The sequence below is a fragment of the Phasianus colchicus genome, chromosome 3, assembly GCF_987193195.1.
Source record: "Phasianus colchicus chromosome 3, bPhaCol1.hap1.1, whole genome shotgun sequence".
Lineage (NCBI taxonomy): Eukaryota > Metazoa > Chordata > Aves > Galliformes > Phasianidae > Phasianus > Phasianus colchicus.
In genome coordinates this window covers 94,349,721-94,456,394 of record NC_143438.1, presented here as the reverse complement: position 1 = coordinate 94,456,394, position 106,674 = coordinate 94,349,721, and the positions used below count along the sequence as shown (strand labels likewise).

The following is a 106,674-nucleotide window of genomic DNA, read 5'->3' as shown; positions in this document are numbered from 1 at the left end:
CAGGACAAAGAGACACCAGGAGGAGTGGTGACAAAGAGCCAACAGAAGTGGTGACAAATGGACAACCAGAAGGTGTGGTGACAAAGGGACAGCAGGAGGAATGGTGACAAAGGGACACAACCAGGACAAAGAGACACCAGGAGTGGTGACAAAGAGACAACAAGAGGAGTGGTGACAAAGGGACGCAAGGAGGAATGGTGACAAAAGGAACAACCAGGACAAAGGGACAGCAGGAGGAGTGGTGACAAAGGGACACAACCAGGACATACGGTGACAAAATGGCAGCGGGTGTCCAACCCCACTTTTGGTATAAAGGTTTGTTTGGTTCCTGGGGCGTTTGGTGGCTGAAAGCTGCTCCTGGGCAGCACCCCAATGTGGGGGGGAGGGGAATGGGGACACAAAAGGTGACACCAATGCCACCCCCGAGTGACACCGCGGTGCTGGGGCAGAGGGGGAGTGGGGCGGACCCAAATTTGGGGTGGGGAACCCAGATCCTGTCCCCTTGTCACATCCTGCCTTGTTTGTCCCACCCTGACGTGTGGATGATGCCACCAAAGGGATGGGGGACGTTGGGGACATCGTGGGGGGGACACTGGGAGGGGGGACGTTGGGATGTGGGGGACATCATGTGGCTGTGCGTGGAGATGTTGGGGACATCACCATGGGGACATTGGGGACGCTATAGGGACACTGGGGACATCATAGGGACATTGGGGACACCATGGAGCTGTGCCATGGGATGTTGGGGACATCACCATGGGGATGTTGGGGACACCATGGAGCTGTGCCATGGGTTGTTGGGGACATTGGGGACATCACCATGGGGACATTGGGAAAAACATCATGGGGACGCTGTGAGGGGACACTGGGATGTTGGGGACACCATGTGGCTGTGCCATGGGATTTTGGGGACGTCACCATGGGGACATTGGGGACATCATGAAGCTGTACATTGGGACATTGGGGACATCACCATGGGGACATTGGGGACACCATGGAGCTGTGCCATAGGATGCTGGGAACATCACGATGGGGACATTGGGGACATTGCCAGGGGGACACTGGGATGTGGGGGACATCATGTGGCTGTGCGTGGAGATGTTGGGGACATCACCATGGGGACATTGGGGACATCATAGGGACACTGGGGACACCACCATGAGGATGTTGGGGACAACATGAAGCTGTGCATTGGGACATTGGGGACATCACCATGGAGACGTTGGGGACACCATGGAGCTGTGCCATGGGATGCTGGGGACATCACGATGGGGACATTGGGGACGTTGTTATAGGGACACTGTGGACATCATAGGGACATTGGGGACACCATGGAGCTGTGCCATGGGACATTGGGGACATCACCATGGAGACGTTGGGGAAAACATCATGGGGACGCTGTGAGGGGACACTGGGATGTCGGGGACACCATGTGGCTGTGCCATGGGATTTTGGGGACATCACCATGGGGACATTGGGGACATCATGAAGCCGTGCCATGGGACGTTGGGGACATCACCATGGGGATGTTGGGGACACCATGGAGCTGTGCCATGGGATGTTGGGGACATCACCATGGGGACATTGGGGACATCGCCAGGGGGACACTGGGATGTGGGGGACACCATGTGGCTGTGTATGGAGATGTTGGGGACATCACCATGGGGACATTGTGGACATCATAGGGACATTGGGGACACCACCATGAGGATGTTGGGGACAACATGAAGCTGTGCATTGGGACACTGGGGACATCACCATGGAGACGTTGGGGACACCATGGGGCTGTGCCATGAGGTGCTGGGGACATCACGATGGGGACATTGGGGACGTTGTTATAGGGACACTGTGGACATCATAGGGACATTGGGGACACCATGGAGCTGTGCCATGGGACATTGGGGACATCACCATGGGGATGTTGGGGACACCATGGAGCTGTGCCATGGGTTGTTGGGGACACTGGGGACATCATGGAGCTGTGCCATGGGACGTTGGGGACATCACCATGGGGACGTTGGGAAAAACATCATGGGGACACTGGGATGTTGGGGACACCATGTGGCTGTGCCATGGGATACTGGGGACATTGGGGACGCCATGGGATGTCACCTCACCCCCCCCCCCCCCCCCCAGGTGACAACACACCACAGCCACACTGTTGGGCTCAGATGCTTTTAGTCCTCCTGCACACGTGGGGACAACGGGGACACCGGGGGTCCTTCCCACCCCCATCCCGTAAGGATGGAGGACAGCCTGGGGGTCCCCTGTTGTCCTGATCCCTGTCCCATGGGTTTGGGGACAACGGGGACCCCCAGGGGTCTCTCCCATCCCACAGACTTAGGGATGAAGGAAACCCCACCCCACAGAGTCAGGCATCCCTTCCATCCCTGCCCTATGGGTTTGGGGACCCCCGGTTGTCCCTCCCGCCGCAATCCCATCGGGTTTGGGGACAACGGGGTCTTTTCCACCCCCATCCCATAAGGACAAAGGGGATCCTGAGGGTCCCCATCCCTGTCCTATGGGTTTGGGACCCCAGGGGTCTCTCCCACCCCCACCCCATAGACTTAGGGATGAAGGAAACCCACCCCACAGAGTCAGGCATCCCTCCCATCCCTGTCCTATGGGTTTGCGGACCCCCAGTTGTCCCTCCCCCCCCAATCCCATGGGCTTTGGGAACCCACAGGGGTCTCTCCCACCCCCACCCCATAAGGACGAAGGGGATCCTGAGGGTCCCCATCCCTGTCCTATGGGTTTGAGGACCCCAGTTGTCCCTCCCACCCCAATCCCATGGGCTTTGGAGACCCCAGGGGTCTCTCCCACCCCCACCCCATAGACTCAGGGTTGAAGGGAACCCCCAGTTGTCCCTCCCACCCCCACCCCATAAGGCTGAAAGTGATCCTGAAGGTCTCCCCTTGTCCCCATCCCTGTCCTATGGGTTTGAGGACCCCCAGCTGTCCCTCCCCCCCCAATCCCATGGGCTTTGGGAACCCACAGGGGTCTCTCCCACCCCCACCCCATAAGGACAAAGGGGATCCCGAGGGTCCCCATCCCTGTCCTATGGGTTAGGGGACCCCAGTTGTCCCTCCCACCCCCACCCCATAGACTTAGGGTTGAACGGGACCCCCAGTTGTCCCTCCCACCCCAATCCCATGGGCTTTCGGAACCCACAGGGGTCTCTCCCACCCCCACCCCATAAGGACGAAGGGGATCCTGAGGTTCCCCATCCCTGTCCTATGGGTTTGAGGACCCCAGCTGTCCCTCCCACCCCCATCCCATAAGGCTGAAGGGGATCCTGAGGGTCCCCCCTTGTTGCCTTCCTTGTCCTATAGGTTTGGGGACCCCCAGGGGTCTCTCCCAACCCCACCCCATAGACTTAGGGATGAAGGAAACCCACCCCACAGAGTCAGGCATCCCTCCCATCCCTGTCCTATGGGTTTGCGGACCCCCAGTTGTCCCTCCCCCCCCAATCCCATGGGCTTTGGGAACCCACAGGGGTCTCTCCCACCCCCATCCCATAAGGACGAAGGGGATCCTGAGGTTCCCCATCCCTGTCCTATGGGTTTGAGGACCCCAGCTGTCCCTCCCACCCCAATCCCATGGGCTTTGGGGACCCCCAGGGGTCTCTTCCACCCCCACCCCATAGACTCAGGGTTGAAGGGAACCCCCAGTTGTCCCTCCCACCCCCACCCCATAAGGCTGAAGGTGATCCTGAAGGTCTCCCCTTGTCCCCATCCCTGTCCTATGGGTTTGAGGACCCCAGGGGTCTCTCCCACCCCCACCCCATAGACTTAGGGTTGAAGGGGAGCCCCAGTTGTCTCTCCCACCCCAATCCCATGGGCTTTGGGAACCCACAGGGGTCTCTCCCACCCCCATCCCATAAGGACGAAGGGGATCCTGAGGTTCCCCATCCCTGTCCTATGGGTTTGAGGACCCCAGCTGTCCCTCCCACCCCCATCCCATAAGGATGATGGGGATCCTGAGGGTCCCACCTTGTTGCCTTCCTTGTCCTATGGGTTTGGGAACCCCCAGGGGTCTCTCCCACCCCCACCCCATAGACTTAGGGTTGAAGGGAACCCCCAGTTGTCCCTCCCACCCCCACCCCATAAGGCTGAAGGTGATCCTGAAGGTCTCCCCTTGTCCCCATCCCTGCCCTATGGGTTTGAGGACCCCCAGCTGTCCCTCCCACCCCAATCCCATCGGGTTTGGGGACAATGAGGTCTTTTCCACCCCCATCCCATAAGGATGAAGGGGATCCTGAGGGTCCCCATCCCTGTCCTACGGGTTTGGGACCCCAGGGGTCCCTCCCACCCCCACCCCATAGACTTAGGGTTGAACGGGACCCCCAGTTGTCCCTCCCACCCCAATCCCATGGGCTTTGGGAACCCACAGGGGTCTCTCCCACCCCCATCCCATAAGGACGAAGGGGATCCTGAGGTTCCCCATCCCTGTCCTATGGGTTTGAGGACCCCAGCTGTCCCTCCCACCCCCATCCCATAAGGATGATGGGGATCCTGAGGGTCCCCCCTTGTTGCCTTCCTTGTCCTATAGGTTTGGGGACCCCCAGGGGTCTCTCCCACCCCCACCCCATAGACTCAGGGTTGAAGGGAACCCCCAGTTGTCCCTCCCACCCCCACCCCATAAGGCTGAAAGTGATCCTGAAGGTCTCCCCTTGTCCCCATCCCCATCCTATGGGTTTGAGGACCCCAGTTGTCCCCCCTCCCCCAATCCCATGTGCTTTGGGGACAACAAGGACCCCCTCACCCCCTCCCCACCGTCTCCCCCCCCCTCCCCCCCCCCTCAATGCCCGCAGCCTCCCCAGCAGCGGATGACGCAGGGCGTAGCGCCTCCCCCCCCACACAAAATGGGTCGGGGCCGCCCCCCCCGCCCCGTACTCAAAGCCCTCCCCCCATTCCTCCACCAAAGCCGACTTCACCAACCCCACCCCTCCTCCCCCCTCGGGTCCCGGATGATACAACCTCCCGTTTTCGGGATCGAAAGTCAACAGCTCGGGTTGAAACGGGATGGCCAAACGAGCCCCGCCTCCGCAGTACGACAGCAGCGACCCGACCGCCTTTTCACCTTCCAGGACCCGAGTGAAGACGATGGGAAGGTCCTGGCAGCGCACGAAGTTGTGCTCGGCTCCGCAGGGGGACAGGAAGGGGAAGGAATCCTCGTAGCGACCGCTGCGATTGGGCCGGAGGTGGCGGAAGAAGAAGGCAAGGAAACGCTCGTCTGCGGGTCGGCAAGGGCTGTAATTAGCGGCTGGGCGGTAATTAATGAGCGGGACGGGGGGGGGGTGGAAGAGGAGGGTGGACATTGTTGCTTTTCTGCTTTGGTTTGTGGTTAATTAGCGTCACCATCGTGTCACCATCGTGTCACCGTGTCATGGTGTCACCCAGTAGGGACAAACTGTCGCCGTGTCACAGTGTCACCATGTCACGGTGTCACCCAGTAGTGTCACTATCGTGTCACGCTGTCACCGTGTCACGGTGTCACCATGTCACGGTGTCACCCAGTAGTGTCACTATCGTGTCACGCTGTCACCATGTCACAGGGTCACCATGTCACGGTGTCACCCAGTAGTGTCACTATCGTGTCACGCTGTCACCGTGTCACGGTGTCACCATGTCACGGTGTCACCCAGTAGTGTCACTATCGTGTCACGCTGTCACCATGTCACAGGGTCACCATGTCATGGTGTCACCCAGTAGTGTCACTACCATGTCACGGGGTCACCATGTCATGGTGTCACCCAGCAGTGTCGCTGTCACTGTCACAGTGTCACCATGTCACGGTGTCGCCCAGTAGTGTCACTATCGTGTCACGCTGTCACCGTGTCATGGTGTCACTTAGCAGAGTCACACTGTCACCATGTCACACTGTCCCCATGTCTTGTTGTCACTCAGCAGTGTCACTGTCACCATGTCACGCTGTCCCCATGTCATGGTGTCACCCAGTAGTGACAAACTGTCACCGTGTCACACTGTCACCACATCATGGTGTCACCCAGTAGGGACAAACTCTCGCCGTGTCACAGTGTCACCATGTCATGGTGTCACTCAGCTGTGTCACTGTTCCCATGTCACACTGTCACCATATCATGGTGTCACCCAGTAGTGACAAACTGTCACCATGTCACAGTGTCACCATGTCACGGTGTCACTCAGCAGAGTCACACTGTCACACTGTCCCAGTGTCACCATGTCATGGTGTCACCCAGCAGTGTCGCTGTGAGCATGTCACAGTGTCACCATGTCACAGTGTCACTTAGCAGAGTCACGCTGTCACCATGTCGTGGTGTCACCCAGTAGCGACAAACTGTCACCGTGTCACAGTGTCACCATGTCATGGTGTCACTCAGCAGCGTCACTGTCACTGTGTCACACTGTTACCATGTCATGATGTCACTCAGCAGTGTCGCTGTCACCATGTCACAGTGTCACCATGTCATGGTGTCACTTAGCAGAGTCACGCTGTCCCTGTCATGGTGTCACCCAGTAGCGACAAACTGTCACTGTGTCACAGTGTCACCATGTCATGATGTCACTCAGCTGTGTCACTGTCACAGTGTCAACATGTCACGGTGTCACTCAGCAGTGTCATTGTCACCATGTCATGGTGTCACTCAGCTGTGTCACAGTGTCACCATGTCACAGTGTCACTCAGCAGCGTCACTGTCACCATGTCACAGTGTCACCATGTCATGGTGTCACTCAGCAGTGTCACACTGTCCCCATGTCACACTGTCCCCGTGTCACCGTGACACTGGGAACTGTCATAATGCCACCACATCATGGTGTCACCTGGCAGTGTCACACTGTCCCCACGTCACACTGTCACTCAGCAGTGTCACACTGTCCCCACGTCACAGTGACACTGAGATCTGTCATAGGGTCACCACATCATGGTGTCACCTGGCAGTGTCACACTGTCCCCACGTCACACTGTCACTCAGCAGTGTCACAGTCCCCATGTCACGCTTTCCCCCTGTCACAGTGTCACCCAGCAGTGTCACACTGTTCCCATGTCACACTGTCCCCACGTCACACTGCCACTCAGCAGTGTCACACTGTCCCCTCATCACACTGTCCCCACGTCACGGTGTCACTCAGCAGTGTCACACTGTTCCCATGTCACACTGCCCCACGTCATGCTGTCACTCACCAGTGTCACACTGTCCCCAGGTCACACTGTCACCCAGCAGTGTCACACTGTCCCTATGTCGTGCTGTCCCCAGGCCTCACTGTCCCCAGGCCTCACTGTCACTCAGCAGTGTCACACTGTCCCCAGGTCACACTGTCCCCACGTCACGGTGTCACTCAGCAGTGTCACACTGTTCCCATGTCACAGTGACACTGAGAACTGTCATAGGGTCACCACATCATGGTGTCACCTGGCAGTGTCACACTGTCCCCACGTCACAGTGTCACTCACCAGTGTCACACTGTCCCCAGGTCACACTGTCCCCACGTCACACTGCCACTCAGCAGTGTCACACTGTTCCCATGTCACACTGTCCCCACGTCACGCTGTCACTCAGCAGTGTCACACTGTCCCCCTGTCACAATGTCACCCAGCAGTGTCACACTGTCCCCACATCACACTGTCCCCATGTCACACTATCACTCAGCAGTGTCACGCTGTCACTCACCAGTGTCACACTGTCCCCACGTCACACTGTCCCCACGTCACAGTGTCCCCACGTCACAGTGTCACTCAGCAGTGTCACACTGTCCCCATGTCACAGTGACACTGAGATCTGTCATAGGGTCACCACATCATGGAGTCACCTGGCAGTGTCACACTGTCCCCACGTCACACTGTCACTCAGCAGTGTCACAGTCCCCATGTCACACTTTCCCCCTGTCACAGTGTCACCCAGCAATGTCACACTGTCCCCATGTCACACTGTCCCCACGTCACACTGCCACTCAGCAGTGTCACACTGTCCCTGCATCATAGTGTCCCCATGTCACACTGTCCCCACGTCACACTGCCACTCAGCAGTGTCACACTGTCCCCGCATCATAGTGTCCCCATGTCCCACTGTCCCCACGTCACGCTGTCACCCAGCAGTGTCCCATTGTCCCCAGGTCCCACTGTCCCCAGGTCACACTGTCACCCAGCAGTGTCCCACTGTCCCCATGTCCCACTGTCCCCAGGTCCCACTGTCCCCAGGTCACGCTGTCCCCAGGTCACGCTGTCCCCGCACCTTTGAAGCAGGTGATGAAGTTCTTCACTTTGGCATCATCCAGGTACAGCTGCGGACACCACAGGAGCTCAACCCCCCCCAGTCCTCCCAGTCCCCCCCCAGTGCTCCCAGTCCCCCCCATTTCCCCCCCCAGTCCCCCCAGCCCCTCTTATTTCTCCCCCCTCCCCCCCCAGCGCTCCCAGTCATCCCAGTTCATCCCACCCACTCCCCTCCGTGTCCCCCCTCCTCCCATTACCCCCCCACTCCCCCTTCTCCCCCCACTCCTCCCATTCACCCCCAGCCCCCCCACCCCCCATTCCTCCACCCCCCCCATCTCCCCATTACCCCCCATCTCCCATTATCCCCCCACTCCCCCCATGTCCCCCCCCTTCCTCCCCACATCCCCCACTTCCCCCCGTCTCCCTCCATGCCCCCAAATCCCCCCCCATTCCTCCCCACTCCCCTTCACCCCCCCCCCATGCCCCCCACTTCCCTCCACCTCCCCCTGCTGTCCCCATGCCCCCCACTCCCCTTTCTCCCCCCTCCCCCTATGGCCCCCACATCCCCCCATTTCCCCCCATCTCTCATTCTCCCCCCACGTCTCTCATCCCCCCACCCCCCACATGCCCCCCATTCCTCCCCACTCCCCTTCATCCCCCCCCATCTCCCATTATACCTCCACGCCCCCACGTCCCCCCCACTCCCCATCATGTCTCCCACCTCCCCCCCGTCCCCCATTTCCCCCCATGTCTCCCATTCTCACCCCCCCATCTCCCATTATTGCCTCCATGCCCCCCATTCCCCCCCACCTCTCCCCATTCCTCCCCACTCCCCTTTCTCCCCCCTCCCCCCATTCATCTCTCTTCCCTTCCCCCCCCTCCCCCCATATCCCCCCCCCCCACACCCCCTTTCTCCCCCATTCCTCCCCACTCCCCTTCACCCCCCATGGCCCCCATTCATCCCCCCTCCCTTTTCTCCCCCCTTCCCCCCCCTCCCCCCCATTCATCTTCCTTCCCTTTCCCCCCCTCCCCCCATGATCCCCCATTCCCCCACCCCTCCACTCCCCCATTCCTCCCCACTCTTCTTATCCCCCCCCTCCCCCCATGGCCCCCATTCATCTCCCCTTCCTTTCTCCCCATTCCCCTTTCTCCCCCCTTCCCCCCATTTCCCTCCCTTCCCTCCCCATGCCCCCCCCATTCATCTCCCCTCTCTTTCCCCCCCACATGCCCCCCTTCTCCCCCATTCTTCCTCACTCCCCTTCATCTCCCCCCTCCCCACCATTTTCCCCATGCCCCCCCCTTTCTCCCCCATTCCTCCCCCTCTCCTTCATCCCCCCCTCCCCCCATGGCCCCCATTCATCTCCCCTCCCTTTTCTCCCCCCCATTCCCCCACCCCCATTTCCCCTCATTCCTCTTCACCCCCCCACTCCCCCCACTCCCCTTCATACCCTTCACTCCCCCCATGTCCCCCCCATTCATCTCCCCTCCCTTTTCTCCCCCCCCATTCCCCCCATTCCCCCCTCCCATTTCCCTCCCCTGCCCTTCATCCCCCACCCCCCCATTTCCCCCCGTCTCCCCACTCCCCTTCATCCCCCCTTCCCCCCATGTCCCCTCATTTCCCCCCATTCCTCCCCCTCCCCTTTCTCCCCCCCCCATTCCCCCCATGTCCCCCACCCCCCACTCCCCCCTTTCTCCCCCATTCCTCCCCCTCTCCTTCATCCCCCTTCTCCCCCCATACCCCCCATTCATCTCCCCTCCCTTTTCTCTCCCCCTCCCCCCATTTCCCCCCTTCCCCCCATTCCCCCCTTTCTTCCCCATTCCCCTTTCTCCCCCCTTCCCCCCATTTCCCCCCATTCACCTCCCCTCCCTTTTCTCCCCCCCTCCCCCCATTTCCCCCACTCCCCCCTTTCTCCCCCACTCCCCCTCACTCCCCTTCATCCCCCCCTCCCCCCATGTCCCCTCATTTCCCCCCATTCCTCTCCCCTCCCCTTTCCCCCCCCCATTCCCCCCATATCCCCCACCCCCCCCACTCCCCCCATTTCCCCCCATGTCTCCCCCCTCCCCTTCATCCCCCCATTCCTCTCACCTCCCCTTTCTCCCCCCCCATGTCCCCCACTCCCCCCATTTCCCCCCTCCCCTTCATCCCCCCCTCCCCCCATTCCTCTCCCCACCCTTTTCCCCCCCCATTCCCCCCATATCCCTCACCCCCCCCACTCCCCCCATTTCCCCCCATTCCTCTCCCCTCCCCTTTCTCCCCCCCCATGTCCCCCCTGCCCCCATTTCCCCCCATGTCTCCCCACTCCCCTTCACCCCCCCCACCTCCCATTATCCCCCCCTATTCCTCCCCCATTTCCCCCCACTCCCCGCTCACCCTGCCGTGCGTATCCACCCAGTAGAAATACTCTCTTCTCCGCGGAGCGGGGCTCTGCCCCTGCCGGTATTTCGGGCCGTTTCCCGTCCCGTTCCCCGCTTTATTTCCGTACCCCCGGCGATAAGCGGCGGCCGCGGCCCTCAGCGACACAGCGCTGCGCATGGCGGCAGGGGGAAAACGGACGCCGGAAGCGGAAGTGCCATCGGAGAGACGCGATTGGCCGAGAGAGGGGGGCGTGAGCTAACCGGAAGTGCCGTTGGGGAAACGCGATTGGTCGAGAGCGGTGGTGCATCGCGAGGAACGGTCCGGGTGGAAACGCGAACCGCGCGGGGGGGGACCGGGGATATCGAGCCCCATATAGGGCCGTGTATAGGGCCACGTATAGGGCCACATATAGGGCCCGGGGCGCATGTAGAGACCGACATCACCCCTATAGTCCCTATAGCCGCCCTACAGCTGTTCTATAGTCCCCATAGCCCCCACAGCCGCCCTATAAGCGCCCTATAGCTGTTCTATAGCCCCTATAGCCCCAAAAGCCACCCTATATCCACCCTATATCCACCCTACAACCTCCTTATCGTCCCTGTATCCCCCACAGCCGCCCTATATCCGCCCTATATCCACCCTACAACCGCCCTATAGTCCCTGTATCCCCCACAGCTGCCCTATATCCACCCTATATCCACCCTACAACCACCCTATAGTCCCTATAGCCCCCACATCCGCCCTATATCCACCCTATAACCTCCCTATAGCCCCCACATCCGCCCTATATCCGCCCTATATCCACCCTACAACCGCCCTATAGTCCCTATGGCCCCCACAGCCGCCCTATATCTGCCCTATAGCTTTCCTATAGTCCCTATAGCCCCCACAGCTGCCCTCTATCCACCCTACAACCGCCCTATAGTCCCAATAGCCCTCACAGCCGCCCTATATCCACCCTACAACCTCCCTATAGCCCCACAGCCACCCTATATCCGCCCTATATCCACCCTACAACCGCCCTATAGTCCCTATAGCCCCCACGGCCGCCCTATATCCACCCTATAGCCTCCCTATAGCCCCCACAGCCGCCCTATATCCGCCCTATATCCACCCTACAACCGCTCTATAGTGCCTGTATCCCCCACAGCTGCCCTATATCCACCCTATATCCACCCTACAACCGCCCTATCGTCCCTATAGCCCCCACAGCCGCCCTATATCCGCCCTATAACCTCCCTACAACCGCCCTATAGTCCCTGTATCCCCCACAGCCGCCCTAGAAGCACCCTAGAAGCACCCTACATCTGCCCTATAGCTGTCCTAGAGTCCCTATAGCCCCCATAGCCACCCTATATCCACCCTATAACCTCCCTATAGCCCCCATAGCCACCCTATATCCACCCCATAACCTCCCTATAGCCCCCATAGCCACCCTATATCCACCCCATAACCTCCCTATAGCCCCCATAGCCACCCTATATCCACCCCATAACCTCCCTATAGCCCCCATAGCCACCCTATATCCACCCCATAACCTCCCTATAGCCCCCACGGCCGCCCTATATCCACCCTATATCCACCTTATGTCTGCCCTATAGCTTTCCTATCGTCCCTATAGCCCCCACAGCCGCCCTATATCCGCCCTATATCCACCCTACAACTGCCCTATCGTCCCTATAGCCCCCACAGCCGCCCTATAAGCACCCTAGAAGCACCCTACATCTGCCCTATAGCTGTCCTAGAGTCCCTATAGCCCCCACAGCCGCCCTATATCTACCCCATAACCTCCCTATAGCCCCCATAGCCACCCTATATCCACCCCATAACCTCCCTATAGCCCCCATAGCCACCCTATATCCACCCCATAACCTCCCTATAGCCCCCATAGCCACCCTATATCCACCCCATAACCTCCCTATAGCCTCCACAGCCGCCCTATATCCGCCCTATATCCACCCTACAACCGCTCTATAGTGCCTGTATCCCCCACAGCTGCCCTATATCCGCCCTATAACCTCCCTACAACCGCCCTATAGTCCCTATAGCCCCCACAGCCGCCCTATATCTACCCTATAACCTCCCTATAGCCCCCACAGCCACCCTATATCCGCCCTATATCCACCCTATAACCTCCCTATCGTCCCTATAGCCCCCACAGACGCCCTATATCTGCCCTATAGCTTTCCTATCGTCCCTATAGCCCCCACAGCCGCCCTATATCCACCCTATAACCTCCTTATAGCCCCCACAGCCGCCCTATATCCGCCCTATATCCACCCTACAACCGCCCTATAGTCCCTATAGCCCCCACAGCCGCCCTATATCCGCCCTATAACCTCCCTATAGCCCCCACAGCCACCCTATATCCGCCCTATATCCACCCTATAACCTCCCTATCGTCCCTATAGCCCCCACAGACGCCCTATATCTGCCCTATAGCTTTCCTATCGTCCCTATAGCCCCCACGGCCGCCCTATATCCACCCTATAACCTCCTTATAGCCCCCATAGCCGCCCTATATCCACCCTATAGCCTCCCTATAGCCCCCATAGCCACCCTATATCCACCCCATAACCTCCCTATAGCCCCCATAGCCTCCCTATATCCACCCTATATCCACCCTACAACCGCCCTATAGTCCCTATAGCCCCCACAGCCGCCCTATATCCACCCCATAACCTCCCTATAGCCCCCACGGCCGCCCTATATCCACCCCATAACCTCCCTATAGCCCCCATAGCCGCCCTATATCCACCCCATAACCTCCCTATAGCCCCCATAGCCACCCTATATCCACCCTATAGCCTCCCTATAGCCCCCATAGCCACCCTATATCCACCCCATAACCTCCCTATAGCCCCCATAGCCACCCTATATCCACCCTATAGCCTCCCTATAGCCCCCATAGCCACCCTATATCCACCCTATAACCTCCCTATAGCCCCCACAGCCGCCCCACACCCCGCTGTTGCATGGATGCTGTGCAGCGCCCGCGGTGCCGTCCGTCCTTTATTCACACACAGCGCCGCCTCAATTAACGTCCGCGGCGTTAATTACTAATTACAGAGCTCGTTGGCAACGAGGGGGGGGGGGGGGGGCAGATCATCGTGGTGGGGGATTGATTGGCTGTAATAAATTAATGGGTGAAAAGGGGAAGGGAAATTGGGGGGAAGGCGGAAATGAGGATTAAAGGGGTGGGAAAGAAGGAAGTAAAAGGGAAATAAAAGGGGAGAGAGAAAAATAAATGGGAAAAAGAGGAAAAAAAGAGAAGGGGGAAATGGAAAGAGTGGGAAAAAGGAAAAAGGAAAAAAAGGGAAAGGGGAGAAAAGGAAAAGGAAAAAAAAAAAGGAAGAAATGGAAAAGAGAAGAAAAGGAAAAGAAAAAAAGGAAAAGGAAGAGGAAAAGGAAAAGGGAAGAAAAGGAAAAGGGAAAAAAAAAGGAAAAGGGAAGAAAAAAAAGAGAAAAAAGGAAGAGGAAAAGGAAAAAAGTAAAAGGAAAAAAAACAGGAAGAAAAGGAAAAGGAAAAAAAGGAAAAGGAAAAAAAGGAAAAGGAAGAGGAAAAGGAAAAGGGAAGAAAAGGAAAAGGAAAAGGAAAACGGAAGAAAGGGAAAAGGAAAAGGGAAGAAAAGGAAAAGGAAGAGGAAAAGGGAAAGGGAAGAAAAGGAAGGAAAATAAAAAGGAAAAGGGATGAAAAGGAAAAGAGAAAAGAGGAAAAGGAAGAGGAAAAGGAAAAAAGAAAAGGAAAAAAGGGAAAAGGAAGAGGAAAAGGAAAAGGGAAGAAAAGGAAAAGGGAAAAAAAGGGAAAGGGAAAAAAAGGAAAAGGGAAGAAAAAGAAAAGAGAAAAAAAGAAAAGGAAGAGGAAAAGGAAAAAAGGAAAAGGAAAAAAACAGGAAGAAAAGGAAAAGAGAAGAAAATGAAAAAAAGGAAAAGGGAAGAAAAGGAAAAGGAAAATAAAAAGGAAAAGGGAAGAAAAGGAAAAGAGAAAAAAGGAAAAGGAAGAGGAAAAGGAAAAAAAGGAAAAGGAAAAAAAACAGGAAGAAAAGGAAAAGGGAAGAAAATGAAAAGAAAAAAAGGAAAAGGAAGAGGAAAAGGAAAAGAGAAAAAAGGAAAAGGAAAAGGAAAAAAAAGGAAAAGGAAAAAAAAACAGGAAGAAAAGGAAAAGGGAAGAAAATGAAAAGAAAAAAAGGAAAAGGAAGAGGAAAAGGAAAAGGGAAGAAAAGGAAAAGGGAAATAAAAAGGAAAAGGGAAGAAAAGGAAAAGGGAAAAAAAGGAAAAGGGAAGAAAGTGAAAAGGAAAAGGAAAAGGGAAGAAAAGGAAAAAAAAAAGGAAAAGGGAAGAAAAGAAAAAAGGGATAAAATATTTTAACAATAAAAAAAGGAATCAAAAGCAAAAAAAGAAAAAGGAAATAAAAGGGGGAAAGGGAAATAAAAGGGGACGAGAGAGAAAGAAAAAGAAAAAAGGGAAAAAAAGAGAAAAAAATAAAAGGAAAAACAGGGAAAGGAAAAAAGGAAAAGGGAAGGAAAGGAGAAAAAAAAGGAAAAGGGAAGGAAGGAAAAAGGAGAAAAAAAGGAAAGAAGAAGAAAAAAAGGAATAAAATAATTTAACAAAAGGAAAAAAAGAATAAAAAAGCAAAAAAAAAAGAAAATAAAAGGGGAAAAAACGACAGAGAAAAGAAGGAGGAAGGGATAAAAGGGAAAGGGGGAAAAAGAAAAGGGGAAAAAAGGGGAAAAAGGAGAAGAAAATTGTAAAAAAAATAAATGGGGCAAAGGAGAGAAGGGGAAAACAAATGGGAGAGGGGGGAAGAAATGGAAAAGTAAAGGGAGAAAAGAAAGGTGCAAAAGGAAAAAAAGGAAAAGGGGAAAAAAGGAGAAGAAAATGGGAAAATAAAGGGAGAAAAGGAAAAATAAACGGGAGAAGGAAAAAAGGAAAAGCAGGGAAAGGGAAAAAGGGAAATGAAAGGAAAAGGGGAAAAAAGGGAAAAAGGGGAAAAAAAGAAGAAAAACGGAAAAACGACAAAAAAGAAAAGGAGAAAAGAAAAATGGGGAAAAAGAAAAAAATAAAAGGAAATAAAATGATAAAAGGAAAAGAAATGGGAAAGACAAAAAAAAAGGAATAAAGGAAAAGAGGAAAGAGAAGAGTAAAAAATGGAGCGGAAAAAGGGGGAAAAGGGAAAAAAACAGGAAAAAATATTGGGAAAAGGGGAAAAAACGGGGAGGAAAAGGGGGGAAAATAAAGGGGAAAAAGTTGCAAAAAAGGAAATAAAAGGCGGGAAAGGAAAGAAAGAAAATACAAAGAAAGAAGGAAAAAAAAATGAGGAAAAAAACCGAGGAAAAAAAGCAGAGGAGAAAAGGTAATTATTGGAAAGCTGGAAAGAAAGAAATTAAATTCATAGAAAAATGAAATAAAAAGGGGGGATACGGGAGAGGAGGGGGTCCCCAATGCCGCCCCAAAGTGTCCCCAAATTTGGGGGGTGTGTGGGGGGGGGTCGGGTGGGACACACACACACACACACACACACACGCACACGCGATAAAATACATCTGCAATTAAAACTATCTCGTTAGCAAACGACTCTATGTAATATCTCTCTCTTTATAGGTCTGTACACTCTGCCCGGGACCCCCGGAACGACCCCCAACCCTCCGAGTGGACACCCCTCCCCCCCCCCACCCTCCCCCTCCCTTCCCCCTCCCACCTCTCACACCCACCTTCCCCTCCCCATCGTCCCATGGTGAGCAGGAGGCACTTCGCTCAATGGGACGCCTTGGTGACACCCGGGGTCCAGAGATGGGTTCTGAGGGGGGGAAGGGAGGGGGGTCCGGAAGGGTCAGGAGGTGGGGAGGGGGCTCATATGGGACCAAATGGACCAGGAGGTGGTGGTGGGTTCTCATATGGGATGATACGGAGCAGGAAATGGTGGTGGGGGCTTATATGGAACCATACGGACCGGAAGGTGGTGGTGGGTTCCCATATGGGACCAGCAGATGGCGGTGGTGGCATATATGGGACCATCAGATGGTGGTGGGGGCTCATATGGGACCATCAGATGGTGGTGGGGGCTCATATGGGACCAGGAGATCATGGTGGGTTCTCATATGGGACCATGTGGACCGGAAGGTGGTGATGGGTTTTCATATGGGACCATCAGATGGTGGTGGGGGCTCATATGGGACCAAATGGACCAGGAGGTGGTGGTGGGTTCTCATATGGGACCATATGGAGGCTCACATAGAACCATATGGACCGGGAGATGGTGGTGGGGGCTCATATGGGACCAGGAGATCGTGGTGGGTTCTCATATGGGACCATGTGGACCGGGAGCTGGTGATGGGTTTTCATATGGGACCATCAGATGGTGGTGGGGGCTCATATGGGACCATATGGGGGCTCACATGGAACCATACGGACCAGAAGATGGTGGTGGGTTCTCATATGAGACCAGAGGATGGTGATGGGAGCCAATATGGAACCATATGGACCAGGAGATCGTGGTGGGTTCTCATATGGGACCATATGGGGGCTCACATGGAACCATATGGACCGGGAGATGGTGGTGGGGGCTCATATGGGACCAAATGGACCAGGAGGTGGTGGTGGGTTCTCATATGGGACAAGAAGATGGTGGTGGGGGCTCATATGGGACCATATGGACCAGGAGATTGTGGTGTGTGTTCATATGGGACCAGAAGGACCACGAGATGGTGGTGGGGGCTCATATGGGACCATATGGACCAGGAGATGGTGGTGGATTCCCATTTGGGACCAGAAGGAACCAGAAGGTGGTGGTGGGTTCCATATGGCTCCAGTAGCACCACAAGATGGTGGAGGGGGGGCTCATATTGGACCATATGGACCAGGAGGTGGTGGTGGGCGTTCATATGGGACCAAAAGGACCAGGAGATGGCAGTGGGTTTTCATATGGGACCATATGGACCAGGAGACAATGGTGAGGGCTCATATGGGACCATATGGACCGGGAGATGGTGGTGAGGACTCACATGGGACCATATGGATTCAGGAGACGGTGGTGGGTCCTCATATGGGACCAGAAGGAACCAAAAGGTGGTGATGGGTTCCATATGGCTCCAGTAGCACCAGGAGGTGGTGGAGGGGGGGCTCATATTGGACCATATGGACCAGGAGACGGTGGTGGGTCCTCATACGGAACCGTACGGACCAGGAGATGGCAGTGGGTTCCCATATGGGACCATAAGGACCAAGAGATGGTGGTGGGCGCTCATATAGGATCTTATGGACCACAAGATGGTGTTGGGAGCTCATATGGGACCATATGGACCAGGAGATGGCAATGGGTTCCCATACAAGACCACGAGGACCAGGAGATGGTGGTGGGGGCTCATATGCAACTAGAAGGACCAGAAGGAGGTGGTGGGTTCCATATGGCTCCATAGGACCTGGAGATATTGGGCACTGAGATGGGTCCAGAAGGACCGGGAGATGTTGGGGGACCATACAGGAATGTAAGGACCAGGAGGAGGTGGTGGGTTCCCATATTGGTCCAGAAGGTCCAGGAGATGGTGGTGGGTTCCAAGGTGGATCCAGAAGATGGGTTCTGAGATGGATCCAGAAGGAGCAGGAGATGGTGGGCGTCCACACAGAACCGTAAGGACCAGGAGAGGACAGCGGGTTCCTGTATGGGCCCAGAAGGAGTGGAAGGAGATGGTGGGGTCCCATACGGGTCCAGAAGATTCAGGAGGTGGTGGGTTCTGAGATGAGTCCTGAAGAACTGGGAGGAGGTGGTGGTGAGACGGGTCCTTCAGGTCCTACTGGTGGTCCCACAGGTGGAGATGATGGGTCCTTCAGGTCCTACTGGTGGTCCCACAGGTGGAGATGATGGGTCCTTCAGGTCCTACTGGTGATCCCATACGTGGAGATGGTGGGTCCTTCAGGTCCTACTGGTGCTCCCATGGGTGGAGATAATGGGTCCTTCAGGTCCCACTGGTGGTCCCACAGGTCCTTCAGATCCTATTGGTGGTCCTACGGGTAGAGATGTGTCCTTCAGATCCTACTGGTGGTGCCACAGATCCTATTGGCGATCCCACGGGTGGAGATGTGTCCTCCAGATCCTCGTGGTGGTGCCACAGGTCCTTCAGATCCTACTGGTGGTCCTATGGGTGGAGATGTGTCCTTCAGATCCTATTGGTGGTTCTATGGGTAGAGATGAGTCCTTCAGATCCTACTGGTGGTCCCACAGCTCCTTCAGATCCTATTGGTGGTCCCACGAGTGGAGACGTTTCCTTCAGATCCCACTGGTGGTCTCACGGGTGGAAATGTTTTTTCAGCTCCCACTGATGGTCCCACACGTCCCTCAGATCCCACTGATGGTCCCACACGTCCTTTAGATCCCACTGGTGGTCCCACACATCTTTTAGATCCCACTGATGGTCCCACACGTCCCTCAGATCCCACTGGTGGTCCCACACATCCTTCAGAAGCTGAAGTTGACACCAAATCACCCGGTGCTTCTCCAAGGAACAGCCACCAAGACGGGACAAGACCAGCCTGCCCAGTTCCCCCAACGCCCCCCAGTGACATCCTCGTGTCCTTCCCGTCCCCAAAGTGCCACCCCCTCCCCACCCAGAGGTCTTCCCCACCCCGTTCCACCATCCCTGGTGTCACCCCAAAGTCCTCCAGGTGAACACCAACCCCCCCAGAAGGTTCCAGTCCCTCCGTCCCTCCGGTGGGAGGCGGGCAGTGGGGTGCGGGGCGAAAACTTGGGGGAGGGGGGAGTTTAGGGGGTTGGTGGGGAAGGGGATGGTCGTGGGGTGATGCTATAGGACGCCCTCCATGAAGCTGGTGTCCAGGTGCTGGATGAGGACCCGCAGGAAGGACATCTCTTTGCGGGTGTTCTCAAAGATGACGCGGGGGTCGTCCGACTGACAGCGCAGGCAGTTGGGGGCCATCACCATGGCCAGGTTGTTGACGTCCATCTTGGTGACGGCCACGTTGGCCGGCTGCACGAACACCTGAGGGGGGCAAGGACCCAATTTGGTGGTGGGGTTGGGGGAACCCAAACCCAGGGCGGCGGTAGGACCTCGTCCTTGGTGTGGGATTGAGGGAATACAAACTTATGGTGGTGGTGGGAACCCATCTTTGGTGTGGGAATGGGGGATCCCAAACCCAGGGTGGTGGTAGGACCCCATTCTAGTGTGGGAATGGGGGATCCCAAACCCAGGGTGGTGGTGGGACCCCATTTTGGTGTGGGAATGGGGGATCCCAAACCCAGGGTGGTGGTAGGACCCCATTTTGGTGTGGGAATGGGGGATCCCAAACCCAGGGTGGTGGTAGGACCCCATTTTGGTGTGGGAATGGGGGATCCCAAACCCAGGGTGGTGGAGGGACCCCATCCTTGGTGGGTGGTTGTGGGACTCCATTTTGGTGTGGGGTCAGGGAACCTAAAGCTGTGGTGGTGGGACCCCTTCCGTTGTGTGGAGTCAGGAGAACCCAAAGTTGTGGAGGTGGGACCCCATCTTTGATGTGGGGTTGGAGATCCCAAACCCAGGGTGGTGGTGGGACCCCATTTTGGTGCGGGAATGGGGGATCCCAAACCCAGGGTGGTGGTGGGACCCCATTTTGGTGTGGGGTCAGGGAACCTAAAGCTGTGGTGGTGGGACCCCTTCCGTTGTGTGGAGTCAGGAGAACCCAAAGTTGTAGTGGTAGGACCCCATCTTTGGTGTGGGGTCAGGGAACCTAAAGCTGTGGTAGCGGGACCCCTTCCATTGTGTGGAGTCAGGAGAACCCAAAGTCGTGGAGGTGGGATCCCATCTTTGGTGTGGGATTGGGGGGGATCTGAAACCCAGTGTGATGGTGGGACCCCATTCTTGGTGTGAGGTTGGGGGATCCCAAACCCAGGGTGGTGATGGGACCCCATCCTTTGTATAGGGTCAGGGAACCCAAACTCGTGGTGGTGGTAGGACCCTATTGTTGGTGTGGGATTGGGGAACCCAAACTTGTGGTGGCGGTGGTGGGACCCCATTCTTGGTGTGGGGTTGGGGATCCCAAACCCAGGCTGGTGGTGGGACCCCATTTTGGTGTGAGGTTGAGAGAACCCAAACTCTTGGTGTCTGTGGGACCCCATCCTTGGTGTGGAGCTGGAGAAACCCAAACTCATGGTGGTGGTGGGACCCCATTCGTGGTGTGGGGTTGGGGATCCCAAACCCAGGGTGATGGTGGGACCCCATTTTGGTGTGGGATTGGGGGAATCCAAACTCATGGTGGTGATGGGACTCCATTCTTCGTATAGGATCAGGGAACCCCAACTCGTGATGGTGGTGGGACCCCATCAGTTGGTGTGGGGTCCGGGAGCCCCAAACCACACAGCAGGACTCACAGCGGGGCCGGCGGGAGCCCATTCGTACCTGGAGGAAACGGATGAGGTAGCACAGCACCATTTTGTTGATCCTGGGCAGAGAGTGGACGACGGCGACGGCCGCCTCGGGGTTCTCATAGTGGGTGATGCAGCGCTCGTAGAAGTCGTGCGGGATGAGGGGCTCCTCCAGCTCCCGGTACCACAGCTTCAGCAGCGACGCTGTGGGGATGGGGGGAGGTGTGACACCCCGGAGTGGCATCACCCCCCATCCCCTGTCCACCCCACGCCCCCCCCCAGGGGTCCTACCGGGAACGTGGGGGTCCTCCAGGCCGGTGGGGATCTTCCACTGGTCCACCTGCAGCTTCAGAGCGTTGACCTCATCGATGTCGCCGGGGACTCTGCATGGGGGGACATCTGGAGCTGCTGAGGGCTCACGGGACCCCATGGGGCTGGTGGCACCCCAGGAGGGGACAACCCCAACATGAACCCCAACTGACCATGGACACCAACGTGACCACAGAAACCAATGTGACCATGGACACCAACGTGACCACAGATCCCAACGTGACCACGTTCCCCAGTATCACCAAGAACCCCAACGTGACCATGGATCCCCAACGTGACCACAAATCCCAACGCGATCACAGATCTCAACATGCTCACGAACCCCAAAATGACCAGGAATCCCAACATGAACACGGATCCCCAAATCCCACAGATCCCAACGTGACCACGGACCCCAAGATGACTCTGTGGTTCTTGACACGACCATAGATCCCAAAATGACCATAAACCCCAACATGACCATGGACCCAAACAAGACCCCATGGCCGTGGTTCTCAGCATGACCACAGACCCCACCAAAATCATGGATCCCAACATTACCATGAACCCCAATATGACCATAAACCTGAAAGTGACCACAGACCCCAACATGACCACAGATCCCACCATGACCATAAATCCCAATGTGACCACAGACCCCAACACGACCCTATGGTCACGGCCACGGTTCTTTACATGACCACAGATCCCACCATGACCATAAAATAAACCCCAACATGACCACAGATCCCACCATGACCCCATTGGGGTTCATGTTAATGTTGGGATCCATGATTTTGGTGGGATCTGTGGCCACGCTGAGAACCACGGACCCCAACACGACCCTATGGTCACGGCCATGATTCTTGACATGACCACAGATCCCACCATGACTCCATTGGGGCTCATGGTAATGTTGGGATCCATGATTTTGGTGGGATCTGTGGCCATGCTGAGAACCACGGACCCCAACACGACCCTATGGTCACGGCCACGGTACTTTACATGACCACAGATCCCACCATGACCATAAAATAAACCCCAACATGACCACAGATCCCACCATGACTCCATTGGGGCTCATGGTAATGTTGGGATCCATGATTTTGGTGGGATCTGTGGCCATGCTGAGAACCACGGACCCCAACACGACCCTATGGTCACGGCCACGGTACTTTACATGACCACAGATCCCACCATGACCAAAAAATAAACCCCAACACGACCACAGATCCCACCATGACCCCATTGGGGTTCATGGTAATGTTGGGATCCATGATTTTGGTGGGATCTGTGGCCACGCTGAGAACCACGAACCCCAACACGACCCTACGGCCCCAACATGACCACGAACCCCAGCATGGTCACAGCCATGATTCTTGACATGACCACAGATCCCACCATGACCATAAACCCCAACACGACCACAGATCCCCCCATGACCCCACGGTCATGGCCATGCTTCTTGACATGACCACAGGCCCCACCATAACCACAGACCCCAACGTGACCACAGTGGGCATCACGTAAAGCTTTCCTTTCACCAATGAAAGATGCCTCCACGTTGCTGGAGCTGCTCCTGGCCCCCGGGGCAGGAAAAAAGAAGCCGTGGGATGGGGTGCTGATGGCACCACGGGTTTTACCTGAAGATCCCTTCCGTTTGATCCCCATTGAGTGCCAGCACCTCCTCGGAGAGGCGCGTTTGCACCCAGGGCAGCTGCCGGTCGGGGTAGCGCTCCTTCTGCATGGCGATGATGTCCTGCAAGGAGCTCCCAAACATGGAGGGATTGAAGACGGCGTTCTTGGCGTGGCGGATCTCCTCAATGTTGGGCTTCTTCAGGCCCTGAGGAAGGCAGAGAGGTGGTCTCTGAGGTCACTGTCTTCATGTGGGGCATTTTGATGGGAGATCACAGAATCACAGAATGTGGGGTAGAGGGGGGGGTGGGGGTCCTGCTCATCATGATGGGATGCAGAAGAGAAGACGCATGTATAGGATGTAAATGTGGTGGGATGGAGAGGATGAGTGTGGTGGGAAGCAGAAAGGATGGATCTGGAGGACATGAGTGTAAGATGCAGAAGGGATGGATGCAGAAGGGATGGACATGGAGGATATGAGTGTGGTGGGACACAGAAGGGATGGACGTGGAGGATGTGAACATGGTGGGACACAGAAGGGATGGACGTGGAGGATGTGAGCGTGGTGGGACACAGAAGGGACAGATGAGGAGGGCACGGTGGGACGCAGGTGGCCACGCATACCTTCTTGGCTCCAGTGAGGGCTGCCTTCTGCAGCTTGTTGTAGCAGTACTTGGCATATGTGCTGATGGCCACCCCTGGAAGACAGAGCGGAGCGCGGTCAGGAGGGCGCTGTGGGGCTGCGGGGTGAGAGGACCCCTCCGTGGGGACACCCCCTGCCCATCCTGGGTGTCACCAGCAGTGGTGGCTCTACGCAGGTGCCACCTCTGCACCCTCCCTTCAATTCCCAGCGATGCAGACGTGGAGCAATGGGAAGGGATGGCCCCACTTTGGGGACATCCCCTGTGCTCCGCGTCCGGGACAGAACTTTCAGTTTCCATACAGCTCTGAAAATCTGGATCCATCTGTTTCCATCCCCACCCGCGATCCCCATCGATTGGAAGAGTCCTGGCAGTGCATGGGGACGCACACTCAGGGCCCCAGTCTTTCCCTGATCCAGGAGGAAAATAAATGGGATCCTTCCAAAGGATGTGCCGGGAAGGGGGGCAGGGAAGAAGGAAAGATGGCAACCAACTCTGGGTACGCCAGCGCCCGACCCGATGCCTCAGTGGGCACTAATTAACGAGTTATTAACGAGGGACCGAATACGGATGGATGCTCTGCAGTGTCCCCAGCTCTCAGGCCTGGGGACTGAACTGAGGATCGGCACAGATGAGGATGGGGGGAAGCGCTGTGCTGCCTCCTCTGGGCAAAACCCATTCATTTCTTTCAAGTTTTTAATGTTTAGCTGTTATTTCATTTTATTTATTTTACATACCGTTTATTATTTCATATGTCATTTATAATCCTTTGGAGCATTTCTTATTTCAGAGATCACGTGTTATTTTATGGGTCGTTTATTACTGTGTGCACCTTTTATTATTTGAGAGACCATTTATTGTTGCAGATGTCATTTATTACTGTATGGGTTATTTATTAGCTGATTTTTAAAAGTATTTTTTAAATGATTTTTAATGATATTTTAAAGGTTTTATTCTATATTAGTGCAAAGCAGGAAGCAAAGTGGGGGCTCTGCACTGAGGGCCACGGCTCCGTCCCCTCTGCATTCACCACGTTAGGATCACAGAATCATTAAGCATGGAAATGATCCTTAAGATCATCAGTCTCAATTAAGGTAATCAGTCGATCAAGTCCAGCCTTCTATTTAGATCACCAGTTGATCAACTGCCAATGAAAATTACCAATCGATCAGCAAGTCCAACTATCAGTGAAGATCTATTCATTATCAAGTCCAACTTGAAGAGCACTAATTGATCTTCAAGTCCAACTGATCACCAATTAAGATCATCAATGGATCAACCATTGATGAAGATCATCAATAGGTCATCAAGTCCAACCATCAATTAAGATCAACAGTCAATGAAAATCATCAATTAATCATCAAGTCCAACTGTCCATGTTAGTCCATGAACTAATGGATCATCAAGTGAAACCATTATGAAGATCATTGATTAATTAAGCATCAATCACGATCATCAATTGGTCATCAAGTCCAACCATCAATTAAGATCATCAGTTGATCAGTGATTAATGGAGATTGCCAACTGTTCATGAAGTCCAACCGTCAATTAAAAGATAATCAGCTGATCAATGATCAGTGAAGATCATCACCTACTCATTATCAAGTCCAACTGGCCATCAATTGGCCATCAATTCCAACCATTAATTAAGACAATCTGTTGATCAACTGTCAGTGAAGATCACCAGCTGGTCATCAAGTCCAACCATCAGCAAAGATCACTAATTGATCTTCAAATCCAACCGTCAATGAAGACCACTAATTGATCAAGCCCAACTATCAGTAAAGATCACCAATGCATCAAACGTCAATTAAGATCCTCAATCAAGTGCAAGCATCGAGGAAGATCACTAATTGATCTTCAGTGAAGATCCCTGATGATCAACCACCAATGAAGACCACCGATCGATCATCAAGTCCAACTGTCAATTAAAACCATCAGCTGATCAGTGATTAATGGAGATCGCCCACTGGTGATGAAATCCAACCAGCAATTAAGATCATCAGTTGATCAACCATCAGTGAAGACCACAGATAATTACCTAGGCTGACTGTCACTCAAGACCACTTCTCCTTATCGTGTCCGACTGCCACCGCTGAGCACTAATTAAACACGAATGCCATTCGGCCATCAGCAGACAGCGCCCGCTGCCCACCACCTCCGACCCCAATTAAGAGAGCCGGTTAATTAGCCGCAGCCCTCCGAGCAGAGCCCTGGGAGATGGGAGCAGGAGAGAGCCGGGAAGCAGCAGCGATTCTACGGGGCCGGGAGGGCCCGAAGCGAGCGGTGGCGCTGCCCCTACCATCGTGCTCCTCGGGGTGGGGCTTGGGTTTCTTTCTCAATTTGGGTTTCTTCTTTGTGTTCCTTTCCAGGAGCTCTCTAATGTGCCGTGTCACTGGGAAACAAACAAAGCCATGAGGGGTGGAGGGGTGGGATGGGAATGGAATGGGATTGGAGCGGGTTTGGGATGGGAACGGAACGGGATTTGGATTGGATTGAACAGAATGGAACAGGATTGGGATGGGGAATGGAGAGGAATTGGGATGGGATAGAACAGAATGGAATGGGATTGGGATGGGGAATGGAGAGGGATTGGGATGGGGAATGGAGAGGGATTGGGATGGGATGGAACAGAATAGAATGGGATTGGGATGGGGAATGGAGAGGGATTGGGATGGGATGGAACAGAATGGAATGGGATTGGGATGGGGAATGGAGAGGGATTGGGATGGGGAATGGAGAGGGATTGGGATGGGACGGAACAGAATGGAATGGGATTGGGATGTAGAATCGAGTGGGATAGGGAATGGAATGGAATGGAATGGGATTGGGAAAGGATTGGGGTGGGATGGAACAGAACAGAACAGGATTGGGATGGGAAATGGAACGGGATTGGGACAGGATAGAACAGAACAGAATGGAATTGGGATGGGGAATGGAGTGGGATATGGATGGGAATGGAATGGGATTGAACAGAAAAGAATGGCATCAGGATGGGGAACAGAGCGGGATTGGGATGGGAATGAATGGGATTGGGATGGGATGGAACAGGATAGAAAAGAACAGAAGAGGATCAGCATGGGGAATGGAGTGGGATTGAGGTGGGATAGAAAAGATCAGGATTGGGATGGGGAATAGAATGGGATTGAGATAGGGAATGGAACAGGATTGGGACAGGACAGAACAGAATGGGATCGGGGTGGGGAATGGAGCAGGATCGGGACGGGAGCAGAACAGGATCAAACAGAATGGAATGGGAACAGAATGGGATCAAAATGGGGACAGAACGGGATTGGAATGGGAACAGAATGGGATCAAAATGGGGACAGAATGGGATTGGAATGGGAATGGAATGAGAACAGAATGGGAAGAAAAGGGGATCAGAACAGGAATGGAATAGGATTGGAGTGGGATCAAACAGAATGGAACAGGATCAGGATGGGAATGAAATGGGAACAGAGTGGGAGAGGATTGGAATGGGAATAGAATGGGATCAGAACGGGAATGGAATGGAACAGGAATGGAAGAAGAGTGGAATGGGAACAGAATGGGATCGGAATGGGAATGGAACAGGAACGGAGTGAGAACAGAACAGAAGGGGATCAGAACGGGATTGGAATGGGAATGGAATGGGAAGGGAATGGGAGTGGAATGAGAACAGAACAGGAACAGAAGGGGATCAGAATGGGATTGGAATGGGAAGGGAATGAGAACAGAACAGGAATAGAAGGGGATCAGAACGGGATTGGAATGGGAATGGAATGGGAAGGGAATGGGAACAGCATGAGAACGGAGCAGGATGGGATCAGAAGGGGAATGGAATGGAATGGGATGAGAGGAAAGGGAGGGGGGTGGGAGAGGGGAAGGATGGAAAATGGAAGTGTAGGGAACAGAACATAAGGTAAGAAATGAGCAATATGAAAAATGAATATGGTTAAAAAACAAAGGGAAGAAATAAAAATGAAATAAACATAAAAAAAATGAAATACGCGAAATAAAAAATGAAAAAAAAATTGAACAGAAATAACATAAAACAAATATAAAAATAATTAAAATAAGTAATACAAAAATGAACAGAAGAAATGAAAAAATGAAAAAAATTTGACATAATATAACCTAAAAAATAATGTAATAAAAAATGAATAGAAGAGCTAAATATAAATAAAAAGAAATAAAACAAATAAATTAAAAAGAAATGAATGGAATTGAAATGAATTAAAAATGGAATAAAAGTGGAATAAAATGGCACAAAATAATATAAAATTAATAGTATAAATAATCAAAAGTAATATAAAATAAAAGAAGAAATGAAAAATTGAAAACAAGAAATAAAATTGACAAAAAACCTCATCTAAAGTAATACGTTAAAATGAACAGAAGAGCTAAAAAATAAAAATAAAGGAAAAATAAATAAAATACGGGAATAAATCAAAAATAAAGGAATAAATGAAATGAATTAAACACGGAATAGATGTGGAATGAAAATGACACCAAGTGAAATAAACAAAATATAAATAAGATAAAAACGAACGGAGTAGATAAAAAAGAGCAAAAAATGACCCCAAAAGAGTAAAAGCAGAAATGAAATGGAAACGAAGAAAATAAAAGTGGGGGGGGAAAAAAAAAAAAAAGACAAAGCTGAAACACTGAAATGACTTAAAAGTGGAATAGAAATTACGTAAAAAGAAATAAAAATAACATAAAATGAAATTAATGACCTGCATAAAGAAATAACCTAAAAACCAAACATCCTAAAAAATAGATAATGTAGAAACTGAATAGAAGAAATCAAAAATTGGGGAAAAAAAAAAAAAAAGAAGCAAAAATGACATCAAAATGGAAAATAATAACAGAAATAAATAAAATGGAAAAAAAAAAAACAACACAACAAAACAAACAAACAACCCAAACAACTCAAAAGGACACAACCGAAACCAACGCGTGGTACAACGGGACGGACGGAACCAAACCAACGTGGTGGTGGAGGTGGGTTTTGGGTCAGTGGTCAAGGTGGTGGTGGTGGGTTTTGGGGTTGTTGGTGGTGGTGGTGGTGATTTTTGGGTTGCTGTTGGTGGTGGTGGTGGTGAATTTTGGGTTGTTGTTGGTGGTGGTGGTTTTTGGGTTGCTGTCGGTGGTGGATGGTGGTGGTAATGTTGGTGATGTTGGTTTTTGGGTTGTTGTTGGTAGTGTTGGTTTTGGGGTTGGTGGTGGTGGGTTTTGGATCAGTGACGGTGGTGATTTTTGGGTTGCTGTTGATGGTGGATGGCGGTGGAAGTGCTGGTGGTGGTGATTTTGGGTTGCTGGTGGTGGTGTTGGTTTTTGGGTTGTTGTTGGTGTTGGTTTTGGGGTTCTTGGTGGTGGGTTTTGGATCAGTGATGGTGGTGGTTTTTGCGTTGGTGGTGGTGGTGGTGATTTTTGGGTTGTTGTTGGTGGTGGTTTTGGGGTTGTTGGTGGTGGGTTTTGGATCAGTGGTGGTGGTGGTTTTTGCGTTGGTGGTGGTGGTGATTTTGGGGTGGTTGTTGTTGTTGTTGGTGTTGGTGTTGGTTTTGGGGTTGTTGGTGGTGGTGGTGGTGATTTTTGGGTTGTTGTTGTTGGTGGTGATTTTTGGGTTGCTGTCAATGGTGGACGGCGGTGGTAGTGTTGGTGATGGGGGTTTTGGGTTGCTGGTGGAGGTGTTGGTTTTGGGGTTGTTGGTGGTGGGTTTTGGATCAGTGCTGGTGGTGATTTTTGGGTTGTTGATGGTGGTGGTTTTTGCGTTGGTGGTGGTGGTGGTGATTTTGGGGTTGTTGTTTTTGGTGGTGTTGGTTTTTGGGTTGTTGTTGGTGGTGATTTTGGGTTGGTGGTGGTGGCAGTGGTGGTGATTTTTGGGTTGGTGGTGGTGGTGGATGGCGGTGGAAGTGCTGGTGATGGGGGTTTTGGGTTGCTGGTAGTGGTGTTGGTTTTGGGGTTGGTGGTGGTGTTGGTTTTGGGATGGTTGTTGGTGGGTTTTAGATTGGTGGTGGTGGTGGTTTTTGGGTTGTTGATGGTGGTGGTTTTTGCATTGGTGGTGGTGGTGGTGATTTTGGGGTTGTTGTTGGTGGTGGTGGTTTTTGGGTTGTTGTTGTTTTTTGGGTTGTTGTTGGTTGTGGTGATGGTTTTTGGGTTGTCGGTGGCGGTGATTTTTGGGTTGCTGTAGGTGGTTGATGGTGGTGGTAGTGTTGGTGGTGTTGGTTTTGGGGTTGTTGGTGGTGGGTTTTGGATCAGTGCTGGTGGTGATTTTTGGGTTGTTGATGGTGGTGGTTTTTGCATTGGTGGTGGTGGTGATTTTGGGGCTGTTGTTGGTTTTTGGGTTGGTGGTGGTGATTTTTGTTTTGATTGTAGTGGTGGTTTTTGGGTTGGTAGTGTTGGTGGTGATTTTTGGATTGTTGTTGGTTTTTAGGTCAGTGGTGGTAGTGGGTTTTGGGTTGTTGTTGTTGGTGGTTTTTGGATCAGTGATGGTGGTGTTGGTCATGATTTTTGGGTTGTTGGTGTTTTTGGGTCGGTGGTGGTGGTGGGTTTTGGGTTGTTGGTGGTGGTTTTTGAATCAGTGGTGGTGGTGTTGGTGGAGTAGCTGGTGGTGGTGATGGTTTTTGGGTTGGTGGTGGTTTCTGGGTTGTTGTTGTTGTTGGTTTTTGGGTTGCTGTTGGTGGTTTTGGGGTTGCTGTTGGTTTTTGGGTCGGTGATGATGGTGGTGTGCTGTTGGTAGTGGTGTTTTTTGGGTTGGTGGTGGTGTCGATGGTGGTTTTTGGGTTGGTGGTGATGGTTTTTGGGTCAGTCGTGTTGGCGGTGGTGGTTTTTGAGCCGGAGGTGGTGGTGGTAGCGGTGGTGGACAGTGGCATGGGGACAAAATGAGATGGTGGTACCTCTGCTGTGGGGAGCTGGGGGTCTGTGGGGTCCTGTGGTTTCGGGGGGATGTTGTCCCCAGTTGGGCATGGCCACCAGGTCACCATGGCACGTCTCACGGCCACCGGGTCACTGTGGTATAAGGCTGCAAGGCCACCAGGGGCACAAGGCCACCAGGGGACCATGCCATTACGTCTCCAGGCCACCATGGCACTGGGGCACAAGGTCACAAGGCCACCAGGGAACCAGGCTGCAAGAGGACCGGGTCACCAGGGCACCAAGCCACCAGTGGACCAGGCCACAAGTTCACCAGGGGACCGGGCCACCAGAGCACAACGCCATCAGCAAACCAGGCCACCAGGCTACCAGACCACAAGGCCACCAGGAGAACAGGCCACCAGGGCACAAGGTCACCAGGGATCTCCTGGGGATCTTCAGCTCTGCTTGGCCATGGGGCAGAGTGTCCCTGGGTGTCCCTGTCAGCGTGGGGACGTTGGACCAGACAGACCCTGAGATGCTACCAACCTCCATCCCTCTAAGATGCTGTGACCCCACTGGGCACCACCCACGAGGAGAGGCAATGGGTTTGGTGGACCTCCAAGATGTGGTCATCCCAGAGCCCAATTTACAGAGCAGGGATGCAAAACTGGACCATGGAGTCACCCAAAACTGAGCAAGCCCCGTAAGTGGAGGCGTCCATGTTCATCTCATGCTGTGTAACGGGGTTGGTGCCACCTCACAGCCTCTGGGCAACACACTGTGCCACGTTTCACCAAGGACACAACGCGCGTGAAGGGCCAAAAAACCAAAACCGGGTTGCAGGTGGGCCCAAAAGCCACCAGCATTGGGATCCCTCTTACCTTTGGTGTCATTCACCGGGTCCATGTGCCTGTAAATATATCCTTCGAGATAGGAATGGAATTTGGGGGTGGGTGGGAAGAAGGCCAAACAAATGGCCATGAGCTCCCAGCCGCGCGCCAGGCTCTCGTATCGGAAGTTCTCGGTGGTCTGCCTGCACAGCTGGATGTAGAGCTCATCCCTCAGGCCCTGCATGCTCCACCCTTTGGTGGCGATCTCCAAGGCCACGTTGAGTTGGTCCGTCTTGGCTCGCCGGTCGCCCATGTACATCTGGATGAGCTTGAAGATCTCACACGCCTCCTTCTTGACGTTGCGGTCGTTGGTCATGATCATGGGCTTTTTGATGGACTCGCTGCTCCACGCCAACATGTTGGCTATGGAGACCTTTCGGCGGAAGAGCCCCTGCGTGTGCTTGTTGAAGTGCTTGGAGGCCCAGTTCTCAATGTCCGTCTCCGAGGAGGGTTTGCGGAGGTTGAAGGTGGGGAAGACGCAGCTGGCGCTGGGCATCATGTTCCTGGTCTGCCGGCTGTTCTCAAACTGGGCGCAGGCACCCAGGTCCTCAGACTGAAGGTACAGACAGGAGAGCGTGGTTAGGGAGGAGAGGAGGAAGTAGGGGGGAAGGGGGCACAGGATGGAGGGGGTCATAAGGCGGAGGGGGTCATCAGATGGAGGAGATCATAGGGTGGAGGAGGTCATAGGGTGGAGAAGGTTATAGGGTGGAGAAGGTTATAGGATGGAGGAAGTCATAGGGTGGATGGGGTCATAGGATGAAGAAGGTCATAGGATGGAGGGGGTCATAGGGTGGACGAGGTCATAGGATGGAGGAGGTCATCAGATGGAGGAGATCACTGGATGGAGGAGGTCATAGGGTGGAGAAGGTTATAGGGGGGAGGAGGTAATAGGATGAAGAAGGTTATAGGATGGAGGAAGTCATAGGGTGGATGGGGTCATAGGATGAAGAAGGTTATAGGGTGGAGGAGGTCATAGGGTGGATGGGGTCATAGGATGGAGAAGGTTATAGGATGGAGGGGGTGATAGGGTGGACGAGGTCATAAGATGGAGGAGGTCATCAGATGGAGGAGGTCACTGGATGGAGGAGGTCATAGGGTGGAGAAGGTTATAGGGTGGAGGAGGTCATAGGGTGGATGGGGTCATAGGATGGAGAAGGTTATAGGATGGAGGGGGTGATAGGGTGGACGAGGTCATAAGATGGAGGAGGTCATCAGATGGAGGAGGTCACTGGATGGAGGAGGTCATAGGGTGGAGAAGGTTATAGGGTGGAGGAGGTCATAGGGTGGATGGGGTCATAGGATGAAGAAGGTTATAGGGTGGATGAGGTCATAGGATGGAGGAGGTCATAGGATGGAGAAGGTTATAGGGTGGAGGAGATCCTAAAATAGAGAAAGTCATAGGATGGATGAGGTCATCAGATGGAGGAAGTCATAGGAGAGAGGAGGTGATCACAGGATGGAAAAGAACATTGGATGAAGAAGCTTATAGGGTGGAGGAAGTCATAGGGTGGAGGAGGTCATAGGATGGAGGAGAGCATAGGATGGAAGAGGTCATTAGATAGAGAAGGTCATAAAATGGAGAAGGACATCGGGTGGAGAAGGTAATAAGATGGAAAAGGTCATAAAATGGAGAAGGTGACAGAATGGAAAAGGTCCGAGGATAGGGAGAGTGAAAGGTGAGAGAAAGTCACAGGATGAAGAATGACCTAAACATCAGGAACACCCCCAAAAACTGGGGACGTTCCCAAACACCATGGACACCCCCAAATGTTGGAGACAACTCCAAATACCAACGGTGTTCCCAAATGCTGGAAATGTTGGGGGACATACCCAACCACGAAGGATGTTTCCAAACAACCAGGGACACCCCCAAACACCAAGAACACCCCTAAAATTTGGGGACAACCCTAAATTCCAAGGGTGTTCCAAAGGCTGGAGATGCTCCCAAGCACTCAGGTTCTCCCCAACCATGAAGGACACCCCAAACACTGGGGGACATCCCCAACCACCAGGGACACTCCCACAGCCCAAGGACACCCCCAGACATCAAGGTCACCCCCAAAATACTTGGGGCCACCCCATCCACCAGAGACATGGCCAAAATGCAAGGACACCCCAACCACAAGGGACACCCTCAAAACCTAAGGACACCCCCAAACAATGGGGACACCTCCAACCACCAGGAGAACTCCAAACACTTGTGGACATCTCCAACCACCAGGGGCACCCCTAAAATCCAAGGACAACCCCAAACACAAGGTAAATTCCCAAACACTCATGGTCACCCCAAACACTTGTGGACATCCCCAACCACCAGGGACACCCCAAACTCTTGAGGACAGCCCCAAACACCAGGGGCACCCCAAACGCTTGGGGACATCCCAAAATCGAGGGACACCCCAAACACTTGTGGACATCCCCAACCATCAGGGACACCCCAAACTCTTGAGGACAGCCTCAAACAGCAGGGGCACCCCAAACGCTTGGGGACACCCCCAAAATCCAGGGACACCCCAAGCACTTATGGACATCCCCAACCACCAGGGACAACCCTAAAACCCAAGGACACCCCCAGATACCAGGAACATTCCCAAACACTCTGGGTCACCCCAACCACTTGGGGACACCCCTGAACCTCAAGGATACCCCCAGACATCAAGATCACCCCCAAATATCCACCAGAGATAGGCTCAAAACCCAAGAACACCCCCAAACAACTGGGACACCTCCAACCACCAGGAGAACCCCAAACACTTGTGGACATCTCCAACCACCAGGGACACCCCTAAAATCCAAGGACAACCCCAAACACAAGGTAAATTCCCAAACACTCATGGTCACCCCAAACACTTGTGGACATCCCCAACCACCAGGGACACCCCAAACTCTTGAGGACAGCCCCAAACACCAGGGGCACCCCAAACGCTTGGGGACATCCCAAAATCCAGGAATATCCCAAACACTCGTGGATATCCCCAACCATCAGGGACACCCCAAACTCTTCAGGACAGCCCCAAACACCAGAGACACCCCAAACTCTTGAGGACAGCCCCAAACACCAGGGGCACCCCAAACACTTGGGGACACCCCTAAAATCCAGGGACACCCCAAGCACTTATGGACATCCCCAACCACCAGGAACACCCCAAACACTTGTGGACATCCCCAACCACCAGAGACAACCCTAAAACCCAAGGACACCCCCAGACACCAGGGACATCCCCAAACACTCTGGGTCACCCCAAACACTCGGGGCCACCCCTGAACCCCCAGAAACCGGGACCACACCCCTCATTACCTGCGATGGATGCAGGTAGGGCTCGGGGGACGCCAGGTTGGTCTGCACGGAGACGCTCTTCTCCAGCAGGATCTGAGGGAAACCCAACTTCTCAAAGGTGTTCCTCTTCCAGTGCTTGCTGTCCTGCTGCGCCAGCGCCTCGTCCTCGCTGAACGCACGCACCACGGGGCCCGGCATGGGCAGCGGCAGAGCCCCGTCGCTCTCGTAGCCCGATCCGTCCTTTTGGGAATCCCAACTGCTGCGCTGCTTCATGTGGTAGTGGGCTTGCTGGGCTTCCCAAGCCAGGCGTGCTTGTGCCAGGAAGGGCTCAGCAAATCCCCTCGCCGCTTCCCCCTCTGCTTCCACCGCTTTGCTCTCCGCTCGGTTGAGTTGGGCGCGCGCGGATCCGCACCGCTCCTCGTCCGCCCCGTCCCGCTCCCCTTCCGCCGACGGAGTGTTGGGATCGTGGTGGGGCAGCGAAGGCTTTCGGCTCTTCCTCTTCCTGTTGGAGGGCGAGTAGCCGGTGGAGGACATGGTGTCCTGCTGGCTGGACCACGACATGGAGTCGTCGGGGCAGAAGTCGGCCGCCTCCATGCTGCTGTAGTCGCCCGATTTGAGGTCCGCGCGCTGCTCGCGGAGGAGGCAGGGGCTGTGCTGCAGCGAGTAGGAACCCCCAATGGGGTTGGGGGAGTATTTGTGGCGTGGCCCCGATTTCATCTTGGGGCTGGAGCCCGACTGCTCGACGTAGACCAGCTGTCGGACGTACTCCTTGCCCGCCGGGCTGTATTCCAGGCTCATGAAACGATCGGGGCACTTCTGCTTGGTGAGCACCAGCTGCTGGTAGGGCGAGTTGGAGCCTTGCTTGGGTGACTGGAGGAAGGGGTGAGGCTTCCGGATGGGCGATTTCTGGGGGGAAGCGGCTTTGTAGCCCCCGCCGGCCTCGTACTGCATGTCCACGGGGGGTTCGTCGTAGATGGGCGCTTGGTACTCCATGGGGGGCTCCTCGTAGAGCGGCGGCTCGTAGGCGTAGCGCGGCGATGAGGGCTGCGATTCGCTCGACGCTTTGCGGTGGTGTTGGCTCTGCAGCGGGGAGCAGAAGGAATCGCCCCGACCCAGCAGAGGCGAGCAGCTCCCAGCCAGCTCAGCCCTCTTCAGGTAGGGCGATGGTTTTCTCTCCGGGAAGAAGACGGAGTTGTCGGAGTCGGGGGCGAAGCTCTGCAGGTTGGGGGACTGCTGACCCCCCGAGGGACGGCGGGAGCGCGCGGATGGAGCGGCGTCGGGGCCGAAGCCGTTGCCCTGGTGCAGCAGGAAGCTGGGCTCACGGTCCGTCACCTTGATCAGCATCCGCTCCTTGGTGCCGGCGTTCCAGCGCAGCGAGGACGTCCTGCGGGTAAAAGGGTAGGAGGGGGTGAGGATGACCCCATAGGAGCCTTTGGGGGCATGGGGATTGGAGGGGTTGGGGTGTCTTCCTGGAGATCTCCAACCCTGCCAGTTGTGGGACAGCAGGAAGACCCAATCATGTCCAGTTTGTGATTGTGGGTGAGCTCAGCTGTCCAATGGGGACAAGCAATGGGGTGGGTGTTCATTTGGGGAAAGTTGGGTTGGATATGGGGGAAAATTTGTTCTGTGAAGGAGCAGCGATGCACTCCTGCGCAGGATCGTGAAGAGGTCACCACCCCTGGAGGGGCTCAAGAACCGCAGAGATGTGTCACGTGGGGCATGGTCAGCAGACGTGGTGGAGTAGGCTGGGGTTGGGTTTGGTGATCTTGGAGGTCTTCTCCAACCTTAACGATTCTCCCACTCAGCCCAGGTTGAACCCCTCCTCTGCATCCCAGCATCTCCTCCTCCCTCTCCCCAAAACCTCACCTCCACCACTCGCTGGGCTGTTGACCTCTTTGTCCCTCCCCATTCCCATCCCTTGGGTCATTACCGACCCAACAATTCCCATCAAAACACCACACAAAGGGCCAGAGGAGGCACTAAGCACGAAGATGCCTCCAAGAGGACCAAAGCTGCCCAAACTCGACAGCACGGAGCTCCTCAATGACCTCCACCCAAAGCACTGGGGCGTCTTCAGGCAGCACCAAATGCGCTGCAGAAACCCGAATCCCACATTCCGAGTGGAGGAATCGTTTCCCCTTGAACTGCAACCACAGCTACAAGATGACCAAGCGGGTGAATCCTGCAGCATTTTTAGGACCAGGTCCTCTGGATCGCAAAGATCCTTCCAGTTCCGTGCCTTGATCCCAATGCTCCTGCCAACTCCACGCTCTTCATCCCAATGATCAGCTTCTAACATGCTGAGAAACCATCGGGATTTGAGAAGAGGAGCGAGAAGAGCCTTATGGAAGGAGCATCGGGGGAAAGGGCTCCACGCAACATCCACTGTGGGTCCAGCACCTTTTTGGGTTGTACCACCATCGCCTCTGGGGTTGAAATCTCTACTAAAGGTGCAACTTGCAGCAGAAAAACTTGGGGGACAAAGTTGAGGGATGCTACGGGGTGCCACCAGGGTGATACAGCGGCTTGTGCCCAACACGTGCAGCTCTAAGGGCTCAGTTGGCCATGGGTTTCTTCTCCCCAAGGGTAGGGACCCCCATTTTTCCAATGTGACTGGAATTTCTCCAGTGTGACACCAACACTTCCAATGCAACCCCAGTTTCTCCAACACAACCCTGTTCCTTCCAATGCAACTCCGATTTCTCCAACAGAACACCAATTTTTTCATCATAACCCCAATTTCTCCAAATGAAGCCCGATGTCTCTACCACAACCCCAATTTCTTCAACAGAACCCTATTTTTTTTCCACTGTGACCCCAATTTATCTCATACAACCCCAACACTTCCAGCAAAACCCCAGTTTCTCTAATACAACCCCCATTTTTCCAACATGACAACCCCCATTTTTCCAACACAACACCATTTTTTCCATTGCAATCTCAATTTCTCCAACATAACTCCAACTTATTCAGCGTGACTCCGATTCTTCAAGTGACCCCAGTTTTTCCAATACAACCCCAGTTTCTCCAATGCAACCCCAATTTCTTGAATAAAACCCCAACTTTTCCAATGCAATCCCAATTTCTCTAACAAAACTCCATTTTTTTTCCAATGCAATTTCTCCAATTTTTCCAACACGAGTCCAATTTCTCCTATTCGATCCCAACTCTTTCAATGTGACCCCAATTTTTCCATCACCCCAACTTTTCCAACGTGATCCCCGTTTTTTCAACACGACCCCAACTGTTCCAACACATCCCCCATTTTTCCAACATCCCTCCCCACTGAACCCCCATACTCCCACCGCATCGCTCTGCCCTGCACTCTTCCTCACCTCCCTCCCCTATGGCTTCTCCCATCCCTTTAGGATTCCCATCCCGTGCCAAACCACCCTGAAACACTCCACCAAGAGAGAGGGACGTTGGATGCCCATCCCTGTGTGCCACCACCATGCCAAGCAGCCCAGGAACCCACCGGATTGTTGCAGGGTCCTGGCAACATGCCTGGCACCAGAAAAATCACCATAAAACCGTGTGCTTTGCTAATTGATACCGAAATCGATCCGTGGGGAGATGGGCTGAGATCCCCATTTTAAGGCTTCGCTGCACTTTGGTTGCAATTCTGCCGTTCCCAAGGATTTGTTAACGCAGAATTATTCTTATAAATATCCCAGAGCTGTAGGGTTTGGTTCAGGGGTCCTCTGGTGATCCTCTGCACTCAACATTGTTGCTCTCCACCTGAAATTTCGCTGATGATGTGACCAAAGGATGCGCAGAGGGACAGAATTCACCACATCAAAATCAAAACAGGACAACGTCAGCCGTGGGTGAAGCCCAAATCCCTTTTCTTGACCACGCTTTTGGTGTCAGAGCTGCAAAGATCCACAAAACACCAGATTTCTACACCAGGTATTTCTCTCTGGTTGGCTTCTTGTCTCCTCAAAAGGCTGCTCCCAGGCACTCCCTCCAATTAGCAGCAGCAGCAAACGAAGCAGAGAAAACCAAGACAAAGGGGGGATAAGCAAGAGGAGAGGGAGGTAACAAGCCTTCCTGTTTTCAATGAAAATCTTCTGTTTTTCAGGTGAAATAGCAGCAGCTTCTGAACATCCTGTTGAGAGGAGCGTTGTGTGGAGGATGGCTCTGCAGCCCAACCTGGCGTTGAGGACCAGAAATCCACCAGAAAAAAGGATTCTGTGGGCTCCAGGGAATGAGAAAACGCTGTGATGAGCTCACAGGGCTCCCTGAGGCTGCAGTCCCCACCAGATGGGTGACGAATCCCATCGCCGTCTGCAACCCAAATGCTACCAAAGGAAGAGAGGATTTATTTTCCACGGTTCCGTGGTTTCTTTTGTTGTTTTGTGGTTTTTGTTTTTTTTTTTTAATGAGAGCGAAGAGAGAAGAAGTGCGCTGTAAGACCAGCAGTGACATTTCCTCCAACAGCAGAGCAGCAGGAGGTTGGCTTCGTCTCGGTGAGCATGGCAACGAGTTCCTGCAGTGGTGATTTTCAGCCCCCTGAGGACTGCAGGAAGGCTGAGCCCTGGATCCCACAAGCCCAGGTTCTGAGTTTTGGGGTGAGCTTGGATCGCGTGGGATCACGTCCATCCAGGAGCTGTGTGAGACTGGAGCTTCTGGTGGTGACCACAGAGAGGAGCCTTGGGCCATGGAGCCAACCTAGACCCAGCTTGCCCCAGCTTGGGTGTGGTGGCTCAGTGTGGCCACCACATTGTGACACCTACGGCCACCAGATCCTGCCACTCATGGCCATCAAATTCTGTGATTAACGGCCAACAGATCCCAAGAACCAAAGCCACAAGATCCTATCACTCATGGTGACCAGATTCTGCCACTCATGGCCAGCAGATTCTGCCATTCATGGCCAGCAGATCCTGACATCAGCAGCCACCAGATCTTGCTATCCGTGGCCACCAGATTCTGCCACTGACAGCCACCACATCCTGCCACTCATGGCCATCAAATTCTGTGATTCAAGGCCACCAGATTCTGCCACCTGTGGTCACCAGATTCTGCCATTCACGGCCACCAGATCCTGATACCCATGGCCACCAGATCCTGCCATCCATGGCCACCAGATTCCAGAGGGCAGCAGAGATGAGGTTGGAGTCCTCGTCGTGGTGTCCTGGTCCCTCACCTCAGCCCCATGGTGCTACAAGGGTCCCAGAGCTGCTCCTTCCTGGGCACTGGTGGAAATGAAACCCATTCCTCATGTCCACATGAAGGCACTACAGCTTCCACACACATTTTGTCGACAGCTCAGAGGTGACTCCTGTGGAGCAGGAAATGTCAGGGACGAAGAGAAGGCCCCTATATGGACTTCTACAGAGGGCTCTACTAAGATCTCTACAGGGAGCACTGCAAAAATCTCTACACAGACCCAACCATAGGGACCTCTACAGAGACCTCTACAGAAGAGGTCCCTCTATAAAGACCTCAACAGTGACCTTAATGAGGATCTCTACAGAGACCTCTACAAGGACCTCTACAAATACCTCTGTAGGAACCTCTACAGGGACATCCACAGAGACCTCGATAGGGATCTCCACGAGGACTTCTCCAAAGAGCTTCACAGGAACCTCCATGGAGACCTCTATCGGGACCTTCAGGTTTAACAAAAGCAAGTGTAGAGTCTTGCATCTGGGGAGGAATAATTCCATGCACCGGTACAGGTTGGGGGATGACCTGCTGGAGAGGAGCTCTGCGGAGAGGGACCTGGGTGTCCTGGTGGACGACAGGTTGGCCATGAGCCAGCAGGGTGCCCTGGTGGCCAAAAAGGCCAGTGGCATTCTGGGGTGCGTTAAAAAGAGCGTGGCCAGCAGGTCGAGGGAGGTGATCCTCCCCCTCTACTCTGCCCTGGTAAGGCCTCATCTGGAGTACTGTGTCCAGTTCTGGGCTCCTGAGTACAAAAAAGACAGGGATCTCTTGGAAAGAGTCCAGCGGAGAGCCACAAAGATGGTGAAGGGCCTGGAGCATCTCCCCTATGAAGAAAGGCTGAGTGATCTGGGTCTGTGCAGCATTGAGAAAAGAAGACTGAGAGGGGACCTGATCCAGGTCTATAAATATCTAAGGTGTGGGGGGCAAAGTGGCGAGGCCAGACTCTTTTCAGCAGTGTGCGGAGACAGGACAAGGGGAAATGGCCAGAAGCTGGAGCATAGGAAGTTCCGCACCAATGTGCGCAAGAACTTCTTTACGGTGAGGTGATGGAGCACTGGAACAGGCTGCCCAGGGAGGTTGTGGGGTCTCCTTCTCTGGAGATATTCAAGACCTGCCTGGACACCTACCTGTGCGACCTGGTGTAGGGATCCTGCTTTGGCAGGGGGGTTGGACTCGATGATCTCTGGAGGTCCCTTCCAACCCCTACAGTTCTGTGATTCTGTGCCCTCTATGAGGACCTCTACAAAGACCTCCATGGGAACCTCTAAATGAATCTCCACAAGGACTTCTCCAAGGGACCAATACAGGGTCCTCCACAGAGACCTCTACAGAAGAGGTCCCTCTATAAAGACCTCTACAGGGACCTCTGTGAGGATCTCTACAGAGATCTCTATAAAGACCTCTACAGGAACCTCGATAAAGACGTCTATCGATAGCTCTACAGGGACCTCCATAGGGCCCTCTAACCACTCCCTCAGTGCCACATCTCCACAGCTCATCGAACACCTCCAGGGACAGCGACGCCATCACGTCCCTCCTCCAATGATGGCACTCCTCCCCCCCTTTTGGAGAAGAAATGAAGAGCAAATATTGGGAAACCATTGTATGAAATTCTGCAACAGCCGAGCCAAGCTGCTTGGATGTCGGCACCGTATCACCAAGCGGCTCCAACAGCCCCAAAAACGTACCCAGAGCAACCACAGCAACTGCATTTCCCCTACAACCTCAAAATGCTTCTGTTTTGGGTGAAAACAAGCCACAAAAGAGCAAATGGAACCCTGTGCTGTGGCCCCATCACTGCACAGCCCCCAGCTTCTGCTCTGTGGGGTTATGATTAGGAGCCGGAATGAGAATGGAGGGCTCCTGCTCCAAAGAACCAACAAAAAAAACCCCTGAGGTGTATTTAAGGGTGCGTGTAAAGCTGAGCAAAGTGCAGCAAGTGACGAGCAGGAGAACCCCCCCAAAAGCTGCCCCACACCTATGCAACCACACATTGGACCTGAACCCAAAGCAGAGGGAGATGCTGGCTACCTGTAGTGGAGGAGTTGGCCTTCCGTGTTGTAATCCCGATAAATGTCACATTCTTTCTCAAACACTCCGGAGGGCGACGAACTGCAACACAGTAATGGGGAACAGAGGGTTACTGGGGGTCCTCATCCACCTCCCCTTCGCTTTGGGGTCAGCGGAGCCCGTCCACAGGAAAGGGTGTGGGCTCTGAGCTCGGGGCCGGATCCCATCGCTGGCAGTCAGCCTGGAGACCTTCATTGGGTGTTTGGTAGAGGATGGGATGAGATGGGATGGAATGGGATAGGATTAGGATGGGATGGGATGGGATGAGATAGGATAGGGTAGGATAGGGTAGGATAGGATAGGATAGGATAGGATAGGATAGGATAGGATAGGATAGGATAGGATGGGATGGGATGGGATGGGATGGGATGGGATGGGATGGGATGGGATGGGATGGGATGGGATGGGAAAAAATTGGATAGATTAAATAGAATAGAATAGGATAGGATAGAATGGGATAAAATAGAATAACAGAATCAAAGAATCATAGAATTACTCAGGTTGGAAGGGACCTCAAGGATCATCAAGTCCAACCGCAGTCTAACCGTAGTACCCTAACTCTAACTGCTAAATCAGATAGGATGGGATGGGATAAAATGGAATGGAATGCAGTGGGACAGGATAGGACAGGACAGGACAGGACAGGACAGGACTGGAATGTGATAGGATTAGGACAGGATAAGATGGGACAGCATAGGATGGGATGGGAAAAAACTGGACAGAAGGAAATGGAATAGAAGAGGATAGGACAGGATGGGATGGAATGGGATGGGATGGGATAGGATACGATTGGATTGGAATGGGATAGGATTAGGAGAGGATAGGATGGAATAAGACAGGGTGGGATGGCATGGGAAAAATTTGGATAGAATGAAGTGGAGTAGAATAGGATGGGATGGGATGAAATTGAATAGAATGCAATGGAATAGGATTGGACTGGATTAGGATTAGGATTAGGATTAGGATTAGGATGGGATAGGATAGGATAGGATAGGATAGGATAGGATAGGATAGGATAGGATAGGATAGGATAGGATAGGATAGGATAGGATAGGATAGGATAGGATAGGATAGGATAGAACTGGAAAGGAATAGGATAGGATAGAATATAACAGGACAGTACAGGCTAGATTTAATTCAGTCAGAGGGGATCTACAAAGACCACTGAGTCCAACCATGTGACCAAGCCCTCCACAACTGTGGTCTCCACCTTCACATCCCACCCTGCCAATGCTCCATTCTCCCTTATTCATGAAGGAGGCCAGAGGGACCAGAACATCTCCCGGCTCTGTGCTGCCCTTGGGCATTTCCTTTGGGGGCCCTTTGTTGGGATTCTGCATCAACCCCACATTTCCCATCCCTTCTGTCCTGAGGGACGGCTCATGGCCACTTGGTGTCCCTTTTTTTTTGGACAAAACCTGGTGTGCTCTTAGCTTTCGATTCTTCACACCAGCCACACACAGAAAAAAGGGTCACAGTCATCCAACAGCGTTGGTCCCACTCCCTCTGGACACCCATAATGGCTCCAATGGGTGAAGCAATGCAGGTCATACCATTAAACCTTTTTTTTTTTTTTTTGGCATATTTTCATCTGCCATGCTGCAGTTAGCTCCAAAACCACTCCTACTCATCGCCACCCTTTGCTCAGGGAGCACAGGAACGGACTTTTTGCCTTATGGCCTCCACACCTCCAGGTGAGTTCTGCGATTGTGAAATCAAAGAACATCTCAAGTTGGAAGGGACCCACGAAGATCACCGGATCCAACTCCTGAAGAGCAGGAAAATTTCAACCCTTGGAAGGAAGAGGTGGGAAGTGAAGTGGAGAAAAGGGAAAACCCTCAGAGCAAAGCCAAACGTATCTTCTGGATACCTGCAACATCAAATGGTCTTCTGGATACCCTACAGCATCCCATCACCTTTTGGGTACCTGCAATATTCCATGGTGTTTTGGGTACCTACAACATCCGATTGTCTTTGGGGTACCTACAATATCCCACGGAGTTTTGGGTACCTACAATATCCCATGGTCTTTTTGGTGTCTACAAAATCCGATAGTCTTCGGGGTACCTACAAAATCCAACTGTCTTTGGGGTACCTACAATGTCTCATGATCTTCTGGGTACCTAAAAAATCTGATGGTCTTTTGGGTGCCTACAATATCGCATGGTCCTTTGGATACCTACAATATCTGACTGTCTTTGGGTCACCTACAGTATCCCATGGTCTTCTGGGTTCCTACAATATCCGATTATCTTTGGAGTATCTATAATATCCTATGGTCTTTTCGGTGTCTACAAAATCCAGCTGTCTTTGGGGTACCTACAATATCCCATGGTGGTTTGGGTGCCTACAATTGCAGCAGTCAACTCTTCCTATCAAAGCAGAAGCTCACGGACATCAGACGGTGAAGTTTTGTTTTGTTTGAGATCAACGGGAGAGGTTTTTGTAGAGCCACATTTGGCTCCGGGTGTCGCAGTCGTCGTGTTTGAAGCACACTGATCAGCTCTGGTGTGACTGGGAGGAGATCCCCACGGATGGAAAAACCTACAACCACTCTGAGTGCAGAACCTGGGGAACCCAGAAAAAATGGCTCAGGTTGGAGGAACGTCTGAGTTACCAAATAAAACTCCAGAGCACAGGAACATCCCGAAATTGAGCCCTAAGGAGGCATAAAAGAATGGGGAAAAGTCAAATTTAAATGCTTCCAGGTGAGCAAAGCCTCTGGCTCAGATTCCTCCCCAGATCCACAATTTTTGCCCAGATGCAGTTGAAGGAATCACTGTTGGATGAGCGGGATCTGGTATGAGAGTAATTAAGCTGCAAAGTGATTACAAAATCAAAGGACTTTGGAGCCACAAGAGTGGCCGAGTGACGGAAAAAGGCAGAAAAGACATTTTTTGGTGGTTTTGTGCTGGAGGGGGGCTCAAGAAGCAGCACTGCTGGGGGGAGGGGCACATCTTGGGGAGATGCACATCAGAAGGAACACATCTGGAGGGAGATGCACATCTGGGAGAGGTGTACAACTGAAGGAACACACCTGGGGGGAGGAGCACATCTGAAGGAATGCACATCTGGGGAGCAGAGCGTGTGGGGAGATGCACATCTGAAGGAACACATCTGGGGGGGGGGGCAACACATCTGGAGGTGCCTCTCATCCCTCCCCACCCACAGCATCTGCAGCACAGAATCCCATGAGGGAAACGTCACTGGTTTAAAAACCCACAAGGCAGAGCCACAGGCAGCTCTGCATACAGCATCAACTCAGAATAATAATTAAAAAAACAGCACCACATCTAGTCTTTCCATTTTTTTCCTTTTTTCCCCCTCCCTGAAACAGGAGGTGCCACCATTCCCCACCGGCTCTGCTCTTATTTACAAACCCGGGGAAAGTGGTGCGACCGAAATAGCACAGCTCAGTGGCCAGGCCAGGAATAGAACTGAAATCCCTGCCCTAATCCTCCGCCCTGAGCACCATACGCTTAATTACAGCTCCTAATAAAGGGGAGAAGATGGTTTTCTTAGTGGTTATGTAAGCGGTGCTCCGGGTCTGACGCTCTCCGTACGCAGTTTGTTGCGTTCAGCAAATATCTGCCAGATCCCCAATAATTCAAGGAAATAACGTGAAAAAAAAAGAAATATGATGTGGACAGAGCGCTCTGCCCCTCGTGTCACCTTCCCCCATTTCAGGTTAGAAATGCCAGATCTGAGGATTCTTCCATAAAATATTAGAGGTGGGTAAATCTTGGGGTAATTTCAGCTGTCCTCGTGCAAAGGCACCCAATGGTGGCCAAAGGCACCTCCTCTACCAGAGCCCACAGCAAAATGGTTGAGGTCATGAGTTTCTTGCAGAAAGGTCACCAGAATCATAAGCAGTACCCCAGAATTCCTGCTGGGAAGAGCTCTGTGTTTGATGAGCACCAAGATAAACTTGCTATTGAAGTCCCAAAGATCAGCTCCAAGCAGCAGCAGGGCAAGGTGAGCACATGATTATGGTGTTGGGTCAAAACCAACAGAACCACCCTTAGAGCCCCAACACAATCATCTCTAGAACCCCAACATCCATCCATAATCCAACATAATCACACTTAGAACCCTAATATCCATCCAAAATCCAACATAATTACACTTAGAATCCCCAAACCCATCCAACAACCCAACACAACCACCCCTAGAACCCCAACATCAGTCCATAATCTAACATAATCACATTCAGAACCCTAATATCCATCCAAAATCCAACATAATCACACTTAGAACCCCAACACCCATCCAACAACCCAACACAACCATCACTTCAACACCAACCTCCACCTAAAACCCAACACAACCACGCCTACAACCCCAACATCCATCCATAACCCCACACAACCATCCCTAGAATCCCAAAATCAATCCACAACCTAACCCTAGAAACCCAGCACCCATCCATAACCCAACACAACACCCCTAGAACCCAAACATCCATCCGTAATCCAACACAACTATCCCTACAATCCCAGCACCCATCCATAACCCAACACAATCACTCCTAGAACCTCAAAATTCATCCACAACCCAACACAATCACTCCTAGAACCTCAAAATCCATCCATAACCCAACACAACTCCTAAAACCTCAACATCCACCCATAACCCAACACAACCATCCCCAGAACCCCAACACCAATCCACAACCCAACCCTAGAATCCCAACATCTACCTGGAACCCAACACAACCACTCCTAGAACCCCAGAACCCATTAACAGAAACCACCCCAAAACCCCCAACATCCATCCATAGCAACCACCCCAAAACCCCAACATCCACCCATAGCAACCACCCCAAAACCCCTCCACACTGCAGAACTTTGCTTTCCTGCAGCACAGGTCACCAACACCCAACCTCACACCGCACCGCCCCAGCTCTCACCTTTCCGTTTCTTCCTTCACTGCAGCATACGGGGCCGATTGCCGGCTCGACCTCGTCGTCTCGACCGCTTTCTCGTTGCCTTCCAACTCCTGCTCCAGGGAGGAGCTGGTGCTGCCCTCCCTGCTGACATTGCTGCTCCGGCCGGGGCTGTTTTCGGTAGACGCTCGAGGAGATTCCGTGTTCTGCTTCAAGGTCTGCAGTTTGGCCAAAGGGATGATGTCGCAGTTCTGCGGGCGGTGCCAGACCGTGCGCTGCGTGGTGGCATTGTAGTAGTAGAAGCGGGAGGTGTTGGGGTCAAAGAGCTCCCACCACTGGTTCTCATTGGTGCGCTTGATGCGCACGCCGGCCGGCGGGTCCCACACGCACTCCCCCGTGATCAGGTTGGCGTACATGCGCTCCCGGGTCCGAGGTTCGATGATTTCCACCCATTCCAGCCTGAAGGGGAAAAGGGATGGAAGGAGGAAGGGGTGAGTGTGACCAAGAGAGCAGCATTCTCGGGGCCACCGCACCTCTGTGTCACAGAACTGCAGGATCGTAGGGGATGGATGGGACCTCACCCAAAGCAGGCTGCACAGGAACCAGGGTTGAGCATCTCCAGAGAAGGAGACTCCCCCAGCTCTGGGCAACCTATGCCAGTGCTCTGGCATCCTCACGCCACAGTTGTTCAGATGGAACTTACTGGGTTCCAGTTTGTTCCATGGTACGTTCCACCTCTGTGCCACATCCCACCTCCACAGTGCATCCCACCTCCAGTGCACATCCCAGCTCCGTAGGATATGGAGACAGGGTAGATTACAGCAGGACGAGGGGAAATGGTTTTAAGTTGACGGAGGGGAGATTTAGGTTGGACGTCAGGGGGAAATTCTTCACAGAGAAAGTGGTGAGGTGCTGGAACAGCTGCCCACAGAGGTTGTGGATGCCCCATCCCTGGAAATGTTCAAGGCCAGGTTGGATGGGGCCCTGGGCAGCCTGGTCTAGCATTAAATGAGGAGGCTGGTGGTCCTGCATGTGGCAGGCGGGTTGGAGATTCATGATCCTTCAGGTCCCTTCCAACCCTGGCCATTCTGTGATTCTGAGATACTCCATCTCCAGCGCAAATCCCAGCTCTGGTCCATATTTCACCTCAGACATTCCACCTCCATAGGACATCCCACCTCTACAGGACATCCCATCTTCATAGGACATCCATCTCCATTGAACGTCCCACTTCCACAAGGATCTCCATAGGACACCCCATTTCCATAGGACATCCCACTTCCCTAAGACATCCCATCTCCATAGGCCATTCTATCTCTGTCCCATGTCACCCCAACACACCCCTGAGCCGCATCAGTGCCCAAACCAGAGCCACTCACCACCCCAACCCTGCACCTCTACCAAATGAGGAGTTCTTTCTGAGGGTTTTGGGGCTCTTTGCACAAAAATGGAACAAAACAACCCATGGCTTGAGACTCCTTGCCCTTCCTCCTGCCATCAGCTGAAGGCAGAAATTCAGAAGAGGATTTAATTAACACGTGATCTTGCAGACAATGGGAGTTCACCAACTGCAGATGCCCAGAAGTGCCCAACTAAAACCAGAATCCAACTACACCCAGAAGCATACAACTACACCCAAAATAACCCAACTACACCCAGAAGCATCCAAGTACCCTCCAAAAGCATCAAACCACACCAAGTGTCCAACTACAACCAGAAGCCTCAAGCTACAACCAGAAAAGTCCAACAACCACAACCAGAAGCATTCAACTACGTGATTAAGAGTACAGCTACACCTAGGAGAGCCTGACTTCACCCAGAAGTACTCAACTTCATCTGGAAGTACTCAACTATACCCAGAATCATCTAACTACAGCCAGAAGAGTCAACTCCATGTGGACACTGGGCCTTCAGGTCAACAGAAACAAGAAACTCAACACAGAATCACAGAATCACCAAGGTTGGAAAAGACCTACAAGATCATCCAGTCCAACCATCCACCAATCACCAATAGCTCTCAGGAAACCACATCCCTCAACACAACATCCAAATGTTTCCTGGACACCTCCCTGTGCAGCCCATTCCAGTGCCTAACCACTCTTTCAGAAAAGTAGGATTTCCTAACATCCAGCCTCAATCTCCCCTGCTGCAGCTTGAAGCCATTCCCTCTAGTTACACGAGAGAAGAGGCCGACCCCCAGCTCACTACGACCTCCCTTCAGGTAGTTACAGAGAGCAATAAGGTCTCCCCTGAGCCTCCTCTTCTCCAGACTGAACAATCCCAGCTCCTTCAGTCGCTCCATGTAAGACCTGTGCTCCAGACCCCTTCACCAGTTTTGTTGCCCTTCTTTGAACACGCTCCAGGGCCTCAATGTCTTTCTTGCAGTGAGGGGCCCAAAACTGAACAGAGCACTCGAGGTGCAGCCTCACCTGAGCTGAGTACAGGGGGACAATCACTTCCCTGTTCCTGCTGGCAACACCATTCCTGATGTAAGCCAGGATGCCACTGGCCTTCTTGGCCACCCAGGCACACTGCTGGCTCATGTTCAGCCAAGCATCAATCAACACCCCCAGGTCCATTTTCCTACAGTCTTCCAGCCACTCCGCCCCAAGCCTGTAGCGTTGCCTGGGGTTGTGGTGGCCAAAGTGCAGGACTTGGCCTTGTTGAACCTCATCCCATTGGCTTCAGCCCAGCTCTCCAGCCTGTCTTGATCCCTCTGTAGGGCCTCGCTACCCCCAGGCAGATCGACACTTCCAGCCAACTTGGTGTCATCCGCAAACTTACTGAGGGTGCACTCAATGCCCTCATCCAGGTCATCAATAAAGATATTGGGGAACACCACTCGTGACCGGTCGCCAGCTGGATTTATCTCCACTGACCACCACTCTCTGGGCCCAGCCTTCCAGCCAGTTCCTTACCCAGCCAAGAGTGCACCTGTCCAAGCCACAGGCTGCCAGCTTCTGCAGGAGAATACTGTGTTAAAGGCCTTGCTGAAGTCTAGGCAGACCACATCAACAGCCTTTCCCTTGTCTACCAGGCGGGTCACTGGATCGTAGAAGGAGATGAGGTTGGTCAAGCAGGACCTGCCCTTCGTGAACCCATGTTGGCTACGCCTGATCTCCTGGCTGTCCCACACGTGCCGTGTGATCTCCCTCAAGACAATCTGCTCCATAAACACACAACACAAATCCTTTGGTTCTGGAGACCTGACCCACATCTGTCTCAGAAGGGTAGAATGACGCACCCCCAGTGTGCCACGGCACTCTGCTTAACGAGCAAGAATCATTAAGGCTGGAAAAGACCTCAAGACCACCAAGTCCAACCCCAGCCTATCTCCATTGTTTCCCTAAAAAGAACCACAGAATCATTAGGGCTGGAAAAGACCTCAAGACCACCAAGTCCAACTCCAACCCATCCCCATCGTATCCCTAGAAAGAATCATTGAATCATTAGGGCTGGAGAAGACCTCCAAGATCCCCAACCCATCCCCAAGTGTGTCCCTAAATAGAATCACAACCATTAGCACTGGAGAAGACCTCAAGAACATCAAGTACAACCCCAACCCATCCCTACCACGACCCTAAAACAGAACCACAGAACCAGTAAGGTTGGAAGAGACCTCCAAGTCCAGCCTCAACCCCATCCCATCGCCATGCCCACTGACCGTGACCCCCATACCCAGCTCTCACCTCTCAGTTCTGCAGAGGAGATCACTCCCACCTCATTTCCACCCTTAAAACTCAACAGTAATCACAACAACAACCCATCCCACCTTCATTTGATTCCCCAAGCAGCATTCTTTTTTCATTTCTGTTAACTCAAAAATGGTTTTGCTCAGAATTTCGTTCAAAAACAGTTTCGCTCAATAATTATTTCACTGAAAATTTATTTTTACTGAAAAATTAACCCAAAAAGTATAACTTTTTTTTTTTGTTGTTGTTAACATGGCAATGGGAGATGGAAAAAAATATTAGTTTTGGGCACATTGAGCACATTGGTATGGCAGAAAAAGCTCTGGATGGGATGGGGTTACTCAACTTCTGGGGCAGCAGCAGCCCCCAAACAGCAGAAAACCTCAATCCCTGCATCCAGCGATGGTCCCTGGGAAAACTCCATCAGTGATGGCCACAGAATAACCCCAATTCCTGCCCTCCTGATATGGTTCTAAGTCTGAATCAGAGCACCACAGAGGCTACACCTGGATTTTTGGGTAGAAATCCCAGTTTATAGGTGTGAGATACGGCACGGTCCGAAGCTGTGAGTGTCCCGTGTGCCCCATTCCAAAGGCTGTGCAGCACCAAATGCGGGATGCAGCCATGCAGAGAGGGCTGCAGAGGGCTCCCTCTGTTCAGAGGACGCTCTGAATCACTGCATTCCCTAAATCCCTCACCCCCTCCCACCACTGTGGGGTGAAAACAGGAGAACTCCGTGGGGAGAAAGGTTTGAGGGCAAAATAGCTCCAAGTTGGGCTCTTCCAGCGAGGTCTGCTGTTCCACTTACTGAGCCACTGGCTCTCCCATTTTTAGTGACACTGTTTTCCCATCCAGAGAGAAGTTAGTTACCATTTATAAGGATGTTCCCCTCCCTTTCCTAGGGGCACTGCTCTCCCATTCACAGAGACGTTGACTCCCCCATTTATAGGGACGTTGCTCTCATGTTTATAGAGACCTGGACTCTCCCATTTGTAGGGGCACTGCTCTACCATTCCTAAGGAAGAAGCTCTCTCATTTATAGGGCCGTTGGCTCTCCCATTTATAGTGATGTTCTCCTCCCATTTACACGGGCACTGCTCTCCCACTCAGCTCAGCCCTCTGAACATAAGCAGCAAAACCCAAAACTTGGGTTGCACTCCACCAGTTCCTTGAGTGCTCAGACTGCCCTCTGCCCCTCCTGCTCCAAACCCTCCTCTTTTTCTAGAGCTATTTCCAGTTGACGTAGGCAGAAAAGCCAACAAGGAACTACGGGAAATAAAACCAGAAAGCAAAGTCCCAGATATTAAATGTTAAGTTAAGGAAGGATGAAAAGCAAAGAGCTGAAATGAGTCGTTAAGGACGTGAGTGGGGCCAACGCTGCTGTAGGATCATGGAAGCATCCAGGTTGGAAACACCATTGTGATGCTCACAGGTTTGTGTGACGCTCACCAAACTCAACCACCACCCGACCTATGGTCTCCCATCACCAAACCACATCCGTCGTTGCCATAAAAACCCCAGATGGAACGTTTCACACATTGGTTCCGAGGGAAATTTCGTGTTCCTGCTGAGCCCCGAACCCAACTGCTCGCCTACGGATTTTGAGGACAATCTGTACAAAGAGAAGCATTCCCTGAGCTACAGGCGCTGATCCCACGACTCCTCCATCTCCACACAGCTGCTGGTAAGTTCCTGCCCTGGAAGACATTTCTGAGGCCATAAATACAGCGATCGGACAGAAGCCAGGGATGAGATGGAGCTGTTGCCCCCAGGCTTGCCGGGCTGACTCTGCATCTCCCTCCGGGCTCCCTTTCTGGTAATAAATGGAACAAAAAGATGTTTCAGGGAGAAACAGAGCTTCAGTTCCACCCACGGATGTGCTTGGGGAGAGAAGTGCTGCAAGACGGAGCCTATAAATAACTCTGAGTTGCACCACAACTGTGCTCAGAAATAAGAATCTCATCGTTCCTCTCGGGCCAGGGCAGCGCGCAGCCCTGGTGACTGGTCAGTGATGGGATGGGGTAGGTTAGGAGGATGGTTGGACTCTGGGGTCCCCATGGTCTTTTCCAACGTAGGTCACCCCATGGTTCCATCATTCATTCCATCTTCCACCCTTGAGCACCACATGGTGCCACCATTCTAACATTTTCTCCAGCTCACGTCACCCCATGGTTCCATGACTCTAAAAGGATCTTTACCTCATGGTTCCATCATCCTAACAGGGTTTTTTCCAACCTCAAGCACCAAGTGGTAACAGCATTCTAACAGGGTCTTCTCCAACCCAGATCATCCCATGGTTACACCATTTCCAACCCAGATCACCCCACGATTCCCTCATTCTAACAGGGTCTTCTCAAACCCAGATCACTCCATGGTTCCATGATTCCAAGAAGATCTTTTACAACCTACAGCATTCCACGGTTCCATCACTCTAAGAAGGTTTTCACCTCATGGTTCCACCATTCTACAGGTATTTTTTTCCGAGCCACACCACCCTATGCTTCCACCATTCTAAGAGGGTCTTTTCCACCCCAGATCACTCCGTGGTTCCATGATCTACGAGGGTCTTCTCCAACCCAGATCACACCACGATTCCGTGATTCCAGGATGGTCTTCTTCAACCTAGAGCACCTTATGGTTCCGTGATTCTAAGAGGATCTTAACCCCATGGTTCCGTCATTCTAAGAGAATCTTTTCCAACCTCGATCACCCCATGGTTCCATGATCTAAGAGGGACTTTATCCCACGGTTCCACCATTCTAAGAAGCTTTTCTCCAACTCAGATCAGCCCATGGTTCCATGACTCCAAAAGGGTCTTTTCCAACCCAGGTCACTCTCTGCCTCTAACAATTTTGAGGGTCCTTTTTTCCCCACCTGGGGCTGCTTGAAGGCATCTCAAGCCCCTTCCCAAGCAGCTCGCAGCACCCCAGCCATCCCCTTTCCTCCTCAAAGCCCAACGACAGCTCCAGCACTCACACAAAAACCCAAAAACTCATTTGAAGGGAACAGGCAGCCGTGAAAGCAAAGCAGGACAGCGTGGATTTGCAACGTGGAGGTGATTTGCAATCTAAATGGCACACCCACCCCGAGCAATTCCGGGTCCTTGTGGAACTGGGACAGTGCCATGGCTGTGGGCGCTTCACTCCGTGCACGGTGCTGGGGGCAGCCCAGTGTGCAGTGGGGTTTTGCATAGGGCTGAGCCTCCCGGCTCTCTGCCAGCTCCTTCTCCTCCTGGCGAGCTGAAGGAATAGATATCAGGATAACCTGGAATGCTGCTTTTAAATATTAATCTTACCATCGCTATGGGAACAGCAGAGAGTTTGCATAAGCCTTCACCTCTTGACAAAGGACTGCCCCAGCAACAAAAGGGCCGGGACAAATGAAATTAGGCTTCCTGAGCCATGGGGAGGATCTGAGGAAGAGTTTAGGGAATGCACGAAGAGCAGAGCTAAGCGCCAACGTTGCTGTTAACACTGCTCTGTGCACCAGCACGGTGATGGGATCTCCTTCCATAGAAAAAAAACAGGGACCAAACATGCCACCTCGTCCCCATCACGCAGCGCTGGGACATTCTCCAATGCTCAATCCTCCAACTCTGAATCACCTTGGGGCATCCATAAGCAACCACAGTTCCCTCCTTCCATCGGGATTCAAAGCCCCCAAGATGGGAACCAAATCCCCTGAGATGTGGAATGAGACCCAACACTGGGTTGACAGCAAAATCCCACCTCGCCCATCCAGCAGAAGAGATGGAACCTCCTCAACGTCAGCCTCCATGCATCTCTTCTGCGCTGTACGCAGATACCAAATGCACGGGTAGGAAGATGGAGCAGGTACTCTGCATTTCTCCTTTCTCAGTTCCCATAGAAACTGAACTAACATGGAGATGCTGAAGGAAAATTGAAGCTTCCATAAAGGAATCTACCAGGAATCGGTCGGTGCGTGTTGGGCATGGGCTGGTGGATAAACAGGGGGAAAAGAAAGCAATCAGAAATAAAGCCATGGGAGGAAGACTGAGTTCCAACAGGGGGTGTTCTCACACTGAAGTCTTTGTTGGGGACAAAAGAGAATTAACAAGCTGTGTTAAACAGAGATGTCAGGGTAAAAATAAAGCTTGAAGACTGTGAAATGAGCAGCACTGAGATGGTTTCCAGCACTGCTGGAGCCCAATAGGATCCTGGAGGAATCCACCATGGTCATGGGTCCCCTTCGCTCACCAAGGGTCAGGAATGGCCAAAAAAGTAACACAGAGGACTCAGGAATGGCCAGACAGGGACAAAAAGTGATAAACAAGACCTGAGAATGGCAAAGAAGGGAACGAAGAGGACACAGCAAACATCACAGCCCAGTTCCATGGAATCACAGACTGGGATTGGGTTGGAAGGGACTTTAACAATCATCCAGCATCAGTGCCAGCAGGGCACCGCAGCAGCCTGAAAAGCAAAAAAAGAAGCAGCTAGAAATGTCACACAGGACACTGGGAGCCCATTATGGGCACTGGGAAACCAGTATGGGCACTGGGATTCCATTATTTACTTTCTCAGGATGTGTTCTATGGGTCGCTCTGCAGTGGGTTAAACAGACACCGAAAGGAAATGACTTCTCATGGCACATAACTGAGCTGCAGAATGCATTCAGCAGCAGAGCCAAAAAACACAAATGGGCTCAAAACCAGAAAGGGGTTCAAAAGAGAACTGGAGCAGCTCGAGGAGGATGAGTGCTGGGGGGGCTCTCCAATGGGGTGCCCAGCTGCTCTGCCCCATGCGTTTGCTCCTTCCTGGGGCAGACTCTGCAGACTCGAAGCCATGAGTCGATGACTTTGGCACTGTGGCTCTTGGCGTAGAGGACACGTCTCGCACACAAATCCCTTTCAAAGGACAGCTTCCAAAGAGGAGACGATGGCTGTGATCTCCTCCCCTCTTATCAGCACGCGCGCTCTACAGATGCTCCCAATCCCAACTTGACAGCGCGAGGCTGAGCCGGGCGTTATCTCCTTCCAACTCCCCCCAAAAGCTGCCAGGAAGCAGATAACGAAGAGGCGGAGATGAATCGAGTCTGTTCAAAAGCAGGGCGACCTCGGGCTCCTCAAAGCAGCTCAGCCTTTTAGCTGGAAGCTTACAGGAGCTTCAGTCAGTCAGTGCTAATGAGCTCTGCTTCTTCCAGCCAAGTGGGAGAGGTCAAGGTCTGGAGCATATTGACTTCTTGCAAGTTTTGCTGAAGGGAAGCAGAAAGTTGGGTGGGTGCGGAGGGACTGAGCTTCACGAGCTCTGGTTGGTCCCAGTGCCTCCCATTTTGCTGCTGGGTAGCACTGGTAAGAGCCTGGCTCCATCCTCTCCTACCTTTCCGCAGGGATTTATGGCCATGGGACCTCCCTCAGCTTCTCACAGGGGAGATGCCCCAAGTCCCTTCAGCATCTTGGTGGTCTTGCAGTGGGCTCCTTCCAATTCATCCACATTGCTCAACCCAATGACATGTCCCTTTCCATTCATCGCAAACCTCCACCCCAACCAGATCCTCCTCCAGTCAGCCAGACACCTTTTACCTCACCCCCCACAAATGAACTGTCACAGAAACATATAGCTTAGGGTGGAAGGGTCATTAAAGGTGACAGGGACACAGAATGGTTGGGCTGGGAGGGTCCCCAAAGATTATAGAGCTACAGGATAGGTTGGATGGGTCCTTAGAGATCACACAGCTAGAGGATAGGTTGGAACGGTCCTTAAAGATCATAGAGCCACATAATGGTTGGGTTGGGTTGGGTGGGTTCTTAAAGATCACAGAGCTATAGGATAGGTTGGAAGGGTCCTTAAAGATCACAGGGTCATAGAATGGTTGGGTTGGAAGGGTTCTCAAAGATTACAGAGCTATAGCTTAGATTGGAAGGGTCCTTAAAGATCCCAGAATCACAGAATGGTTCAGTTGGAAAGGTCCTTAAGGATCATAGAGCTATAGAATAGGTTGGAAGGGTCCTTGAAGATCACAGAACCACTGAACCCTAGAATGGTAGGGTTGGATGGGACCCAAAGCCCAACCAGCACCAACCCCCGCCGTGGGCTGGTTGCCCTCCACTAGCTCAGGTTGCCCAAGGCCCCATTCAGCTCAGCTCCCTCAATGTTCTTTGCAGGAGAAGAGCTCTGGCCTTCCAAGCATCGATCATTTTGGGGGTGGGATGATCCTCCCTTGGGATGGTGCCTTCATAGGTGACCCATCCTCACGCCATCTGGATCAGCCCAAATCAAGTCTGGACATGAGCACTACTTCAGTGCCAGCGTTGGGCCCGCAAACCCAAATTTTCAGGGCTGAAGTTTCTAAAAATTCAACAGAGCAAAGATTCCTCAACTTGCCAACTCTGGCCCTTAATGCTTCTTAAAAAAATACATCATATTTTGCTTTTCCAACTGAAATCTTCAGAGGAAAGATGATTAACGGGTTATTAATAGTAATAATCTCTCGGCGATACTGGAAGTGTGAAATATGGAGTGGAACGCTTTGAACTTTCAGCTACTTGCCAAAAGCCTGAGAACAAGCAGCGACCTGCAGCAAAACGCATCAAAAATCACCACCGATCAGAACGGAAGCAAGAAACTTCCCCATCTTCCCCAAAATCTCTGCAAAAAGGGAATTCTCAAAACCTCAGTAGCCCTCCTTTCCATGCCCAGAGCTGGAAAATGAGCACATCAAACAGATAATGCTGAGCTCCCGGCTGGCAGAGCCTATAAAAATCTTGGCACGTGTTTTATTTTGTTCCCAGTTCCCCATGGCTGCATGCCTGGCCCCGTGCAACGTGGGGACGGTGTGTCTGAGCTTCACTGCTCACCCTATTTGCACCACCACGTGAGATGATAAGAAGTTCTTTGTTTTTTGAGGGAGAAATTTTTTTAAAAAATGCTTTTTTGGGGGGCTCAAAAAATCTGATTTCCAAACAGAGATTTCCAGTCCTCCAATCCAAAAATACAATTGGTAGTGTTGGAAAACAAATGAGGTGGAGCATGGGCAAACCCAAAAGTGGTTGGGACTGAGTTACACGTGTTGGGAAAGAAAGGATGCCACAACTTCACAGCAGTGACAGTGGGACAGATTTTAGGGAAACGGGGCAGGGAGGACTGGGACCCTCCAGAATGTCTTACGTACTTCTTAAGTAATGTGCAAGGAATACACAAGGCAACGTGCAATCAGTTTGCATGGAATCCCCCAGAACATGCAAGGAATTCTCAAGGAATACTCAAAAAATGGGCAAGGCATGCGTGACATGCAGGAAATACACAAGGAAAGTGCAAGGATGTGCAGAGATACACAAGGAGTCTGCAAGGAATAATGAACGTGCAAGAAATGTGGAAGGATATGCAATAAATATGCAAGGATAGACAGGAATATATAGGAATATTGAGACTATGCAATAACATACATGGAATGTGCATGCAATATGCAAGAAATACAAAGACATGTACAAGGATATGCAAGAATAAGCAAGGAACACACAAGGAATAAGCATAAGTATTCCTTACTCAAGAAATACACAAGGAATTTGCAAGGAATAAGGAAGCAAAATGCACGGATACTCAAGGAATATGCAAGGAACATGGAGGGAACATGCAAGAAATATGCAAGGAATATGTAAGGAATATAGAAGGAATACCACAAGAAATATGCAAGAAATACTCAGGGAGTAAGCAGGGACTACAAAAGGAATACACATGAAATATGCATGGAATGTCCAAGAGATATGCAAGGAATACACACAAAATATGCATGAAATATGCAAGAAATAAGAAAGACGTAAGAAATACACAAGGAATCCACAAGGGATATGCAAGTATATACAGGAATATAAAGAATATGCAATGATATACACAAGGTTATGCAAGAAACAGGCAAGAAATGCAAAGAAATACTCAAGGATGTGCAAGAATAAGCAAGGAATACGCATGGAATACACAGGAAACACTCAAAGAATATGCAAGAAATGCTCAAGGAATACACAAGGAATATGCAAGGAATACTCAGGAAATACACAAGGAATTTGCAAGGAAGCAAAATGCAAGGATACTCAATGAATATGCAAGGAACACAGAAGGAATACGCAAGAAACAGGCGACGAATAAGCAGGGAACAAAAATGGAACACGCACGGCATTTGCAAGAGATACGCAAGGAACACACGCAAAATATGCATGAAAAACAGAAGAAATACTGATGAAAGATGTAAGAAACACACAAGGAATCTGCAAGAAGCATGCAAGAAATGTACAAAACGCGTGCAAGGAACACACAAGGAGCACAGCAGCGATACGCAGGGAATCCCAGCAGCGAGGCCGATCCCTGCGGTGCAGCTGCTGCCCCAGACCTGCAGCGAGGACAAATGCAGGCAGCTGCCCCACGGGTGACATGCGAAGTAAAGGAAGGGAAAGGCCTCTGCTGGAACACAGCTATACGTTGGGCTGCTGTCAATCACCGCGACAGCACAGCAGGTGTGAAATCTGCTGCTCAGACCGCCTGTGGGATGGGAAAGGAGCTCAGCGAGTGGTCTGCCCCTCCTTTTCCCCCAAATCTTCCCTTTACCAGTGATGTGGGTGCCAAGCTGCAGCGGCCCCGAGCCTCCAGGTGGTGTTGGAGAGCACTGAAGTCAATGGCAACTGGGTGAAGCCAATGGCAACTGGGTGAAGTCAATGGCAACTGGGTGAAGTCAATGGCAACTGGGCGAAGCCAACGGCAGCGTGTGCTCTTGTTCATTAAAGGAATCAGATTTGTTGTTTCTGATGGGGCAAAACTGGATCGTGTATAATAAATACAGGGTCAGCAGATCTATTTAGAGCAGGGTTATCGCATTTGGAAGAGAAATGGTATCAAAAAAGAAGTGTGGGTGCTTCTACCGGGCGAGACAACAAAGTCAATTGCTTGTGAGCGGTGCTGGGCAAAGCTCGGGGGGGAAACTGCATCCTCCCTCCCCAGATTTAGGGGCTTATCAGCTGATTGTAAGGAAAAATGGACCAGTTGTATGACAGGCCTAAATAACCGGGGAAGTTAAAAACAAAAACAAAACCAAAAGGATGGCAGAGAGAAGAGCGATCGGGTTTTTTGGCAATTTGGGAATACAAGTGGGACACTGGAGAGAAAAAGTGGGGTGGCAATGGAGAAGAAAGTGGAGTGGCAACGAAGAAAAGAAGGATGCCAATAAAGAAATCGGGGATGGCAATGAACGTTTCACCAAAAGTGCCACTTTTTTACCCAAAAACACATCGACACGATGAACCAAAGCGCGTTCCTGCTTCGCCAGCCCCGTGGAACTCGAAGAAGGAAAGCAGCACAGATTGCCAAACCCTGCAGCAAAGCACGTAACCCATCCTCAGCGACCCGGCAGCTGTGCAGCATTTGCTGCCCCAGCCCCTGTGCTGGCAGTGGCAGCGGATTCCTGGGGCTCTGTGGTCACAGCCGCGGGCAGCGCAACGTGATGAGGGAGGGGGACACCAGGACGTCCCCACGCTGCCCAAAATCTGACAGCCAAAGGTATGGGAGAGAAATGCAAACCTCTGCGTGCCCTCTGTGTGCAAGTTATCCTGGCTGGGGCAAGGCTGTGCAGAAAAGGAGGAAGAAATTTTTGGAAAATCAGGTGTATCCTACAAGAAATACATAGATAAATAAGTAAAGACCCAAAGAGCAGCACCAGTGCCCTCCTGCAGCTTGCAGTTCTTTGTCTAGATGGGAGATGGAAAGCTTCTATCATCAATCCAACGCCACGTTTCCCTTTTTGAAGGTATTTTAGGCTGGAAATGATTTCTAGGGGCCACCTGGGCCTCTCCCCCACCCTCCCTTGGGTACAGGTGGTCCCAAAACGAGCCTTTTCAGTCAAACCCTGCCATTTCCATGGGTGGAATCCTGAAACCTCCGTGAAGGGGCATCCTAGCCCCATGGACAAACACTATTCCTCAGTGCTGAAAAAATGGAGACACTGCTCCTTACTCCTGGAAGAACGTGGCTCTGCCTCATTATCACCCCACCAGGGAAGTGAGGATGGCACTCAGACCCCCTCCCTGGGGCTGGAGGAGCACAGCTCTTGCTAAACATTCCCATTAGCACGATGCCCTCTGTGAAGACGTGGCCCCATCTGCTCTCAGTGCCAATGATTCGGTGCTGGGACCATGTTCCTGGAATTATGGCTGCAGCACCATCTGTTGCACCACTGCAGGAAGCCTGGTGTGGAGAAAATAAAGAAAAACAGCAGGATTGTCCCTTGGAAAGTTCCTCTGGTGGAAGGCACCGACAGCTCCAACATGTTTCATGATCACCATTTTGTGCCTCTGCCTTCTTTCCCTTTTCCCCAAGCACTTTGTAGGCAAAAATGCCATTTTGGGCATTTCCAGCCCAGGTGGGTTTGGTTTGTTTTCCCCTGCTTTCTCCAGTGCTGGAGATGGAAGTTGGAAGGGCAACTGAAGAAGGCTTGCCATGGGCACTGTATTCAAGAACTAATAGTGACAGGACACAAGGGAATGGTTCTAAGCTAAAAGAGATTCCTTCCAACTCAGTCCATTTTATGGTTCTATGAAGGGCCTTCCCAACTCAACCATTCCCTGGCACTGTAATCTTTAAGGACCTTTCCAACCTAACCCAACCCATTGCATGGTTCCATTAAAGACCTTTCCAACCCAACCATTTCACAATTCCATTAAGGTCCTCTCCAACCCAACCATTCCCTGGCTTTATGATCTTTAAGGACCTTTGCAACCAAATCTGTTCCATTCTTCAGTGAAGGACCTTTCCAACCCAACTCATTCCATGGCTCTACGACCTTTAAGGACCTTTCCAACCCAACTCATTCCATGGCTCTACGACCTTTAAGGACCTTTCCCACGCAACCATTCCTTTGCTTTACAATCTCTAAGGACCTTTCCAAACCAACCATGGTTCTACGATGCTTTTGGAAGAGCACATGAATGTCAGAGCAGCCGTTTCTGGATGTTCTGCATTCCTCCTGTACGGAATGGTGTCCCAAATGTTTTGGAGGACTTGCTGCATTATTTCCCACTGGGAAATAGCACCGAAACCTGCCATTACATCCCACTCCCCACGCTTTGAAGGTGGGCTGAGCGCTGCCACACCGCTGTGCTATTTGTCAGCAGCCAACACTGGCTCCAAAATGACATACCGCAAGCAGCTTACTTTTGTTCCACCTCCTCCTGCAAATTCCAGGAGAGCTCGAGGAAATAGAAGTGCGCTGCTTGCTAATTCGGTGCTAAAACAAAAGCAAAAACCACACAGCTTTTTCATCCGGCTCGAGCCATTCGGGGCTTTGAGCACGCTGCCAGCTCTGCTCGCTGCCGGCCACCTTTGGAGGTCACAGAAATGCCTTCCCCACACTGCACCGCAGCATGGCAGCCCAGAAAATGAGAGCTGCAGCCACAAGTGGTCCCTTGCTACTGCACTTCCTGTGCTTGCTCCTGCTTCTGGTTTGCTCCCCACAGGCAGCTGACATCTCTGCAGAACGCTGCTTTCCTCCAGAGGGGATCTGCAGCGCTCCTGATCCGAAAAATGGGATGAAAAACCCAACAAAAACGTGCTGCAGCTTTCAAGATGGATGTTTTCTGAAATACAAAACCTTTGGTGGGCGCAGATTTGTCACAGAGAGGTGACAGATAAGCAGGGCCCTGTGGCAGAGCTCGTTATCACGCAAGCGATTCGCGTTAACAATGTTTAATTACTTTAATCCACTTAACAATGTGCTTTACTCAAATGAGCCTGACGGATGGCTCCGATAGCGCTCCCTGAGCTGAACCATGCTGGGATTGCTGGTGTTTAACCTCCATCACTGGGTTTCTAGAATCACAGAACCCTTACGGTTGGAAGATCATCAAGTCCACCCCTCAACCCATCCCACCATGCCCACACAATGGCTCTTTTGCACGTGAAGTCCCACAATGAGTGTTTTTTTGCCATATTTAGAGTGGGAACGCAAAGCAGAGCCCTACCCACGAAGGTCCTCTGGGCTCCACTGCCTCAACCTTTGGGAAAAACCTCAGTAGGCACAAGCAACTGCAGAGCAGCGTTTTTATGGAAATGCAGTGAAGGTGAGATATCCTTCGGAAGACAAAAGTCTCCAAGCAGTAGAATGCCCTTCAAGGAGTCATCCGGGGCTTTTTTTTTAGATTATACCTCTCTCTTGGACAGCACGTGTGTAAGAGGACAAAGACAAAGCAGTAATTCCTGGAAGACGACAGCTGAGCACAGAGGGAAGTGAAGTGGGTGGATGGAAGTGGATAATGTGGTTCTCATTCCTATGGATGGAATGAAACCCATTGAAGTCCATTACCACTGCCCTAAGTACATCGGAATACACCTACTAAGGGATCCCAGCATGTCTTGAGGCAGAACCAACACCTCTTCCCATTCCCATGGAGCTTTCCTGCCACAAATAACAGAGTTAGAGGTTCTCAGGGCAATTCAGCTCACCTACATGATGTCAGATCTGTCCCCAAAGCCTTCAACAGTCAGTACATCCCAAGGGAAAGGGGAGACCCCAAGGGAAAGGGGAGACCCCAAGGGAAAGGGGAGACCCCAAGGAGAACACCAAGCGTTGGGTTCTTCCAACTTTGCTGCATCGCTTGCCAGCCCTCCCAGTAAGGGAGATGGAACACAGGAACACAAGGAGGTTGTGGGGTTCTTCTCCTTTGAGATCTCCAAACCCTTTTGGACAGGGTCACAAGCAACCTGGTCTTGGTGGCCCTGCTGGAGCACAGATGGACCCAATGATCCCTTCCAACCTCTGTGATCCCGTTCCTCATGTCCTGAAATGGAGTCACAATGCCACACATCGCTGTACCCAGTACCAAGCAAAGTCAGCCTCGTTACTACCAACACTGCAGGCAAAGAAACTGGGTTAAACCACATCTCAGAGGAACGCAGTGAGCAGCTGCCAGAGAAATTAATATTTTAAAAAGGGTCTCATGTGTGACAACCAAAAAGCTGAAATTTATCTTCGTCCAAAAGAGTAACATCAGCCCTCAGACTTGCATGATGTCATCTTCAAAACAGAAATACTGCAGCTCATGGGTTTTTTTTCTTAGCAGCTTAGTACTTCTTCCATTTTAGAATTTCCTAATGGAAAGCTTGAAAAAAATCCAACCTCCAGACCCCAGATTAGAGTTTCTCGCTGAAAGATTCTAGCCTCAATATTCAGATCCACCACCCGCCTTTGGTCCGCAGCGTTATGCCAATATCAGATAGACAATCCCTACAGCTGCCAGCATTGCCAAGGCAACCCTCGCTCCACCAGCCCTCTTAACGGACCCCACACACCCTAAATCCTTACCAACAGCCCTCTTCCAGCCAGCACATTGGTCTTCCCCAAACACTGAGTTGCCGGGACATCCACCCAGATCTTCCTGCTTGACTTCTTAATACAGTACCACAATATCAAGTGTTATCTGGACCTCCTGATGCCCTTCGTTCCCAAGATGACAAATTCCTACACTTATTTGCCACAAGACACCTGAATTTTTCAGTAAGCTTTACCTTCTGCTCCCATTTCCCAAACAACAGTGGCCTGAAGTATACTTGAAGGAAGCAGAACTCACCAGCTACATCCTTAGCATCAATTAACAGCCCACACCATAGTTAGGAACGAGTCCTAGACAAGCTGGAAGCCACGAAGCTCACCGCTCATCAGCAGTTTCTCCCTGTGCTGCGCTGATCTCCTGACTCAGTATCTAATTGATAACTCTGTGCTATCATTTTCTCCTTCTTCATCACCACTGTAATTACCACGGCTATTTCTCTTCCCCGTCAGGCTGCCTTTAATTGCTGCAGCCTTCTCGTTCAAAGCTTTAAGAGCATTTTCCTGCTCAAGTGAAAACCCACCCAACCCATCACTCGGTGGGTCTGGCCAACAAACACCACCAACCTGTGACCACCTGCACCTCCTTGGCCCCACCAGTCCCCAAGGATAGGAAGCAGACGGCGCTCCCTGGGACCAGGGGCGTAATTAATCCACCATGCAGATATCCCAAGGATAGCGAGGCGCCTCTGGCACACCCTCAGAGACAAGGATGGGGTGGGTGGCTTCCTTGGCACCAGTTCCCACGTCAGGAACAGATCAGCACATGATCCTTCAGGACATTTCCCCACCATGCTGGGACCACCGTTTGCTCCCAACTCGTTAGATTTGATATTGCCCCAATGGAATGGGTTGGAACTCATACAGCAAATCCAGCTGCACCCAACGTCCCAAGGGATTTTCATTGTATTATCATTAGACTTCACCACCCCAAAGCTCCCATTGGGGAATAGGGGCGGAGGCAGTGCTTTTCTGGCTCCCAGCCTCACCCATGGGACTAATTAATATCCCTTAAGCACCACACCCCTAATTACAATAGACTAAGCGAGCACAAAAGCTCTTTGGTCTCAAAAGTTTGACTCGTATATTTTTTTTTTCCCCCCTATGAATTTACATCCTGCGGCATGCCCATTAAACCCATGTTTTTAATTACAGCATCAAAAAACTTCTTGATTAGAGTACAAAAAAAAAAAAAAAAAAAAAGCAAAAAAGCAAAACATCGGCTCTGAAATCAGAGCACACAAAGAGCCCATTCCCTGAGCTCAGCAGCTCAGCGAGAAAACGTTTCTGACCCAAGTGAAGGGTTCCACATCCCAGAAGGCAACACGAACGAGGGATTGGGAATGGGGGATGGGTCAACTGCTGGACCTGATGATCTTGGAGGTGTTCTCCAAACTGAATGATTCTATGGGTGGGAACGGTGGGGATGGGCCGGCATTGGACTTCATGACTTTGGAGGGCTTTTCCAACCATAACAATTCTATGATCCCAGGAGTGGGTATAGTTGGGATGGGCTGGCATTGGACTTGCTGATCTTGGAGGACTGTTCCAACCTCAGTAATTCTATGACCATAGGAGTGGGCATGGTGGGGATGGGCTGGTGTTGGACTTGATGATCTTAGAGGTCCTGACCAACCTTAATGATTCCATGATACGAGAGGGAGGATCCCACTATTAATCAGGATAAAGGAGGGCAGAGCACACTGAGTCATGCAGGGTAGGACGAGGGCTGGCTGGGGCCGTGCAGATCACGCGTGCCGCGCTCCAGCACCATCCGGCGTGCACCGGGTTTGTTCTGAGCACTGTCTGCGCAGGGAACAGAGGCTGCAGTGTTCCCTGCAGCCCTCTGAGAGCTTGCATGCAGTCACAGCAGGATGGAAAAGAGCAATTAAGAGGGAGCCTGTCCCCCCGCCAACAAACCCTTGCTCTCAATAGCCCTTAACCACCACTCAGTCGTTCTATGCAAGGGTCGGTCACACGGGCACAGAGAGCAGCGTGCGGTGCTCTGTTACTCTGCTGTAAGCACAAAACCCAGAGCCAGAAGCTGAGGAAAACGCTGCAGGAGCCCTCTGAAAGCACGGGGTCAGCAGCAGCAGCAAACAAAACGTGGTTTGCAAGAGCCGAAGCAAAGCCCCAAAGCTTTTAGGGCAGCCTCAGAGCTACCTCCTCTTCCTCAGGGTTTCATTAATTGGGCTCCTAAACACAAGGCGTTGTGCTTTTTTTGGTGGATTTTTCCCCCCCCCCCCACATAAAATTTGCCATCTACCCATTTGCAAGCACGTTGACAATACGCCCAGTGCAAGAACGTGAACAAAAAGCCCCAAACAGAGCAATTATCAGCAGGAGGAGAGCTGATGCTGTACTTACAGAGCCCTAATCCCCATGATTTAAGACCTGCCTGAGATCCACCTGATCTCAGGAAAAAAATAAAAAGTAAATTAAAAAAGAGGAGCTTGACCTTACCGTGTATTAGGTTTGAACTCGCAGCTACAGCAGATGGCTTGCAAAAGGGATGGAGAAACAGTGTCTGATCACAAAAGGGAGAGAAAAACAACCCGACACCAGGAGGGTCAGGAAGGGGAATGGTTTTAAGATAAAAGAGGGGATGTTGGAAGGAAATTTTTCACTCAAAGGGTGGTAAGGCTCAGAGAAATCGAGGGTACTCCATCCCTGGAGGTGCTCAAGGCAAGACTGGATGGGGTTTGGACAACCTGATCCGGTAGGTGGATACCAGCACATGGCAAGAGTGTGGCTGGGGGGGCTTGGGGTCCCTTCCAACACAACCATTCTACAGCTCTGTGATCTTTAAGGACCCTCCCAACTCAATCATTTCACTGTTACATGATCTTTGAGGACCCTTCCAACCCAACCACCCCATGGCTCTATGATCTTTGAGGACCCTTCCAACCCAACCATTCCACGGCTCTATGATCTTTGAGGACCCTTCCAACCCAACCATTCCATGGCTCTATGATCTTTGAGGACCCTTCCAACCCAACCATCCCATGGCTCTATGATCTTTGAGGACCTTTCCAACCCAACCCATCCTCTGGTTCTACGATCCTTAAAGATTCTTCCAAAAAGCACTCAGCTTTTGAAAAGACATGGATGGCCACAATGCAATCAACACAGAATCTGAGCTTGAAGCCCCACACGTGTAATACACGGGCCAAGTGGTCACAGTCTGGCAACGTACAATCAATTTTTTCATGCTCCACAACAATTTATGTGGAGTAGTTTACTATTAAAATGAAATTATAACAGGGATTTGGAACATCATGTTTATCCCTGTGATCAGTGCCTATTCGATCAGTGAGTTATCCTCTGCTGAAATAACCTCATTTTTTCAAGCCAGATGCACATGGCTTGAAAATCATCACCATTCAGCAATAGCACAACCAGTTCAATTTTTTCAAAGAATCACAGAATGGTTTGAGTTGGAATGGACCTTGAAGAACATCCAGTTCCAACCCTGATACCATGGGCTCATTTGGGGGCATATTTCCTCCTACAGGAAGCACCTGGGGTCATTTCAATAGCTCCAAATGCAAGGAGGTGAGTTTGTCTCATTCTACGCAGCCCCAAGTGCCCACTCCATGCATTTTTCAGTTGCTCACCCCCTTCATATCTCAGCTCACATCTCAGATCCTGCAGCTTCTCCTGCACCCCAGAATTCAGGAAAGCACCATCTACTCTGCCAGGTTTCACAGAGATTTATTTTAATTGGGCTTTGCTGAGGCCAGATGACTTATTATCACTTGAGGATGAGCACTGAGCTAACTCTGGGAAGCCCTGTGGTGCTTCCAGCCCCATCTCCATCCCACCACGCGGCACCAAATAACGTCTCTGCCTCCCAAACCACACAACTGGGAGAGCACTGACCTACTTGGCAGCAGCGCCAAGAGCCCGTGCTCTTTTTCTTTTTTTTTCCTTTTTAATGATTTAAGACAACTCAAATGGGAGGCTCCAGGGAGAAGGGAATTCCACAAAGTCATTAACGGGGCGCCGGGGGGACAGCTTGCGAGCCAGCGATCAGCGCTGCTCCTGTAAGCCTAAATCCCTCCACCAATTTGCCAAGAGCCTCATCAAACAAATTTTACGTCAGGCTTTGACAGCTGACAGATTGAAGCCTGTAGGCAAGGAGAGGGCTCCCAAAGAAAGGAGTTAGTGCAACCAGCAGCAACGGGGATGGATGTCAGCTAGCCAACGAGGCACGAATGTCAGGAAAAGTGGATGTCTGTCTTCTCAGCTCTAGGTCTCTTATCCTTGGCTTCCACTGTAGCATCGAAATGCCTCCAAGAATGCTTCAAGTGCAATAAATACAGCTTGTGTTCCTTGATGCAGCCACCACAAAAAAGGCTCAGCACAGAGGAGAGTCCTGGGGTAAGAAAAGGAAATGAAACCTGAAGGCTGCTCTTCTTTGGTCCTTCCCAAGCACGGATGTAAAAAAGTATCACGAGAGAAAAGCTGTGAATCAACAATCACAGAGCCATCCAGGTTGGGAAAAAAAAATGAATCAGGCTGCCCAGAGAAGCTGTGGATGCCCCATCCCTGGAGGTGCTCAAGGTCAGGCTGGATGGGGTCAGGGCAGCCTGGTCAATGGCAAGTGACCCTGCCCATGGCAGGGGTTGGGGCTGGGTGAGCTTTAATGTCCTTTCAAACCCCAAACCTTTCTGGGATTCTTCGAAAAGACCTTCAAGATGACTAATCAGACCACAAAAATCACAGAATTGTCTAGGTGGAAAAAGATGTTCAAGCCCAACCACCAACCTGAGTCCCATCACCAAACCACATCCCTTAGGGCCACATCCGCATATCTCTCAAATACCTCCAGAAATGGGGGTATTGTCCTGGGCAGCCCTTCCCAATGCTTCCTCCTTACATAGGGCTTCATGATGCCCTACTGCTCCTTTGCCCAAACCAGAACTTGTCCCATGGAGGTTTAGATTCTCCCCATCCCATCTGCCATGCAATGCATCGGCCAGGGCTTGCATCACGCGACTGCTGCTCCTTGTCCCACGCATCAAGTGCCTGAGTCTTGTGAAAAGCCATTGTACAAGGGTTGCTTGTTCCCACATCGCCGGGGCAGACAAAGGCTCCCAACTCACCAGTGCCCATGTAGGAACCTTACAGACCAACCTTGTTCTGGAGGATGGCGTTGAGTTCATGCACTCAAGACTTGTGAGTTTATTGAGCTGAACATCTGCCTGATGGGAACTGATGATTTCATAGAATCATTCCACAGAATGGTTTGGGTCAGAAGGGACCTTAAAGCCCAGCCAATCCCAAACACGTGGGCAAGGACACCTCCCATCGACCACGTGCCCAAAGAATATCCAACCCAGCCATTAAAGTCACACAGCCTGAGCTTTGCAAGAGAGAAGATGCCCTTCCTTCACTCACCATTCTACTCATCTGTAAAATAGCAACGTGCCCTCTAGAACTACAAGAGGCTGTCATCAGAGCCTTTCCACACGAAGGTCAGAACGTGGTTTAGGGTCACTCTGTCTGTGAGCTGAAACAAGGAACACCGCAGTCAGGGAAACGAAGCCTTTGATGATAAATAAAGCAACGTTGGACCTCCAGCCCTCTGAGAAAGGTCAACTGTCATCCAATATTCCCATCCAGCCCCACACAGCTCAAGGCTACAGCAGAGGAAGTGGAGAGGGACTTATGTCTGACCCCAGCCTCCACCTGTAAGGTAGGCGCATGCTCCTCAACCCACCTCTTCCTCAGGAATGGCATCTCCCTCGCTCACCTTTTCCACATCCTTTATCATCAGAGCATAACACAGCCACCAGACGGGCCAGAACCCCACAGAACTCACAAATAAATACACTGCTCTTTGAGGGACTTCTTTTCAAAAGATATTGTAGAAGGTTGGAGAAGACCTCCAAGATCATCAAGTCCAATTGTTGACTCATCTCCATCACTCACAAACTACAACGGGTTGGAAAAGACTTCCAAGCTCAAGCCCAACCCCAACCCACCCCAGCACGCCCACTGACCATGGCCCCAAGTGCCACACATCCACTGCCCTTGAGCACCTCCAGGGACAGTATCTCCTCCACCTCCCTGGGCAGTTTCCCTCCTTATGGAGAAGAATTTTCTTCCAATATCCAACCCGACCTCCCCCAGCACAACGTGAGGCCATCATCTCTCATCCTATCGCTGCTACCTCAGCACACCCTCCTTTCAGAGAGCTGCAAGGAGTGAAGAGGTCTCCCCCAGAGCCTCCTCTTCTCCACTCCCAACCACAACAACTCCACCAGCTGCTCCCCGCAGCACCGCGCTCCAGATCCTTCACAGCTCTTTGTTGCCAAGCGATGTCCTCCAATCCAGAATTCAGCTGACACATCCCCAGCTCCCTGACGTCTCCGCAATCAGCTGCAGACAGCTGACTTGCACTCGGACAAACCCTGCTATATTTGCACTCGATGGCTGCGCTCTGCTTCGCTACTTAGCATTATTCATCTTCAAGTGCCATCCTTCACCCTGGAAGCTCAAAGCCACGTCGATGCCGGACCCATTCTGTAGGACGGGGTCAGCACTTGGCAATTTCCTGCTCTTTTATCTCGTGCAAAAAACAGGATCTAAACCTCCACAGCCGCTTACCATCCTGCAGCCAAGCACGGTGCTGCGTGATCAGTTTGCTGCAGGAAACCGCGTGCTCTGCGGGAATCTGATGAACACACCAAGTCCTCTTGGGAGAACGCTCATCCCCGTGCACTGCGCTGCAGTGCCACGGCCACAGAGCTATTTTGAGGCAAGGATGCTAATTGCAATCTTTCCTGTGCTAACACACACACGAAGATCAAGGGTGCGGCAAAAGGGAAAAATGCTTTTTGCCTGAAAACGGCTTCGTTTGGAGAGTCAGTTCCTTGAGGTGTGCAAAGAAGGCACATAAACCTGAAACCCAACCAGCTCTGGATTTGCCCTGCCTGGGATATGTCTCTCCCCAGTAGATCAAAATGAAATCCCACCGGTTGGCTCAACCTGGGATACACCAACCCCTGCTAACCGAGCACTGGATATCCCATCTTTTGGCATTACATGTCCGAGCACAGCACTAAACCCAAAGCTGGGCGTTTTGTTTCTGTCAATACTTGCTACGTGTCCAGGTGACCCAGTGCCAGCCTGCTTGGCTATGGGTTGAAATACTGAAGCACAGCTGTCTGCACCCGAATCCTTCCCCACTTCAGATCACTCAGAGCATTTCACCTGGCTGCCTGATTGCCAGGGAAGATATCAGCTGCACAGCCCACGCCTTCAGATCCAAAGCCCTGAGAGCAGATGTGGGGCAGAGATAAGCTGCATTTCCCTCAGCTCCCCAGGCACAGCTGTTGCCCATCAGCTGTGCAAGGAACTGGTGTTTCTTCCCCTGCACAAACAGATTGCAACTGGAAAAGTCCACCAGAAATCACAAACTGATATTTTAAAAAAAAGCAAAATAATAGGAAGCATTACTTGGAACCAACTGACGCACTGATTTGCTTGCTCATCAGCAAAGAATTTTTTTTAATATATAAAAAACATCGGATATCAACATAGCATCACAGAGCTGTTAAAATTGGAGAAGACCTCTCAGATCACCAAACCCAACCCCAACTCATCTCCACCCACTCTGTCCCTCAGTGCCACATCTTCAGTCCTTGAACGCCTCCAGGAACAGTGACTCCACCACCCGACCACTCTTTAGGGAAAGAAATTTTTCCTAATATCCAACCTGACCCCACCGCCCTCCACCTGCTAACGCCAACCAAAAAGATACAGCTCACAGACGGCACCAATTCTCCCAGTCCAGCCACACCAGACTATGAACTGGATCGAAGAATGGATCAGAAGTGCTTCCAAACCTTTCATAGAGCGATTTGAATGAAGGCAAGAAAGATTCTGGAGAGCTTCCAGCAAAGATCCAATTCAACTGGAGAATATCGGGATTTGATGGTTGGACTTCACCATCTTGGAGGTCTTCCCCACCCTTAATGAGCGGGCATGGTGGGGATGGCCTGACAGATGGACTTCACTGATCTTGGAAGCCCTTTCCAACCTTAATGATTCTACGGTTTTTTTTTTTCTTGCAGAAGCCTGTGACTTGTAATAGAGTTCTCTCCAAAAACTCAACTCGGTGCCCCAAAATCCGAACACATCTGTGGGTTTTTGCTCCTGAACCACCTTTGGTTTAGCACACTTGAGCTCAGCCATAAAAGCCAAGTGGGAGCTGTTCACCTTCTTCCCTTTCACATCAGATTTACCACGCAGGACTGGAAGTAGGAAAAGCTCACCCAAACGGAGAAGATTTTGCTCATGCCCTTTCCGTGACGTACTCCAGGCTCTGCTGGCTGAGCAGCATCGCTCTCCACAGAAATTCTTCACAAACAAACCCAACATACTCACAGATGGTGTAGCCCCCGAGGAAAACAATCTTTTATTAACGCCCATGATGGCGTCACTGAGTGCATCCTTCAGGTTTTATTATGCACACCCGCATCACGCTGCCCCACCGCGGGGCCTGGCTGCCCTGCTGCCATGTTTACTGCTTCTGTAATTTTATTTCCAATTCAGCAATGGGAATTAAACGTGGTCCACGTGCTGAGTGGGGATAAGCAAAGAAAAGGAGCTGAAAAGCGTTGGGTTGGAGATGCAGGAGGAGCTGAAGGACATCGGGTTAGAGAGGAGGTCAACAACGGGCTCAGCCTAAGGACCACTAAGTTTCTGGGGCTGAACATGCCCCACTCCCTCCACAGGGCTGTGAATACACACACAGCTCTTACTTACCCAGTATTTCCTGTTTTAGATCCCACAGAAGCCCCTAGTTCTTGACCAAAGCTCAGGCCCTGCACCGTGCAAGCAGAGTTAATTCCCAATGCCAGAACTCTTCCCAGCAAACCCAGGTGCTTTGGTTGAGCTCAGCAATCAAAGCAAGCAGCCCACATTCTGCTGAAGCAGGAAAATCCTCCCAGTTTGACAGCGCGCCTCCGGTTGCACGCAGCTGCTTCAGCATCGCAATGCTATCAGGGATCCCAGCCTGCATGGAGGGTTTGTGTTACCCTCAGCTCTGCAATTAACAGCACCGTGCCAACTCCTGATCCTTAAATGAACTTCGTTCCAACCCTGGCATCTCACTGAGCTGTCCCACCCTAATCTTGGTGGCTCAGCAGATGGTTACCAGCCCTGGTCCACCAGTGGGGCAGCTCCAGCAGTGCAGCAAGCTGCAGACGTGTTTGGATGTGATAAATCCCTTGAAAGAAAGAAAAAACAACAACTTTGGCTGGGAGCTAATCTTCTTTGATAAGAATCAGCGTGGGAACTGGAAGCTCCAGTAACAACAAGTCAAAGCCTATTTATACAAGGAATCCGCACCGGAGATCCAGAGGAGAATGCACAGGAGTGACACTTGAAAGCATGCACTGAGAAAACACCCGCTAATGCTCTCATTTTGTTGAATGAAGACTGGGAAAACACAGTTGCAATGCTTCCATAGACCTCCATCTAGAGCAGGATGCTGCTAAAGATGCTGAAGCACAGCTTTCAGGTCATGGTGGGAATGGGTTGGCAGTGGGACTGGATGATCTTGGAGGTCCCTTCCAATCTCAAAGATTCTATGAGCAAGCATGGTGGGGATGTGTTGATGGTCGGATTAGATGATCTAAGTGGTCTCTTCCAACTTAGTGATTCTATTCTATGATCCTAAGAAGTCCACGATGATGACACGTAGAGGCTCTGCAGCCTGGGGCTCCACCAAGACTTCACCATGCTCTTTGGCAAGCTCCAGGCTCTCACTGCTTCGTGGCCATCCTACACCTGAATGGCAGTGACATTCCTCTCCCACCACCCTTGGCACATGGGTTCAGGTTGAAAACAGCCAACCAAGCCTCCCAGGTGAAAGGCAGAGCAAGGCAGGACACAGAGCAGATGGAAATCAGAACCAGGTGGTGGGCTTTAGGAAATGGAAAACTAGAAGGAAAAAGAATGAGCATTTCCAACTCGGTTGATCAGGTGCAAGCTTATAGATTGACCACTAAAAAGGAAAAGCAGTGATAGGGTTGTGTTTCTACATTAAGACTAGCAAGACCTTCAAGACCATCAATTCCATCCCCAACTCATCACCATCATACCCAACCCTCACTGCCAACATAGCCAGATTTCACTGAACACAACCAAGTGGTTGGGAGCTTTCTTTCAAAACTTGGGATCTGGCACGACCTGGAGCGAGGAGTCCTTAACGCCTTTCTGGTCAGCCTGCGTTGGCAAAAGCACGAAGACGACAGAGCCACAGAATATCCAGAGTTGGAAAGGACCCACAAGGATCACAGAGTCCAGCTCTTGCCTCCATGCAGGACCCGAAACCCAAACTCTGAGTGCATTGTTCCCAGTGCTCCATGAGCTCCAGCAGCTCAGGGATGTGCTCACCACTCTCCAGTGACGACCCCTTTCCACCTCCGTCCCCAGCAGATGATGTCTCCAGCCACACGCACGCCCTTGCTGCTGTCTCACCCTATCACAGAGCTTTCTGAAATGAGAAAACTCACCCAGAAACTGCAGCCTGTTGGACCAGCCACCAGAATCGCCTCAAAGGTCTTGCCTTTGGCTTCGCTGCTTTGCTTAGGCTTCCTCTGCCCACACAGGTCCCTTCTCCCTGTCATTTCTTCTTCCCCCAGGTAGATTTAACAAGGGGAGCGTTGCCAAGAAAACAACAGCTGCCACATCATTTATTTAAGTTAATCATTTCTTTTGGTCCATCTCCACTTTCTCACAACTCTCGATCTAAGCCATCATTCCCTCGAGCTCTCCACAACATCTGAGATGTTCCGCACCGAAACCCCACGCCTGGACACATCCACTGCTGACTCCCCTGTCAGCAGCTGCCTTCCACTTCCACTACATCACAGAATAGTTAAAAAAAGACCTCCAAGGCCATCAATGTCCAACTGCCAACCCAGCCCCACCATGCTCACTCCTAGAATTGTGGAATCATTAAGGTTTGAAAAAGACCTCCAAGATTATCAAGTCCACCTGCCAAGCCATCCCCACTACCGATTGAATGTTATGAGCTATTTTTTTCAATTTCCCTTTTAGGAGTAGATGACCTCAAAATAAGATTTTGGACCTCACGAGACAACCAAGTCCTCTATTAAAGTGATCCTCAATATCTGGAATATTTTGGGAACCCCTAGAGTTCAGTATCAGCTTTCAAATTTAATTACCGAGAGCACTAAGCTGGAAATGGATTCCCATCACTCACATTTCTGAAAATCAGACCAGATTTTCAGCAGTCAAAACCCAAAGGTTTTCTGCAGCTGGAAGCAGGCAGCGACTCCCACAATGTACCCAAGCAGAGATGACACACAGCCCCAACCTTTGGGAACAAACGTTCACTTTGAACCACTTTTCCTCTTTCCTTGCTGTTATTTAAAAGTCAAACAGCAGCCCAGATGAGAGACGTCAGCCTTAGAAGGCTGAGCCCTTTCATCACCCATCCAGGCTTGAGAAGGAAAGGTCACAGCAGAAATTCTCTGTACAAAGAGAAAAGACTTTTATGAACCGCAAAGGTCATGTGTAACGAGCAGAGCCCAGCCAGTGCTTCTGAGCACTTTTTGATTCATTTCCATTCTAGATGTGGACAGAGGAATTACCTTTTACGACACACGAGCACACTTCCTTCTGTTTTAAAAACCAACGTCCACCTGAATTTTAGGTATTTTTTACAAGCCTCCATCCCGTTGTAAATCAATTCCAGCCATTAATGATCCATCTCGCTATCCAGTAGCAACATCTTTGATGTTTCATTATTCCCCAAAAGCCTCAGCACTCTTTTTGATCATCAAATATAGCAGAGATGAGATCACATGCTTCGGGACATGGAATCCCCCCTCAAGCCTAAAATAAGAAGAGCTGGACTCAATGATGCCCTTCAACTTGGGAGATTCTATGATTTGATGATCCTTAAAACCAAAAATATGTTGAAAGACCTAAACTGGAGCTGGACTTGATCTCTGCGGGCTTTTTCCAACTGAACAACATTAAGTGTTCTAATTATTGTTAATTTCAGGAGTCTCCAGGATGAGGTGGTAGTTAGGCATATATAGGCTCAAAGTAAAACCTCTTTTAGGCATACTTCCATCTGTTTTGGCTTGGGATGCTGCTGTTTACCTCTGTTTCAAGCCAGAAATCCACAAACGCTTCTCCCACCCCACCCCAATGCCAGGAATGGCGAAAGATCTCCAAGGAATTAACAGGAAACAGGGCTTGAACTCAGCAGCAAAACTGAAATAATCAGATCTGAGCTCTGCACCAACACTTACTGTGAACTTTAACTCACCCTGGACATTCCTAAGCGATTGCTATTTTGGTGCTGCAGCATTTTCATCCTTGCAAGAGGAAAACAAGCCAGCCCTCCACAGCGCTCTGCTTTTCATCTCTGCACTCAGCTCTTCCTCTCCCCGACCTCCTCCTGAGGCTGCATTCATAGCAACCGGCGCTGGACAACGATCTTGGACCACTGTACAGCCAACCAGATGACATCTGGGGCTCAAAAACCAAAAAGAGTCCTCACGTGACTGACAAAATGTGACAGGAACCAAATTTAGATCTTGTCAATGAGGCTTTTTGTTGTTTCTTTGGGCAGTTTTTATGTTGAAATATAAAAGAATTGGGTAAGATGTAAAGATTGGGGGTTGGAACTGAATGATCTTTAAGGTATCTTTCAAATCAACCATCCCATGGTTTTGTAATCTCTAAGGTCCCCTCCAACCCAACCATCTCATGGCTCTATGATCTTTAAGGACCCTTTTAGCCCAACCATCCCAAGGCTCTATCATCTTTAAGGACCCTTCCAACCCAACTACACCCCACAGCACTATGATCTTTAAGGACCCTTCCAACCTATCCCATGGCTCTATCATCTTTAAGGACCCTTCCAGCCCAACCATCTCATGGCTCTATCATCTTTAAGGACCCTTCCAACCCAACTACACCCCACGCACTATGATCTTTAAGGACCCTTCCAACCTATCCCATGGCTCTATGATCTTTAAGGACCCTTCCAGCCCAACCATCCTATGGCTGTATGATCTGTGAGGTTCATTCCTACCCAACACGTTCTATGTTCCTACTATTCTACATCGGAGCAACTATGGTAAGTCTATTCCTACATCTACAATTAAAAAACGTGATGAAATGCAACATGGCCAGATCCATTAACTCCCTTGCTCCTGCTCAACAGCCAAACACAGCACAAATAATTTCCTTTTTTTTAAAGCTAACTTCACTTTTTACAGGTTTGCAATTACTTCACCTCACCTTGACAGTTTTCAATTTTACTGGTGAGATTAGAGCCTGCTTTATCTCGCAATTAGCCATAGGAAATCATACAGCAGTTCCCCGAGAGCACGATGAAGGGTATTACTTCTCCATTTAAAGGGGAATTTCACACGGTTGCACTCCCATTTCCTCCGCAGCAGACGCCCAGCACCATCCTATAAGGGAAGGTGTGAAGCCAGCTCAATGCAGGATGCTGCAGAGCTCATCTCTCTGCTTAGGAGACGGACCTGATGATCCTTATGGTCCTTTCCAACTTGGGACATGCTATGGTTCTTAGATCTGGTCTGCAGGCTACTCAACAGGAACCACTGGAGGACAAGGTGGCACCAGATACACACGAAGATAATCTTAAATACCTTCAGCTGATACATTTATGACCTGCCTAGGAAAGGCAAAGAATGGAAGAAATCCCCCCAAAATGCTGTTTCATTCCCCAATAAGAAAGTTTAGCATAAGAAATGGATCCTCTGAACACCTCTGCATACAGAAGCAGTAGCACAGTTCTCAGGTACATCAGTACCCATAGGAGCCTTACCAACCCAACCCAATCCAACCCTTACCTGAATGCCTTCCCAACCCAACCCAACCCAACTCAACCCAACCATCCTTCTGGCTTGCAATCTGTTCTGAAAACCATTAAATCAAGAAGCAAGAAACAAGAGCAAGAAGTAAAAGGTAGCAATCTGAGCATCCAAATATATCCTTCAACATCATATTCCTCCCCACACCAATACCCAACTTTTCCATAAGTCGAAGAGCTGCAGGCTTTTCAGGACCTCTACACCCCCTCAGTCATTCTCCTGCACCTTCCTAGAAGGGTCTTCAGGTAGCTCATTAACCAGAGGGCAAGGTGCACCAGGCACTTCCCAGAACACAGAGCAGGTAAGGTCACGGAATGATTTAGGTTGGATGGGACCTTTGGAGCTCATCAGGTCCAAACCAGTTGCACCAGAAGAGCCTGAAAACTTCACCCACCCAAAAAGGTGAGTCCTCCCCAAACGCTGTGAGAGCACCTTCCACTGGTTTCCCCATTGATGAGCAATGATGGGGATAACGTGGCTTCACAACCAACACATTCAGCTTCAAAGTAGCCCTACAGCTTTCACAGGTGATCTTCCAGGTGACTGGGGTTGGTCTATGGGAGGGAACAAACCTCTGTAACGCAGCACCCTCTTAAACAGGCAGAAAACAACCAAATTTGGAGAAAAAAATAAGAAATGGAACAGGCTACGAAAATCCAAAAGCTGGAACAAACTCATGGAGTTGCACTATGTTAATTCAAGGCTAGACTTGGTACATACCAAACATTTGAGACGAATCCTGGCATTTAGGGGTCTCAGGAATCCAACCCGCGTCGCGTTTTCCCCAAAGCTGGCAAGGATAAGTGAAGTTAGAGCTAGCTGGCCTTCCTGCTAGCCCCTGCCATGCACTTTGGAAAGATCTGGGGTATTTATTCCCTCTTCCTGATCCAACGCAGCCTCCACCACCACCCTTGCTCTTGTTTGGTGCATTCACTGCACCTAACAGTCTCCTTACTCAGGGCTGCAGCCTCCACTGCCCGCCTCCCTCATTTCAGAGTGATACCAATCTGATTTCAGACACAGGAAATGAAAAGGGCCATTGTCGAGGTCGCTGGAAACATCTGGCTGAGCACTCATCCCACAATGGCCCTCTTGTTCCCTCGTGGAACCATTCTGATGGGGTGAGGCAATGCCTCGGGGGCTCACAAATTGCTGTTTCCGCGCCCTCCGGCTCTACTGCCTTCGTTCCTCTCCTCCAGGAGATTTCAAAGCTCTCATTTTGCTCGAGATGCATTGTAAATGCTCAATCAAGCGAGATCGCAGCTCACATTTGAGCTGCAAATTTCAGCCTTCCTTCAGTGCCTCCCAGAGTGTCAAAAGGCTCTCATGGAGCACGGCTGCCTCCGCCAAAGACCCCTATTTGCTTCTGATCTCCACTTAACCTTCTGCATCTAACAGCTGGAACACAAGGAATCAAACATCCCAGGAGTGCCTTCCGTCTCCTCCTTCCCACCCACTTCAGTTCAAACGATGAATACTGGAGCCCAAGTCCAACTGTGTTGCACTCACAGCCCATTCATCCTTCCATCACCGGCCCTGCAAGACGCCCAGGGCCATTTGGTGCTGCAGCATCCCTTCAGCCCAACACTGCTAGACGAGAAAGATAGAAGGAAAAGCCACTCGCATGCCAACTACCGAGCAAAGAGGAGAATTTTCAGACTGAGTTGGCTGTAAGTGCATGCAGAGCTGTGCCAGCTCAGGTCAGAGTCCCCAGTCTCAGCTTACATGCTCTGCTTGCACAAGAGGAACAACCAAAATAATTATTTTGGTTTAAGGTGTCTTTCAAAACAGGTGAACTCGCAGTATTATGGCTTACAGCTCCTTTTCCCTGAGGTCTCAATAACTTTATTCCATTGGGTATTCTGCACGGAGCAATAAAAATAAAAATAATCCTCATCCCCACCCATGTAGGTGACCACGAAGGAAATCTGCAACCTGCAGAGCTTCCCCCCAGCACAGAGGGTCACGGAACCACGACAGCTTGTGGATGAGAAATCCTTTTCTCAAACACGTGTGCCCGCTTGGCTCCTCGCAGAACTGCCATGCCAGAGACAAGAGCTGAACTGTGCTAATACTGCACATGGGGAAGCGTGCTCGTATTTTTAGCAAGCACCCGAGGACGTCAACACTTCAGCTCACCCAACTGGAGGCACAGCTCGGAGACGCGGCTCTACAGCCGCTCAGTATGGCACGGGTGGGTTGGGAGAGCATTCTTGCAGGAGCCACAGATTCACAGCATTACTCACAAAGGACAGAGCCCCAAGTGATTCACGCTCATCGTTTTAGCTCAAGTCTCCTTCCTTTCTTCACATGCCTGGGACAACGTGTTCGCCGCCATCTCATTGCTCAGCTCCTCCTGCAACGCTCGCCATAGAACTTGTCCTTCTGTCCAAAATGTGTTGGACTATTTTTATTATTATTACGGAGATATAAATTCCTCTAAGCAAGACTGAATCTCTGACAAATGAGACGTTCCTATGTTTATGAAGAATTAAAGTTGCCTTATAAGAGCAGACTCATATTTCTGATGCCTCCAAAGCAACTGTTCTCAAGTTTATTTTGTAGAGGCTGGGCTCCCACCGAAGCTCAGCACTGAAGAGTTGATCCTCCCACTGAGCCACCCATCTTTGGTTCCGGCCTTCACAACACCATTTTGTTGTCCAGCAGTGGTTAAGCTGAGGGACACACGTCACAGGGATGAAAGGCAGCACCATAAAGGCGATATTCATCCCCAAAGGTTGGCAAGGGCAGCAAACCCACTCGTGCGGTTTGTGCCGAGAAAGCGTAGGAGAGCAGTCGAAATGTTAAAGTTTGCATTCATGAATTTCATGTCCCAGAAAAGACAAAACAAAATCCTTAAGATATATTAATGTCGAAGTCAACAGAAGATGACGGAACCAGACTGCACCGGCCCTTTTCCTCATCTCCCCCCTGGGAGGGACGGGCTGTGAGCGAACCCTTAGTCAGAAGGAGACAGAAGCGCTTCACAAAGCGGCATTGCAAAAGCCCTGTTACAAAACCTCCTGAAAAAGGGAGGGGAGAAGGGATCAGTCCAGCAGGAGGGACGCTGCGGCTCCACTGACTGAGAGCAGAGATTATTGTAAACCTTGCTTAATTAGGGCATTAGCCCGCTAATTCTATTTAATAAAAATAGATGCTAGATTTGGCTCTGCGCCTGACAAAGAGGGCACAAAGAGGGTTCTTTCCATCGGTGTAGGATCAAAAGGATCCCTTCCAAACTGGGATATTCCATGATTCTATGATTCAGTACCGTCAGAAGAGACTTTGCTGCATTCTAAGTCTCATTTCCCATGGTCAGTAAATGGGGGAAGGAAGAGGACTGCTCCCATATACCACTGCCACCTTCCTGCACTGCTTCCAGCAGGATCAACCTGAACCAGCTCTGTAGGTCCTCGCCCTACCAGACCCCTGCAACTTGTGACTCCGCAGCAAATGAACGTGACGGATGATTACAGATAGCTGAAGAGCAATTTTAATTATCTCCAGTAACGTATTGGCATTGCATTAGGAGAGCTGAACAACCTTCCTTCCATCCAGGGCCACCTCTACCAATACAAGAAAGGCTGAGGCCGCCGAGACCTCTTGCCCCAGGCTTACAACCATACACTTGTTTGTCCAAGCCAAGAAATCATTACCTTCCACATTAGCTAGAAAGCATGCTGCCCTCGGCAGGGGCCAGGGCATATTAAGAGTTAGCTCACATGCCAGGATGAGGACATTCGCTAGAAACAGTTTAACATCATCAAGATTTAGGATATCTGATGGGGTTCCTCCACTTTGCTGGGCACACTCAGGTCATGGCAGAGCTTGGTTGTGGGGACTTACAAAGATTGCTCAAGAAACAGAGCTGAGAACCAGTGGAAGACTTCAGTATGTGCTCTCAATAGCATAAATTCTCTTTTCATTTCATTTTCAGTATTACACAAGAGGTCGTTCTGAATGGCAGATGAATCCCTACGGCCCCTGCCTACAGGTGGAAAACCAACATTGCCCAACTTCACAGCCAGACTGGGTCACCTTTCCAAGAAGCTATGCACATGTGAAGTAAGATATTATTATGTGCAGTTTGAGATGTATTCAGTCTCCATGTAATAGTAGGAAAGCCAGTGAAACAACATCACTTTTAGAAGTAATTAATCCCAAAAGCAGCAGCCAACAATATGCCACCCAGCCCACGAGTTTTGCTCTTCCACCTCAGAATCACAAAACCATCAAGGTTGGAAAAGACCTCCAAGATCAAGTCCAACTGTCAACCCCACCCCCCCACGTCCACTCACAGAATCATTAGGGTTGGAAAAGACCCTCAAGACCCCCAAGTCCAACCCCAAACTGTCCCACCATGCCCACTACCCACGTCCCCAAGTGCCACATCTCCACATTTCCTTTGCACTTTCGGGGACAGTGACTCCACTACCTCCCTGGGCAGCCTGTGCCAATGCCTGACCACACTTTCAGAGAAGAGATTTTTCCAATCTGCAACAGGCTAGAAGGAAGGAAGGGCAAGCAGTATGCCAAATGACCACATTAGCTTTAAGCACTTGAAAACTTGCACTGCGAAGACAACTCCTTCCACGCCAAAGCAGCAGGCAGCTTCCTAAAGCTGGTGGCAACCCAAGGAGACAGGATGCTGGGGCTGTGCCAAGCCCAAACAAACAAGATTGCAGGGGGTTGCTTAGAAACCTCTGAAAAAGACACCGAAAATTTGGATTTTGGTGAAGAGCATCGCAGCGTAGCTTGCTTTGCAGGTCACCTTTGAGCCTGAGCACTCCAAGATTCTCACAGGTTGAGCCAGCATGGCTTTCTAGATGCCCCAAAATCCCTCAGCAGAATGGGATTTCAATAACAGATAGTGAGACACGGGAGGAACGCGCTGAAAAGAAAAAGAATGGAGTTACTGTAACACACGCAGCCCTGGCAGCTAATCAAGGAGACAGATGAAGGCAGCAATCTGTCTCCTTAAGAAATGCATTTAATTTTTTATTTTTTTACTGCTGCAAAACTGTGTTGGAAGATGCTCGTGAAATGGCTGCGGCACGAGAAGGCTGCACCGGGAGAGTCCCTCTGCAATCACGAGGGAGGCAATGAGGAATGTCATCGTTAGCAGTGCTTAATTGCCAGTAGCCAGAACGCTCCTTTGCATTCATTATTAACTTTCTAACGTACCTGTGCACCAGGATCACAAAGCAGGCTTTGCTCCAAGCTCTGCTGCAGCTGTCATTGAGGGATGTCACCTCCCCACGTGTGGCCCCCAGCAACGCCCAAGGTTACCTCCTGCATTGTGTCAGAATGATTGGGCTTAGGTAAAAAGATTGAGATGGACTTTTTATGCACTCTGACAGCGATAGGACATGGGGAATGGTTTTAAGCTAAATGAGGGGAAATTTAGGTCAGGTGTCAGTAGGAAATTCTTAACCATGAGGGTGGTGAAGCACTAGAATAGGTTGCTCAGAGAAGCTGTGCGTGCTCCATCCCTGGAGGGGCTCAAGGCCAGGCTGGATGGGGTTTGGGTACTTTGGTCAATGGGAGCTGTTCCTTCCCATGGGGTTGGAATTGGATAGGCTTTGAGGTCCAACCCAAATATTCCATGGTTGTGCATCTTTAAGGTCTCTTCCAACCCAGCGCATTCCTTGATTCCATAATCTTTAAGGTCCCTCCTAACCCAACAACCCAACCCAATTCCACAGTTTCGTGATCTTTAAAGTCCTCCCAATCCAAACATTCCACGGCTTCATGATTCTGTGATTCCTCTCCTCCCAGTTGCACTGGAGACTCCCAAAAAAATGACACTGGGATCATCATCAGGACAAAACAACGCTGTCCACCAACATACCAAACTGACAATTCATCTCAAACGCAGTGCAAGAACCTGGTTTAAATTCTTCCAATCTCCAGATCTGCAAGCAGCCCCACACCAACCACTATTTGTTTCCTACCACATCAAACCACCTCCTTCTACCTCATCCTGCTCAGTTCAGTTCCCAGACCGTTGGCTGCCACTCCATTCCCATCTCATTGCATGGAGCCATCCCTTCCCCATAATAAAACCTCACATCCCACTATTACGGGGAGCTGAGTTACACAAGTCTGCTCCAACCTGCTCCTCAAAACATCTCTCCAAGGGCAAACTCCTCCTGGGAGGGATGCAAGCAGTGCCTTGCTGTGAGACAAATGCAGTTGATGGCTACGGATAGGAGTTGTCTGCAATTGTCTACTAAATACTCAGCAACAACCTCTGAATACAGGGTCAACAGAAAGAGACAGTGGATGCAACAGCAGAGAAAAACAAGGAAAAATTCAGATTTTATGAGATTTGGAAGCCATCAGGATGCGCAACAACAGGGACCCCCGAAACATCACCACTGAAGGCTCCGCACCGTGTCCATGTTACATCTCCAGGATTCCATCAGGATTTTATCACATTTAACACAACCTAGGAATATCTTGCTGAGGATCCACTGAAGATCTGAGGACGTTCTTTTCATGTTTTCTCTCCGTTTTTCCAAACCCCACACCCAGGACCTTCCTGTCAGCTCATGTCAGTCGAACAGCTTGCCCTACAACTGGCAGAAATGAACAGTTTTTCCCAGGGATCAGCAGCTAGCAGTGATCTCTCACCTGAAAGACACAACAGGGCACCAGCAGCACAAAGAAGATGGAAAGAAGCTCGTGTGTGCCCCGTATTAAAGGCTCCACGAGGTTCTGAAGCACGAAAACATCTTTTCCCTACAGGATACGGAAAGAACAGAAGCAGAGAGAACAACGGGGGTGGGAGGAAGAGGAGAAAAAAAAAACAAACCAAAAACAACCAGCAAAATGTGTGCACAGAGCAGGAGCTCAGCACTGAGCCCCTCCCCCCCCCCCCAAAAAAAAAACAGCTCAACAACAACAACAACAAAAAACAGAGAAGAGGAGGAAAAACAACTTGGGCACAGGGCGAGAAGCCGTCCAAGAGTATCTGGGAGAGCTGCAGAAAAGCAGCCAGGAGGGATTTTCTTTTATTTCAGTGGGTTGGTTGGTTGGTTTGTTGTCTGTTTTTGCTTCTTCTTTTTTTTTGGTTTGTTTGTTTCTACCAGTGCCCTGAGTCTCTCCTCCGAGGAAAGGAGGCAGCTGAGCGGCTCTTACTTAAGCTGAGAAGGAAGAAGACAAAGGTGCTAAGAAGCAAGACAGCAGAAACAAAACAGAAGTGAGAAACAGAGGCACAAAGAGGCAATGGGAGCTCTTCTGCAAGCGTGAGTTGAAAGGAATGTTGTGTTTTCAACCCATCAAGGGCAAGACGAGGAGAGAAGGAAATGCAGCAGAGCGCAGCCTTTGGGGAGATGCAGCCCAGCAATGGGAACAAGTGAAGAAAAACTCAATCACTGGTGGGATTGCTAATGGCTGAGCCAACTCTCTAGGGAAATAAACATACCCATGAGTGCAGAGGGTGGTTGGTTTGTTAGGGGGCTGCTGACGTTCAAGAAGAAAGTCCACAGCACCACAGGCAAGCAAGCCAGTGTCAGCAGTGGACCTGGTGGAAGGTGATGGAGGGAGAGAACCACATGCAAAACCTCCAAGCAAAGCGGACACCAAAGGAGAATGCTTGGCATTAGCAATCTGCCAGGCTCTTCGCACCAAAGGAGAATGTGGACTTGATCTGAAGAACCTTTTGAGAGCTGCCACAGAATCATGGGAAGGTGTGAGTGGAAGACCCACCCAGTCCCAACCCCATGGGCAGAGGTATCTCCCATTGACAGTGCTCAGAGCCCCATCCAACAAGGCCTGGAGCAACTCCAGGGATGCAGCAAGCACAGCTCTGTGCCAGGGCCTCACCACCCTCAGCGTGACAAATTCCTTTCTCACATCTAACCCAAATTTCCCCTCTTTTACTTTACAGCCATTCCCCTTGTGTTATCACTGCACTCCTCTCCGCCAAGCTTTTGGTCGTAGCACGAAGGCATCCCAACAAACACATCCAGATCACATCCACAGGAACATGCTGGCCAGGATCCAGAGTTAAGACACACACAAGGCAACAGCATGAAAATGGCAAAGCTCAGGTTAATAAGAGACTGCGTGGACAGAAAGAAAGGGAGTTCTAACCTGCAAACGCAGCTCTGGTTCCAGCAAGGCAGCCTTGTACCACTTAATAACAGGTGCCCCGGAAGACGCTGCAAAGCTGTCGCTGTGATTAATCGCTATTTTTTCGGTGCCAGAGCAGGTAATGATTGCTGTGCTGGCAAGTAGGGAAGCCAAGCCAAGAGGAGGTATGGGGGGAGGAGGACTTGGAGCCAGCAGAGAGGAGGAACTGACTCAAAGCCTTGGGATTTGTGGTTAGCTAGAGACAGCCAGGAGGGTGCTGTGGGGCAGCCAACAGTCATTGACATACCTGCAGCACCAGTCCGGCCAGGAGCTGCATTTTGCAAGAGGAATATTTAAATAGATTGAGCCTGGAGGACTCAAAGCAGATTTTTAAGCTAGGCTATGACACCATTTTAAGCTTATCAGAGCAATGAAGTTGGACCAACGGATCGGAAATGGAAGCTAGAACCACCAGTGTCAAGTTGGCTCTTTGGAGAAGAATGGGTTGATCCAGAGGATGGAACGCCTCTGGTCTCATAAAGATCCATTACAAAATCACAGAGATATTAAAGATTTTAGATATTACCAAAGACTTCAAATTTTAAAGATTTTCAGCACTCTATGCAGCTATGAGCTCCCCCACAGCAAAACCAATGTCCAGATTCCTGCTCTACACCCCATTTCCTCCGCCTCCACTCCATTTTAGAAGTCCCTCCCTGAAGCCAACAGGTTGACACTACGGTGGAGTCATTCCTGCTCCAATTTCTCAGGCATTCTCAAATGCTGTTGCCCTGAAACAAAGGCTGAAAGACGCAGACAGCCAAGCTCTGCTGCTCTGGAGGAGAACAAAGCTGGGGAGAAGCAGTCACGCGGGCTACAAAACCTGGGAAATTAGCATGACAAGAATGATTCACTTTCTACACTGTCATTCTGGAATGAAAGTATAGAAAATTGTTACCTGCTACAGCAATTTTGGTGGAGCACGGCCAACGATGGCTGGCAATTAGGCTCCATTTTTGCTACGTAGGACTGACAAGTGACCCACGTCTCCACTCCCACGTTATGTGCAGGGAGAAAGAACAAGCCGCTACCAAACCCTGCTGCCTTCCCATTCAGACCTTCCCCGCTCTTTGTATGAGTCCTCAGTAATTCCCAGCAGCATCCCCTTCCCGTAATAAGCAGCAGAACAAAGAGCCAGGAAGGTTTGATTATAGAGAGATGCTTGACGTGAGCAAATCAGACTTCTGTCCCCGTGGGAGAGAGAGATTTTCTCTTCTACCCATGTCCTCCCTGCAATGCTGGGAAAAATGGGGCAGAGGAAACGAAGGGATTTTCAATTACAAAGCCAAGGCAGTGCCCTGAACCCAAGCAAGGCAGCACGATAAGGCACAGTTCTGCACACTGCAGAGCTGCAATTTGCTCACTAATCGGAGCCCCGGAGCAAAAGCATCGTGCAGGAAAGTTACCCAAATCAGCACCGAGACACCACTTAGAGGCATCTGATGGTAAGCTCGTTGCTTTGCAGGATATGGGACCGGATCAGGACGCTGTCTGGAGCTGGAGGGAGCACAGCTGTGCAGGAATGAATGAGACGCTGCCTTCAGAACTTGCTTGGCCTGTCTCAGCGCTTGCAACTCGATACCCGCGTGCTCTCTGCATGCAGTGCGGCAGAAAGAGGAAACATCCACCAGCAGAAGCAGAGGATTTGCACAGTCTGAACCTGGGACACATCACAGAGAAAGGCAAGTTTATAGGAACGCACGCAGAGAAACCTGCAGTCAGCTCATGATGGCTATGCCAAGGCTTTGGTTCTGACACCCTGGTGAGAAAGTTGATCTAACGCGGAGGCAATCAGAGAACGAGCTGCTCAGTAAAACAATAAAATAAAAAAAAATCAGTGCTGTCAGCCAACAATCAAAGGGAAAGGGAATAACTCTGTAGATCTGAAGGGCTCCTCTGGAAAAAATCCAGCAAAACTCCTTTGAAGTCATGATACAGTCGCAAAGCCACAGCGCTGCGCTGTTTGCATTCTAGCCTTGTTCCACCTGCAGATGAGATCCTCTGCCCCTTCACCGACTTATTTTAAGACACCTGGATGAGCAGATCACTGCAAATAGGACTACGAGTTAAACTGAGCGCTCGGTTTGCAGTAAATCTCGTTATCTGCCCTCCGCCAAGCAGCAGCCACGGCCTGATCAGATGCTAAGCACAACTTGTTCTCAGTGCCAGCAGCAGGAGGTGAACATCTGCAGAAGGGAGAGAGCTCGGCTGTAGGGTTACGCGCCCAAAGAACCTAAATCTGGTAAGGAGCCAGGAACAGAAGCAGCAACATCTCAAGGGAGAGCTGCGCTTCAGTGCTGTGCACAATCAAAGCGGATTGATGAGGAGTCGTTTTGGCTTTGGGGATGCTGCATGTCGAGGGATGAGACTTTCCTTTTGGGAAAACGTTGACACAATCAAGTTGGAGGAGATTCAACGAGGACCATGGAGTCCAACTCCTGGTCCCACACAGGAGCACTCAAAACCCAAACCCTGGGAGCAGTGTTTCAACACTCCTTGAACTCAGGGCTGTGCCCACTGCCCTTGGGAGCTTGATCCATGCCCACTGCTTAACACCACAGATGTGCCCAGAAAGAAGAAAACAGCATTTCATCTGAAATTCCATTAAGGTTGGAAAAGATCTCCAAGATCGCCAAGCCCAACCTCAGCCCACCCCACCATGCCCACCGACCACATCTGCACAGTTCCTGAACACCTCCGTGGATGGTGACTCCACCACCTCCCTGGGCAGCCTGTGCCAACGCCTCACCATTCTTAACCTAAACATCCCTGGCGCAACTTGAGGCCATTATCTTTTGCCCTGGCACAAATCCTCAGCACCATCACAAGTGAGATGCCACAAGCCCAATATGAAATTGGCACAATACTTGTGCCAAAGAGCGTGCAAAGCACAGAATCAAAGAAGGGACCTTGAAAACCTTCCAGTTCCAGCCCCACCGCCGCAGGCTGGTTGCCAACAATTATTCAAATACAATCCAGTGATTCTAGGAAATTGGAGAAGCAGCTCAGGCTGAGCTTGCTGGACAGCGCATCAAAAAGCCCAAAGGCAAATCCCCAGCAGACCAATCACAGCTTGATGGACGGATGGACTCAGTGATCTTCGGGGTCTTTGCCAACCTTAATGGTTCCACCTCCAACCTCGAGAAACGACTGTTGCAGCTGGCTGAGGCAACAAACATCAAGCAAGGAGCACAAATCACCACAAACGTTGAACACAAGTCAAGCGTGCCATCGAGACAGCCCTGAGCAACACCTCCACCACAGGCAGTATCGGCCGTGGCTGTGCCCAACGCGCCCACTCAGCTCCATCAGCCTCCCCAGACACGAACTGCTGGCAGCTGGAAGGAGCCTGCTGTCACTCTGGAAGGCAACGACTAAAACTTGCTCGCTCCCTTATACACCAGGCTGGGCTCCCAAGTGGGGCGCAGGTAGGGCACCGCTCAGCTGCAGCCCAAAGTAGAGGCCCAGAAGAGACCCTGGCTCTTCCCCATTTGTCTATTTGGGCTCACAACGTGAAAAATTAAGTCTTACAGTGACTTGAAGTAAAAATAAAATTCACACATCGTTAGCAGCCAAAGCACGACGCTGCTGCGGTCCAGTCATTATTCCAAGCGCATTCTGCGTGTCCTCAGAAATTTATTTATAAAGCATTTACTTCTGCCCCTTCTTGTGCGATGGACACAGAGCATGACAGCTTTTAATGACAAATCAATAGCGAGCTCTAAAACCCAAATCTTATTACTGCCGCATTAGAATTTTTTCCTGGGCTGTGGCTTATGAAATATTCAATATTTTCAATTATTCTTCCTTCTCCCTCCTCTGACGTGAGAGTTCTGGAGTTGGGCATCAAAATCTGCTCCAAACAGAGTAGTTGGAAGCGTATCCTTTTTAAACAGAGAAAAGATTCGTGAACATTAATCTCAGAGCGGAGGCATTAATTGAATCACACAAAACTTGGAAGGCCAAGTTGGAAGAGTCTACATTTAACAACATCTGTATTCATCTCCAGGAGATGAATAGTTGGCACAGTCACCTGGACACTCCTGAGCACGTCTTTCCCCTCATTGGAAATCTATTAAAATTTCTAAACTTTGGGCTCTCGAAAGCATACAAAGATGTTTCAAAGCACTGAGGTACAGTGCTTTCTTTTATTTCTGTATGCTTCAATAGAGGCTTCACAGAGTCCTCTCCCCCTCTTCTCTCATGTGAGTGGCCCTCCATTGTGCCACCCAGCCCCAGAACCAAAGGAGGGCTGGGAGAAGGTGGAAGAGAGCCTCCATGTCGGCGTTCCTGCACCTGTGTGCTGCCACGCTTGGATTTTTAACTCAAGTTCTTCCTATCTTTTCATTTCCTGCATCAATGGATCGCTGCATTAAGACCTCATTATCCTCCTCAGCCAAAAATACTCTGAGCATCTCCGCAGCTCTCTCTGAAAGGCACCACGTCACTTTCAGGAGAACGGGATAAGGAAGAAAGCGGCGAATGGAAACATTGGGAGCTTTGTTTTACCTGCTGATATCGATCGGAATCTCCAGCAAGGCACCAAGCAGAGCCCAACGCTGACGAGCTCTGCTTTGTCTGCTCGGGTTTGATTCATCTTGCTTAAGCAACGGTCCGATGGCTCTTCTAAAGCAACACAGACACTTAACCTTCAAAAAAATTCCCTTTGCAATCACAGCTCTTATATTTCTCCCCCTCCTCGCTCATCCTTGCAAACGCTTTAGTCAAGGCCAAAAAAGAGGAATAAATCAGACAGTGCTGCGCACTGCTCCAATCCAGCCTCCATCCTGCAGCAAATCTCCAGGGCAGCAACTCTTAAACTCACACATTTCTGCACTGCCTGACCCAACGCCTTGGAGGCGTTCCAAACTGCATGGCTTTCCAGGACAAGAATGACTTAAAAAAAAAAAAAAAAAAACCCCAAAAAAACACCAACCAAGGATGAGATGATAATTCTCCCTATGCCAGGTTCTGAGTTCTCTGTTTCCACTGCTGTACCCAAATGACTTTCATTAAAAGCAAATGCCGATCACGCACCGACGTGCTGCCCACATCCATTGTAACCCCACTGAACTCCCTGAGCCTGCACTCCCTTCACTCCTCATCACTGTCAACACCCCTCCACGGCCCTCTCCCCACACACCGACCTGACACGTAGCCTGGAGCATCCTCTCTCCCCTTCACATCCATTTTTCTTCTTGCTAGTTTACGTCCCTCTCTATTAACACTGCAGCCATGCTGCCTTCCCTCATGTTTCTACACGGTATGCCTTCTTGACACCATAACTCCTACCTCAACTTAGTGCCCATGAATTTGTAGTAGGGTTTCAGCCATTTATTGCTCACTCCTTACCCTTACAGAACGGCCTCAAGTTGTGCCAGGTTGGATGTTAGGAAAAATTTCTCCAAATGAGTGCTCAGGCACTGAAACAATCTACCCAGGGAGGTGGTGGAGCCAGTGCCCCTGGAGGTGGTCAAGGGTTGTAGAGATGTGGTACTTGAAGACATGGATCAGGGACACAGCAGGGATGGGATGGGGTTGGATTCAATTGTCTTGAAGTCTTCTCCAACCTTAGTGATCCTATTTAGGGACATGGTGAGGATGGGTTGAGGTTGGACTTGGGGATCTTGGAGGTCTCCTCCAACCTTAATGATTCTGCTCACTGACTCCTGTACTTTTTGTAGCCCTTGTGGGCATTTGTGCCTTTCTATTCTCCATCTAAACACCTCCCAGGAATACGTTAGAAGGAAAAGATGACAAAGTGACCCTGAAGCAGATGGGCCATTCAGAGAGGATGTAGCTCAAGTCAAAATAGCCTTAAGGTTTCGTATAGCCATAAGCAAAGTCAGAGGTGGCATCAAAAAATTAAAAAAAAAAAAAAAAAAAGAAGAAAAAAGGCCTTAGAATGCTGTTACCCAGGTCCATTGCACTGTTTTTAACTGATTGCTATTGATCTGTAGTTAATTGGGTCTTGCCTCGCAGCACCCAACTGCTCACCTCCATGGCAAGAAGGTTCCCACTGTGATGTGTGGGGCACTCAACAGTATGGAACACCATGAATTTGCTTTTGAATGCTCTGGACTACGTTATTTTGCCCGTAACTGTGTTACAACTGAGTTATTTTGTCCATAACTGCACTACAGCTGCTAACTGGTGTCCCATCACAGACCCACAGCCTCCTGGATCCGTCCCTTGCTCCCATAAGCACAGCCTTCAGAAAACAGGAGGCAGCCACGCTCTGGTAGCTCCGGGCCAAAGATCCTCTGAGAGCCCATGCTCGCAGAAGACCACAGCAATTAGATTCCAGCAAACTGTAGGATTAAGATATATCACTTAGGGAATGGGCAAAATAATGGATGCTTAGTGATATTAAATATACTGAAACCATTAGAAGATGTTCACCTCAAAGGCATTTAAGTTCATGCATCCCCAACACAGAAAAAGAAATGTGGTGGGCCGCGAACCCTTCGCTCCACCTTGGCACAGAGGATCCTCATTCAGCTCCTTGACCTCCTTCCATTCAGATCTGAGCATTGGATTTCAGGATGTGGTCTCCTGCAGTTCTGTTTTTTAGGGTTTCAGCAACACTACAACAATATAACAATGGTTTGGTGGGCACGGTGGGGATGGGTCAACCGTTAGACTTGATGATTTCATTTTCCAACCTTAGAAATTCTGCAATCCTAGGAGTGGGCATGGTGGGGATGGGTCAACCGTTGGACTTGATGATTGTGGAGGTCTTCTCCAACCCCAAAGATTCTATGAATCCACTGCAACCAGAGCCAGCTGTATGCCACAGCCATGCAAACACACCAGTGCATAAGGACCTACCAGCTACCTTAACGAGCTACTGATACCTCTCTCAGTAATTTCAACCCACGGATTGCCAGACAACTCCTAACCTTACATGCCTCAGGCTAAAAGCTATTTGATCCCGATTTGTAAAGCAGTCAGTGCAGACTGAGCTCAACAAATATTCTACAAATAGTGCCCCAAACATTCTACATTTCAGGGTGAAATCCTTGAGCTGAAGGCACCCAAGGAACCTCTTGTCATGTCGGGAGAAGTCTTGGGCCCAGATGGAGAGCTGCAGGTCAGCATTTTGAGTTGTCAATATGATGAAAAAATCGTAGGGGAAAAAAAAAAATACTCCAGAGCTACGACAGCATTTTGTTAAAAAAAGCTTCTGCTGCTAGGCAGGATCCCAGCAGCCACGTAATGTTGAGATGAATGAGTGGAGCTGAGATGAAAGCAGCGATGTGACAGCTGCGTTCCTGCCACGGGGATGTGAAGCCAAAGGTCTACACTCAACCATCTCAGTGGAGGTTGGAGGCTCCTCCACGTCCATCTGGACCAACCTCCACTCAAGGAGGGACCCTCAGGATACTTGCAGACTTGCTTGAGATGGAGGAAATCCTATCAAGAAAAAAAATCACAACCCAACAAGATTGCTTGCTCCCTTAGTTAAAAGTCTTACAGATATTTGCACTCCACAGGGGGGGAAATATACATGATGTTATCTGCAAATTTGTTTTTAGCTGCATCATTCCTGTGCTCAAAGTCTCTCTACAGATTTTTATATTCTTTCCATTGCTAAACTAGCAACCTCAGGATTCAAATGGTTAGAGCCACACGAAATCTGTTTAACCTGTGGCTCACAAATCTGGATCAGATCTGAAGCATCAGACAACAGAGGGCCGTGCTGCCTGACCTGTTCCTCCTGCACGCCGAGCTTGGTTTCCACTGAGGGCTGGGATGAGGCTGCAGGTTGGAGCATCACCTCCACAGCTGACAAGATGGGGGCGTGGGGATGAACCTCTCGTTGAAACTAAGATGACTGGAGAGCTGCTTTAGGTGGGAACCTTAGAATCACAGAATCATTAAGGTCGGAGAAGATCTCCAACATCCCCAAGTTCAACCCCAACCCATCCCACCAGGTCCCTAAATAGAACCATAGAGTCATTAAAGTTAGAGAAGACCTCAAGATCACCAAGCCCAGTCCCAACCCATCCCACCAACCACATCCCTCAGTGCCATATCTTCGTAGTCCTTGAATGCCCCTGGGGATGATGACTCCACCACCTCCCTGGGCATCCTGTTCCAGAGCTCTTTCAGAAAAGAAATGTTTCCTAACATCCAACCTGAGCCTCCCTTAGCACAACTTGAGGCCATCACTCTCACATCCTGCATCACTGATTACCTTGCCTCAACTTGAAAGACAACCCACAGTGGCGATACAGAGCAGAACTGATGCAGAGATGTACAGATTTGCCAAGAACTCATTTGCTCTTAGGAAAACAAGCTCCAGCCACCAAGCTGTTGGGTTCCTGGAATGCTCAGATTTTGATGAGGACAGGCACTGTGCTGTCTCAGTCCAGTGGTTTAATCACCACACTCCTTGCATGCTCTTGCAGGACCTGTTCCTGCTCCTCCTTCTCCTTCCAGCTGCAGGAGGAAGGCGTGTTGCTTCGGCAAGCTCCACTTTGACAGAAAAAATAATGACTGCAGAGGCCCTCCTTTGAAGTCACAGGCACATTTCTTACCTCGAACAAAAAAACCTAGAGAGCTCCCTACTAAAAAAAAATAAATCAATCCGATGGCAGAAAACGCACCGAGTTGTTCTGCAAATCACTTTTTGTTTTGTATTGGGGTATTCTGGAACACACGTTCCACCTTCACCACATCTGACCCACCGCACCGCGCAGATGACTCAAGGTGACACGGCGGAGATGTGAGAGATGCACAACGAGGAAGGGAAAAGAAAGGGCTTCTAAACGGGAGCCTCGCTGATGTGTTCATTTGCAATTTCTCCTTACAGCTTTACAGCAGAGCTGCTGGGAGCTCTGACAGCTTCAACGGCACAGAAGGTGAAAGCACGGATTGGAAACGCTGGGGAGCAATGGAAATTATTTTGACTGAAATGCAGAGGAAGCTCTTTGTTTCCTTTCTGCTTTCGGAACCCTATTGCCAATTTTACCAAGCCATGCTCCTGTACGAGTGCCTGCTGAAAACTGCACGGGTCCTCAAACTGCCCACCCAAGGGACCCCATGTTGGTGTCAGACCCCAACCCCAGCTATGGGCCCAAAATGGGATCTTCCCACCATGAAATGAACCCAAACAGGGAGCCTTCCACCAAATGGGAGCATCCCTGTCACACAACGAGCCCCAAACTGGGAGCAGCTCTGCCATGGAACCCAAAATGGGAGCTTCCCACCGTGTAATGGACCCAGACTGGGAGCCTTCCACTAAATGGGAGCATCCCTGTCAAGCAACAAGCCCCAGACTGGGAGCTTAAGCACCACACAATAAGCTCAAAATGGGAGCTCCCCACCATGCAACAGATCTCACCTGGGAGCCTCCCACCAAACGACAGCTTGACTGACACACAACGAACCCCAACTGGGAAAGTCCCCACAGCACTACAAACCCCAAACTGGGAGCCTCTCCACCGAGGAACCCAGAATGGGAGTCTCCCACCACACAGCAAGCCCCAGCTGGGAGCTTCCCACCAAATAAGACCTTGACTGACACGCAGCAACTCCAAACTGGAGATTCCCACCCAAACGGGAGCACTGCCACCATGGACTGACCCCAACTGTGAGCATCCCGACCACACGATGAACCCAAACTGGAGCTCTGCAGAGCCTACATCCCACAGCCCTGCGCTCCATCGATCCCAGTGCTCTAATTTCAATTTTGGATGCAGCTCGGGATGCTAGATGTGACTGTCCCCATCCCCCAGAGCAAGCTTCACATAAGAGGGAAAGAATTTTAGGGAAGAGCTTTGAGGAAACACTGCAAGGTCAAGGAAGCACTGCCTGAAGGGCGAGCACTGAGATGTGCTCACCCAGACCTTGGTTCTGAAAAGTAAAATTGGAAGAAAAAAACAAAAAACTCCAAATTTCTAAAATAAAGCTTGCAATCCCTGGAGCAGCACGGGCTGCCATGGGGAGCGAGGGCTGAAACGTGATCCCGACTCACAAAGCTGAGCAGCAAGTAGCAGACAGAGGTCACGCCGAAACAGAGGTCGTGCTCAGCCAAGCAGATGCAAAGCAGGGAATCAGCGCCCAGCACGCAGCCTCCTCTGTGCTGACTTTACCCAAATCCTGCTGGTTTTGGGGAGGAAAATGGGAGAAAACCACTTCACCAAGAGGCTGCTGTGGGTGCACGCAGATCCCTCCGGCTGCTCCTCCCCATGCAATGACTTCATGCTTTTCCTAAGTCTTCCCAACCACATTGGGTGCTGCCAGAATAAGTGTTTGCTTTGTTTTCCTTTTTATTATTTTTACTCTTGAGCCCTGAGCACGTGGAGGAGACTCCACAGAAATACTGCTGCCCCCACCTTTGAGAGGACGTGGATTCACAGATGCATGCATCAGATTAAAGGCAAATCAGCTTAGGTAGCAGAACCCACCAGCATCCAGAAACCACCTTCATAGCAGGGTTCAGCGAGCGCTTAAGAGGCAGCTTAATTACTAATAAAACTGATGATACAGCCTCAGATCCCACAAAGCTGCATGTGCACATGCTTGGAGGCTGCTCAGCTGGATTGGGATGCGTCCCTCAACACAAGCTGAGTTTTAAACTAAAAGAGGGGATATTTAGGCTGGATTGGAGGAGGAAACTCTGTACTCAGAGGGTGGTGAAGCACTGGAACAGAAAAACAGATGCCCCATCCCTGGAGGTGCTCACAGCCAGGATGGAGGGGTCCATGGGTGATGCGATCGATGGGAGACGTCCCTGCCCATGGGGTTAGAATGGGATGGGCTATAAGGTCTCTTCCAACCTGACCCATTTTACAGGTCTACCATGGGTCCAAGCTGTTTTGGAGATCATTTATAATCTCTAAAGGATTTACATTTCAGAAGAGGTTGTGTGTCCAAACGTCCCAGACAAACAGCAGGTTGACTCCGCTAACCTAAATTCTACCGCTCACCCCAACGCGCCCCGCTGTCCGTCTGTCTGTCCTCTATCATGGAAACTGCAGTCGATAAGCAATTGCACTTTTTTTTTTTTTTTTGCCTCTTGCCATGATCTCTCCTAACTGTGTGCAAAGTGCTCTCAGGCCTTCAAAAAGGGCGGCGGTAAGATCGATACAATCATAATCCTACAGCTCTGATTCACCGAGTAAGTAACATTCCTCGTTGGCAAAAAAGCTTGGATTTCCAAACACGTCGCCCGTGGAAGTCATTTACATTCAAGCAGAGAGTGGAGCAGGGAAAGGAGATCAATAAAAATGCAACGAGGCAGAGAGAGAAATGTCAGCACCTCGGGAAGAGGCAGGCCGGGAGCCGCGTGCATCTGCCGGGAGCGCAGATAGCACAAACGGATGCGATGGCTTCACGTTCCATAGGGGCTGCAGAGAGCCCCCAGCATCCTTCCTTCTGTGACACGTTCACATCCAGGTGCTGCTGAGCCCCTTGCTCTCCTCTGTCCCCCCCAAAAAATGGGTTCGTTGCCCTCTGTGATGGGCTCAAGACAGGGACCCAATTTGGACAGCTCCCAATCAAAGCAACTCTCAACCAACACTCAACTCAGGAACAAAACTTCCCAGAGTCAGTATTCATAAGATACAAGAAGCCAACCCTTCTCCTTCTGACAGCCTATTTCAGGCCTTGTTTGCTGTGAGTTTTATGAGATGGTCACCAACAACCAAAAAAAGCCACATCGTCCACTGCAGGAATTGCGCTCTGTACATCACACCTCTGGGTTACGATGCGGCACCGCTATCGAGCCCATTTTGAGCAACACAGCACCTCCACAGTAACAGCACAGTGCAGCAGGACTGCTCCTTCCTGGAGGTGGGAAAGGGAGAAATCCAGCTCTGGGGGTTCCTGGGAGGAATACAGCCACCTCCAAAGGGACAGCGTTGGGTTGGGAGGAATAAGAACCAATCCCAAGCGCACAGCCTTGGCTTCACTGCTCCCCCGTGTACCTGGAGAGCATTTATCCCCCATTCACTTCTTGGTAACTGGAATTAAAAATAGGCGGCCTGGATTCAGTGGAGAGTGGAAGAAGGAGGAGAATGACAGCAGAAATGTTTCTGAGGACACAGAGGAAGAAGAGGGAAGATCCAGGCTCAATGCGCTATCTAGAGCATGTAAGGGAATGATCACTGAAGCAAAAATGCAAGAGGGAGAACACGGCTGCTGGAGACGGGGACAAGAAATTCCTTTTTAAACATGCTGCAAAGAAAACATTGCACTTGTGATAATCTTAACCAGCAGCCAAAGTGAAGTTCTCATGGATAATTACTGCATGGGGTAAACAGGTTTACGTACGTGCCCTTAAAGTGCATGAGTTGGCGATGGCCAAGCCCCACAAGTCCTGGTTTATCCTCATTCTGCAGAGCCAACCCCAAGGAATCCACAGCCCCATGGCTCACACATCAGTTCTACCCCCAGAATCAGCCTTGAGACTCATTACATATTCTGTGGCCTCACTTTGGATCGTGGGGGTTCCATTTAGACACTTAAATGAGTTCTCGTTTGTCTGTTTTACATCGTGTGTGTTCACGAGTAACCAGATGAGAACTTCACAAGCTGTCATCTCTCAGATGTGGAGCAAAACAGTACAACTCTTTGGTCTTCATCCCACCAAGAGGGAGAATGTTGAGATGGTTGGAGCCTTGAACAAGAAGCCAGGCCAAACCCAGCTCCCTCCTCCAAAATGCAGAATCTGCCCTCTAAATTATAGCTTACATACAAACTCCCCTATGAAAACCTGACCTGGAACCTCCCCAGCCTACACAGAGAGAGATTTGGGATGGGAATGGACAGTTCAGCTGATATGGGATGCACCAAGATGGGGCAACGTCCTTGGAATGGTCAAATGAGCCTGGTTGAGGGCACTGATCGGCCAGCTGTTCTCCTGAGGATGCTGGGACCTGTCTGGGACCCAAACAGGTCAACTTCAGACCCAAATCAATGGATTCAGCTCCAACATAGCTCCTCACAAGGCTGAGACAGCCCCTTCTCAGAACCCCTGCCCAATTCCCAGCAGCATTTCACAACACCTCCTTGTGTCAGAGCTCCAAGGCACCTCCACAGGGCACTCTGGCCATCGGGCCACATTGCCCATCAATGCTTTCATTCAGTCTAAGCTGAAATATTTCAGCAACCGAAGCTCTGCCATTTCCTCCAGGGTTTCACAGCAAACCTCAGTCCATCAGGAGCTCCCAAGACAGCCTGGATTTCCCTTTATCCTGCATTTGGAGCCCCAGAGCTGCAACCAAGGGTTGGCTCGGAGATGCCACAAACCCAGGCAATAATAAGGCAGATCGCAAAGGCTCAGAAGACAGAGCTGTGCACAAGCAGACTGTGGGGGCTGTCCCACGTGTCACCCCTTTTGAATATCAAAGAGGTAGAAGAGCAGCTCTGCAGGCACTCAAGCCAACCACACGCACCAGAGCTGCACCGTGTTCCCCAGGTGCGTGGAGCAGCTGCACTTGGTGCAACCAGAGAGATTTGGGATGGGGGAGGGACCTCACAGACCATCCACCCCCAACATGGGCAGGGATCCATCCTACCAGGTGCCCAAAGCCAATGCACATTGCTTTGGACAACACACAGACCAGAGCTGTGATGTCCAACAGCATCCGCGCGCACGCGGTTGTTGCCTTCCTGTTTCCTCAAAGATAAGCATCCACATATCCATACAATTATTATTTTTTAAGAACAAAATTACTGGGAACCAACTATACACCCTATCTCTGTAAGTCGTAGGTGGATAGGGACACTTTTCCCACCCCTTGTGGGCTACAGCCCTGCTCCAAGATCACTGCCACAACCTACACCCAACAGCCCTGCAGTCACAGCTCCACAACGCTCAATACTGCTGAGAAAGAAGAGAAATGCTTTGAAATCAGAATTAAAAAGGCACTTCTTGGTCAGCACAACCCGCTCCACATCACTGCTTTTGCTCTGCCAGGTTGGTTAGTGAATGTTTCACATTTCGGTTCCTGTTCCTAAAGAGCCAAAATTTCACCCAACGTCACCGTTATGGCAGGAACTGCCCAGTGGCCAATGGCACAGCAGCAAAAAATGGATAGAACTCCCCCCAAATGACCCCAAAGCCATCCAGGAATCACAGCCACGCAACAGTACCGACAGATCACAGAAATGCAGCCGTGAGCACGGAGCGCAACGCGGGATTAATCCAAATTTGGGACAGGGAATGGCATCAAGTGAGCACAGGGCTGAGAAATCAGTGCTGATGTCAATGGTTGGGGGTCTACAAGTCCCCAAAATGCTTTGGATCAGAGGGGAGGGGGGGAAATGGTGCTGGGCATCTCCTGAGTGATGCAGAAGGAATGAAAATGGGCAAAAAAAAAAAAGGAGAGAGAGAAAAGAAGAAGAAAAAAATAGATGGGATAAAAAATGGGCAACAAAAGGGATGAGGGGGGAAGAAAACGTGCAAAAAGAGATAAGAAAAAGGGAGAAAAAGATATAGAGGGTGAAAATGGGCAAAAAGGGGATGAAAATAGGCAAAAATAGTGATAAAGAGGACAAAAATAGGCAAGAAAATGGGACTTAGAGAATGAAAATGGGGAAAGAAAAAAAGGGGGGGATCGAGAGGGTGGAAATGGGGGAAAAAGGTATGAAAACGTGCCAAAGAAGTGATAAAGAGGACAGAAATGGGCAAAAAGGGGATGAAAATAGGCAAAAGTAGTGATGAAGAGGACAAAAATGGGCAAGAAAGTGGGACTTAGAGAATGAAAATGGGAAAAAAATAAAAGGGGATCGAGAGGGCGGAAATGGGGAAAAAAAGGTATGAAAACGTGCCAAGGAAGTGATAAAGAAGACAGAAATGGGCAAAAAGGGGACGAAAATAGGCAAAAAAAAAAAAAAAAAAAAAAGTGAAAAGAGGATGAAACCGTGCAAAAAGAAGAACTGAGAGGATGAGAATGGGCAAAAATAAAGAGGCGGCAGCCGCGGCGCTGCCCAACCAGGGGCGCCTGCAGCCCTGCCCCACTCACCTGCTGCTCTCGGGTACCCCCCAACCTCCCAAATTTTGCTGCTTTCATCATTCCTCCCCCCTCCTTTCCCTCCCCCCCCCCATTTTTTTTAAATTTTTTTACATTTTTTTAATTATTTTTCCCCACCCAGCTGCGTGTGCCAGGTGTGGCGGCGCGCGAGCAGCAGCTGCGGGTTTTATCCGTAGAGGTCACCCGAGGGTTGGGTTTAAAAAAACTGCAGTTGGGGAAAGGGAGAAAAAAAAAAAAAAAAAAAAAGCATGAAAAAATAAAAAATTTAAAAAAAAAACGCATTAATTAATAACAACGATAATAATAATCGACCCGCAGCTTCACGATGCCACGAGTGGAAGGGAGGAGGGGAACGAATCCAACGGCTCCCATTTGCCGCATGTGATGATTAAAAGATCATCACCTCCATCTCCCCCCCAACCCCCCCCCCAGTGCAGACCACCCCCCCCAAAAAACAGCCATTTGTCCCCCCCCCCCCCCAAAAAATCCCCACCCTGCTGTGCCCCCCCCCCCCCCCTTCCCCCCTTTCCAAACAGCCACACCTTGCAGCGGAGTGCTGGGCTGGAAGGGGAATGGGGAGAGGTGTGGGGTGGGGGGGGAATGACCCTAAAATTTATATATGGAGGGGATGTGCCCCCCCCCCCCAGAACATTCACAGGGAGATGGATGGGGTGTCCAGACCCCATAACTCCCCCACAAGGTGAAGCAGCAAACCCCACAACCCCCATAGCAAGAGCCCCCCCCCCATCCCCTTTAAACCTCTATAGGGAACCAGGGAGGACCCAGCCCCCCCCAGCCACGTCCCCCCCCCCCCAACCACTATAGGAAGCAGGAATCCATTCCCTCCACCACCTCCCTTACCCCTGCCCCCCCCCCCCCCACCCCCCAAGAGCCCTATAGGGAGATAAAGGGAGATCCAAGGCCCTTGAAACCCTATAGGAAGATGGGGGGGGGAGGAAAACCAGACCCCATAGAGAGCAAGGAGGGGTTGTCCAGCCCTCATCACCTCCACATGGAGCTCCCCCCCCACAGAAGCACTATAGGAACACGGGGGGGGGGGGGGGGGGGGATCCAACCCCCCTATAACTGCTGTAGCAAAATGCTCCATCTGGGGAAGGGGGGGGGGGGGCAGGTTGGATCCCACCTTTATGAGGTGGGATTATGAGGGGGGTGGATGCAAACCCTCCCCCCCCCACCACACTCCCTATGGGGGAGAGGGGGGGGGAATCCATCCCCAGAATACTCCTTATAGAGCAATAAGGCTGGGATGCACCCCCTCGCTCTGCCCCCCCCCCCCTCAAAAACCACCCCCCACTCATAACCCCCATAGGGAACAGTGGGAGGGGGGCATCCAGCACCCCCCCCCCCCCCCCCAAGCTCCTAAAAATGGGCTCCAACCACCCCACCACCCCCAGACCTGCCAGAGAGAGCAGGGAGGGGGCATCCACCCCCCCCCCCCCAAAAAACACCGTATAGACACCGATGGGGGGGGGGAAGGGGTGAAAACACCCCCAAAACCCCTAAAAATTGAGCTCCAAACCTCCCCATAATACAGCAAAGCAGGGGGGGGGGCAGGCAACCAACCCCCCCCCATAACCCCACATACAGCAAAGCAGGGGGGGGGGACAGGCAACCAACGCCCCCCCATAACCCCTAAAAATGGGATAAAATCCCCCATAGAGAGCAAAGTATGGGGGGGGGGGGGGGGTGTCCAACTTCCCCATGTAAAACTGGGGGGGGGGGGGTTCAGGGGGTTCATCTTCCCCATATCAGTAAAAATGGTGGGGAACGGAGGGGGGGGGGGGGGGGATTCAACCACCATCCCCGAGCAACAGGGTGGGGTTGGGATCCGCCCCCCCCCCCCCAGATCCGCATTCAATATGGGGTGGGGTGGTGGTGGGGGGGCACAGGGTGGGGTTGGCACACAGCAGGTGTTAATTAACTAATTAACCACCGCCACCACCAGCCCCCCCCCCCTCCCGTGTCCCCCCCCCTTTTTTTTTTTTAATTAACGTGATTAAGAAACGGAGATACGGAGGAAACGACGACCCCCCCCCTCCCCAACAAAAATAAAATAAAGGCATCGTGTGATCAAATGCGATTGTAAAATAAATAATAAATAAATAAATAAAGACCTGCATTCTGGAATTGGGGGGGGGGGGAAACGGAGGGAAGAGGGAGGGGAAAAAAAAAAAAACAACCCAAATTTTAAGGGGGGGGGGTCCCCCAAATTTTAAGGGGGGGAGACCCCCAAATTGTAACACGGGGGGACCCTCGGGGGTCACGAGGGGGGAGGGGTGGGGGGGGTCCCAACCTCAAGCAAGCCTCACACAGCCCCCCCCCCCCCCCAAAATCCACCCCCTCCCCCCCGCCCCCCCCCCGGTGCCGCCGCTCACCTCTCCGCCATCTTCCCGCCGGCCCTACCGCTCCACGGTGGCCCCGGGGGGGCTTTTTCCTCTCTTGACCCCCATCGAGCCGAGCCGCCTCCTCCTCCCACCCCCCCCCCAACAAAAAAAAAAAAAATTAAAAAAGAAAAAATAAATAATTTAAAAAAAAAAAAACCAAAAAAACGGCGCAACGCGACAAACTCCCCCCCACCTCCTCTCCCCCACACCGCCCGCCGCTGACTGAGCCCGGCGGCCCCGCCGCGTCCCGCCGTCACCAGCGACAACGGGGGCGCAGCCAATGGGGAGAGAGCTGAGGGGCGGGGCTATCGTTAAGCCCCGCCCCTCTTCCCCGCGCCGCCCGCCGGCGCGGTGGATGATGGGAGTTGTAGTTCTGAATGGGCGGCTGAGATTTTTTTTTTTCCCCCCCCCCCTCCCCGATTTTTTGCTACGTTTCCACTTTTTTTAGGCTTCGGGCTCAGGGTTCGCGTGGCCCCCAAGGTGACGTGTGTGGATGCAGCGCACGCAACGCACACACGTGTGCAAAGGCACGAGCACAGGGCTCAGTGTGCACGTATGGGCACAGCGCACACGCGTGTGTGCACACGGGACAAAGTGCACACTGCATGTGCAAAGTGGACACGCATGTGCAATGCGCATACAGTCCTACGGGTGCGTGTGCACACGTATGAGCAAAGGGCACGCGCACACGTGTGGCTGTGTGCACCGTACCGCACGCGTGTAGAGGCTTTGCACACATATATGTGCGTGTGTGCAACGTATGTACACGCATACGCAGTCCGCACATACGTGTGTGTGGGTGTGCCCATACGTGTGCACATAAACCCAAAGGACTGCATGCACACTGAACCCAGCGTGAACACACAAGCACATACGTGCTACATGCACGCACACAGGGCCCTGTGTGCACACAGCGCACACAGATGCACGCCACGCGTGCGTGTGCTCTTGCACACCCGCTGTGCACACTGCACACACACATGTGCACTCACGCGTGTGCCCACGTGAATATGCGTGTTCACACTCACAGGACCGCGCTGCTCACAGCGCATCGGCTGCAGCACACCGGCAGCCCCAGGAGAAGTGCAGAAGTGCATTGACCTGGGACGTGGTGACACGCTGCCACGTGTCCCCCAGCTCACATGGCACTGCGTCCCCACTGCGGGGGGACGCGGCCCCCTGGGGGGGCTCGGGGTTGTACCCCTAAAGTGGGCATCTGAAGTCTCCGAGAGGGATGTTGTGGGGAAACGCTGTGGGTCAGCAGCCATCTGGTGGTGACTCATGGGATCATGAGATGGTAGGGGTTAGAGAGAACCTCGTGGGATCATGGGATGGTTGGGGTGGGAAGGAACCCCACAGGGTCATGGTATGCTTGAGGTGGGAAGGAATCCCAGAGGACCATGGGATGGTTGGGGTTGGAAGGAACCTCATGGGATCATGGGATGGTTGGGGTGGGAAGGAGCCCCACAGGACCATGGGATGGTTGGGGTTGGAAGGAACCTCATGGGATCATGGGATGGTTGGGGTGGGAAGGAGCCCCACAGGACCATGGGATGGTTGGGGTTGGAAGGAACCTCATGGGATCATGGGATGGTTGGGGTTGGAAGGAACCCCACAGGGTCATGGTATGCTTGGGTTGGAAAGAACCCTACAGGACCATGGGATGGTTGGGGTTGGAAGGAACCTCAGGGGATCATGGGATGGTTGGGGTGGGAAGGAGCCTCACAGGGTCATGGGATGGTTGGGGTTGGAAGGAATCCCAGAGAACCATGGGATGGTTGGGGTTGGAAAGAACCGCATAGGGTCATGGGGTGGTTGGGGTTGAAAGGAACCTCACAGGGTCATGGGATGGTTCGGGTTGGAAAGAACCTCATGGGATCATGGGATGGTTGGGGTGGGAAGGAGCCCCACAGGGCCATGGGATGGTTGGGGTGGGAAGAAACCTCACAGGACCATGGGATGGTTGGGGTGGGAAGGAACCTCATGGGATCATGGGATGGTTGGGGTGGGAAGGAACCTCACAGGGTCATGGGATGGTTGGGGTTGGAAGGAGCCCCACAGGACCTTGGGATGGGAAGGAATCCCACAGGACCATAGAACGGTTGAGGTGGGAAAGAACCTCATAGGGTCATGGGATGGTTGGGATTGGAAGGAACCTCATGGGATCATGGGATGGTTGGGGTGGGAAGGAACCTCATGGGATCATGGGATGGTTGGGGTGGGAAGGAGCCCCACAGGACCATGGGATGGTGGGGTTGGAAGGAACCTCACAGGGTTATGGGATGGTTGGGGTTGGAAGGAACCTCATGGGATCATGGGATGGTTGGGGTTGGAAGGAGCCCCACAGGGCCGTGGGATGGTTGGGGTTGGAAGGAACCCCACAGGACCTTGGGATGGGAAGGAATCCCACAGGACCATAGAACGGTTGAGGTGGGAAAGAACCTCATAGGGTCATGGGATGGTTGGGATTGGAAGGAACCTCATGGGATCATGGGATGGTTGGGGTGGGAAGCAGCCCCACAGGACCATGGGATGGTTGGGGTTGGAAGGAACCCCACAGGGTCATGGGATGGTTGGGGTTGGATGGAACCCCACAGGACCATGGGATGGTTGGGGTGGGAAGGAACCCCACAGGACCATGGGATGGTTGGAAGGAACCTCACAGAATCATGGAATGGTTGGAAGGAACCTCACAGGGTTATGGGATGGCTGGTGTTGAAAGAACCCCACAAAACTGTGAAGATTAGAGGTTGGAAGGAACCTCAGAAGACCACAGGATGGATGGGGTTGGAAAGAACCTCACAGGGTCATGGGATGCTTGGGGTTGGAAGGAACCCCACAGGGTCATGGGATGGTTGGGGTTGGAAGGAACCCCACAGGGTCATGGGATGGTTGGGGTTGGAAGGAACCCCACAGGGTCATGGGATGGTTGGGGTTGGAAGGAACCCCACAGGACCATGGGATGGTTGGAAGGAACCTCACAGCACGATGAGATGGTTGGGATTGGAAGGAAACCCACAAAACTGTGAGGGTTTGAGGTTGGAAGGAACCTCAGAGGACCACAGGATGGTTGAGGTTGGAAGGAACCTCAGAGGACCATGGGATGCTTGGGGTTGGAAGGAACCCCACAGGACCATGGTTGGTTGGGGTTGGAAGGAACCTCATAGGGTCATGGGATGGTTGGAAGGATCCTCACAGGGTTATGGGATGGTTGGAGTTGGAAGGAATCTCACAGGGTCCTGGGATGGCTCAAAGGAACCTCACAGCACAATAGGATGACTGGGTTGGAAGGAACCCCACAAAACTGTGAGGTTTAGAAGTTGGAAGGAACCTCAGAGGACCACAGGATGGTTGAGGTTGGAAGGAACCCCACAGCATCATGGGATGTTTAAGGTTGGAAGGAACCTCACAGGGTCATGGGATGGTTTGGGTTGGAAGGAGTCTTACAGCATCATGGGATAATTGGGGTTGGAAGGAATCTCACAGCATCATGGGATGATTAGGGTTGGAAGGAACCCCACAAAATCATGAAGTGTTGAGTTTGGAAGGAACCTCACAGGATCACGGGATGGTTGAAGTTGGAAGGAACCTCAGGATTGTGGGATGGTTAG

The 106,674-nt window shown here is 51.3% G+C and overlaps 2 protein-coding genes across 3 annotated transcripts; both read right to left on the bottom strand.

Moving 5' to 3' along the window:
- Nucleotides 1–2,167: 2,167 nt before the first annotated feature.
- Nucleotides 2,168–10,859, bottom strand: C3H8orf82 (chromosome 3 C8orf82 homolog). Its single transcript, XM_090138304.1, has 4 exons — nucleotides 10,565–10,859; nucleotides 8,216–8,264; nucleotides 4,776–5,235; nucleotides 2,168–2,186 (listed from the first exon to the last, which is right to left on the bottom strand). Exons 1-4 carry the CDS (start codon nucleotides 10,724–10,726, stop codon nucleotides 2,168–2,170), a joined length of 690 nt encoding a protein of 229 aa, XP_089994430.1. The 5' UTR covers nucleotides 10,727–10,859.
- Nucleotides 10,860–19,135: 8,276 nt separating this feature from the next.
- Nucleotides 19,136–103,153, bottom strand: ARHGAP39 (Rho GTPase activating protein 39). 2 transcript variants are annotated; one of them, XM_090138172.1, is made up of 11 exons: nucleotides 103,055–103,153; nucleotides 46,638–47,072; nucleotides 41,690–41,770; nucleotides 34,511–35,873; nucleotides 31,204–31,765; nucleotides 25,785–25,877; nucleotides 23,466–23,539; nucleotides 22,850–23,049; nucleotides 21,189–21,280; nucleotides 20,932–21,101; nucleotides 19,136–19,539 (listed from the first exon to the last, which is right to left on the bottom strand). In XM_090138172.1, exons 1-11 carry the CDS (start codon nucleotides 103,063–103,065, stop codon nucleotides 19,345–19,347), a joined length of 3,276 nt encoding a protein of 1,091 aa, XP_089994298.1. In that variant the 5' UTR covers nucleotides 103,066–103,153; the 3' UTR covers nucleotides 19,136–19,344. The 2 variants fall into 2 exon arrangements, with proteins under 2 accessions (XP_089994298.1, XP_089994299.1); XM_090138173.1 differs by lacking the exon at nucleotides 25,785–25,877.
- Nucleotides 103,154–106,674: the final 3,521 nt, after the last annotated feature.

Excerpts from the sequence above, each read along its gene's own strand:
- C3H8orf82 (XM_090138304.1), bottom strand. The coding sequence starts at position 10,726 with ATGCGCAGCGCTGTGTCGCTGAGGGCCGCGGCCGCCGCTTATCGCCGG. Across the intron at positions 8,265-10,564 it reads GGGTGGATACGCACGGCAGG|CTGTACCTGGATGATGCCAA; the intron begins GTGAGCGGGGAG and ends TGGTGTCCGCAG. Across the intron at positions 5,236-8,215 it reads CTTCATCACCTGCTTCAAAG|ACGAGCGTTTCCTTGCCTTC; the intron begins GTGCGGGGACAG and ends GCCGACCCGCAG.
- ARHGAP39 (XM_090138172.1), bottom strand. Across the intron at positions 35,874-41,689 it reads GGCCAACTCCTCCACTACAG|GACGTCCTCGCTGCGCTGGA; the intron begins GTAGCCAGCATC and ends TTTTACCCGCAG. Across the intron at positions 23,050-23,465 it reads CCCTCACTGGAGCCAAGAAG|GGCCTGAAGAAGCCCAACAT; the intron begins GTATGCGTGGCC and ends TGCCTTCCTCAG.